This window comes from Phyllostomus hastatus, unplaced genomic scaffold (assembly GCF_019186645.2).
Source record: "Phyllostomus hastatus isolate PE091 unplaced genomic scaffold, TTU_PhHast_1.1 phas_contig_196, whole genome shotgun sequence".
Taxonomy (NCBI): Eukaryota; Metazoa; Chordata; class Mammalia; order Chiroptera; family Phyllostomidae; genus Phyllostomus; species Phyllostomus hastatus.
In genome coordinates, this window is record NW_025333709.1 from 32,994,307 (window position 1) to 33,113,949 (window position 119,643).

Genomic DNA, 119,643 nt, shown 5'->3' on the forward strand with positions numbered 1-119,643 from the left:
AATGTGTAGCATAGACCTTGCCGTGACATTCGTTATAACAGAGTGGAATTGAATACAGAGGAGATCTGATTTTGAGCCTTTTTAAGAAATGACATTTTACTAATGGGAGCTTCCATAAAATTGCAATATGGTATTGAGAATAGCATAATAAGAGAGGAACATTGAGAATAGTAATATGGCAACATTCCACTATACTGCATTCTTTCTCTAGAATGCACTCCAGGACCAGCTTCACTTCCTCGGAATCAGCTAATTGGTTTAGGACATGAATTAACTCCTCCAGACTACTGGGTACCAATTAATACTAATTTTGGCTGTAATAAAGAATGAGCTGAGGAAAACCTACAGACATTTAATGGAATAAATGTAAGGTCATATTCCTAGAGACAAGGAATTTTAGAAAGTAAATATTGGTTATCCATTATTTGGGGTGATTATTCATTTCATTATTTGGGAAAGCTCAAGAAATAGCACTGAGTGCTGAACCAATTCAGAAATAAGACAATCACACACGACAGAGCTATCACCTTATTACTGATAAATAATGAAGCAACTGGCTTAAATTTGCAGGCAAGCGGGGCTCCTAACACAGACCCCTCCAGGACTATTGCAGGCCTCCCTTGGGGGCTCAAACCCCTCGCAAAACTTACAGCACAGGGAGAGCAGGTCAGAGCACATGCCTTCGGTGTGCCGTTTGCTTGCAAAGAAAGGGGAGAAAGGGCATTGACCTGCAGATGTTCATTTTCTCCTTCCAAACTCACCCATCAGACTAAATCACTCCCTCTCTGGGTAGAGTGAGTGACAGGAATGAAGAGAGCCTAAGACTGGTTCAGGAATGGGATTGCCACTACACAGAAGGAAATTTCGGGACCAGGGAAAGAAGTTTTGCTCTCTGTAAAGCACAGGAGCCTGGAGACACTATGTGACCTTTCCAGGATTATTCAGCTAAATTGGTGGCAGTGTCAAGGATGATGCCCGGGACCGTTTTACTTATTCATGTTAAAAAACAGACAAATAATGGAGCAAAAATATAATGAGAGAAGCCTCCTAATTTATTGGCACAGCACCTGAAATATCTGGGGGTTGGGTGGTTTAGTGGACTACAGACTTATTATGGAGCATTTGATGGTGTGTGTGTTCAAGAACAGTGTCCATATTACAGAAAACAATGTATTTGTTCTCCAGAACTTTCTGGAGAGTTATACTCAACTCTATTAGCTACATTTTTAAAAGAAGATAGATATATATAAAGCACAGGATATGATCAGGATAATAAGAAACTGAAACAGAACTGGGGTTTGAAAAGCCCTCACTGAGGAGGCTTGTTTCTATAGAGATCTTGGAGAAAGAGCAAGACCAGAGGAAAAAGTCCTGTGGAAGAAGTTTTAAGTGCATAGAAGGAAGATCTCTCTCTCTTTCTCTCTCTCTCTCTCTCTCTCTCTCTCTCTCTCTCTCTCTCTCTCTCTCACACACACACACACACACACACACACACACACACACCTAGCAGTGAGCTGAATGCAAATTGACCATGCTACCCCTCTATGAAAACCACTGGGTGCCTTCCCAGTGCTCTTATGATCAAGCCCAAGTTCCTGAGCAGGGATTACAGGGCCCTTTGTGGCTGGCTCTGTTGTTGGTGTCCAGGCCCAGCTCGTACTCACTACCCCCTTACTCAGCTGGTGGCAGCTATCCTGACCTTCCTTCAGACCCTGGTGTACAGCAGGCTTCTTCCCACTCCTGGTCCTGAATGTGTAGGTCCTTCTGCCCGGGTGATCTTCCTTCTTTTCTATACCAAACCCACCCCTGCTCATCTCACTTTTCTCACCTTTGTGGAATCTTCCCTGACTTCCTGGAAGAGGCCATTTTACCCTCTGTGCAATTATCAGAGTCCTGCCTTCACTTTTCTTTTTTGACCCTCTACTAACTGTGAATTCCATGAAGACAGAGAAGGTATTTTTTCTCAAAATATGCCAGAGCCTGAACATACAAGAACTCAACATACATCTACGGAAGGAAGGAAGGGGTGGGGAGAAGGAAGGAAGAGAGTCCCTGGAATTGGAAAGGTTCAAGCAGAAGATATGAAGGACCATCTTTCAGGAAAATGATTGAAAATATTCTGGCACTAGGTGGAAAGACTGAACCAAATAAAATTATTCAGCAAATGTTTGCTAAGCACATACTATTTTCCAGGGGCTAGGTACAGAGGATAATAAATGAATCAGTTCCTGCACTGATACACAAGGCACCTTTCAATTCTAAGACCTAGTGATTAAACACAGCAAATCCACTTATCACCATAAGACAGAAGAAGAAACATAAAATGAAAATGCATGGCATTCTGCACCAAGTTTCCATCCCAAAGTAAAGTTATATCTAATTTCACTAAATAAATATTATTGACTTTGAATATTAGAATTATTTATCTCTGGTGAGCCATAGCTATAATAAGCAGAGAATGGGAGAGGAGAATTAAGTTAATATCTTGTGGAGAGCAACTGTAAGAACAAAACTAAGGAACCAGCCCAGTGATTCAGACGGACATTTCTCAGTAATCAGTGAGTACACATTAAACAAAGCCCAACTGAGTCTGTTTCCACTAGTGTCCTCCTAAAGAGTTCCAATATAATAAGGATGGAAATGAGAAAAATGCTAATTCCCCTTTTCCAAAATGTTACCAGGTGTAAAAACCTCCACTTAGAATCCATTGCTTTTAAAAATTTAACTTTTGCATTCTAAAACCATGTACTGCCGATGAAACGATGAAGTCAGACTTGCAGCATCTGCTATCAGGTGGTCAGAATGGACCCTGAAGGAATGGAAGGAACAGGAAGATCATGAAGGAAGAGGTCAGAGCTAATTGTGGGCTTTCAAAGGACAAAATCAACCCTTTGCTGATATTCCTCTGTGTGGTTTCTTATTTTGTTCTTTACTTATTGGCCTATTCAAAGTTGCTTGGGAGACTTAACTATCATTAAACTATTTCTGCTCTCATTTAACCTGCAGCATACTGCCCAGGGGTGGCCATGTAAGAAGCAGCTTGAAGGCAAATTAGTGCCACAGTCCAAGGCCACAGTCCTTGGGGTATTTGGTGGTCATTGCTTCTCTGTCCACGCTGTCTTAACACCTGGAGCAGGTACTCCTGTCCTCTTCCTGTGTGCCTGCCAGAGTTTTGTGCCTGGAACGAGTTACACAGTATTTTAAGATAAGGCATAACGGATCATACTAGTCCACAAAACCACACGAAGTAAGAACATGGAGAGAGACGGAAGATGCAATTGGGTAGAAGATAATTATTAGTGCAAGATTTTGAAGGAGGTGGGAGGGGGGGAGTAAATGCCCAGTCATCTGAGAAGTCATTTGAAGACTGAGTTCCAGAGGTCCACAATAAATGCTCAGTTTTCTAACCTGGAAACTATTCACGTTGATAACTTCCCTATTGTTTACTGATAATAATTCAAGAAAATTGTGCTGTTTACTCTCAGAATATAGCTATTCATAATTCAAGTTTAAACTAAAATGTTTGGATTCCCATTGCTTAAGGCCTAAGTTGACTAGTAGATTTAAGAATCACATTTATAAATGTAGTTTTACAAATGCCCATGTATTAGAATAAGCATGATATGAATAATTTACTATTCAGTCATAGCCAGTGGGTAAATATGTGAACACAATTTGTATCAAGGCTCAATAGTAAAAAAAAAATGTGGAAAGTGGCTGTAAAATTAATGGTAAAGGTACAGGAAGCTGACTCCTGTGATCATTAGAATCTTAAGATTCATTGTCTCATTCTACCACTTTTCAAACCAATTAAATGACCTAACCCTGAGGAAATGTGACATTTACTAGGCATTTGAGAGTGGTTAATTTGGTGTGAGCATCTTTGTACTTTTTAAAAAATGTATTATGAAGAACTTCAAATGTATCCAAGAAAGAGGGGAGTATAACAAAACTTCATGTGCCCATCACTCAGCTTCAATAATCTTGTTCTCTCTACACTCCTGCTTATTTCCCCTGCAAATGATCTTGAAGCTCAGATATCATTTATTTCATCTGTGTCTATGTATGACAATTTTTACTATTATTTCCAGTGCTTACTTCCTGAGGTTATATTATTTATCACTCATCAAAGACACATGGTAAGAACAACAACAAAATGTTTCTCAATAAATATTTGTTGAAAGAATGAAGGAACAAAAGCCTAATATTTATTGGGCACTTACTGTATACTAAATGCTTGTATGCACAATTAGCTAAATCCTTATGATAAATTGAAATCATAAATGTTATCTTTACATTTAAGATGAGTAAAACAAATGTAAGGGGATTAGGGACTACCCAAGAGATAAAACACAGGTTAAATGAAAACAAAATAAGATTAAATCATATTATAAATATACAATAAAAGCAATGCATGATTGACATGGATATTTTAATAAGCTTCAGAATTTAGGCCTTTGAGGAAGCAAGTAAATATGGCAAAACATTAAAAATTGGTGAATCTGAGTAAAAATATATGCGAGTTCTTTATACCATTATTACATTTTTATGTTTTAAATTATTTTCAAATAAAAAGTTAAAGTTAAAAATTTTAGGGCCACTTTTTATTCAACTAACAAAGTTCAAGGAAGACTCTTAGTGACATTTTTCATAACAGGCAAGGCCTTCTCTTATTTTGGCCCCTCTGAAATGAGAACCTGAGTGAGGGTGAGGTTTAGGTCAGTCTTTGGGGACTCAGGAGTGAAAAGACGATCCCAGGGAGCAGATGTGAGCAAATGAGGAGATTCTCCAAGGTGGTGGCCTAGGTAAACGCACCTCACCTCCTCACACAACCACATCAAAATTACAACTAAACTATAGAACAACCATCACTCAGACTGTCAGAAATCGAGTTGAATGCAAGTCCTACAACTTTGGAATTTGAGAATAAACTATATCCATATAAACTGGTGGGAGGAGCAGAGATGTGAAATGAGCTGGTCCCACACCCACCTGGAGGGATATCTCAGGAATGAGGGGTACCAGGCCACCCAGTCCAGAGTTCCAGTGCCAGAAAGATAATCCCCATAACATCTGGCTGTAAAAACCAGTGGTGATGGAGTCAGTAGAAGAAACTTCTGGAGTCCCAAGTGGTTCCTCTTAAAGGACCCATGCACAGACTTACTCAGACTCACTCCCTATAATCTCTAGCACCAGAGCAGCAGCTTGGAAGGCACCAGTGGAATACAGGAAGGAACTGAAGTGTCTGACATCAGGGGTAGAGCTGGGGGACAGCTTTCTCCCAGACAGAGCAGCAAACAGAGGCTCCTTTTCTGAGCCTCCCTCCCTCCACAGAGCCACAGACAGGTAAGGACCATATCTAAGACTCCATCAACCTGGCTCACACTGTTTGCCCTGCCCTGGTGATTCTCTGTGGCTTTTCCATACAAATGACTTGTCTTGGCTCATGCTTCAGATATTCCTAATCCTCTCAAACAAGCAGCCGCTGGCCTCAGTGAGTTCCTGTACCTCTTGCTAAGTGGCCCCAGGCCCGACACTAGCAGCAGTTGGCCTTGGTTCATAGTCTGTCCGTGTTTGGGCACCTCCAAGCACAGCACAAGTAGCAGTGATCTGCAGATTGCTTTATAGCTTATTCCAAGTGGCCCCAGATAGAGCACAGGTGGTGGCTGACCTTGGCCTGAATGTCTTGGGAAACCCCAGAGCCTACACACCCAGTGCACAGCTATAGATGATGTCGGAGTACCACCATCCAACAACCTCCACAAGTGACACACTTGAGGGGCAGATTCAGTGGGCACAGGAGCCCCACTGAAGTAAGTCCCACTCAATGGAGTAGGCCCTGGCACAGATGATCCTCCATGGAGGGTGGAGGGTGGTGATCAGTGGTCACAGCCAGTCCTTGCAGGTGACTGGCCTGGGTAAATCCCTCCCATTGACCTGCCAACAGCAATCAAGGCTCAACTATAAGAGGAGGGTATATTCAGCACACACAGAGGGTGCACCTTGAGTACCCAGCTTGGATGATAAGGAAGGCTGTGCCACTGCACCCTCCAGGACACCTGCTACATTAGGCCATACTACCAAGACATGGAGTCAAAGCAGCTCTACCTAATACATAGAAACAAACACAGGGAGGCTGCCAAAATGAGGAGACAAAGAAACATGGCCCAAATGAAGAACAGATCAAAACTCCAGAAAAAGAACCAAACAAAATGGAAATAAGTAATCTATCAGAGGCACAGTTCAAAACACTGGTTATAAGGATGCTCAAGGAACTTAGTGAGGACTTCAACAACATAAGAAATATCCAGTCCGAAATGAAGGATACACTAACTGAAATAAAGAACAATTTACAGGGAATCAACAGTAGAGTGGACAAAGATGAGAATCAGATCAATGATTTTGAACATAAGGAATCAAAAAACAAATCAGAACAGCAAGAAGAAAAAAGAATGAAAAAAATAAGAAATGAGGGTAGCATAAAGAGCCTCTGAGATAACTTTTGTGTCATTGATCATGCTGTAAAAATGCATATGCATTTTATTGAAATCCTATTAGTTATAGTTTCATGGACTGCTTTTATCACTAACAAATAGATGGAGAACAATTTCCAATGTGAAATGATGCCACTTTACTAACTAAATCTTAAACACACCATTCAATGACAAACAACAGTATATCTCACCAAATTTCAATTATGTTTCCAGGATGAGAAAGTTTCCAGAAGGAGCTCTGAGCGAGTTAGGGTGTAGCATCACTGATTCAAGCAATAAATAAATATTGCCTGACCTCTATGGAGGCACTTTTAAGGATTTATTAAAACAACCTCCCAGTTGTGTTTTTCCATTTTTTTAAAGACTTTTCATTAAAAATAAAATGAGCTATCCCATTCATGGGTCAGCTTCATCTCTTCAGCTGCCGAGCCAAGAGCCTGGCCTTGTACTCATTCCACACTTGCTGCTCCACCAGGTACTCCCTAAGGGCCTCCTCTGTGGGGCAGGCACACACCAGCTCTGAAGCACTTCTCCTGAAATCAGTGCTGGCTTCTGAGAGAAACAAGTTCTTGAGAATAAAAATGCATTCCACTCCTTCACTGATCTAGAGGAGAGAATAGACACATTTACTTATTTTTAGTTGTCTAATTCATAAGGGAAATGCAGTTGAGGGTCAAACATGGGTTTGAAAGAGTTCATGTGTCCCTCAACCCCACCCAAGGGCCTAATCAGTCAACAAGGATGTGCCATGCCTATGAGGAGCTACTCACTGGTCTACCCAATCTGGGCCACTTGGGTAGACCAGTCAGTAGCTCCTCATAGGCATAGCACATCCTTGTTACTTTTAGCCCAGTAAAAGTCACCTGGGCCCAGTCAGGGCCCTGACATCCCTCCTTACCAAAACATTAAGGGATTCTGCATAAGGACCAGAAAGGATTAATTAAGAAAATATGTGACCTGACATCCCTCCTTACCAAAACATTAAGGGATTCTGCATAAGGACCACAAAGGATTAATTAAGAAAATATGTACCCTAAATGAGATAAGCTATGCAGAGTTTATATGTAAGATAGGTAGCTGTACAACAATTTTCAGGTAGTGTTGAGTGTGGGTCTGATCTTCACTGTAATCTCGGTCAGTAAGATAGTGTCCTGTGCCTCTGCTCTGGTCCTTGTTCCGGTTCTCCTCTCCTTCTCTTGTGTCAGGTTCTCTGCCTCTGACCTCTGCTGTACCCTTCTGTTTCGGATGGGTCCCTATGTGCCAGGGATAGAGTTGTGAGCAAGAGACTGATCCTTTTCTCACATTGGACTTCTTTCTCTCTTCAATTATTCACAATTTCTGTCTCTCCCAAGGTTTAGCAGGGTTATTTCTTCTGGTTTTGAAATTTGTGTTCTTTTTAAATCACTATTGCCCAATTCATTGTGACAGACATTTGGGCCTCTTAAGTACTTCCTGTAGCACGGTGGGAGTGAATTAGAATCCTGTAGGATTTTCAAAGAGGAAAACAGAATATTCTGGTTTGGATGTGCCTGAAAGTCTGGTGTCTCGTTAAGCGACTCTTCTTCTAGGGTTGTTCCACTGCTCTAATACAAATGTCCCATTGCCACTGCCTGCTCAGGAAGGCAGAGGCTGGCCTCACGGCAAGCAGCTCTGTGGGCTCATCCTGTATGGATTCTACAGGCAAGGCTCTGGTCACATGAGTTTCAAAGCTTCCTTGAATAAATACTCTTACTTTATATTATTTCAAAACTTTTGTGACTCTCAAAAAGCAAGAGAAAAGCCTGAGTCTTTTTATGGTTTCCATTAACATGGCATAAATCCTGACATGGAAAGTGACTGATGAAATAAAAGGTATTTACTCTTGAAAAGAGGCTATGAGACCAAATAAAATTACATGGCCAATTTTTAAAAAACTGTAATTCTATTTGAACTATTTCAGTAATCCTGAACCTGAACTTTTTTATTCTCATGAGCTCATCCTCTCCTTTGGATTTCCCCTTTGTAGATGCTGCAAGAAGCCGTTTGCTCTGTGAGCTCCCACGTGTTGACCAAAGGGGAAAAGCACACGACTTTCCTAGGAAGGGTTCAGGGACCGCATTGGGAAAAGGCTGCACTCTTACCAGGTACAAATGAAGATCACATGAATAGCCCAATGTTTCTGCCAAGCCCTAAAATTGTAAGAGAGCCTCAGTCACTAAAAATAAAAAGTACCTTTTTATCAATGAAATTAAGCAAGAGACCAGAAGAATCAAGTTAAACATGAGTTTTTTAATTAATTCAACTGTAATAGTTGAATTAATAGTTTTATTAATTCAATGGTTTTCCAGGAGTCAAATAAAATGGGAATATAAACTATGTCTACAGGATTCTAAAATAAATGTAAAGCTGAGAATCATATTCATAAGGAAAGAGCCACACCACCAATTAAAACTTAACACATCCAAGACACATAATCTATTTTTGGTCGAGCTTTAAGAAATGTTCCTAATGGCGAAAATGAATGATTAGTATTTTGGGGGATAGTGGGACTTGAACTGGGACTTGTAGAACAGAATAATTTTTATTCAGGAAAGCAAATTAGTAGTTGTCCAGACTATGAGAGAAAATGTAACTATTCATTCAATGTGATTGTTTTAATTACATATTTGCAAAATAAAAAATTAAATACAATATATATTAGAATCCTAATAGCAGGCTCTGAGAAAAACATAATTTAATCTTAAGCCTCATTCCTCCAGAGCTCATCAAGGATGGAGTCAGTGTATAAAACCAGATAAATGTGAGGCCAGATGAGCTTGTTTCTGACCCTCCACCTGAGCCCCATTCATAAAGACATTGCACTGTGACAACACGTGAAGGCCATAATCAGTCATCTTCCTTCAGTGGTGACCTCCTGAAGTTCTAGAAATGAAGGCATTTCTTCTTTTGAAGTAAACAGTAAGTGATAATCCATATAAGTGACTTGAAAGTATTATAGGCCCTCGCCGGGTAGCTCAGTTGGTTAGAGAGTCATCACGATAGGCCAAGGTTGCAGGTTCAGTCTCTGGTCAGAGCACATACAAGAAGCAACCAATGAATGCACAAATAAGTGAAACAAGGTATCGATGTTTCAATGTTACAATGTTTCTCTCTCTCTCTGTCTTTCTTTCTCTCCTACCCTCCCTCCCTCCACCTTCCTCTCCTTTAAAAAAAAAGTAAAAAAAAATTTTATATACATATCTGATGGAAATGATTAGAAATCAGGAAATATTTCTTCAAAATATGTAAGTGACTATGAGAAAGATAAATGAGATGTGTTTTTTGCCTTTAAGAAATGAAAGTCTTGTTTGGAACACAAGACCTGCTCTTTGGATCGATCTAATTGCATTCTGGGAAAAAAAAAAAGAACCTTTTTTAAAAAATAAATTAAATTCATGTAAAAAGGAAACTAACATGTTCTGCATACTTGATATGTGCTGGACACTAGGCATATAGTTTCTCACTTAATCCTCACAGCAATGCTAGGAAGGGGATATAATGATTTTTGTTTTGTAGGTGAGGAAACTGATGTTCATATAGGTGAGGTGACTTGGATAATGTCACATAACTAGGGAGTGACAGTCCTGAGGAGCTAGTGCAGGCCGATGTCTCTTGGTGCAATGTCCATGCTATTTGCATCACTACTGGGGCACCATAGGAAAAATGGGAGGAAAACAATCATTGTGAGGTACATGTTGAAGGAAAACTTTTGCATATGTTTGTAACTTCTTGTGTATTGATATTAATATCAAGACTTTATCAATAAAATGATATGGAGCCTTGGTTAAATTTTAATGACATATTTCATAAATGACATAAGGCAGGAGCATCAGGAAACAGAAACCCAATTAAATGGGTTGAAGGAATCAGATTAATTTTATCTACCTATCTACAAAACTCTATCGGTTAAATAAATGTATTATTGTTCTCCTTTGCAATGTTTTTAATATTACAATTTTAAATTTAGAAGGCAACTCTGTGTAGAGAAAAAAGGCATTAGGATAGAAGACCTGAATTTAAGATGTGTTCTTTGCCTTTATCCCCCCAAATTACTGTGGTATAATCCTAGGCAGTTTTTTTACTCACTTTGAATCTTGTAGGAGTATTAATACTCCCTCTCCTACCCCAACCAGCCATCTGTTCACCCACCCACCCATTTGCCCATCTATTGACCCATCCACCCATGCAACCATCTCTTTACTCAATTATCCATTCAAGGTACATTTATTGAGAACCCACTAAGTGCCAGTTACTGGAGATGTGTTAGAGTTAAACTGGATCAGACTCTGCCCTCAAGGGGCCCACAGTCTAAAAAGAGAGACAAAGATAAATATAAAACAACGTAGTAAAATGTGGTGGGTGCTGTAAAGAAAACCTGTCCTGGTCACAGGGGGCAGAGAGAAAAGGGTACCTGTACTTGGTGAGAGGTAGAGGGGAAGGAGGACAACTCAAGGGCACCACGGGAGAGAGACGACAGACATCACAGAAAAGGTGGCGCTTGAGCTAAGTCTCAGGAAAGTACATTAGTAATTTTTCCCAGTGAATCAGGTGTGGGGTGTTGGGAGGGCTGTGATGTTAGGAAGGGTGTTTCAGCCAGAGGGAACCACAGAAGTAAATACTCAAAGGCATAGTATGCTGTGGTAGTCAGCAAGCTACACACACGCAGTTTGAGTTGGCTGAGGTGCAGAGTGGGAGAAGATGAAACAAGAGATGAGGCTAGAGAGGGTAGTCTGCCACTATGAGGTTTAATTTTATCCTATGGACATTGGGAAATTATCAAAACCTCGTAAATTAGAGTGAAATGATCAGATTTGCATTTGAGAAGGGCTACAGCTACAGAGAAACAATATGAGATTATTATAAGAAAACATGAAGACTCACTGTAAACTGTACATCACTACGTAAATTACTATATAAATACTTGGTTTTATTTTATTCAATATAAGTCATGATTGGCTACATTATAGACCATGTGAGATAGATAAAGCATGAATTCTATGTAACTCTATTTATTTAAACAAACCTATGAAATGTAAAATATAAATGAATTATAATAATAAACTAAGAAAACTTACAAAAACTTCACCTTGCTCCAGAACTCTTATCTCAACAAAACATGTTGCTGATGAAGGTCCCTAAAAAGAATAAATCAAAATGTTGGTGATCTTTGAAAGTAGCAAGTGCTGAAGAGGATGTGAAGAAACTGAAACCCTTGTGTAATGTTGGTGGGAGTGCAAAATGGTGCAGCCACGGTGGAAAACAGAATTGTGGTTCCTCAAAATTTTTAAAACAGAACTACCATATAATCCAACAATTTCACTTCTGGGTGTACATCCAAAAGATGTGAATCCAGCGTCTCGTGGTGACACTTGTATAGCCATGCTCAGAGCAGCATTATTCACAATAGTCGAAAAGCAGAAGCAATCAAAGTGTCCACTGATGGATGGATGGAAAACGAAATGTGGTATATATGCATATAATGGAATACTCTTCACTTCTTTAAAGAAGAGCAAATTCTGACACATGCTACTACATGGAAAAACCGTGAGGACGATATGCTGAGTGAAATAAGCCAGTTGCAAAAAGACAAGCTGTATGAATTCACTTACATGAGGCATCTGGAGTAGTCAAATTCAGAGAAACAGAAAGCAGAATGGTGGTTGTCGGGGCTTGAGAGGAGGGGGCAATGAGGCGCTGTTTAATGGGGACAAAGTTTCACTTTGGGAAGATGAAGAAGTTCTGGAGACTGGGTGTTCAACAATGTGAACATATTTCTGAACTGTACACTGAAATGATTAAGATGGTAGTTTTACGTTATGTGTATTTATTACAATTAAAATACATCAATAATTTAATAGATTAAAATTCATTAAGGGGACATAGGAACAATGATCATCAAATAAAAGAGTTTTATAGTGTGAAGGGTTTCTTGTTTTTTGGTCAGGGGGGTGTGGTTTAAAGTCACAGAAATTGTTGTACACTATGTCTCCTTTTGACGATAAATTAAACTAAGCTAATGTACACTTTTGGGACATTAAGAACAGAATCAAATGATTTTATCTATTACTTTTAATTAAATAGCAGTTTAAAATAACCAGAAATACCACAAATCATTTGTGTTTTCATAATCACCTAAAAATAAATTCAAGAACAGAAATTTAGGAGGAAAACATTCAAATGAAGTTACTGCATGAATTATCTACTATCAGCAAATGATTTGGTGAAGCACATTTTGTTTTCAGCACAATGATGTCAGGTTCACCCCACTAAGTTGTGTTGATCTGTCTTGACTCTGCACTTTCAGCAGGACAATTAGAAAGGAGTAATTTCCAACTTACTAGCATGGTGACTTCCAAACCTGGGTTCTAAGAATTATGTGGAGAATTTATGAAACTTAGAGACCCCTGGGCACCCACCAAATTCAGATTCAGTAGGTCTGGGGTGACGTCAAGGAATTTTAACCTCATGTATGGAGGGGGTAAGGATTCTGAGGCTTGGGGTTCACAGATAAACTGATTTGCAAAATGATTATGTAAAAACAGCCTGTCCCACATGTAGCTTCCATGTCCAGATGCAGCTGATAAATGTCTAGTTCTAACTGGAAGGTTCTTTTTAATATTAAAAGGTCAATTCATATCATGTGATGTTTATCCTTTGAACATGATCTCCAACAACTTGACCATGGTCCACAAGTCAAACTGCAAGTCTAAGGTGGCCGTGACTGTGACATGAACTTGTGGAAATTCCCAGCAGGCAGGAGTGTTGCCCATCACCTCTTCTGCTGGAAACTTCTCTGATCTTCCTAAACCCACAACAGATCATTTCAGGAAATTTAAATTAGTTTGATTGTTTGCTCATTTCATTGATTAGGTTCCTAGTCAACAAGAAGGGTGGAGGGAAAAGGTCAAAAACTGTACTTGAACAACAATAAAAAAACTAAATTAAAAGAAATTAGCTTGAGGATGCCTAATGGTATTGTCTGAAACACAAAGGAGATGGAAGAAAGAAGGAGACTTGCCAATCAATGTCTGTAGAGAAGCTTTCTGGGAGGAGAAGCTGTTCTTTTAACAACACCTCTGAAGAGCAATCAGAGAAGGAACCTCTAAGCTACTAGCTCCTGGCTGCAACGGTGCAACAACAAAGTAAATTCTGCATTGTACAGCTGCCTCCAAGCTATGCACATTCAATGGCAAAAGGTAAAAATCTAATTGGCTACCAAGGCTTAAGCACAACCTTGACCGACTTTGTTCTTTTTTAAGATTGTCTTCCTTATTCTGAGTCCTCCTCTGAATTTCTAAAGGAGATTTGAGCCAAACACCTCTTAAGGAATAGTTTTATAACCAACTTAAAAGAGCATTTGCAAGCACCACAATCTATATGGCAAATTTCTAAATACTTTAAAAAACTATCTGCTCTGCTTGTGAATGAGAAAGCATTTACTCTTCCAGGAACCTCTCTTTTTTCACTGCCTATCCAGACCTTGTCCATTCATTAAGAATCAGTTCACATTCTACCTGACCACTCCAGGTCACATGGCTGCCCTTTCCTAAAGGGCTAGCTACCTGTCATGTATATAAGACAACAGAGCACTTATTTACACGTGTTTTACTGTCAAATTGTGGCAGCAAAGTATAAACTTCTCAAGGACAGAGACAATGTTTTATATATATATATATATATAACATTTTTATATATATATAAAACATATATATTTTTTAAATCCCTGCCTGTTATAGCTTGAAATGTAAATCTGCATTTGTTGAATTAAATGCTACCCCTTCCCATTTCTTTTCAAACTATGAATTATATATATATATCTTAAATAAATAAAAAAGATATATTTTCTTAATTACTCAATCTAGCATAACTTTGGGCACAATAGTATGCAACCGACATCTTTGTTAAATTTAATTAGAAGCTAAGAGGATGAAACTAACATACTTAACATTTTTCTTTATGGCAGGCAATGATCTTGGTGCATAAATAATTTTATTTAATTAAATAGAATAAAGTGGAAGTCACATGTGAGCATTATAATACATCATTTAAGATGTACAAATAAGATCTATTATTTTTATCAACTTAAAAATGCTGGTTAACCTAGTTTAACTACTCAAGAGCTCATTCCTCAGAATCCCAAATTTCCGCTTAACTCATCCCTTCACCATGAAAATGTCAAATTTGAAATATTCAATACACTTTATAACATTACTAGACATTTTCTCCAATGGTTTATAGCAATACTTATGCTTTTGAAAGTATGCTTGGAAAAATTATAAAAGTTCTAAAAATCTTTTTACTTTATGCATTTGATTTATGCCCTGGAGTAAATAAGAATCTGGAGAAGCATATTTACTGTGAAATAATAAATCTCAAGCTTTAAAACACCTCCCTTGCACAGGCCTTTTCCAAGGTCTAGAAGAGGGTCCAGCAACATATTCCCAAGTACTTATATTTTTGTAAATGCTATATATTTTAATTATAATTATTTAAGACAGCTTTTTCTTCTAACCAATAGTTTCTCTCCGTCATATTTTCCAACCTGTTGGGTGGCATTGGAGTGGCCAGAAGTGTTTTTGAAGATCCAGGTAGGAGACAGGTGAGCTGAGACACACTTTCCTTGGACTTACTGGGATATACTGATGTCATTGTCAGTTACTTCCCTGTGTAATTAGGTTACTGGTAGCCTCCCAGGGAACACTGTCTTCCATGAACAGTTTAAGTGCCCACTCGGTGACTCATCTGGCGTCATGACATGGAGACGGGGGATGCTGGCCTATATTATGTTACGAACATAGAGAGAAAAAAGCCAGAAGCTGCTCTATGGAGAATTCTTCCAAGCATCAGACATGTAAAATTTCAAGTTGAAGATTTGACCTCATTGTCTCCTAATGAGTCTCCTAATGAAAATGAAATTTCTATTTTGTCAAAAATAAGCTCTATATTGTATACAACTGTAAACATGTCTGATGTATTTTTTAAAAATATGTTTAATGATCTGAGAAAGAGAGAGAAATATTTATTGGTTGCCTCCCATATGCTCCCTAGCCAGGGATTGAATCTACAACTTAGGTATGTGCCTTGACCAGGAATCAAACCACCAACCTTTTGGTGTACAGAGCAATACTCCAAACAACTGTGCCACACCAGCTGGGGCTCATGTATTTTTATGAGACTCCAACAAAACAAACATTTTCACAATTTCCATAAGTACAAATTTACAGCAACACACAAGCAGTGAGTGCTTCTGAGGGCAACTTGCATATCTCTGTATCTCAACATGCCAGATTGCATCTTGGCATGTCTGACACGTGTGGAAACGTGGCAATTCAGATGAAAGGGATGCAAAATTCTTTACCTTAAAAAATCTTCCCTAAACTACATAAGCTTCAGGTCCCAGAAAACCCAGATTGTCCCTAACAAACAATTCTGCTTGGATTATCCTCATGCAGGGGATTGTAAAAGATGACGATGATGATATTGACTTTAAATGCCGTGAAGTCTGGTGGGGTGTTTTTATTTAAGTTTCAAAAGCATTCTCTTTCCAAATAAAAGTTTATGTTATAAAATGCAATTGAACAACTTAGTTGTTGCTACTATGAGAAAATTAGATAATAATAAGGTAAATGAGAAATAAACACAAAACAAGAAAGAATAAATTAAACTAAAAATAGGTGTGGCTTGGCTGGTGTGGTTTGCTTCATTGGAGCATCATCCCATAAACCTAAAGGTTGAGGGTTTGATTCCCAGTGAGGGCACACACCTAGGTTGTAGGTTTGGTTCCTGGACTGGTGTTTCTCTCACGTCAATGTTTCTCTCTCTCCCTCTCTTCCTCTCTCTCTAGAATTAAAAAAAAAAATCAGTGTGAATTCATAATCTTAAAAAGATACATCCTCATCTCTATCTCTGTTAAGAGTATTCAAAACACTGGGGTAGCCCTGGCTGGTGTAGCTCAGTGGATTGAGTACCGGCCTATGAACCAAAAGGTCACTAGTTCGGTTCCCAGTCAGGGTGCATGCCTGTGTTGCTGCCCGGTCCCCAGTGGGGGGGTGCTCAGGAGGCAGCCACACATTGGTGTTTCTCTCCCTCTCTCTCTTCCTCTCTCTCTGAAAATGGATAAATAAAATCTTTAAAAAAAAAAACCTACTCGGGTAGACAACAATTTCTTAGGATACAAAAGACATTAATTCTAAAACAAAAATAATAAAGTAGATCTCATCAAATTTAAAAACATTTATTCATGAGAATACATTGTTATTAAAGTAAAAAGGCAAGCCACAGACTAATAGAAAAGATAAAGAGCAAATCCATAATGATTTCTGTAATGCATGAAAGACTAGAATACTTACTTCATAAAAGAAGATATCTAAATATTTAAAAAGCATGCTGAAAAGGTACTCAAGATCTTCAGTTATTGGAAAAATGCAAATTCAAATTTCAATAAGATGCCACCACATACCCATCAGAGTAGCAAAAATTAAAAGATTAACAATAGCCAATTTTGGCAAGGATGTGGAGCATCAGGAACTCCTACATGTTACTGGTGGGAGTGTAAAACTGTACAACCACATTGGAAAACTACTTGGCAATTTCTCTGAAAGTTAAGCAAACATCTGCCCACCCTAAGACCCAAGAATATCACTATAAACATAAATATCACAGAGACATAAATGTTTACAAAAAGCATTTGGAAACAAGCACAAAAGTGTTTGTAGCAGTTTTATTAATATTAGCTTCAAAATGGAAGTAGCACAAATGTCTATTAGGAAAAAACAGAAACACAAATTGTGGGATATTGATACAGTGAAATTCTATTCTCGGTGATAAAAAAGAACAAACTTCTGGTACACACAACAATACTCATATATTTCACAGGAGCTAATTTAAAAGACTTCTCACAAGTTGAGTTGTCGTAATTGAAATGGCAATGGAAATAATAATGAATAATGATTACTCATCATTTTGGTTAACTGAAATAAACCAAGTCTATAAAAGACACAAAGGAAAGAGATAACAGAACACAGTAACTTCCCATTTTTTCTTAGCCAAGGCCCACAGTTTTGCATGCATACACTGTATTTTTTCTGTAGGAAGGATCCCTCGTTTTCACCAGATTCTAAAAGGGAACTATTTTTGCTCACATAACTCCTCAGCTCCTATGCCTGGCATAACAGAGATACTCAGTAAATACTAGTTGATTTATGTATATTGAATTTCTAACTAACAAAAGTCAATAACCACTGAAACAGAGTAAACTAGATTACAGTCATTCTCCGGAAAATAATCCTCATTGTTTCCTGCCCCATCATGCTCTACCTGTGTGAGATTTTTCATCATCCTGTAGTTCAAAGTCCTGGCTGAATTACACGATGCTGTACGTGTCCATTAAACCAATTAAGAACAATGTTTAAATCACAGTTTCATCTCCTTCAGGAAATCATCCATCTTTTTATTTAACTTTACCATTCTATTTAATTAACAAGGGTTTAATGGTAGTTAATAAATGATATTAATTAATTTAGGAAATTACTTTGTCTTCATTAAAGTGATTTAAATTTTTTAATGCTTATAATTTTCCTTAGTCCCATCAAATGAAGACAAACCACATTCAATTAAACCTGAGTTACCTTACTTTCCTATTAGTCCAAGTACCAGGGAAAATCTCTAGTGTAACCAGGACATGCACTGGAACAATTATCAAAACCACCACCCTCCCTTCTGGTGGCTGTCGGTCCGTTCCATGCACCCACACCTCTGTTTCTGTTTTGTGTGTCAGTTTACTTTGCCCAGAAGTTGCTAAAGAAGTTTGTGGATGGCCTTTCTGAGCTCTCCTTTCTCCGTGAATCTGGAAAGAGCTATGCCTATCAGTTGACAGCTGAGGGACTCTCGGGTTCATCTGAATAATTAAAGACCAAACCAAAACCTTCTTACAAAGAATTTACTCAACAGAAAATACAATACTGTTCAAAAACAAAAGAAAACAAACAATAAAATATATTTTCTAAAAACAAAAGGAAAAAACAAACAAAAATCCTGTGGCTTTTAGAAAGTCAGGGAAATGCAGTAGGCCCAAGTTATGTGGTCCCAAAAGCAGAGAGCAGCATCACCCTAGAACAAATAGATGCTCAGGAAATATTTGATGAATTAGGGAAAGAGATAAGCAGTAGCTAATCGTGCTAGGAGGACAGAAAGCCCTGTTTGAGTGGGGAGCCATCACCCTTAGAACAGCTATTAGGACAGCCATCGACGGAGGTCAGTCAGATCCTCTTGTGAAAGAGAGTGCATTCTTGTGCGACATTAAGAAAGGCACCAAGCTGATGATTATCGACACAGATATCAAAGACAATGGTCTGTGTGCAGTTATCAAACATTTCTTTTTGGTAATTTGTTACTAAGGACTTTCCAACGTGGGAGCAACCGAAAGTTCCAGATACGGGGCCTCAAGACAAAAGGAGCATGACACACTGCAAGGAGCAGGCCAGGCCATTTGTGCCGTAGATGTGTCTAATAATAAATTACATTTAAAAAGCTCACAAATGTTATTTACAAATAATTCCCACTCTTCAAAAGCATTAACAAATAATCTACTTTGCCCATGGAGTTTGAAAGCTCTCTTCCTTACAAGATTGAGTCTTACTCATACTGGCGTCCCAGTTTCAGAAAAGACTAGCTGCTTAACAAATGACCGTGGATGTAGGCTTGTAAGTCAAGCATAATCAAGACCATTATTAGGTACAATCAAGGAAGAGCCCACAAATTCGTGCTATTTATCTTGTCTAGCTTGCTAGATAACCCTATGTCATAGAGAAAGAGTGGATTTCTCCCCCTAAAAACTTCCAGAAAGAGTAAGTGATCAGTTTGACATCTAGGTGCTATCTGAGACTTAAAGAAATGAATACAGCAATTTGGGGTGCTCCCTTAATTAGTGCCAAACAACAGAGATCTTCCTATGTCTTTACCTAGAAGAAAGATCTTTGGTATTTTAGAGAGAAAAAAACCTAAGATTCAGATCTTCAGTGACACATCAAATTGAAAGCATTTATCTTACCTGGAGTGGAGGTTTCTTTGTGTCTAGTGTTTTTTTCCTAGCAGCTGAGAATGAAGTCCTGGGAGAAACTGTGGCTGCTTAAATAAGAACAGGCATTCTGTTGTTGTGAATTCTATTTTAACTTATTTACATTAAAGCCATTCATTAGCTGTAGCACTAAGCACTTCTTTACAGTGGGGTTGTAGGAGAATATTTAATGAAAAAGAAAATGCTCATTTTTATTTTTCCTTCTTTTTAATAGTATATTAAAAATATTACATGTAGTTAACAAAAATAAACATGATGTGGCAGATGTGGACCTAGACTTGGTAGACTGCAATTCAGAAATAACTTCCAATGTCTGTGCAGCATTAGCAGACAGAAATACTCTTACTTTCCAAACTTCTTCCAGTTACATCGAGAGGTCCTCTTGGTGGGAGAACAGCATGGGGATTTTTCAGGGTGGAAGAGCTGGTCTTCGTTACACAGGAATGTACAGATATTTCTTCACAGTTCATCTGAGCAATTATCCGACAACGACCCTGAAAAAAAGACTGTGAATGACTAAGAAAGAAACTTGGAGTTCCTAAATGCATCATCCTCTATACTGACATATAAAGGTTACTTAACCTACAGCTTCAACAAGGAGTCGATACTACTGAACCATCTAATGTGACTGGCAATCTGTGGTCAGGTTCAACCAGCCCCTAGCTCTAGAGCTGATCACAAATATGAAAGTCGTTTAGAGGATTTAGTCATTGGTTGTAGAATTTTAATTGAAAAAGTTAATGTTTCGTTGTATACTTACAGATATGATGAATACAAGAAAGTGGGAGTTGAAGTTGTCAGAGACAATGGTTGGCCCAGCCCTGAAAGAGAGGATGATGTATGTGGAGGGAGGACAGAATTCAGAGATGACGGAGGACATTTATTCTCATTGAGAATCAACAATACTCATTGAGACCAGTATGTGCTAGGCTACAGATAAAATGAGCAAAACAGAGACAGTCCCTCACTGCATGGAGTTGTATGTATTTTTCCAGACACAAATATATAATTCTTGAGCATCAATGTGCCGATGCTGTAGACGTGAAGAGGCTAGACAGCCCATAGTGTCTAGCCTTGAAAAGCAACAGTATGTTCTATTCGTGCTCTCTTTGGGATACTGAAGAAGTGCACCATAAACAAGGTGGGAGGAGACAGCATTTAGTAAATATGCAGTGATGCAGGCACAAAAGTTGAGCTAAGGTATCAAGTAGATGAAGCCTGACTTTGGTGCTCTGCTTCTGTTTATATACAGAACTTCCTTTCATTGGGGGCCTCTGAGGATGCCTGGCATCTTCCCAAGGTCTTCCCTTTGACGGTCACCATGTATGGCCTCTGAGATAGTCCAAGGCCAAATAACAAATTTCTGCTAATCTGATAAACAAACTAATTTCTAGTAACTGATTCAGTTATTGTCCTAAGTAAAACACATAAATTTTAGCTTCGGCCTTGTAGAGACACCTGGAATAACAACAACACTTTATAATCTTATGTGCTGTTAATTTATTTATAACATCAGTGCAAGTTACTGCGTGTTAGTAGTAAGGAACTATGGAGATGAGTAAGGGGCTTTATCAGCTAGTTAAGGGAGAGATCAATGCACAGGCACTTTAATCAGTGAACAGCGGGGGCAGTGTGCACATGAGTGACAAGAGGGGGCTGAGCACTCACTCCATGCCAGCTGCCCTTTATGCATTCCCTTGTTGGTTCTGAGGGACAGCATGCTTGATAATAATGCGTTCTTGCAGCTAAATCTGCTATCAAGCTCCCTCAATGAGCTCAGGCCTAGCTAGATCTTCCCAGGCAAGGGAGGTAAAGAAGGGTGACCCCAGCAGAAAAAGAAACAGGGGCAATTGATGAGATCCCCAAGGGAAAGCTGAATCTCTAGAAGGAGGAGGCAGGGATCTGAGGTCCAGCCCCACTCCCCTCATATGAAAAATCTCTTTCATTATGTTAGAAGGTCTGGTCCAGTTACACAAAGCTGGCAGATTTCCTAAACGCACACATAGCTTTTCAGAGGTCAGAGGGCGGCTGACAAAAGGTTATTGTCCCATTCTATCAGTCGTTAAGTCTTTTGAATGACTTTGATCTTTGTGGTTTAGCCCAGTTATGATGAACACTGGTAAATCAGGGTCAGCTGGAGGAAGACAGTGCCTTGGCAGAGCAACAGGAGATACCGTGGACAGCCAGTCCCTTGAATCACTTCTAGGGTCACACCCAGCATTAGACTCTCATACCAAGAAGACACATCACAAAACTGATTAACAGGAGCCAATGCATCGTCAAGTCCTCTGGATTCTTCTCTGCGTCTATTTTCACTTCTGCGACATTAGATCAGGTTTTTCACACTCTCCAGGTTACAACAACAATCTCCTTTGTCCCCATGATGTCCTATGGCAATGCATCCTCTCTCAACAAGTTCACAAGAATAACCTTAAACACAATTGCATTGTGCCATTTCTACAGGCAAAGGCAGTTTTTTCCTAACGTCTTTGAGGCTAAAGTACTGAAAGCTTCCATCTAGCTCCCCTCTCCTAAGTTAATTTCTTCATCCTTCCATACTGAACACACCCTAATGGAGCGCCGCACACTCTCAGAGCTCGCTGAGACACCCTCGGGCTGTTTCCATTGCTGAACTCCCCATCAACCCGTGTCACTCAAAAGCTGCTTTCCAGTTATTTTTCCCAGGAAACCTCTCATCACTGAGCTTAACTATTCGCCTCTCAAGTCGACACTTCTATAAGCAACTCGTATTAATACTGACTTGCGTGTTAATGTGTTTGTTTTGATTTACCCTCCTCTAAATGTATTATTTTGTTGTTTCACGTGTTACAGTCTAACTTCCTAAGGGGCTTTCAATACCCTTGACATCAGAAAACACACATCCAGTCTTTTCTTTCCTACTCTCCTCATCCCATCTCCCCAGTCTCCAAAGCAGTATATTTGAAGCTATAGATTTCTATCAATTAGCAGATCATGAAATCAGCTTCATACATCTCCTGCCAGCATCTTTAAATAAATAGAATAGAACCTAAGAGAACTGAAAACATCAGAGTGCTTCACCCATGGCGAGGGCAGGATCTTTCTGAAATTCAGACACAATGAGGGCTGTGAGTGAGCATGTGTTAGGCTATGATTTAAAATATATTTTTCACTAAATTGTGATCAGAAAACCTTGAGAAACACAGCCAGGGATTTACTAAATATTTGTCCTATGCAAGAAAGTTGCTTTTGCAAATTTATTTGAATCCCTAGTAGTTGCTCTCAGGTTCCTGATTTAGTTCCCTTTGGCTTTTATTGTCACCCGTGTTGGCATCACCTGATGACCTCCCGGATGAGACCTGCTTGCCTTTGGATCACAGGCCAACCCCTGTATGCTGCTGTCCACACTGGCCCTGCCTTTCGCACCCTCCAAAACAAACCCAGAAATAATGGTGGCAAAGCTCCTGATATAGATAAATGTATGCATTCGGCTCTTTTGGGGAGCAGGGTCTAACATCCTCTTTCTACGTTAAAGTAACTGACTCATCATATAATGGGGGAAAAGACGCAGGAAATTAACATTTCTCTGAGAAATGTTCATTTACATTTCACGGAAAATTAACATTCCTCTGAGAAATGTTCATTTACATTTCACGGAAACTCTAATTCATGTAGGAGCGCTCAGGCCACGCTCTTAAATTAGCAACTTAGTTGAATTTTAAAATTAGAGCAGCAAAAAACAGCATTTTTTAATAAATAAGTCCTGTGAGAAAAAGTCTGATGACTAGTTATTACTTGATATGATACTTGCTATAATAAAATACTGTTTATAAGGTGAATTACAATAAAATTTATTTCAACTATAGTTTTTCCTCTTCGTGCTTTATACATAAAGATATAAATCAAAATTAGAATAAATATTCTTAAAATATGTTCCTACTGCAAGTGCTTTACTTCAAAAATGACTTAGAAGGAATTCTCCTCTACAAGGATTTTGGTCAAAATGTAGAAATTAGGTAGCGATTTGAGGAAAACCCCTAGCTTGTTTACATTGCCACGATGATAACGGACACTTTGGCACATTAGTGCAGCCGCAGCCCTCCAGCTGTGCTTGCCCTGGAGCCACAGATGACCACGTTGGTGCCATGCTGCTGGTCTAACATTTACAAAATGATGATCATTTCCTTATCTTATTTGCTGCCATTTAGCCAGTGTAGAGAAAACATTGTACAAATGAAGTTTCTCTTCCAGAGGCAGCTGTAACAGAAAACTGCCAGGGGTCCATTTTACTGGATGGTGTGTATTAAGTACACACAAGCGGCATGGAAATACCCTGGGAAAAGCGGAGGGACACCCTGTCTCCCTGGCATAATCAAGTGAATGGTCTTCTGGTTTTGTCAGGGAAGCCCTTGAACTTTGAAGAGGCTAGAGGGAGAGCTCCCAAGGTACCTACGGAGTTAGAAAGTCCTTCAGTGTTAGCACAGTTGATAAGACACTGTAGCCTACTTTCTGGCAGCAAACAATAGTGAGAAATGGGTGAATTAGTAAGAAGATGGGTAGGTAGGGGGCAAAATTATTATCAAATCTCTAGTGGTGGTCTGAAGCAGCTTCCTAGGTTTGGAGTGGTCTCTATGCCACAGCTGTGTCCCCATTCACTTCTGCATTGCAGGAGAGCAGGGACCGTCTAGCATGTGGGGCATGGCAAGTACCCAGTACATGCTCGTGACAGCTGGCCTCATCTTACTGCACGATACTTATTTTCCTCTCATTACTGTCTTCTCATTTATTTTATATTCTCTTCTATTCCCTTGTGGAACAAAAAGGTTATAAGTAAGTTCCACGTAAAGGTGAATTAAGTGTTGTTGAAGAGTAAGAGGAATAAATTGAGTGCCATAAAGAACATATAAACCAGCATTCCATGGGGTTTCAAAGGATGAGGAAGTCCTGCACGGACAGAGGAGCCAGTGAGGGCTCATGAAAGAGGTGGTATTGGTACAATTATAAGCAAAAGGTAGGAGAGTGACTGGCAGAGAGGACTCTTAAAGATAAAGAGTTAAGTCTTCTAAATCATTAAATAAATTTTATTCCAATATTGATTGACTGATTCAAAAATAGAAGCTGAGGATACAAAATATGATAATATAACCTGTAGTATCGGCGTAAAGAACAGTGAACCAGAAAGTCTATCTTTTCTTTAGGCCACGAGAAGAACAACGGGAGGCTCCTGTTGAGAGAGGAAACAAATGTATCAGAATTTAAAAGGATATGCCAAGCTATTATCTGAATTTTTAAAAGGAGGTATAATTTCTTTTTTAACACTTCTTTTTCTTTTTTCATATGTTTAATATATGTTTCCATTACCATTTAGTTCCCTTATACCACCCCCCCCCCCCACAATCACCACCCTGTTGTCCATGTCCGTGAGTCCTTTTCCTTTTGGCTCAGTCCCTCCACGTCCTAACATCCCCACCTCTTGTCAGCCTGCTCTCTCTCTCTGAGTCTGTCTATTTTGCTTGTTAGTTCAGTTCAGTTTGTTAATTAGATTTCACGTAGGAGTGAAATCATATGGTATTTGTCTTTCTCTGACTGGCTTATTTCACTTAGCATAATGTTCTCTAGGTCCATCCACACTATCACAAAGGGTAAAACTTTCTTTTTTATAGCCAAGTAGAGTTTCATTGTGTAAATGTCCCACACTTGTTTCATCTACTCTTCTACTGATGGGCGCTTTGGCTGCTTCCATATCTTGGCGATTGTAAATAACACTGCATGAACATGGGTGCATTGGTGCAGCCACTGTGGGAAGCAATATGACAATAACTCAACAAATTAAAAATGGATCTGCAATCCCACTTCCAGGAATATATCCAAAGAAACAAAAAAACCCCTGTAATTTCTGTTATTTATTTTATGATTGTCTTAGTCCACTCAGGCTATTGCAACAGAATATCATAGACTGGGTGGCTCATAAACAACAGAAATTTATTTCTGAAAGTTCTGGAGGCTAGAAAAAGAATCCCAGATCGAGGTGCCAGCAGATTGGGTGTCTGGTGAGAGCCACCCTCCTGGTTCACAGAGGCTTGTTTTTACTGTGTCCCCACGTGGTGGAAGGAGAGAACTCTGACCCCGTGAGCCCCACCTAAGGGCACCAATCCCCTTATGAGGGCTCCACCTTCATAATCAAATCACTTCTCACAGGCCTCGCAACACCATCACATTGGGGATTCAGTTTCAATGTATGGATTTGGGGGTGGGGGACACAAGCATTCACTCTGTAGGAATGGTCCAAGTCAAAATTCATTGGTTCCTGGTCTAATAGTCCCCCCTCTTGGCCCCATAATCATTTCCTTACACCTCATGCCCACTTCCACCTGCCTGCTCTTGCCTTACCTCAGAGTACTGTCCTCCTCAGAGTCTCCCACAATGCCTCAGGGGACTAAGGGTCCTTGTGGGAGGGTCTCTTGTGCTTAATAGCACTATTCAAGCCCTCTGAGAGTTTCCTTTCCCTTTGGAGAGCTGGCCCATAATTATACTGAAAATGACCCTGAGGAACTGAACAGGATGAAGGGATCCTGATACACTATTTACACAACCTCTCTGATCCAAAAGCCCTGCTTCCTAGCCTTGCGCTGCAAACCTCCTGTGCCAGACAACTTGAATTTGGGCAAAAACAGGGTTAGAATAAAGCAGTGTCTCCAAAACTTAGTCATAAAAAGTCACCAGGTCAATTTGTTAAAGATACAGAGTCCCAAGCCTTTCTCCTACAGGTTCTGATTCAGGACATCTGGGGTAGGGGTGACTACGCGTTTTTCACAAATGTCCTACGTGATCCCCAGGACTTTTTGGCATTTAGGGAAATACTTAGTTACAGTTTTCTGTGCCTTCTTAGACCTCGTGATTTAGACTTTTAACCCATTTCTTGAGGTAGGGAAGGTTATCCTTTTTCCCAGTTAATTTCCTCTAGTTCCGACTCCAGCCAGCCTCAATCCTGCCCTTCTTTCTTCCATGTTCCCAGCATTTCTCATAGCCAAGGTCACTCTAACCAAGACATCTTTAACCCAGAAGGACCTCCTCGACCTATGATTCTGTCACACGCCTCACAGAGAGCCATCCCTAGCTCGGAGCTCCTACCCCTGCATCCTAATTCCCTCTGATCAGTTTCCTTGGACAGTATTGCAGGCCCGTGTTAGAATGGAATTTTCCGCCCTCCACGGTCATGGTGATTCTCATCTCTGAGCTCTCATGGGAAGGCACCAGCTGTTTATACTCACTAGTTTCTTCTTGCCCTTTTCAGTAACTTCCTCTTTGCTGGACAGCCTATGATGTTAGCAGACTATTTATGATATTTCTTGCACTTTAAAAAATATACATATTGCCCTGGCCAGGTGGCTCCATTAGTTGGAGCATCATCCCGTAACCAAATGTTGTGGGTTTGATCCTTGGTCAGGGCACATATGGGAGGAAACCAATCAATACTTCTCTCTCACAAGATCAATAAACATATCCTTGAATGAGGATTAATATATATATATGTATACATATGTATGTATATATAAATTACTATACTGCCATGTACATGCAAATATTCCTAAATAACTTTTTCTAGTTGTCTAGTATACACAAGAATTTTCTCTCCAGTTTAACAACAAACCTGGTAATTATAATAACCTCTTATTTAATATCTTATTTATGCAAGCCACTTTATATATACAATATATTTTATACATAATATATTTTTAATTCACTTTATATTTATTTTCTCCCTGAGAAGAGAGCCTATACCCTCAACTTTCTTTCTCACTCTTACTTATCCTTCACAGCACTAGAAAGCACAGATACACCATGAATGATCAATAATTGATTATAATAGTCACAAAATAAATGAGGGATTTAAGGTATACCACAACAACTGAATGACAGTAAGAACTCATAATCAACATCAAAGATGAGCATGCTTAGGAATCACCTTTCAGAGGAATTAATATATCAACCATGAAATGTCAAGGAAGAAAAAAATTCTGCATTTTCAGCTCCTTGGGTCATCTCAGATATGGAAGAGGTCCATATACCAATCTACTTGACAAGTGGAAAATAAACTGAAACAACCAAAAATACAACTGAACACAAACTTCCTTGCCTGCTGGAAAATAATGACTGTGAGGGTCGGAGGAAATAATGAAGGCTGGTGGGAATCCAGAGGGCGGCGTTCTCCCTGTTTATGTTGATAGAGATCCTCTGTGGAAGTGACTGGTTGATTTAGGGTCAGTAAAGCTAGTAAATACAGGAAGGAGTTAGCTCCTCTGCCCAGGAATTCTGCATCTAGGTACTCCTTGTAGAAATCATGATGGTTTTCTCTAAAAATGCTTCCTTTTGAATCAATTGCATTTTGAAAAGTAGAACATTCTAACAGAGAAATGATGCGAGAGATGTGAGTTAATAAGGGAACAATCATTCACTAAGCACTCAGTACTTCCCAAGCTCTGTGCTTAGTTCTTCACTCATGTAGTTCCAGACAGCAACTTACACATGAGAAAGCTGGAGCACTGGGAAGTGAAGTAAGTCGTCCCTGGTTGCCCTGTGGCAGGCAGAGCCAGGCTCCTAACCAAGGTTGATCTGAATCCAGAGACAAAGTTCCTTTCCCAACATTAAAGTGTCAATTCAACTCAACATCAAGCTACTGAGCACTTGTGTCAGACACTGTTTAAGGCCCAGGAACACGGCATGCAATACACAAGATCATGCCTTCACATAGTCTACATGCTTGAGATTCCCAAATCATCATTTGGGATATTTAGGATCACTGACGATATCTCTAAAACATCTGGTGAGACACTGAGAAAGAAATGACAATGCCATTGAGTCCTAAATCAGTAAGAACCCATCCAGAGACGGATGGGTTCTTTTCTATAAGACTCACTAGAATCAAGACAATTTTTTTCTTTATTTGAAATTCAGTGGAAGGCAGGGAAAACATGGAGAAGAAGGGCCTGATTAATGTCTCATAAATGGTAATTTCATGCTTCATCTTCTACCGCTACTACTCCACAACATCAAATTGTATTACAAACCAGTAGATACTAGGGTCCACTTGGTAATTATTTATTGTATAATATTTAATCTTAAAAAATCATTTTTCTCTATTCCACACAGACAGTCTATGTAGCTGCAATTACAATTTTTATTATGGCCTTCCCTTGACCCCAAAACTTCCTAAGGCTTGGCAGAAGGGTCTGGAGTGGCTAAAATTATAAAGGAAATTGAATTTAACAAGGCATTTCCAATAATCTACAAAGTTTATTTATATAATCAAGCAATGTAGAATCATTCCTGAATATCAATCAGAAATCTGCTTTTGCACCCACAACTTTTTTTTCCTTTTAAGGACAGAATAAAAATCAACCAGAGATTATTGTCTTGAGATTTGGTATCAAACTGACCTCAAGATTCAGGTAAGCATTAACCCCAAAACAACTTGGGAAAATCTACTCTGACCCCTGAAGTACCAAGAGCTCTTGCATTGGAATGAGAAAATTAGCAATTTTGACTGTGACCTGATTTTGAGCAAGATCAATATTATAGGAAATATCGCCATCATATTTCTTGTTTATTCCAGTCCCTTCCCAGGTGCCTCCTAAAGAATACTTCTAAAAGTGAGCAGTCTGAGGACTTGGGGCAACGTAGTAACTTTGCCATCCAAAGGAGTAGTTCAGGTTTAAATTGTGAAGCTCATACCCTCAGTAAAATATAAATACAAATTCTCTTCACTGTCTCACCTACCACTGCTCATTAGAATTCATCTAACACCCCATCCTCTTTCCAGAAATACACAGCAGTGCACACAGGCAATAACTATAAATGGAAATGCCTGACCTGGTTTTGGGTTTTGTGGAAATAATAAGAAGATTATATTATACACAGGAAGAGAAGACAGTGGGAAAGACAGAGAGAAGCAGGAAACTGTCAGTTATTATGAAGGAGCACAGAGACTGGCAGAAACTGGACGAACAAGGGGCGGAGAAGAAACTAACACTAAAAGGAAGTATTACTTAGGAAACACTGTTGGAAAATTCCACTACAAACATCCCTTTTTCTCTAAAGCATTTACTGTCACTGTCTTATAGAAGGACTCAGAGAATTCACATTCTGGCATTAAAAAAAAAAAACCTCTTCATATATCTAGTAAGTTCTTTCCATTGACTTAAAAATAATTTTTTGAAATAGTTTAAAGTTCACAAGAAAGTGTATAAGCAGTACAGAGTTCTCGTGGACCTTTAACCCAGCTTCTCCCAATAATAGTATGTTACATCACCTTAGCACATTGTCAAAACCAGGACATTGAAGCTCAATATTGTTAACTCATATACAGACCTTATTCAGATTTTCACATAAACTACTTGGTTCTTTTTCTTTTCCTTTCTTCTTTGCCCTATTGTTCTATGAAGTTTCTCCACGTGCATAGATTCAAGTAACAAACACTTCAATCAGGATAGAGAAGTGTTCCATCACTACAAGGAAACTCCCGGGTGTTACATCCCCAACACTAGCCACTGGTCTACTCTCTTCTACTATGACTTTGTCATTCGGAGACTATTATGTTAGCAGACAGTGTGTAAGTCTTTGAAATTGGCTTGTTGAGCTTGCCCATAAGATCTATCCTTTACATTAACTTTTCAAGCTCTCATTTAGCAAACTCTAAAATACAACCCACAACAGTGTAGCATCAAAACTACTCTAATTGTTTACCACATACAGTATGCAGAGAAAAAAGCATTCGGAATTACAGGAGAGGGAGAATGCCTGCATGTACAACTTGGAATACACTGAGGAGCTGTTCATGGAGCCACTTCGTAGAGGAGATCAAAAAGAAATGGCTTTCGCCAAGTTGAAGCATCTTATTTTGTCTTCTCTAAAACTATGACATCAGAAACCACAGCATTTTGGTTTATTGTTCAAATAGTTGTTGCCATTTGTGGAAAATTGGCTAAAGTTTTGGAGATAAAATTTTCATTAAGAACTCTATCAAATGCCAGTTACTACAATATTTCTGCATCTGTGATCAGGAACACCATCTATAAAAAGTAGCAGATGTTCACAGCCATTTCTGCCATTAATGAAGTGGCACATTAACACTTCTATTAAGCAATGTTTATTACTTCCCTCAGGATTTTAAATGCCTGTATTTTAAGCATTTAATGCAAAATCTGATGAGGCAAAATTTTGAACTCTTCATAACAAAAAAAATTGTGGTTATAAAAGTTTGGAGAATAAAAAATAATGCAGATAAACAGACTTTCTAAAGGACTCATTTTAGCATGAAAGCAGTTTCAGGACAAACAGGCACGGGCAAAATTAGGTTTACAGTTGTTCATATGAGAAAAGACATGTAAGTTATAATTATTACAATAGCTTTGTTAACTCTGTGTGTTTGCATACTCAATCTGTAAACCTACTTTTGCCCACCCCTATATAAATAGAAAGTTATATCTAGAAAGTATTGAATTGGTTTAAATATATGTAAATAGGAATGTCCTACTAAACGACTATAGTAATGGTAACATATCTCCTAATGGGCAGCTTTCTAGTTCTACAGGCTCCTGGACCTCACTCCTTGCTCCTGGACATGTTTACTGATTTTGGAGAGAGAGAGAGAAACATCAATCAGTTGCCTCCCGTATGTGCCCCGATCAGGGATCAAACCCACAGTCTATATACGTGCTCTGACCAGGAATCAAACCTACAGCCTTTTAGTGCACAGGATGATGCTCCAACCAACAGAGCCACCTGGCCAGGGCTCTTCACCATCCTTTGTGGATCACCTTACTTTTCTGACTTCCTATTACAACCTTGGCAATGCTGCTCGCAGAAGGGCACTCCTACCTCAAAAGGACCCAGGTTTGAAGATGGTTCAACACCTGCCCCGCTCCGGCCCCGAGGCAGCTCCCTAGATCCTCAAGCTGTAATAGCAGAGGCCAGCTGTCTCTGGCAGGAGAGACCACCTCTCAAGTCCAATTTGAAAATCATAACCTTTCTGCACACACACCCAAGTGGCAAACACATGCTCTGCCCAGTGCATCTGGACAGATCTTTGCCTAAATCATCACGCCCAGTGATTTAAAGGAGGCCTTCATAGTAGGGCAGTTATTTAGCAGGTTAACCCAGCAGCAGAAATGGGGATCCAACCAGGGCAAGTGAAGTGGAGGATGTACCCAGAGTGCATGCTGTTTGGGATAGTAACCACTCATAAAGCGGGCAGGCATGTGGCCACAGGCAGGCATGTGGCCACAGAGAGGCACAGACCACGTCATCAGGTGGTCATTCCAGAGCACAGAGCACAAAGAGGCAGTGAGGAACTGGCAGCAGCAAGATGGTGGAGCCCCAGGCAGTGGTCAGCATAAGGGAAGTTTGGGAGCAGATTACCAGGCAGGAGGAAGGCTCAGGGGAGCACAGCAGTGTCCCTGGTACTGGCACTGGAGGGCACACTTAGAGCTGGAGCAGAGGAGTAAGGTAAGGAAGAAGAGAAAGGAAAGGGCACTGAAATTGATGGGCAGACCACTAACCTAGCTACTTTAAATACGTAATTTTTAATCTCCAAAACAGCCATGCAAAGTAGGTATTATCCCCATTACAAGGAGAGAAAAACTGAGGTTTAAAGAGGCTGTCGTGTGTCAGCATCATCATACAGGTAACATGTGTGGCAGTCAGAATGTGAACTTGAAACAGCCGAACTTCAAAAATACAGTGTTGCTATATTCACACTGTCATTTGTCATATATTATGGCTATTAAATGCCAAATGCATATTTCCCCTCATGTCACTTATTTTTCCCCTTTAATTCATATTGAGCTACAAATTAGAGACTTTTTTCAAGAGTCTAAATTCACTTCCAGTGGCTATGGGATTGAGAATAGAGTCAGACCTATTTGGGAGGCAGCCGAGAGAAAAGCTAGGGTGCTAGGTGAACAAGCCAGACTTCAGCTGCTGAGGGGTCCCCAGAGGACGGAGGTGTACTGAGACAGAGACTGAAATGCAGAGAATGGAGCCAGGGTATGATTGATGAGCCCAGGCTGAATGCAGACAACCTGGCTCCTCCACTGAACTTTCCTCAGCATCCCACAGACACACGGTGGGGACAGATGGTTCTAAGAGGGACCAGTTGCAGCCCTAAGAGACTAGGAGAGGGATATGTACACATAGATTTTTTTGGAATAAATATTCATCATGATTCTCTTGGTTTTTTAAATTTATACTTTATAAAGTATAAAGATAATTTTAAGAAAACTGAAAAGAACAAAATTCAATGTCTCCAATTTTCCTCCTAAATTGCATCCAATAAAAACATTTTACATAGTTATATTATGTATATGTATATGAATATGTATATGTATATGTATATGTATATGTGTATATATATATATATATGCCTGAGTAGTCAGGCATGTATCCTTTCCAGTTTTGATAACTGTCAATCCTGGACAGTTCAGGCAAGGTAATTTTTTACATTAAGGACTGAGGTTTATTTGGTATTTCAGAGCACCATCTGCTGGATTAATTAACAATAACAGCCCAGAACAGAAGTGAATGCAAACACTGGTTTTAAAAGAACTGGTAATAGAACCCCATGATGCCCCTCCTTTCTCTTCTTTCCTTCTCCTTTAGATCTCCTCCATTCTTCTCCCCTACCTCTCTCTCCCCTTTCATTCCCTATCCAGTCACTCCTCTGCTCCCTTTGTTTACACCTGAGGCATGTCCACGCCACCACGAATCAGTACCACTGAGTCCTCAGAGTGGCCGAGCAGCAATGCTTACTCGTGCCTTATTTAATACAATCTAGGATGTTTCCAAGTATCAAGTAGAAAGGCAAGTACTACTTTTTAAGTTGCAAAATTCAGTTTTCTTCCAGAGACTGTGTCTAATTGCCCAGGGATGAGTTTGTATTTCCCCAAGGTGGAGATTTTGTTTGTTTTTTCAACCCATTAACAACCATTCTAATAGAGCCCCTCCTTCATATTTTATTTGTGAAGAAATGACTAAAGTTGACTGATTTTCAGTATTTGAGCCTGTTGTTCTGATACAGCTCTCCAAAGGCTTTTTGAGAAAGAGAAGGTTGGTTTAGAGCAACCTTCTTAAGGGTCTCTGATCCCAAATGACCCACAAGTAATAGGAATGAGTAAAATAGGACAGGTAAAAGACATTAGGGAGTGGTGGAGACTGGGGACCTTGAGGCCTTTTCCGAGGAATATACTTTATTCTGACCCAGCCAGCTCTTTGTTTTTTGTTTTTTCTTTTTTCTTTTTTCTTTTTTTTTTAGAGAAGTGTTAAAGGGACTTATCTAAGAACAAGAAGATAAAAAATGTAGAATAAAATGACAGCAAACTCACAATTATTAACAACCACACCTAAAACAAAAACAAAAAGAAACTTAGCAAACAACTAGAACAGGAACAGAACCACAGAAATGGAGATCACATGAAGGGTTAGCAACAGGGGAGTGGAGGAGAAAGGGGGAAAGGTACAGAGAATAAGTAGCATAAATGGTAGGTAGAAAATAGTTAGGGGGAGGGCAAGAATAATATGGGAAATGCAGAAGCTAAAGAACTTATGACACATGGACATGAACTAAAGGGGGGTAATGTGGGTGGGAGAGGGTGTGCAGGGTGGAGGGAAATTGAGACAACTGTAATAGCATAAACAATAAAATATATTTAAAAAAATAAATAAAAGAGAAGCCAAAAGGCTTGATTTTTATGAGAGATCTTTAAGTGTTTAAATGTTAGTAAGTTTTCAAAAAAAACAAAAAACCCTGCAGGCCAGAAGTAGCTCATAGGCCTCTGATGAAAAGCTGTGGGAATTTGGACTTCGCTCGCTGGGTGATAATATACGGCGAATAAACAAAGAGTCTAGGGCTAAGGCCACTCCAGTCTCTGATCAAATCACTCTTTACCATGTCTAAGGACCTCTACCTCTCCTGGTCGGCAAGCCTACCTTGCATAACCCCTGTTCCCGACAGTCATATGACAGGATTGTGGATTGTTGAGATGTGCTGGCAATGGCCTTTTATCCCTGTGACTGTGCACATGCCTTAAAATAACCCAAGGCTCAGATTTTGGCTCCGATAAGAAACAGTTTAGCAGAACTGAGAAAAGCAGCTCTGGGGTTTATGGGATTGAGATTTGCATTGCATTTCCAGATAAATTAATATGTAACTTTCAAAATATATTGAAGTTATACGCGTTAACTCAACTGTGGGCCTCTGTACCTCACCCACACACCCAACAGGGGCAAGCAGAGGCACTTTACCTCTGACAGCGGAAAGATGTTGACACCACTTGCACATTTTAAAGAAAATACACTGGCTTCCTTACTCACAGTGCAGGGTTTTCGTTTTGGTCTGGGAAACGCTCACAGAGAACACAACAATAATATCTGGATAACAAATTTCATGACAAAAAGGATTTGAAGGATGTCATCATCTGCCATAGCAAAATACCATAGATCAGGTCATGTAAACAACAGGAATTTGTTTCCTCACAGTTCTGGAGACTAGAAGTCCAAACTCAAGGTGCTGGCTGATTCGGTTCCTGGTGAAGGCTCTGCTCCTGGCTTGCACAAGGCCACCTCCTCTCTGTCTCCTCCCACGGCCTTTCCTCCACACGTGGGCGTGGAGAGAGAATGCACAAGGGGCCTCTCTGGTGCCTTTTCTTATGAGGGCACTGACCTTATCAGATCAGGGCCCCACCTTTATGGCCTCATTCGATTTGAATTAGGGGCCCCAGGTCTAAATTCAGCCACACTGGGTGGTCAGGTCTTCAACATGTGAATTTGCCGGTAACAAAGGAACCCCGGTGTACTTCTTTATTATTTGCATAATGCCTCTTAAAACTAAAATAATTATAGCATCTCCTTTTTTAAAACTATTAAGTTTGAATGTTTGAATGATTTTTCATCTTAGCTAAATTACTTTAAACTCCTTTTCCCTGACCTACAGTCCTTTTCAACTTTAACAAGCACATCTGGTGTTTATTTTTTTTTATCAATTTGTTAGTCTTTCATAATGTTTCAACTTAGTCTCTGAAATAATTCTTCCTTTGTTGTTAAATAATTTCCAGGTTTTGGCTTTCCACTGAACTTCAAGACATTACTTATAATGTAAGCACTAGATATAGCTCTTTCTCAGAATTTGCTTTAGAACTCTGAGACGTCATAATTTATAATTCCTACTAGGAGATTGGGCTTAATAACACTCTACATCTCTAGATTTTATCTTTGTTCTTTGGGAGGTGAGGTCACTGACTAAATAAATCTGGTTTTAAAGAACAATAATTTACAATATTTTCAGTTACTATGATTTTTTAAAAATGGAATCCTTTAACTCCATTTTTGAAAGAAGACTGTGAAATGCCCTCAGGTGCTGGACATTAGGTAATGGTCCCGCTCCTCCCACTTCCCAGCTGTAAGCCCTGAAACCTCATTTGTTCTCCCCTCTGGATACAGCTGGTAAGTGGACAGCTGATCCAAGGCTGGACTGGCCTAATCAGATTTTTTTTTCTCACAGGAATTTGGAAGAGGGACATAGAAAGCCTCCGGCAGTAAGATATGAATGCTGGATTAGACGTCTCGTCAGCCAAGAACATCACCATCTGTGGGCAACACGGATGAATCATGCCCGAGACAGCAAAGGAAGCGAGTCCTCAGAAACGGGGAGGAATGAAGCAAAGTACAGGCAGGAGGCCGCGCTGCCTGGAAAGGCTTTCTCCACAGTTCTCAGTTCTCATCCTCCTGAGCCTTCACTGTACGTAAGTGGATGCAAAGTGAAGTCAGCTCTTCACTGTTTTAAAATATAGTATATTAATAGAAAATCTGAGGGATAGTGAGGACAACAGATCAGGAGACATAGATGAGCTATCAGGCTACTGCTATACAAAACCAAAACTAAATGAAATTAAAAAATCAATTGAGCTGCTTTTAAGCTATATAGCTCTCAGCTTCTTGATGAGTATTACCCTTGTTTTTAAAGATGTTTCCGCTTCTTGTTTTACTGTCCAGTTTAATTCACGCACTTATTCTTAGGCAGTGTGATATACAACTGGTCTGATATCAGTTATGGTAAATACATGAATCATATGGAAATTAAAAGCATGAAAATGTATTTGCCTCATTGGATGCATTTGTTATGAAATCATAAAATGACCAGTCTTCTAAAGGGCGCACACAGGTACATGTACAAACACACAGACAATGTGTCCGGTTTCTACAACGACTGCACCGCCTGATTTGGTTGTATTTCTGCAACAGACAGAGCCGTAGAAGAGAATAAAGGATCCAGAAGTAGATGCAAACTCATGGGCTTTCTGTAACGGTTTTACTATGTTCATCTATGCTAATCATTCCCTCATTCCTTTGTTCAAGAAATGTTGTTGAATATGTATTAAGTCTCAGGCACTCTTGTAGGTATCCTGATAAAACCAAAGATTAAAAACGCTGTCTTATTTAATCTACAATATTGACGAATGTACTATTATGTCTATTTTACAGATGAAAAAGCTGAGGCTAGAAGAGGTATGTTAACTTGCCCAACACATAACTGATAGGTGATAACACTGGGATTCACATCCAGGTCCGTGTGTCTTCAAGGCCCATGTACTTCTCAACACACCCTGCTGGCTGTCACCATAGTAGACATTTATAGGGGATCACCCTGAATTTCAAATCAAAAATATCAAATATCAATGAGTTTCCTCTAAAACTGTAAAGATTATTTACAGGAAATGCATACCTTAGAAAGCTGTGTGTTTCTTGATACCGTTCCTGTATTCTCTGTGCAAGAGTACAGTAAAAATCCTAAAAACAAAGTAAAACATGAGGAATCATTCTCTCTCGCTCCACACACATGCATATAAAATACATACACGTATAAAGATTATACACCACATATATATGAAGCAACCTTGGAAAGTCATTCACTATTTTTCTCAGGTCAAGTCACACAATAATTTTTTTTTAAATTTTATATACTTCCAATTTACAGAATTGGATTTGTTTTAAAACATAGTTATTTCATGAAATTAATTTAAATGGCAGTAATGTTTTTAAAGCATTCTTATTTTCACTTAAAAACTAAGTGAGTGATAGCTTCAGGAGTGCTTAATTTTAAAAAATAAACTTTTTAAATGGATTTACTTATTAATTTTTAAATTGAGTGATTTTTATTATAGAAACTGAGGTGATACTGTTAACTGTTCTTCGAACAAGCTATTTCATAGATGGTATTTTTTCAACAAATTGCATAACACTTCATAAAAAGATAATGGAGGACAAATGTCTAAAGTGATTTTTTAAAGGCAATAGTCAGTTTGGCCATGTCCCCTAACACTAATATGAAACCAAGTGTGTGCACCTAAGATAAAGAAAAGGTAAAAATAAATACACAGTATTACATTTTCTGCACACCAGGATATGTGTATGCCAAACCACAAGACATGGAGAAAAACTAAAGATGCAACGAGGAGTAAAAAGGCAACTTCCTCTCCTTTTTAACCTAAAACCAAGGACTTTTTCCCAAGTGTTTCAATCTTAGTTATTGATAGTAGCATTCCATTTCACAACTGAATCCTAATTTCCAGAAACATCCTAGACTTCCAGGGTTTAACTTTGTATCAGTTGAGGTAGGCCAGGCTATTCTGCAATATCAAACAACCTGACGACTCTGAGCAGTTTAAAATAACATTTTATTTTCACTCATGTGTATATCCATCCTGGGTCAGCAATGGGCTTTGCCTGCTTAGCTACCGGAAACCTAAGCTACAGAAGCTACCGGAGACCTAAGCTGACACAAACAGGGCAGGAAGCAGAGAACACAGAGAACCCTGTGCTGGCTCTTCAAGCATCTGCCCGGAAATGCACCCATCTACTCACATGGTATTGGCTAAAGCAAGTCACATGGCCAAGCCTGGCATCAATAGGGTGGGGATGAACAATCTTTCACAAGGAGAGACAGTCTTTCAAAAGCACTAAAAGTACCCTACACCTAGGACTATAGTTTACAAAATAGACTCATCTGCATCATTTCATTTGATCCTGTCAACAACTCTTGGCGCAAGATGGGGGTTGCTACAGAACATTTAAGTAGAACTACTCATCAGCGTTAACTGCTGCTATTTCTGGTCTTCCACATCAGCCAGTCGGACTGGTAGCAAAGGGTGACTCAAGCCTCACCAAGGCCCCTTCCAAGCTGCTCTCCTGTCCACCAGCTTCATCCACCTTAGTTCCTTGTACTCTCTTCCAGTCCCAGGAATGGAATGGGTGAGGCCAGAGAGGAGATGACTGGCAGGACAAGGCTGTAGTGAGACATAAGCTTGCCTATCTGATCTGAGGACATGGAACTAGGCAAGAGTACAGCTGTGTCCCTGGATAGTGATAGGAATGTTACAGAGTGAGAGGCAGGTGACTGCTCCAGGTGAACACTGGGTGGATAAATGCAAATAAACAACATGGGCCCCTAGTTGATAAAACTCAGCCATAGCTTTCAGGGAGTTAGTGCCCTTTGGTCTCCAACAGGGGCCTGGGGTGGCCTCCCGTGTCTTTCCTGCCCCACATGTCAACAATGCTCACCGCTTCTGCCACAGTCATAGGTAAATTGTGCAGGTTACATGAGTTCAGGTAGAAAGCATTTATTATAGTATATGACCTGCTGAAAGCCCTCGGCCATGTAGCTACTGTCAGGTTAATCAGTCAGGAGGATGATACGCTTCACAGAGGCACAGAAGCCACACTCCCTTGGGTCCATTGAGCACTGCTGGAAAGTCTCCTCTTTGCTCCACCAGGAGAATCATTCTTGCCCGCTCTCCCTAAGCCAGCAGGGTAAGGAAGCAGCATGTCTTGTCCCTCAGATCTCAAAACCCTCTCCTTACCTTCTTCTCTCAGAAGCAGAAAGGACAATGCCTTGAATTCTCTCTCCACTGGTCCCTTTCACCCACTGAACCTGGGGTTGACGTGCCTCATGGGCCAACCCCTAACCCAAGACATACACGTTATATTTGAGCCTCCATCTTTGCAGACCCTGCTCCTCCAGAGTCTCAGATTACTCTACACATGCCTGGTGTGCTCGAGAAAGATGGACACCCAGCTGACCACTGGTATGTTGTAATGTGAATAAAGAAAACCAAAATTAGCTTACAAATGATTAGGAAATAGCATCTATTAAATTAAGAAGCTCACAAAATCTAAGTCATCTCAACTCCCAAATTCTAAAGTTCCATTAAACTTGTTTTTTCTTCATAGTGTTCTGCCCACTGCCCATTATTCCTATCGAGCAAATGTACAGCAAATTAATTTGTTGTCATCTTTTGGCAGATTTCACAGTATTAGAGGAAAATAAAAGTGTTTTATTGATTTGATGGTGAATCTAAAGGCTTTTGGACCTATCCAAAAGTCAATGAGTGCTCTCATGATCATGAAAAATAAAATAATGGGCTAAAAAGGGAAGAAAAAAAGGAATAGCTGTCATGACACTGGAATACTCTGGAAAGCAAACTTTAGTGCTACAGCTACCAGTAAATTTACAGCATTGTCTCATGTAGTACAAAAAGTCCTAAGAAAGGGAAGGAATTTGTTGTGTTCAAGGAGCAGAGAGAAGGCCCCCATGCAGCTAGAGCACCATGGGTAAGGAGGTAACTGGTGTAAGACGTCAGAGAGTGGTGTAATACATTGAATACCCCAGTCCTACCCCTCCATGCATGTATACACATATACATATGTCCTTTGACATGCCACTTTGCAATTCCTCTCACAAAAGAAGAAATATATTTCCCTGCTCCTGGACTTTGGTTTGCCATGAACTTTTGGTCACTGCATTAGACGTCAGCAGACGTGCCACAACAACTGCGTTCAAATGCCAGGGCATGCCCTCTTGTGCTCTTCTACTGCCTGCTGGTAACTGGTCCCAAGAGGAGAATGAGAGACACCTGAGAATGAGCAGCATGGCCCCAGGCCCTCCTGCAGTGCATAGCAGAGCTGTCCAGCCCACAAAGCCTAGGTCAGGCAGCCTCCCACCGACCTGCAGGCAATGGGAGGAAGCCAGCTGACTAGCAGATCCAGGAGAAAGAGTTGTTTTGTGCCAGAGTTTTTAGGGTGGTTTGTTCCTCAGTATCACTATGGCTACATCTAACCAATACTGATCTTTGTATGCCAGAATAAGAGCATGAGTTTTACTCCTGGGAGAGGTTTCTAAAGAGTTCAGTGACATTATCTGATTTACAGTGTGTGTATCCGGAAACCCTTGCAGCAATCCAGATGAGAGAGGTTTGGAAAGAAAGAGGATTAAAGGCTAAGAGAAGTGGATGGAATCAAGAAGCTTTGTTGTGAGCAGAGAAATGAAGTGGCAGTAGGAGGCTGGGAAATGGGAAGGGAAGGGAAGGATTGGGGGTTTTTTGTCTGTCTGTTTTTTTTGTGGGGGTTTTTATTTTTGGCTATTTGTTCAAGAAATGAAATTACTAGGCCCTATCCGCAAGCTGAAGGGCCACATACAGGAGAGAGGCCGGCCACGTGAGACGCAGCCAACGCAGACACAGCCCTCACTGGGAGCCTCGCCCTGTCCTAAGCATTTTGCTAAATTCAGTCCCCTAATCTGCACGACAACTCTGTGAGATAGATTACATTAATACCCACATTGTATAGAGGGGCAACTAGGGTACAAAGAAGCTACAAAACTTTCCTAAGCTCATACACCTACCAGGCGACAGAGCTGAGATTCACACTCTGGCAGTCAACTCCAGGGTCCAAGTTTATAGCCATCAAACCACCGCTGGAACCACGTCCCGGAGCTGATAGGGGATGGGCCAGGGCACACTAGGAGAGGCTGGTGTTCAATTCAGTCAGGAACTCTTCATTCACAGAAACAGGAGTAAAGTGGAGACTGTGGTTACAAGTTTGAGGGAATGGGGAGAAAATGAGGAGAGGGTTCCTCCTTTATTGCTTATCTTTATTAAGCATGATAAGGAGGCGTGATCATCAGATCAAAACATACGGGGAGAAGGATTTAGGAGAGAGGAAAAGAAGTAAAATAGTCACTATAGGGAAGAGGAAAACTAATATATCAACAAAATCAAGTAGAGTTATAGTGTAGTGACCATAAATTTTTTTATTTTAAATGTTAATTGATTTTAGAGAGAGGGAGGGGGAAAATGAGAGAGAGAAACACCAATGTGAGAGAGAAACATCAATTGGCTGCCTTCTATACACGCCCCAACTGGGGCTTAAAGATGCAGCCTAAGTATGTGCCCTGACAGGGTATCAAATCCCAACCCTTTTGGTATACAGAGGATGCTCCAACCAACTGAGCCACACCAGCCAGGGCATGACCATGAATTCAAAAAGGAGCTAGCTGACATGCTTGAGTATTGCTTCTCCACATTAATTAGCTGTCCAGGTTTGGGTTTGAGGGACGGAGAGCTCAACAAATTAAAGGTCCAAATAAATTTGAAGGACTGCTGGAATTCAAAGGATTACTGGAAGCACGGAAGATATCGGTCAACAGATGAATGCTTGAAGTACAGATTTTGGAGACAGTCCAAGTTATTGGCCACAGAAAGGTCAAAGTTGGTGACTGAGGTGGAGAGAACCAATCCAGGATCAAAGAAGCCAAGGTGCTGGGTGCAAATCTCCAAGAATGACAGGGACTAGTGACAGGAAGACAGGGAAGCATTCTGGTCTGCAGTGAACAAATGCATGGCCAGTCAATAATATTATAATAAATCTACATAAATTACCATATAATATACCCATTTTAAAATGAGGTGTTTCCACATATACCAATAATGTATAAGTGTAAAAATACATATATTACATAGCAAACAGAATGATTATATGTCTGTGTGTATATAGAGAGGGAAAATGCATACACAAAAAATAAAGTTATATATGATAAATAATTTTTAGCGGTTATTTCTTGAGAGTAGAAACAGTGAATGTTCCATTTTTAAGTTTCTGCAGTCTTTTTATCTTTTTTTTACAGTGTTCCATTGAGCACAGAGGGATGAGGAATAAATAAGTAAGGTTCTATTTATCATGGCCAGCAGAGAATCTCAAAGGTCAGTCAAAAGGCACCAACATTCCTTGGATGAATCCTGTTTGCCATTTAAGCTTGTCTGAAAACTCACTATTGCACTGACTACGTACTTACATTTCCTGTTTTTCAGGTAAAACTGCATTTGCAGCAGGGTGCCCTGTGTCCCAAATAGATTGTGCTTTGCAGAATTGGCGACCTGGTGATCCTTACAGAAATCAATCAGCATGAGTTGATCATTAAAAAGAATCTTTTTTTTTTTTTGACTGAAGGAGAAGCAGTTCTTTTTCGGCAGGGGTGTCCAGAAGAAGGAAGACAAGGAAATTAATGAGATGGAGTGGAGTCTGTCCCCTATACAGCCCACGGCTCTGGTTTTGAATCATGATGCACAGAAGGTTTTAACAGCAAAAGTAAAAGGCATGGAGAAGAAGGCCGTCCCATCCCGCAACAGACCAAAAGGCGATAGTGTAGAATTGGTGTTGTGCCCAGAGACATTCCCAGAGCAACAGCAGGAGCTTGGTGAGGAGGTGAGAACAAAAGAGTTACAGGGGGTAAGTTCCTGAGCACAGGCGGACACCACCTTGGGGATCCCTGAAACAAAGAGGAACATTTCAAGGAGGGGACAAAATAGCGGCCAAGATTGACTGTGATTTGGTCTGTGATGTCAACAGACTGCATTTGCACTGGGGGATGGTAAGTGAGGCTCACACAACACTCTTCAACAAGGAGTTAGCCTGTCCGAGAGTGAAGGTCCTTATCTCCTTGCCTGCTAAGGGGTCTATTATACAGTCCATGTCTACTATACATCCATGTTTTTGGACCCTTAGGAAACTGATCTATGGGACTACATTTGAATTTAGCTCCTAACTTCTTTAACTATTGCTGCAGACTGCCCAAATCCTTGGTTTCCCTTTTCAAACTCAAATTATTCTGTGATAATATAAAAATTTATGGAATCTTCAAGTACCCTTGAGTTCTGATCTATTTTTTTGTGACACATCTTCATTTAACATTGTGATGAAAATTGTCCTCTTTGAACATTTAATCAAACACTAATCACATACTGGTTCATTTTTCAAAAATCAATCCCACGAACACAGAATCCTTGAAAATGTATTTGATTTTAAGTTAAATCATTGATAATCCCTAAATAAGAATAGCAGGATTTTTTTTAAATATGGAGGCTCAATGATCTTTGCCACATGCCTCCGTTCAGGTCCTGGGCCGTACTTTTAACCAAGCTGAGCCTTTAAGAACGTGCCATAGACTCCACCGGAAAGGACATAAGTGATGGGAACTGGAGCCTGGAGAATGGCAGGCTGGCTCAACCTCTTGGAGCATCATTGGTGAGATCCAGCTGCAAAAGCTAGAAGCTATAAAAAATGCATGCAGGGTTTCTTTGTAAGCATTAACACACCACTACTTTAAATGTTGGTTCTGACTGGGAAATTCCTCTCTGCAGGTGCTTTTTGCCCCCGGAACCTCAGCAAGCTGCCAGAGCCTCAGGAGACAAAACAAATTGCTAACTTAAAAATTCATTACAGTATTTGCTCCCTTTCCAAGACGTAAAATGTTCCCTATGATTTGCTCTCCTGAGCCCCCTGGGACCTTACTCTTCAAGGCCCCATGTGCTAATATGATGCCATCTCTAGTCCATTATTAATAGACAGGAGAGAGTTTTTTTAAAAAACATATTGCACCCAGAAATCCTAAAATGGGAAGTAAAAATGCCACTAGCTGGCACATTAATTCCCTGAAGTAAGCAATGTCAAAAGTGATGACAAATGTGATCTTAACACACTAGATTCTGGGAAAGAAGTGTGAGGTGTTAAACTCTGTAGCTTTCATTTACCACCATATAGCAGCAAATGGATGATGAGGTCCGGGGCATGAAGTCACTGTTAGAAGTCTGTGAAGAAAAGAAATACAATTCTTTGAAGTTATGAAAGGTAAAATAAAATGATCAGGAATATAATATAAAAGTATAAAGTTTAAGTAGGCATTGTTTTGAAGATATAAAGACCAGCCAGCCATCTGGGCAAAGGTCCAGACTTCGTACAGATAAAGCAGGTCACTGCTCACCTTACCACGTTTTAAAGACTCTCTGAGAAGGGCACATAAACCCAAGATGGTTATAACCCAAATAGATCCAGTCAAGACGCTGCTCTCTAGAATGGACCCAGGGAGGAAGGAAGAAGCAGAACTAGCATCCAGAACCAGGGAAACTGACCCAGTCAGAGAGCGAAGTGGATCCCTGGGAAAGGAATAAAAGAGTGAGAAAATGGTGTCATTGATATTATTTCAAAATAAACCATCTGAGGCTAGGTCATGATTAAGAACAAGACTTTCTCTGAAAGCTTGGGTCTGGATCCAGTTCAAAGCACTTCTCTAAAGTTTGATCAGTAGGCAAATATAATAGATTAAATGGATACAGGAATGGAAAGGCCTAACCCAAAAAATAAACTCATGGATTATTTAGGGATAATGTTTCTGTTCTAAAGAAATGTAGTGCCTTTTAACACGTAGTGGTAGACAAGTAGAAGCAAAGAGAACAATTTGAATATACAGAGGTACAACTAAAGTCCTACTAAAGAGTTTGGCCAGTAATTATAACCCATTCTGGATGACATCAGACATAAACAAAGTCACTTTAAAGAGACATAATGGCTAAGAGTAAGGTCTGACTATAACTCAGTCCTGAAGCACTAGCATATAGTATGAGACTGACATTACTGTCACTCAGGACAGTGATCAGCCTAGAAACATAGCAAATGGGGATGGAGATAGAGAAGGAAAGTGTTGGCAGTAAGCGCCCCCCACTGGCGAGACACAGAATCTGGGGGATGTGACTGGTTCACTCTAGAGGTGCTCTCAGCTATGGGGCTTGGATTGATCCCAGTCATCCCTTTGGCCTGGATAAAAGATCCCTCGAGACCACTTACATAACTTTACTTCAATGTTCTCTTCCCTTAGCATTTTCTCTGACTGCAAATTCAGCCTCTCAGTCCACCCTGATACAGGAAGGCTTCATTAAATGATAAACATGAATATTTTAGTGGCTGGGAAAAGATATTTGCCATCAAATTAATAAACCACATTCAGATTTACACCATTCTCTTGTAAATTAGCACGAGTCTGTCCTCAGAATGAAGCACTGGCGTGTATACTTCGGGAACTACAAATCTGACATCAAACCCAGAAAAACAAGGACTTCACCGCCGGGTGGGGCCATTTGGCCGCTAGTCGGTTAGACCCCCAGAGTGGCTCTACCCCTGATGTTACAAAAAAAGAAACACGTATGAATCCTGTGACTTTGGCACCAGATGATTGTTACGTGGATCATAAATCAATTGTATAAACCAATAACCAATATTGAACACACTAGATTATATAAGAACATATACTATATTTTGTGGTGGGCCCTAACGTAGTGCCTGATGTATATGAGGAACTCAAGAGATTATTTTTGATAAATACGAATTTAAGAAATGAAGGGTGATAAGGGGGAAAAAGAAGGAATTTGCATTCTTTTTAGGAGATTAAGTGACAAGTGATGAATTTTCATATGACGGTTAAGCCAAGCAGTTTCCATCATTTCGAGCAGCTGTTCATAAAAAATGTTGGAGGACAGAGAGAACTACGAAACTAGATCAGTCACATAACTGGACTATTTATCCTAGTACAAGGCTATGAAGTTGGAAGTTATTCCTGTTTTAATACAAACATAAACAGATTATTTTGAAAACTATTTAGCTTGGAAAAAATTCTGAAAGTCTGTTCTATTTGTCTATTATGTGACTCGAGTGTACTAGTCCAAAGTGTGAATTTCAAGAAAATTTATCATGGAAAGACATTAGAGAATACCAACCCATAAAAAAGAAGGATAAATAGTTACCTTCATGTTGTCTTTAAGGACAACTTAAATCCGAGGGAACAGAGCACTCATATTAAATGAGTCGTTCCTACTCAGCTTTGAAATAAAAGTAAGACTGGAAACTATAAGCATGCATGAATAAGTGGGAAAAACACATCCAAAAATCACTTAATTTCTTAAGTACTTTTTGGGAACTAAATTTAGCAAAATCTGGACCTTGGGTGAACAATCAGCAGCATGCCATGAAGAAGCTTAAAATGTATTCTCAGAACATTTATTTCTCAGTGATTAGATCCCCCTTTTCTAGGACTCCAGCTCCAATAAAACTTGAAATGGTTGTGATGTATCAAGTTTCCAAACAATGAACAAAACAAAACAAAACCAGTAAGAGAAAACTGTGCAATTGTTACATCCACTGCAGTCTTCTTAGGTAACCACACCAAGTACAGGTGATTGCCATCCACTGAAGTTTAGGTCCAGCTCTAAGGCACGTGTCCACATACAGAACAAGGACTTCACGTTTCCTGCCGCACATCAGTCTCTGCCCAGTATTCTTTTTGCATACACATGCTGAGACCCCTATGGCCTGGCTAGAGCAGAGCCTCCTCCCACTCTAGACACACCAGCATGGAAGTCTTTTCCAAGATACAGGGCAGTTGTCAGAGGCCTCCTACCCTGAGGATGTCCTGAGATACACTTCCACTGCTCAGGTTTCCCCTACCTCTCAGGACAGGAGCTTGGCTGCCAACTTCCAGTGACACAGGCATGCCAAGTGCTTACTTCTCAGTACCGAACACTGCCTTTTATTATGGAAAATTTGAAGTATAGTAAGTAAACACCCATGTAAGTAAATGATTCAACCAGATGGTAAGGACAAAGTACACAGGTCTCTGACAAAGAAGGTGAGACACGCCATAAAACTGGGAATATGTTCTGGTGACATATTATAGGATGGGCCACTACACAGAAAATCCGTCATATCACTTCCTGGGAATAACTTAGACAGGGAACCATAGTGGCGAAGAGTGGTAGTTTTAGAGTCAGGTACTCTGAGTGTGAGTTCTGCTGCTTACTAGCCTTGGGCCCTTGGACAACTTGTTTAAGACCTGTTAGCTTTCTCCAGTCTGTCGACCTGTGAAAGAGGAATAAGGATAGTAGCTAATGGAGTTGCTGTGAGAATTAAACAAGATATTGCAAGTAAAATACACAAAAAAATTTAAAAAAAGGTATTCAGTAAATGGTTAGGTTTGATAACAGAGTTACAGCTGTGTCAGTACCTCTAATCTTCTCCCATTAGGTCTACCAGTGGCCTTTTTCCCTGGGGGCCCCTGGTGCCTCCTGGTCGCAGCCACCACATTCCCTTTCTTGCTCTAATACCCCGGGAGGCTATGGCTGGCCAAGTGAGTTGTGTAATCAAAGCAGCTCTGATGTCAGAGTACAGTGACATCACTCTGAAGTGGAACATGAGGCTTGGTGTCAGAAATTGAACTTTTAAATTTAACCAGTTATATTATATATCTAACCCCAATCCCAAATATGGGTGGGATTTTAATTTAAGCACATAATCAATGGTAGAAACAAACAGTGGAGAGAGTCAGAGGGAAGAGAGAATACAGAGTGGGAAAAGGCAAGGCTGGCATGAAATTTCTCCTAATCGTGTCCCAGACGATCTTGGGCTAGGTATGGGCAAACCTGGCTGTAATTGTCCTACTATGAAAACAAAGAAGGAAAAGATGATTACAAAGTTACAAAATTCATATATGCCAATATGTTCATCTGTGCCAGCCCCTGCTCTAAGCATTTTAGGTGTATTAACTCATTTAATGGTCACAGCACTTCTATGAACTGGTACCTTGCTGTTGCTGTATACACAGACGAGAAACTGAGGCTCTGAAAAGTGCAAAAGTGCCCCAGTGCTCACTGGGGTAGCACTGACATTTGAACTCTGGTTGCCAGGCTCACAGCTCAGGCTCACAGCTCAGGCTCTTAAGGACTAAGCAGTGCTATTTTGATAGACAACCTAAAACAAGTAATAGCAAAATGACCCAGAGGAAGCATTTCCAAACAGAGATCTGAGCCCTCATAAAGACAGAAAGTTTGACAAAGTACGCCAGTTTCCAGATTGAAGGATTTCCCAGGCTAGTGAATTTTTTTGAAAATATGACACACAGCTCACCACCTCTTTGTGCACACCAAGTACGAACATTAAAACAACTACCAGAGATTTTCAACATCGTTTCATGAAATAAATGACGCATAACTACAAAACAAAGAAACAAACAAACAGAAAGAGCATAATCTAAACATAGAGGATCATGTTTTGAAAGTGTGAATAAATTCAGTTGAGAAAGGTACACAGCCCTTATCTTTCTCATTCTCCTCTGAGAGGTGAAGAGCAGCCAGAGTGTATCAATGGTGCGTGAACTTTCTCTTGAGAACCACTGACAACCTCCCTTAGGAGTCTCTGTGACCCCAGAACAGCACCGACTCAAAAGCAGAATTGAGACTCCATCCTCCTCCAGCTGGATACCAGGGAGGTCTCAAAATTCAGTATCTTAAGAGCCAGATGCTGTGATCACATCAAAAAACACAGAAAGTCTGTGAGAAGTAGCCAGCAAAGGACTTGGTGCACGATCTTCACACAGATGCATGCAGCACTGACCAACACGAGCACGTCACTGTGATCTGTGAGATATATCACAGTCGCACGCTTACTGTACAGCTGTGATTTCAGTCTTAAATAAAACGGTATACTATATCTTTTAAAAGAATATGATATGTGTAAAGAAAATATAAGATTAACACCAGGAACATTATTGGATTTTCCCAGTGCTAATGCATTGGCAGCATTTTCCTATTTTATTTGGTAAAAAATTTGAGTTGCTTATAAATTTATGCTGAACCCCACTGGATGCTTTCTGAGGCTAAAGCCAGCAGCCCCACTTGTTCAGGGAGTTGTATTTACAATACCTACTGTTTCTATATTTCCATTAGAATGCAATTATCCTGCTTGGGAAAAAATAAAGGTCACTAGGTTAATGGAGCTCACCTTTCTTTTTTAGCCCATAAATAATAAATCAAATATAATATTTAAAAAGAAAACCACATCCTGCATATCATTGTATTTCTGATGCTTTTTTCATGGGACATTTGAGTACATGGTGCTTATTATGGCCATAATCATTGCAGTCCATCAAGTTCCTACAACAATGGTTCAGCCAAAAAGTACACAGCATGTGTCTTTTAAATTGGTAGTTGTCAATACTCAAACGTTCAAGAAATTTCCTACTACATTTTCAAAGTAGATTGCAGTATGTTTTACTCTGACTTTAAGAAGCTACTGACAGAATTATTCATCTTAGCAAATACACAGAACTTCTCATGAGCTTTATTGAAGTATTGACAAAGATATGCATTTAAAAAATTCTTGACAAATAACAGATTCCAGCACATTCCTTTGCTTCCAGAATGGCTTCCCAACAGTGCTTGTAAGGAGACAGTAGACAGTCCTATGGCCATGCCAATAATAATAAATCTTCCTGGGCAAGATTCTGTTGCCACTGGTTTCCCTAATGAGAAAATGAAGGCTCTTTTTGCCAGCAAAAGAGCTGAACTGGGCTCTCAGCCCAAAGGGCCTAATCAATGTTTTCACTTCAGGCTTCCCAAGGGGACAACTAAGCAATCGTTCCAGTACCTGGCACATCAAGATTTATAAGGCAGAATAGGAACACACAGCCTAAATAGCTTCTGAAAGCCATTTGTCTGGAGTAATAAGAAAAATAATAATAGAGCAGCTGCTGTTATATCACTATCACCCTGAAAATAAGGCTATGTATCTCATGAAATTTATCTAAGAAATATTTTTAAAATAAAAAGGGAATTATAGTACACCCCAGAGCCTGCTATAAGAACTGTTATTAAACACTTGTAAGTCACTCCCCGCAAAAATAATGAAAAATTTTGCTTTCCACTTGAGACAGGCTTGTGTGACAAAATGCGCCACCGAACAGCAGAACCACACAGAGCGTCTGCCTCCTCACTGAGGACTCCAGCAGCTCCCCAGCACATCCCACCTGAGAGGCATCTTTACTTCAAATTATAAACTCAGCAATGGACCAAACAACCGTTTTCCTAAAGAACACAGCAATGATACTGACAATTTTTTTCAAAAGTTTATTTAAAGGGCATGCATCTGTCATCAACAGCATGTCATTATTTTTATTATAATTAATAGCAACAAAAGTAACAACTGCCATTTACTGAGTGCTGTTCTGTCAGGCGCTGACCTAATAGTGTTAAGTGAGTTATCTAACTTAATCCTCGAAAAGAAGATCCTACAGTCTGTGAAGAATGGCAGAATATACAACGCCCAAATATGCCACTTTCGCATACAGATTATTTTGAGCTAAAGGCACCTAAAAACAGTACATGCAAGATGAACATTCTAATCTCTCTTTTTTTTTCCCGAAAACAGATGAAAAACTCCCATGTGAAAGATGGAGTTTTCACCAGAAAAGAAACATTCTTCAATGAAGAGTCAAAGCCGAGAGAATTCTAAAAATCAGAACTTGTTAAAATAATTCTCATTTTCCTTTAGCCTCCTCATACATTTTAGTTATTTTTCCACAATGACCTCTCTTTGTTCAATGTATTATAGTATTTATTGATAGGATTTGCAACTTCTCTGAGTCTTCATTTCCTTATGAGGTCTCCCGAGTCACATAAAACTTACCTAGATTTGCATGCATTTCTCCTGTTAATCTATTTTGTGTCAGTTTAATTCCCAAAAATAGTCAACACACCCTAGGAGGGTAGAGGTAAATGTTTGCCTCCCCTACATCTGTGATGATTTGTTACCTAATTAAGGCAACTGATCTATCAGCGTAAAGCATTATGATATAAATTTATTTAAATATAGACACTTATTTTCCTCAGTAGTGATTACCATTGTAAGTATTTTTGGCTTTGAAATTTATCTGGGCTCCCAGAAAAGGTTTCCTTAAAACATTAGTCACTTTAATGAATATCATCATATACTTACATCTTTACTTATTACGAGAAGTTTTACATCTGTTTTACATAAAATGGAAGCAGGCCGATTGGTGTTAGTTAAAAGGCAGATTTCCTGGAAAAAAAAATTGGATTTTTTCTGGAATTATTTCAGCTCTGACACTATTATTACAATGAAATTCTGGGACTGTATGAAATTATAAGTATGTGCTTTTTTAAGCAAATAATTTTTAAAAAATAAATCTTGGGCTTATAGAATTGATAAGAAAGGATTGGCTTGGTCTTACTTTCAATAATCTGTCAGTCCCAACAGCATTAACATGTATGGACCATTTTCTAAAAACAGAACACTAGGTTGAATGAGTCTATTCCGGAACACTTGATGTGTTAAAACAACTTCATGATCTGCAAACACACATAACGCTTCATCCTAAAACTCCACTCAATAGTTCATTACTAAAAACAAAGGGTGCTTTGTCCTAAAGATGACAAATGGAGTGGAGATGCTCAATGGGGAAGGTGATCATATGCAAAACTGTAACACTTTTTTATGATTATAATATGGAAAAAGATGTACCAATACAGAATCAAGGTGAGATAATCTCATTGAAAGGAGAGTGACATAACTTGAATCTCTCCCTGCTTGAGCTGGGACATCTGTCTGACCCAGACCTTGGATATCAGCACCCCTGGTTCTCAGGCCCTCAGCTCTGGACCAGGCATTATACTATCAGCCCCTCGATTCTCGGGCCTTTGGGCTCTGACTGGAATTTACACCATCTATCCCCCTGATTCTCAGGCCTTTGGACTTGGACTGAATTACACCAGTGGCTTTCTTGGTTCCCCAGCTTGCAGACGGCAGATTGCGGAACTCTTTGTCTCCATAATAGCATGAGCCGATTCCTACAATAAATCTCCTGTTACATATATCTGTACATATCATATTGGTTCTGTTTCCCTAGAGAACCCTGCATGGATTTTGGCTGAGAAATACCAGTTCAGATGATCTCCAAGTTTCTTCCCTTTAGTTGAAAATCAATGGCTCTATTTGATCTGCACACAGTTGAGGCAGCACAGAAGAGTGAACAGAACACTAAATACAAATTCTATTCCCATTTCTGCCACTAACTAGCTCTGTCAAGATGCGCAATTCAGTTAACTGCCCTGGGTCTCCATTCACTAAGGTGTAATGTGAAAGGGTTTGTTGAGCAGACTCTGAAGCTCCTTCTAACACTAAGTCGCTGATCCTAGAGATCTTGGTGTCCACAGAGGGTCATTAGATTCCAAGAGTGCTTTCAAAATGCCTCCAACACTAGAACATTCAGCCAGTCACAGGCTGGCCAACACCTTAACTAATGCTCAATCTATCAAGAAATTTTTGACCCACCAATAATGGTACATAATTAACAATGGGTATGCCCTGAAAAAAATAAGGTTTGATTTTGATCAAAAATTGTTAGCAATACATTTTTCTCCTTTGCCCTTCTCATTGGGTTTGTTACCAGTAAAATATCTTAAATCCATCTCCTATTTGGTATCCTCACCACCAGTGCCTTTGGCCTAGAATCTTCTCACCAACCTACCTGGTCTCCAACTCCATGTTTTCCTGGTGATCACACGAGTCATCTACCTCAATGTTAATCTGATTCATCTCCCTTCTACCTAAAAACCCTCAATAATATGTATGTACTACCTGTAGAATTAAGACCACACTCTTTCGCATTGCTTTCATTACCATACCTTACCTCAGGTGACATTTCCAAAATAGACACCAGCAACTGTTCTCACCTCCTAAGACCTCTACACTTAGGGACTTCAGGGTCTGAGGATCTCCAAATCCAGGCTGCCCTCAACTAAATATAGAAATGAAGCAAGTTCTATTCCTACACACAAGCTGCTTTCTTGCTCTAAATCTTACCCCTTCTGCATAAAATCTTCTGCAAGAAGAATAGACTCTCTTTAAAAAATCAAAAGTATGTCCTTGAATCAGTAACTATTTTAGTACACTTAAAAAATATACCACCCTGCCTCCAAAGCTACATGATTTGTAACTCATTCATTTAACTGGTCAATCATTCATATAACAATCACTTAGGAACCTTGTGGGTTCTGTGTGTTCACAAACTACATCTCAGGCTATATGTTAGCTCCACACTGCTAAGGAAAATATATATTCTTCTAAACATTTCAATTACTGGAATATTTAACACTTGAGGGCAGTGTTACAGCATACTATGTTGTTTTGATATAATAACACATAATTTTAAAGTTTTTAAAAATAAAAATGAGAAAAACAATAAAAATATTTAAAAATAAATAAAAATTATAAGAGACTGAAAAATTAAGATAATATTTACCCCTATGAAATCACCTTCTTCAAACTCACTTAAAATTTCAGAGTTGGTATTTTTGTTCATGTTTGTACTGCTTGACATGACCTTTAAATGTCCAGCAAGAATCAGGTAGCATTCAAGTGGTACATGTCCTTGCCTTAGAAGCATACTTTCAGCTTCCAACCTGGGGAGAAAGAATATTAAAAACATTTCTTCTGCAATTCTGAAGTCATTGGTGGCAAACAAAATCTTGCCATCTTCATCTGTAAGGAATTTTACTTGTTGTTAAGAAGCAATTATCTTCTTCTGGTGCAGACTTTGAAAGCACAGACTGCAGACAACTTGCCCACTGTTACAGCATTGGTGCCTACAATGGCGCTTGGCTCAGAAACTAGGCTCTCAATGAATATACATTGAGTGGATTTACAAATAGGCAGAGGGAGGAGCTGCACAATCGCAGAACAGAAGATCTCTGTACAAATGAGTTCCTTAGATAAGTCCTGGTATTTCACAAAATAAAGGCATTTTTAAAACACAACTGTTGAATTTGTGATGTAAGGCAAGAATTTTGGCTTTCTGGGAGACAGATCTGGTGTTGATTTGTATCCCTTTTAGCAAGACTTTTTTTTTTTTTAATATATAAAGAGCTCTTTCTTTTTTTATATATATATTTTATTTATTTATTTTTTAGATAGGGAAGGGAGGGAGATAGAGAGAGAGAGAAACATCAATGTGCGGTTGCTGGGGGTTATGGCCTGCAACCCAGGAATGTACCCTGGCTGGGAATCGAACCTGGGACACTTTGGTTCCCAGCCCGCGCTCCATCCACTGAGCTACGCCAGCCAGGGCGCAAGACTTTTTAAAAGTACAAGTCCTCACTAATGTCATCAACAGGTTCTTGGAACTGCAGAAAAATGAAAACCACTTTACCATAGACCAACTGATATAAACAGGAGTCAAGTTCCTATGGCATCTCATCAACGTTGTACCAAATGACATTGAACAAAACAGCACTGAGGACCTGCTGTATTATATTCAGGAACAGTTTGTAAAGCCACTTCTTTCCCCTATTTGTAGGTATTGAGCCAGAGGACAGTAGTTTGCCCACCCCAAGTTTATAGAAACAACTTGTCTCTGGTAGTAGTGAACATTAAAAAAAAATCACCTGGGGCATTTCATGAAAGATCAAGATTCCTGTATACTCTGGAAATTCTCATTTGGTAGATCTGGGGTGGAGCCCAGGAATCTGTATTCTTTTTTTAAAAAATGATTTGAGAGAGAGGAAGAGAGAGAGAGGAAAAAAGAACATTGGTTTATTGTCCCACTTATTTATGCATTCATTGCTTTATTCCTGTATGTGCCCTAACCAGGGATAGAACCCACAATTTTAGTGCATCAGGATGATGCTCTAACCAACTAAGCTACCTGGCCAAAGCCAGGAATCTGTATTCTTAAAAGGATCTCCAGATTATTTTGATAAGAACCCCACTGACTAGCACTGTATTTGAGGCTAAGAACAAACATTATTTATTTTATTTTTCCCATGGGAGTAATTTTTGTGAAGAGTGGAACAAGACATGTTCTGTGAAATGTTAGGAAGCCTGGGTAATTTTAGATTTGAAGTTAATAATTATACTACCCAGAATTCTTTCCTTCTAGAAGAATAGCAGTTATAATGTCTATATCCCAAATTAGGCAGGTGTCATTAGGGAGAATGTTAGGGAAAAAGAAGACAGTATTACATATTAAAGACATTCCCACCCCTGTGTTATCAGTGGGAAGGCCTGAATTCCAGCACTTGATATGCTATGAATTAATTAAATGATCTTGAGAAAAATCACTTAACTTCCACTTCCAATTCTTTATTTATAAAATGAGAACAAACCTGTACCTACTACATACTGCATAATAATGTCTTAGAAAAAATATGGAATATACTTAAGTTGTTCAAAAGGAAGGTATTTTATAAGTAAAGTAGTGGGATTTTACCCTGCTTCAAGAAGTTTGACAGTGTAAAGGAGAGTTAGAAGCAGGATAATTCCCACCAAAATAACTATACAAGGTGATAAGCATGTCTGCCGCATTTCCATGGGTGTTTTTATGGCAGAAAACATGAAACTCTTCAGCCCAAGACTTAGGAGTTGCAGCAAAAGCAGTAACAGAAGTATCAGCATGGTTGCACCAGTCCCCAAGTCCCACAGGGCAATATGGAGGGCCTAGGGGAGCCTACATATGCAGTAGGATGAGTCACAGGGGAGGAACCTGAGCTTAGGGAATCCACTGCTTTTATAATAAGCAGTAAGCAAGCTATCTGGAAAGAGACCAGGTACAGTGCAGGAACTGCAATGCATTACCTTCTCAGGATTTCCAGTGGCATGAACTATCCTGAGAAGGGTCCTAAGTAAAGGAATAGTCAAAGCTTTGGGATTTCAGCACATTCAGCGAGACATGTAGGAGTGCAAAAGGCTCTTCACAGACTGTAACTCAACATACTGGACTTGTTAATGCACAGAAACAGAATCTTCAAATAAGGTTCTATGGTTACTTAAAAAATTATAATTCTAGTTCCAAAGGAAGACTCTGCAAAAGGGAAATTCAATAATACTATCTTAATTGCCTTTTGGAAGAGGATCACAAGATTAAAATATGACTCCTGACTTTCCACTATTAATGTTAATAGATACCATTTTTTTTGCATTTTTTAATTGTTGTTCAAGTCGTCTCCATTTTCCTGCCACCACTTTTCCCTGCTACCCCCACCCCCACCTCCCACCCTTAATTCTACCCCCTTTGGCTTTGTCCATGGGTCCTTTATACATGTTCCTTGATGACCCTTCCCCTTCATTCCCTGTTATTGCTTCCCCCCTCCCCTCTGATCACTGTCAGTTTGTTCTTTATTTTAATGTCCCTGGTTATGTTTTGTTTGCTTGTTTGTTTTGTTGATTAGGTTCTCACTTATAGGTGAGATCATATGGTATTTGTCTTTCACCACTTGGCTTATTTCACTTACATAATGCTCTCCAGATCCACCCATGCTGTTGTGAAGGGCAGGAGCTCCCTCTTTCTTTCTGCTGCATAGTATTCCATTGTGTAAATGTACTGCAGTTTTTCGATCCATTCATTTACTGATGGGCACCTAGGTTGCTTCCAGCACTTGGCTATTGTAAATTGTACTGCTATGAACATTGGGGTGCATAGGTTGATATCAATTTTTCAAAACCACTACTTTAACTCTGTGGACTTAAAAATCATTAAAAATTACCGAAGTAACTGCTGCATCATAGAAATATCCTCAAGATAATGGTTGGTTTCTGTGAATTAAAAATAGAGGGCCCTGGCTGGGTGGCTCAGTTGTTTGGAGCATTATCCTGTACACCAAAACATATTGCAGACTCGATCCTAAGTCGGGGTGTATACGGAAAGCAACAATCAAAGTTTCCGTCTCACACTGATATCTCTCTCTCTCTCTCTCTCTCTCTCTCTCAAGTAAATATACCTCTGAGTGAGAATTTAAAAAGGAGGGGAATAGTCAATAAGATCACCATGAATCAGAAAATGAGTGCAATAGTAAATGTGTGATGGAAAAAAGAAGGAGGAGAAGCATGGGAAATGAAGAACTTACAGAGGGAAGAGATAGATGAGAGCCGCTGTAATGGGAAAAAGCCTGGTATTTGAGACTCAGTCAGATCTAATGCATCACAGAAAGAGCAGGATGACTCCACATTCTGTTTTCTCTCCTTTATATTGTAAAAGTGGATGAGGGCCAGTCATTCACAGCCAGGTTCTGAAGTGCATCATTTGGCTGCCAGATGCCCATTATACTAATTGGATCACCAGCCTCCTCTATAACTCATTGACACAAGGATTCCAGGGCTACCCATTTCTTCTGCAGCATTAAAATTTCAGAATATCATCCATACAATAAACCATAAAATATTCACATGAGCCTGTTCTCTACTTTTATATGAAATTGCAACTCCAGGATGATCCTTCCACACCCTACTTGAGTGATGTGAAGGAATGCCAATACTAAAGAGGCTTCTTCTGCTTAAACATTTAATTTTATATTTCCAGAGAGCTTGAAGCTCTTGCAAATATGTACAGTTTGATTAAAATCATCTTCCTTAGCAATTTTTTTCTTTTTAAGCCTATAGATACAACTGCTCCAACTCAACAAATGCAGAAATCAGAATATTTTTGTTAAGAATAGAAAAGGCAAGATTTAATACTGTCACATTCAGACATTAAAATGTCTACATAAAATATACTTATAGCTATATGTGAATATTGAACTCTAAGTAGAACTTATGGCCATTATTAATTACTATAATACATTGATTTATTTTTAATTTTTATTCTCCATGTAACAGGGTAAACATGAATAAATAGTAAAGTGCTATCAATCTCCAGTGAGTGAACTGGTGCTTGATTAAAAGTAACTCTCCCTTAAAATTTATAAATATCAATGATTTTTAAAATGACACTTCATGTTAAAGCTACATTAATTAACTTTTTCCAAGAAAGAATTGTATACATGATGGACCTTCTATGAAACGTGGTTATGTGTTCAGACAACAGAATCCATTATGACTGGTTAAAGAAAGTAAAGGTTTATTACAGGTATTAGATAACTTATAGAATCTTTAGAAAGATTAGTGTAGTGTCCAGGCCAAATTTCCAAAAACAACTCTGGTGAAGATCCTGGGCAGACCCCAGAGCCACACTGCCTCCATCACAGCCAGGACACTGGGGCCACTATCTGAACAAAAACTCCTGTGCTCTTTGCCAATATCAGTACTGGCAAAATGAATGGTCCACGTCCTACCTACTCCCCCAAATATATTACCATCACCTCAAATGTCATGCAAAAGTACCTGTCAGAATCTAAATCACATTGAGGGGAGGCAGGAAAAGGTAGGTTGTCATGTCGTTTTTTAATTTTGTTTATATTCTCATTAAGATGGTAGAGTTTACATTATGGAGCACTATAAAAATATAAAGTTTGTTCAAAAGATTTTGGGCAACCCCTAGTTGCAAAACGTCAACTTCAGACCTCTATCATAAAACTTAGGGTATTTTATCTAATACAGTTTGCATGTTTTCCTCTTTCCAGATAAATAAGTCATCTATTACAGCAGTCTGATATTTTTTTATTTTGGCATTTTGCTTATAACAAGTCTTAGTATTCATCCTACTTTCAAATCTAGTTTCCTTCATGTTGCTTTGAAAATTCATCATTACATGACAGAGTTCAAAGCCCAAACCTCCAACTATGACCTATATCTTCTGGTCAGCATTCAATGTATAGCATGTGTTTTGTCTGGGAAGTCTGGTTAAACTCTAGTCACCATCGGCCTTTCTTAGGGGACTGCCAAAACCCAATGGGATATTTTTGTGTCACTTACTCTTGATAGATCGCAGTCTGGCAAAGTTGCAGCTGCACTTCATTTGGCAAACTGTGAAATGACCTGTTCTTCTTTAGGCATAGTTGAATCTTTAAAAGAAAACAAGAACACCTTAGAAAAGGGCTCAAGGCAAATGATTGTGTTGCTCTGTTATTAGCTCAGATCTGTTCAATATTTCTGATAACTAAAACAAGGCTTGATTTTCTGTGTTCTCCAAAGTCTAGCCATTTCTTCTGTGGTAGATGCTGATCGCTAAAATGTTCCACGTCTGCATTCATGAGAATTTGGGATGGCCTTAAAAATAGTAAGAACTCTCCTATGGAAGCGAAGGAAACAACAGTACAATGATGAGATGGTCTTCCCCAGCATTCATGAAGTTCCCCGGTGCTAGGACCCACGTCTGTGAAGGAGTTGGTAAGGAATCCTTTAGTACTTGCCTTGTCCAGAAAAAAAATTTAGTAAAAACCCAGAACTATAAAAATAAAATCTGATGGCATCCAGCAGTCCTTCATTGGAAGACACTAGAAGTAAGAAGTTCAAACATTCCTTTTTCCAAAGTATTTGGTTTTACTCTGCATTAATATTGCATTTGCCTGGGATCTTTGAAAAAAGAGCTGTGATGTGGCTACTAAATCTTTAAAATGTTTGCATTTTTAAAGGGTCTAAAAACAAAGATAAGCTCACAACCCCCACCTCATATCATATACAAATATGAACTCAAATTGCACCAATGACCTAAATAAATATAAGACCTAAAAACTATTTTTTAAAAGATTTTATTTTTTAGAGAGTGGGGAAGAGAAGGAGAAAGAGAGGGGGAGAAACATCGAAGGCCTGGCCTGCAACCAGGCATGTGCCCTGACCAGGAATCAAACCAGCGACCTTTCAGTTCACAGGATGACACCCAACCCACTGAGATGCACCAGTTAGGGTAAGACCTAAAAACTATTAAACCAGAAAATAAAGGGGTAAACCTTCATGACCTTGGATTTGGCAATGGATTCTTAGTTACAACACCAAAAGCACAAGCAGGAAAAGAAAAACTAAATTAGACTTCATCAAACTTAAAACTCTTTGCATTAGAGGAGAGTATCAGAAAAGAGGAAACACTATTTATAGAATGGGAGAAATTATTTGCAAATCATCTGACAAGGGTTAAATACCTAGAATATATAAAGAACTCCTACAACTCAAAAACAAAAAGACAAGCCAATTAACAGATAGGCAAAGGACTTGAATAGACATTTCTCCAAAGAAGACATACAAATGGCCAACAAGTACATGAAAAGATACTTAACATCTTTAGTCATTTGGGAAATGCAAATCAAAACCACAGTGAGATACCACTTCACACTCTTGGGCATTGCTGGTGCAGTTCCTGTGGGAAACAATTTGGCAGTTACCCAAAAAGCTGTAGAATTATCATATTACCCAGCAATCCAGATCTCAGGTAACCCCTTCTCAGACTCCCAATTCTGGCACCATTCTCTTTCTCTATAGTTTTGCCATCCATGATATCATATAAATATAATCATAGGATACACTGCTTTTTGTTTCTGACTTAACAAAATGCATTTACGGTCAACCTTGTCTTGTGTGCATCAAAGGTTTGTTCCCTTCTATTGACCAATTTATATTTTGCTGTATAGATGTATCCATTTTTTCATCCATTTACCTGTGGAAGGACATTTATAAGAATTATCTTTAAATTTGCCTCTTCATTACTAAAAAATTAAAACTCCACTGAATTCCTAAATGAGTATATTTTTGTGTTAATATTTTATTTTTTTAATACTTTGAAATCTGGTGTTTATAATACACAGACTTAATTTACTATTTATAAAAATGCTGGACTAACTAAAAGGCATCATTTTCTGACCTGATAGATACTAGTTTTCTGTAATGGTTACTAAATTTAAAAACTTGAAATTTTAGGGTGTTTAAACCTTAAGTAATAGCTTCTGCATGCTATCAGCATACTTTTTCAAAAACTGTTATGCCATTTTAACCATTTTAAGTGTACAGTAGATGGGCATTAATTACATTCACACTGCTATGCAACCATCTCCACCACCTGTTCCCAAATCTTTTCTATCACTCTGTAAATAAACTCTCTGACCATTAACTAATAATTCTCCCCATCCTATTCTCCTCAGCCTCTGGCAACCACTGTTCTACTCTCTGCCTATTTTGACTATTTTATGTATGTAATGTAAGTGGAATCATGAAGTATTTGATTTTTTTTTCTTTTTATTGAATTTACTGGGGTGACAGTGATTAACACAATTATATAGGTTTTAGGTGCACAATTCCACAACACATCATCTGAAGTATTTGTTGTTATGCAGCTGGCTTACTTCATTTAGAATAATGTCTTCAAAGTTCATTTGCATTATTGCATTATCAAAAATTCATTCCTTTTGAAGGCTGAATAATCTGTTTAATGGATATGACAAATTTCTTTGTCCATTCATCCATCAATGGATATTTACGCTCTTTCCACACATTACTGTTGGAAACAGTGCTACAATGAACATGGGAATGCTAATGTCTCTTTGAAATCCAGATTTCAATTCTTTTGGATAAATACCATAAGGGAGATTACTGGATCATATGATAGTTCTATTTTTTACTTTTTGAGGAGGTTTCATACTGTTTTCCACAACAGTTATACCAATTAACATTCCCACCAACACTTTATATAAAGGTTCCAATTTCTCGATATCCTAGCCAACATTCTACTCTCTGTCTGCATGAGTTTGACTATTTTATATATCTCACATAAATGTAATCATGAAGTATTTGTCATTATATAACTGGCTGACTTCATTTAGCCCAATGTCTTCAAGGTTACCTATATTGTTTCTTGTACCATAAATTCATTCCTTTCGAAGGCTGCTGTCTTTTGGTTGTTTGATAATTGTCATTCTAACAGGTGTAAGTTGGTATTTTATTGTGGCTTTGATTTTCAGTTCCCTGATGATTACTAACCTTACACATCTCTTCATATACCTCCCGGCCATTTGCATGTTTTTTTGGAGAAATGTCTAGTCAGTTCCTTTGCCCATTTTTTAGCTGAGTTATTTGGGTTTTGCTATTTAGTTGTAGTAATTTCTTATATATTTGGATATTATCCATCAGATAAATGGTTTGCAAATATTTTCTCCCATTCCACAGGTTGTCTTTTTTATGTTGATGATTGTTTCCTTTGCTGTGCAGAAGCTTTTTAGTTTGATGTAGTCCCACTTGTCTATTTCTGCTTTTGTTGCCTGTGGTTTTGGTGTCATATCCATGAAATAATTGCCAAGATCAATGCTGTTATGGAATACATCCCATTTGCAATAGCACCAAAAAGAATAAAATACTTAGGAATAAACAACTAAGGAGGTGAAATATCAGTACACTGAAAACTATAAAACATTGATGAAAGAAGTTAAAGGAGATGCAAACAAATGGAAAGAGATCTCGTGTTCATGGACTGAATGACTTAAATCGCTAAAATGTCTGTGTTACACAAAGTGTTCTACAGATTCAATGCAATCTTCATCAAAATCCCAGTGACATCCTTTACAGAAATAAAAAAAAAATTCTACAATTCACATGAAACCACAAAGGACCCAGAATAGCTAAAACCATCTTGAGGAAAAAGAACAAAGCTAGAGGCATCACACTTTCTAATTTCAAAATAGATTACAAAGTTACAGTAATGACAATATGGTACTGGCATAAAGACAGACACAGACCAATGAAACAAAATAGAGAACCCAGAAATAAATCCACACATGTCATCAACTGATCTTCAACAAGGGTGCCAAGAATACACAATGGGGAAGGACAGTCTCTTCAACAAATTGTGTTGGGGAAACTGGATATCCACATGCAAAAAATGAAATTGAACCCTTACTTTATACCACCCACAAAAATCAATTCAAAATTGATTAAAGATGTAAATCTGTAAGAGCTGAAATTGTAGAATTCTTAGAAGAAAAACAGGGGGACAGTCTCATGACAATGGACTTGCCAATGAAACACTTTATGTAACAAAGTTTTGAAACTGTAAAGCTCAAGGCAAAACACTGTGCTCAAGTTAGTAAATATGGATCTCACAGGGATCTAGGTCGACAATTCTGAAACTACTTCACATATATTCTAGAGTTTAACAAATAAGTAAACATACTGTAGATAATGACAGCCAGGTTTGTGGCTGTGGGACAAAGAAGCTACAAACAAGCAGAAAGGGATGCTGGAATAAATCCTGGGGTATGGACTGGAATTGGACATGTCAGTATGGCCTAGTGTTTATTTTAATATATGTACAGATGGATACATACAGAAATGAATACAGATACATGTGTGAGTAATCATACAAACATTTGCTGGTTCTCTGAGCTAAGAAGGCCTAGCAGCAATGACTCTCAAGTTGTAATAAGAACAATTAAAGGCCAGGTTTTGGTTTCTAAATCTCATTCCAGTTTCATTCTACAATAAAAGGCTCCATGCTCAAAGAAATGGCTGGTTCTTGGGTTAGGGTATGGAAGAGACAAGGTAAACCTGGAAGATCTTAAGGATGCCAGAAAGTAAGTTAGTACTGAAAAAAAAAAGATGTGGTTTTGTCAAAAGAACATAGGAATCGACTATTCAGAGTTCCTGATGGCTACAGCTGAAACAATTTGAGCAGTATAATGAACAATGATAGTAATTAATAACTCAAAGTAATTTTATAACTCAAAGAATAAAATAAAGATCTGTAAGTTAATAAATATCCATGAGACTATACAGATATAAATACACAATAGAATGAGTGGATGAAAAGAGGCAACTCTTCCTGTAGAAGAATTATAAACACAGAAAGAATGAGGAAAATACAACATCACTGTTAATGTAAGAAAGTAATTATTGCTGCAGACAAGATCCCCAGACAAAAGCTAAAATTAGTGAGTGAAACTTTAAAGAGAAACAGGGTATTCACATTGCCTCAAAGTATCTCCCACCAAATATTTATCAATGACTGTGGTGGTTGTAGCATACATCTATTTTTTTAAATATTCCTCCCTCCAGGAGATGGATCTTAAATCCTCTGGCTCAATAACTCCAGTTATTGAGTTCCACTCAGACTTGACTCAATAACTCCAGTGGGCTGGACTTACTAACTCACTTCCAAAAAACAGAGTACAGAAAGGGGGAAATGGTAAATTCATGGTGGAGACCCTGGCAGGCACCACTGTAGCCAAGTAATAAAATACTGATATCACATACCCAACACCTAACTATCTAATCATGGGGGAAAAGAAAACCAAACTGATGGACACCTTCCAAAACATCCAACCAGGGCTCTTCAAAAGTGTCAAGGTAATCGGAGACAAGGAAACCTGAAGATCTGTTGCAAACTGAAAGAAACTGAGAAGACATGACAGCTAGAGATGGTGTGGGATCCCAATTTGGGAATAGAAAAAAGGCTTCTAGTAGAAATACCTGGGTAACCTAAATAGAGTAGAGTTTAGTTGATAGTATTTGACAAACCGATCTAAATTTCTTAATTTTGATCATTGAACCACAGCTATACGAGATATTAACATTAGAGAAAGCTAGGTAGAGAGTGTGCAAGTCTTCTGTAAGTCTAAATTTATCAAGCCGAAGTTTTAAAAAAAAATTTAGCTTCAGCTAAATACAGGAGTTCCACTCAGAAACTTGAAATGAATGGGTCTCTCAATGCCAGGTGACTGAAGCCAAAAATAAAACAAATCAGCAGTAACCAATTATTACTATCCACCTGTGCATTTTGAATGTCCAAGTTTCCCAAACTAACATCTCCCAGAAGTGTGGCTGCGCAAGTTGTCGCTCTGTGAGGTAGCCCTGTTTCAACACACCCAGCTGAAGACCCTGGGGTGGATTACAGAGAATCAGCCTCCAGTTCAATCTCTTTATCCTCCTAGGCTCCTGCTTCACAGACACCGGCTGGCATCGGTGAGTTGTCTGACTGACGGCTGAGGTGACATGAAGCACAGGGAGGTTGATGGTAAGTGGCACTTTGTAGAAAAGTTAGTAACACATAAAGAACATAGTTATGTTCAGCCCAGTGCTTTCTCTTTACCTAAAATGCATGTAGCAGTAAAATAATCATCTACCTTTAGGACAATGCAGAGAAAATTCTCTGGTTTATAGTAAATTTATTCCCTGAACTGACAATTGCTCCTATCTGATTAGATACAAAACTATTCATTCCTGCTGTCCTGCTGTCCCATTGTCCTCTCTTTGACAACATCCAGTACAGGTACTTCCACTCTGTTACCACTAGAGCTCCTTGAAGAAATAAAAGGGAGACTGTGGGTGGGCAGGAATTTTTGAACTTTCAATATTTTGAAAAATCCAATGAGATCATTCATTTACCTGTAACAAAGTCATCCAGAATAACATGTAATTTATTCTCTTCAACTGGAATCATGTCAGCTCAGCGTGAACAAAAGTGCTGACTGACCATAAAATATCATTAATTTTAGAAAGCAGGAAGATAAATGAACTAAACAAATGACTTTTGTTAGGAGGCAAAGACCTTTCAAAACCTGGGGTTCATGGGTGGCAATGGCTCGGAACCAGTGTGATTCTTACTCGTAAGATACCCTACCCTCAGCTCTTGACTCTGACAGGTACCCACCATCAGAATCCTCAGTTGTCCAATCCCAGTACTTCTTCTGACCCTGGGAAACCTTCTTTGGAATTACAAAGTGCTTGGTAATTTAATGCCACTTTGACTGCCTTGTGTATACTCAAGAAAGCTGTATAGTTCATAGTATGCACATGATTCATAAAGAATTGAATAAATATAGTGTTTATTTTTTAAAAGATTTTATTTATTTATTTTTAAGGAGGTGGAGGGAGGGAGAAAGAGAGGGAGAGAAATATCAATATGTGGTTGCCTCTCATGCACCCCCTACTATGGACCTGGCCCACAACCCAGGCATGTGCCCTGACTGGGAACTGAACCAGTGACCCTTTGGTTTGCAGGCCTGTACTCAATCCACTGAGCCACACCAGCCAGGGCTAAATAAATATAGTGTTTATTTCTATATCTTCAGGAATACAGTTCTCTACTTAAAGTAGGTTCTATGAAAAAAATAAATTTAACCTAAATTTGTTCACTGTTAATTTGAGGACTGTCTGAACTCACACAAGAATCTTAGCCCATAGCCCTGGCTGGCGTAGCTCAGTGGATTGAGTGTGGGCTGCGAACCAAAGCATTGCAGGTTCGATTCCCAGTCAGGGCACATGCCTGGGTTGCAGGCCACAGCCCCAGCAACCGCACATTGATGTTTCTCTCTCTCTCTCTTTCTCCCTCCCTTCCCTCTCTAAAAATAAATAAATAAAATCTTTTTTAAAAAAAGACTTTTAGCTCATAGTAACAAGAAATCACGTGGCTACAATATAGGTGGATTCAAGATAGGGGCCCCAGCACAGAAAACACTGCCTCTTAGAAATGTCTGATGCCAAAGATGATGACAACTTGTAATGCAACACTTTATTTTTTAGGATACTAAATGCTTTATATTTTAAAATGTTTAAAAATCAATACCTCTTTTTACTTTATAGCTGGTATACAAAACATTCTTTAGAGGTTAAAAAAATAACAAATATACATCCAATTTACCTAAGTATATTAAAATTTTAACAGAAGCAGAGCAGATCTACCTAATCTCTCAGGGACAGAAATCTATATCTACATAATGAGTTGCTGAAGTTCATTCAAAGATTAGTAAATTAAAATTACAGAAAACATTTTAATAGGCTTAAATAAATTTATATTCAAAAATCAATTATTTATCTCAAATACATACCTTGAATATAACATATAGTTGTAACTCATTGATTAATATTTCTTTAATCAACATATGAAATAAATGAAAGAAGAGCTTCGCTGGATGTACTTATTAAAACATATAAATATTCCAACCATCTTTACTTAATCCTATTTTGATTTCTAAACCCTAACATGAAGGAGGGGAGAGTAGAAATATAAGAAAAATAATTTGGCATAATGTTTTTATAGTGTTAACCTGTATTTGCTTAAAATAATAGAAGAAAAGTATAACTAAATACATTAGAATAATCATATATCAACAAAATTTTATTTATTTACCTCTCGGAGATTTTCTTGGCTCCTTTGCTTAGGTTGAATGAACATCAATGTTTTCAGCTTCGCGAAATCTTTGCTCTATGAAACAAAGTGCACTTACATTGAATGCATCCTACTTGTCCCCATGGACACAATTTCTTCCAAAAATTGGGACAGGATTTATAGCCTGGGGAACATTGAGTGTTATGTTTATGTAATATTGACTTTTAACTGTACACATTAACTTTGTTGAAATTATTCTAAGAAATGAATTCACTTAAAACAATTGAAGTACCAAGTATGGAATGCACTGGTCATGTTATAGAGAGGCATGTTTGAGTATAACTAGGGCAACGAGACCATTACAGCAAACTGAGAGTTTATGTGCTGAAAGCCGTCTCTCTAGTTGAGGAGTATGAGTCACCTCATGAATGCAGTCCAATCTCATGTCAACCCAGCTGCATGGAGATCACATTCACCAGATTCAATGAACCTGTACAAGAGTGTCAACTGTTGTTTACTTTTTATCTAGGGAATTAAATTTCAAAATAGTATTACTGACCAAGGGCTAGACTATAAGATGAAACACAACTCCGTTGAGTTTATCTTTTGTTTCAGTATCTTTCTTTAACTTTTTATTCCAGGCCTCAGGTTTTAACATAAAAAAGTATGCCTTCCATCCTATATCTTGATATTAATTTACTTTTCACATCCTATGCCTAATGATGAGAATCCGAATATAGACCTAAGATACTCCTAAACTTGTTCTGATAATTCATTTGATCTCGATAGTGATAATAATAATTATTGAGCATTTAGTATGTACGAGGCACTATTCCAAGCACTTTACATGTATTAATTCATGAAAGCAATTTACCTTTTTTGGCTTCCTATATAAGAAAGAAAATCTCCTGGCTATTTAAAATGCCTATAAATGATACAGAAATATGTCATATATATTCTTCTGGGTTTTAGTAGCTATTTAAAGAAAAAAGAATGAATGACAGCACTACCATAGTCTACCAGAGCAATATAGCAGAGATAATACAACATATAATCCCAAAGTCAAGGAACATTACTCCACTCTACCGCCTGCCTACATTGTGAACTGCGTGTACAGTGAGAAGCACATTAACACTCCCATCATGGCTGGCATTGTTCTAATGGGATCTAGTAATGTTATTCATAAGAACTCATGAAAAATGAGCTTTTACCCAGATTAACCCTAAAATCTGTTCAAAAGAATGACCAGAAAAAAAATTATCATAGGTACAATTAACATATAACAATTTAATGGTACCAAATTTTTTTAAAAACAGAGGAAAGGGAATTGTTTTATTTAATGTCAATATCTTCCCCAAATATATAAAAGAATTTAACTCCATTAAACATAATAAACTTTCATTTCCAGAGTTAAATTTTACTTTGTGACAGAATATCTATGAATAAGCTCAAATTATTTTTAATATTAAATATACTAAAACTTCAAACTGATGTACAAGACACATATCATTATGAAAAGAGCCATAAATAAAATCTTTAAAAAAAAATTTAAAGCCCTGGCTGGCGTAGCTCAGTGGATTGAGCATGGGCTGCGAACCAAAGTGTCGCAGGTTTGATTCCCAGTCAGGGTACATACCTGGGTTGCAGGCCACGACCCCCAGCAACCGCACATTGATGTTTCTCTCTCTCTCTCTTTCTCCCTCCCTTCCCTCTCTAAAAACAAATAAATAAAATCTTTAAAAAAAATTAAAAAGAAAAGAGCCAATACGTTCATATGCATGTAAAGAATGGAGGGAAATACACCAAAATGTCACAATGGATCATCTGTCATCTCGGAGATGGAATTCTTAGTCATTTTAATTTTCTTCTCTATAAGCTTTCTATAGTTTCCAAATTTCCTACACTTAACCTGCATTACAGTTATTTTATTTCAAATTTTTAAGATATATACAAGTATTTTTATGATTATGAAAACATATTCACATTTAAGAGTAAAAATCTATTGAAGTCTACAAACTATAATCACTGTTACATTTTAAGGCAGTCTAGATCTCTACTTTTGTCTTTATGTGTATGCATGTATATACATATGTACAAACATGTATGTACATATATACACATGTGCGCACACACAAAAACATATAATTTTATAAAAACAAATTTACACTATTCTGTCTTGTGACCTGATTATTTTCTTCAGTGATATACTACTTACTTCTACTTGTACACCATCATTTTCAATAGTTGCATCACACTTGGCCACATATTTCACAATACACAATTATCCCAGTTACCCCTCAGCACCCAGTTAGGTATCACTTCCCCCAAGAAGCCTTCACTGCCTCCCCAATTCTGCACAGAGCTCCCCTCATCTGTGCTTCAACCACAGTCTACACTACCAGTGCTGCACTCAACAAAGGTTTAGCTGACTGTCTTCTTTCCTGGGCTCTAAGCTGTATGAGTGCAAGGACCCAACTAAATCTGACCAACTGTTGTAACCCTGAACCGACTCCCATGCTCAGCGGAGACAGCACCAAATAAATGTTGTTGAAATAAAAATTGTTTCCATTCTTTAAATTATAAATAATAAGGTAAACATTCTTGCACATGCAAATGTGTGCATTTATCCAATCATTCCCATGGAGTACATTTTTAAAACTGGAATCACAGAGACAAAGGTATGAGCATTTTGAATTTTAATATATATTGTCAACTTGCCCTCCAAAATCCCTGTAGAAATTTACAATCCCACCATCAACAGATGGATGAAAGTGTCCATTTTCCCATACCCTTGAAACATTGAGTGTCATCACCCTTTTAAAAAAAAATGTATTTGTTTATTTACTTACTTACTTTTAGAGTGAAGGGTAGGGAGGGAGAAGGAGGCAGAGAGAAACATGGATGTGAGAGAGAAACATCATCCAGTTGCCTCTTGCATGCACCCTGACCTGGGACCAAACCCACAGCCCAGGCATGTGCCCTGACTGGGAATCAAACTGGTGACATTTTGCTTTGCAGGACAATGCCCAACTACTGAGCCACACCTGTAAGGGCCATCACTCTATTTTTAAACCTTTGCCCAAAGTGATATTATTATTATTCATCACTGTATACTTAAAAATATAATTTAAAAAGATATTACACATTTTATAATCTTAAAATTAAATAGCTACTAATTAAGATGGAGACAAAGATACTAACCAAGCTATATTTAGAAAAATTGCTCATGTCGAATAATAGTTCATTAGCTGAATGGTTCTTTATGCTTAAGTAAAATCGGGCCCATTCTTCTGCTCGACTCTTTTCAATGTACCTGAAGGAGAAGTGATAGCAACTTTTAGAAATATAAAAGTACTTGCTTGATAGAGAAAATTTGGAACAAACAAGCTAATATGGAGGTTGGTCAACTGAAGTAGAACACACACAGGTTAACATGCAAGTTGGTATCCAGAGGAAAATGAAGGTATGGATTCAAAAGCAAGGTGAAATTTGCAACTTACTATAGATGTGGTTACATTTTGCTCTGAAAAATGAAATTGGAAAATGTTTTTGTCTTAATGCCCTTAATGCATCTTCCCAAGGCCTATTATCGCTGTCCACAGGACTGCCTATACCAGTACTCCAAACTAAGTGTAAAAAAAGCACTAATATTCTTCTTCTCCCTGCAGAACACTTAATTAATTTTGGATCCAGAACATGATGCTCCATCTGAACTTTACTGTCCAGTATGTACACATGGCATAGAGCAGGACAAACAGCTGTGCTGTGCATGTAAAATTCCCACTGGGTTTTCAAAGACTTAGTATGAAAATGGAATGTAAAATATCACAGTAATAATTTTATATAGATTACTTGCTAAAATGATATTTTGGAAATATTGGGTTGAAAATACTAAACATAATTTTACCTGTTTCTCCCCACCTCAACTTTTTTTAATGTGGCTTACTAGAAATTTTTGTAATTATCTATGTGGCTCACATTTGTGGCTCATATTATATTTCTACTGAGCAGAGATGGTTTAAACCATTGAGATCAAGAGCTAGATTACAAAGTTAACCATCAGTCCTTGTGCCCTAAGAATCCCCCAAGGAGGAGCAAAGACACGAGATGGGAAAGGAGCTGGGAAATCCTGCAAACTGGGTTTGGTCTGCAATTCGAGGAGTCGATGAAGGGGATTTCCAGGCATGCGAGCCAGTGTAGAAGCTGAGCAGAATCATAAATCAGAGAAAAAACTGTTTTAAAAAACAAATTAACCTGAGCAACCGTTCTCGCTGTGTTATTTATTGCTCTGTTGCTTTTGCCAGCACCTTCAAACACGCCTCAGAACATTCTAACCATGTCTGAGCTGGACTGCAAAATAGCAAACCTGAGCTGCAGGGTTAAAACAAGAAGGCGTGTCTCCCACAGCCAGGAGTGACCACTATGAAAACCAAGAGGATGATGAACTTGAAGGGCAAAAACCAGCTGCCCCTCCCACCAGGAAATTCCCTTTCCCATGCCAGCCTTGGAGTTCTGGATGTTGGTGGTGAGTTTTGTTTGTATGTCTTTATTTTGGGTGTGCACTTCAAGGATGGCCTCAGAGCCTTCTTCAACCTGTAACAACACCCCAGACTGCCTCAATCCCAAAAGTTGCCGGAACCTCATCTGAATTTGCCACACGCTCTGGAATTTGCCTTGGATGCCAAAGTTGTCATCAGAGTCCAATTTGTATCCATCTCCTCTCCCTGAGCAGATGGCAGCCTGGCCCCAGTTACTTCAACTCCCCTCATGGTCCAACCCATGGAAACCCCTGAATGCCTTGAGCTCAGGCATGCTCAGCTGGTGGGTGACGGAAGCTCATGGTCTGTCTCCAAAATCTTGTTCTACCTTATGCTACTATAACAAAAAGCAGACCAGTGGTTGTCTGGGGCTGGAATGGGAGGTATTTCAAGGGAGCTGAGGAAACTTTTGGGAGCGATGGATATTTTAGTAATTTGATCCTGGTTATGTTTTATGGGTATCTACATATATCAACTTATTAAAATGTACACTTTCACTATGTCAGTTATATCTCCATAAAGCTATTAAAAACAGTACAGGCACACCTCATTTTATTGCTCTTCACTTTATTTCACTTCATAGATGTTGCTATTTTTAACGAATTGAAGGCAAAACTCACCACTGCTTTATTGTGATACTTGCTTTATTATAGTAACCTACAATGAAACCTGCAATAGCCCTCAGGTATGCCTGTGTTACGTGTCCTTCTCATAACCAGTTTCATCAATCAATAAACCAATGAACAAGTACTTATCACCCACTCTGGCTAACTCCCTCCCTGGTAGGAATAGACTCTTCTCGGCCAAACAGCACTTCAGAGAAGTCATTCTATCATATCCTTGACACAAATAAATAAAGTACTTTAGCAGCCTAGTTTCCATATACATACATTTCATTGTTTTAATCAGAAGAAACTGTCATCTGATATATGTTCAAAACCAGTGGATTATTTGTCTTGCCATAGAAAGAAATATCTCTAGTGAATAAAGAATAAAACTTGGAAAACTTCACAACCCAGTATAGCAGAGTAGTTATCTCAGGTTGAGTTTCACAGAAGCAGAGGCTGGAATGAAGATTCTTATGCGATTTAAATCTCTCAGGTGAAAACTGTAAGGAAGTAAGATGAGCAGGACAGGGAAAGGGAAGAAGCAAGGCAAAAATGTGGGTCCAGCTACAGCCCATCCTTCTATGGGAGGGAGGTACCCCCATACCTCCTTTAGCCACAGACCACACCTGAGAGTCTTGGGGTGTAACCTCCTGGGCATTTTGTGGTGGGACACCTTCCATTAGGCAAGGGCAATGCTTGAGAGAAGGCACACCTGTGAGCTGTTGGCAGACCATACTCCTAGCACCTGGAGAATGGGGGCACCTACCTACCTGAAAAGCTGTTTCCGTTTCACCACCTGTAAAATGGGCCTAATAATAGCAGCCAGTTCATATGCTTCTCAAAACTCTCAAAACTCAGTAATGTATTAAAGCACCCAGAATATCACTTTACATTAAATGGTATATACAATTAGAATCACATAGCACATAGTAAATGCTCGATAAATATTGTAAATTTTATTGTTGCTGCTATTATTGTGTTCTCAGAGGTGCCCATGCCAGGTGTATAATCGCCCAAGCGCCACCCAGGTGCCCTACACAGCAGCTGGGCGGGCACCCAGGCGAGCAAATTTAGCCCCAGCATTACTTCAGGGTAATCTAAAGATTCCACATCTAGGTGACTGCCTATAGGTACACACGCCCATTTTATATGGCATTTTACATCGCAAGTTTACAATCAAGCAAAATCAAGCTTTTCTCAACGCCAGCTGTTATTACTTCTGTGGGAGACCCTCATAGATGGATTCTTCACCTGGCTCCTGAGAGGAAACCGAAAACTAGAACTAAAACCCCTCTCTCACCTATGCTGTGTGATCGCAATCACAAAACCGGTCTTCCTCAAGCAACAGAGTTCCCACACAGTTACAAGCCATACTTGGGGCCACACTTAAAATCAAAGTCCCAGGGGCCAACTCTCCGATGTTTGCTTTCTCCAGAGGCAAATAGGGAAAAACGAACGTAGACTTTTCCTCCGGTAGTCTCCTAGTTTTGGAAACCATCTTGGCACATTCACAGCTGATAAAAGAAGATGCGAAGGACCAGGGGCGAACTAGACCCGGTTTCCAGGATGAAGACAGTGATTTTCCTGCCCGAGGACTAAGAGCAAATTCGAGGAGGGAACAGACCTCGCTGTGATGGCTGGTTCACCTTGGGTCCTGCCCAGGGAGCCGCATGGTTCGGCTGTTTTTCGGAACCAGCATTCCGAGGGCAGTCGCCACAGAAGAGGCAGCCCTGGCCGCTGCGTGTCGGGGCCCGGGTGGCTGTTACCTTTTCATGAGCAGGGTCAGCCCGCACACGTGCGCCAGGATCCCGGCCGCCCGACGAAACCTCCCCCTCCCCGCCGCCAGGAGTGGCGCGGAGGGGCCCTCGGGGCCTAGGACGCGAGCCATGAGCACCGGAGTCTCCACATTCGTGCTCCCGGGAGCCCCGAACTCCGCTCCCTCCGCGGAGACAGCTAAAGGGCGGGGTCCAGGGAGGACGCGCCTCTGGCCCCACCTCTTGGATTCCAAGATTTTTCTTTTCTGAAGACGAGTTTCTGCCCTAGACCCGGCTGCGAGCTCTGGTTCTGGATCTAGGAGGCCTGTCCTTCGCAGAGCGAGCAACCCATCAGGCGCCAAAGTGGGAAGAGGACCGTGGAGCCCGCCCTTAATCAAAGTTCTTCACCAAGAAAACGTCATTTGCATCTGGGCCTCAGGGAGAAAACTGAAAGTCTGAGAGATAAAAAGCCCTAAGTAGAACTTGAGGGAACTGGGTGCTGAAAGCCAAAAGCTCTGCTTTGCACCTAGGATAAACACGGCTCCAAGGGCCCTGGAAGTTCTTATATGAGGCTGATTTATAAGTTACTGACGTTTGGGGTGGGGAAGCAACAATAGCCCTGTTTACTTTAAATTTCCTGGGAAACGAAGTTAAATGCACTTTAGTTATTTTTAAGTACTTAGAATGTCAGCAAGCAACAGGCCACTCAATGGACTGCTGGTCCTCTACAGTTTCCTTGGGTCCCTTCCATCAGAAAGGCTTCACAATGGAATTATGCCGGAAACGCATGGAATCTCGATGGCGATATGCGCAGGTGGGAGAAAATACAAATGTAGAAGAAGGTTGCTTTTTTATGCTTTCTTGGAGAGAAAAGGTTAACAGTTGAAAGGTTTATAAAGAGTTAGGTTGTTTTGGAAGACCCTCAAGTGTGAAGGGCCCTAGGAGAGAAACGGTGAAGCAGAACAACCTACAGGTCTGTGTTTCTCCTTTATTGCTCACGTGAAAACACTTCTTCACTTCTGTTCACCACATGTATGGAAGGTTTTTCCCCACACCAAGCAATTCTCTGCAACATCAGAATGTAACTCAGTTCTGACACTGTCTACCTAAGTATATCCAAATGGAAGCTCTCCAAACCCCCATGCTATTGGAATTTTATGGAAGCTTCCTCAGGTAGGCATGATCAATTATTAACTCCATCCCAGTCCCTCCCTGCTGTCTGGAGAAGTAGGGGGCAGGCTTGAAAATTCTAAGCTTCTAATTGTGGTTTGCTCTTTCTGGTGACCAGGAGCCATCTAGGACTCAACTCAGTCACCTCAGTAAAAGAGAAGATGCTCCCAAGTGCTCGTATCTCTTTGGAATTTACAATGGTTTTAGGAACCCTGTGTCAGGAACCAAGGGCTGAGCCCAATATGTATTTTTCCTATTATCTCACATAGACTCTAGCCTATACTACATATGATGCCTCTGACACACTAAATGTTACATTGCTTTTGTTAAGGGACTTCTACAGTGTTTGATTATTCCCAACCTTAAAGAATCAAATATTTAATTTGTAATTTTATGTTGTGCCATGTTAGTCCCTGAACATGTTAGAATCAGGCTAGATTATGTGCGTTTTCCCCCACAGTCTCACCATGGAAATCCATCCATCAGTCAGTCAACTGGTGTTTGACAGGAGTAAACTTTTTTAATTACTTAATTTTTCCCCTGATAAAAATATAAATTTTTATACTCTTTTTTTGCCAGAACAGTAATATAGACTGTTTAAGTGCATATGAAATACATAGCTCCCAAAAGTGCTTTGTATTTTATCAACTCTCTACAAGAAATTTGATTATTAAGAAGTGTGGGAATTGTGGTTATGCAAATGAGAGATATTTTGCAAACACTCTGAGCTTTAGAAATGTTTATTATAGAAATTCCTTTCATGCACTATGGCCTTTAATTGATTTTTACTTCGGTATTCTACAAGCCACTATTCTATATATGTACATGCTGTCGGAACCTTTAATGTGAAGTCAATCCATGTTACTGTTTGCCCAAAGCAACTGCGGCCCAATGATGTATGTAAGAGCCAGTTCAAGTCCTCTCCACAAAACCATATTATTTTCCACTTTTCATTACATTAAAGAACATGCAGATTGAAGTTATCTTTTTTTTTTTCATGAAATAGTATGCAGTGTCCAAGGATGGAGCAGTGGTTTAGTATTTTAGAAGAGACTTTCTAGTGCCCAGTTTCCTCAACTGTAAAATGAGAGAATTAAATTATCCAAAATTCTTTTCAGCTCTATAATTTTATTATTTTTAATATTGTATATTGTATAGAATGCTCAGAACAACCAACAGTAACATTTTCTAAAGATCATAAATATTAGAGGAAGGAATCAATGAGTAAATATATTACATTAGGCAACTTTTAAAATCATACAGCCACATCTATTTCAAAAAATTGAATTTTGTAATTTCACTAATCCTTCAGTTTTTGATAGTTTTATTGGTAATTATCATTATCTAGAAAATAGCAAATCTGATAAATACATATTTTTAAAATCTCATGTTGGTACTCCTTTTTATATGGAAACTCATCTAAAAATAGTAAATCTGCCCTGGCTGGTGTGGTTCAGTGGACTGAGCACCTGCCTGTGAACCAAAGGGTGGAAGGTTCAATTCCCAGTCAGGGCACATGCCTGGGTTGCAGACCAGGTCCCCAGTAGGGGGCGTGCAAGAGGCAACCACACATTGATGTTTCACTCCCTTTCTCCCTCCCTTCTCCTCTCTCTAAAAATAAGTAAAAAAAAAAATCTTTTAAAAAAATAAAATAGTGAATCTATGGAAGCCACTGTTACTTGTAAAATTCAATTTAATTTTTTTAAAGAGCCCATACACAATCAAAACTTTAAAAAATATATCGAAGGAAGATTACAGTGATGAGTACAAGGATGCCCAAATCTCTTAAGATCAGACTCTGTTATGGATAATGATCAAGAAGATAAGGTCTATCCAGTTCTAAACATTATATACTGACTTGTGCAAAATAGCTCTAATTAATCAGAGCACTCTCCTAGATTCTATAATAAATTTTTTTCCTGAAGTTCTTCCCTGCCTCAGTGATCGGCACCACTTTGGCTACATGTCCAACATACATTTGAGAATCATTCTTGACTCCTCCCTTATTGTCCTCTCAAATTTATTCTTCCTGAGCTACCAGAGTGATTTTTATAAAATACAAAATTTTGCATACTGCTAAATGTAAAATGCCCTTAAATTTTAAACCCTTAAACTCCTGCTAAAAATCTTTAAGTAGTTCCCCATTGGCCTGATGATCAACTCCTAACTGCCTCATTAGATTTTAAAGGTTCTTCTCGTTGGCCGCCCTCCCCTCACTTTCCTCCTTAGCCCAGCCTCCTTTCACTCTCCCCACCTCTCCTGTCATATGCCTGCCTCCTAACGACACTTGTTAAATTACTCTGTTTTCCCCTAGGTACTGGACTGTGTCTTTGATCACTAGACCTGGAATGCTCTTTGGCCTTTCTTCCCTGGAGAGCTCCTCCTGTTCCAGCAGGTCTCTGATTAGATTATTTCCATCCAGGTAACTTCCCAGATTCCCCTCTCACGGGCTCTCATAACACCACACTGTAAACCCAACACAGACCTTGTAACCCCTTTTCACCACTAGACTAAGCTATTAACCTGTGCCCAAAAGGAAGCTGCAGTGGAAAAAGCCTGAGCTTTCTAGTCAGAGACCTGGTTTCCAAACGTCATTCTCCCATTTATAAGTTATGTGCACTTCAGCAAGTTACTTCACCTCTCCAGGTCTCAGTTTCCTATCTGTAAGGAAAGACAATCATGATAAAGATTAATGAGACAAGGCGTGTAAAGCATTTGCATGTCCCCAGGCACTTAGTGGATGCTCAGTAGGTAGTACTTACAAATGGTGACAATTCTGCCACAAAATCTCTTTCCTGGATGGGACGCCTCTCAACAGAGTGGACACCTTATCACTACCAGATAGAGGTAGTTGAAGAAGAAAACTATGATTTTTCCTAGACCCCAAAAGATTCTCATTAGCTGTATATACTTAAGAAGGTCATTTAACTTGTTTTCATGACTCAGTTTCTCAATCTGAACATGATACATGCAATTACTCTAATTATAGGATAGGTATGAAAGTATTGACCAAATATAGCATTTTTATTTTTTCTAAGATTTTATTTATTTATTTTTAGAGAGAGGGGAAGGGAAGGAGAAAGAGAGAGAGAGAGAATCATCAATGTGTAGTTGCCTCTCATCCACCCTCTACTGGGACCTGGCCTGTAACCCAGGCATGTGCCCTAACCGGGAATTGAACCAGCGACCTTTTGGTTTGCAGGATGATGCCCAACCCACTGAGCCCCACTAGTCAAGGCCCACAGAGGATTTTTAGGGCAGTGAAAATACTCTATATGGTATTATAATGATGGATATATGTCATTATATATTTGTCCAAACACTAAGAATGTACAACACTGAGAGTGAATGTTAAGCTAAACTATTGACTTTGGGTGATTATGATGTGTCAATGTAAGGTCATCCTTGATTTTTAAAAAAAGGACTGTTGTGGCAAGTTGTGTTGACAATGAGGGAAAACAAGGTATATGGGAAATTTCTATCTCCTTCTCAATTTTATCATAAACCTATAACTGCTTTAAAAAATAGTCTTTTTAAAAAGCAATCTTTAAACAAAGAATAAGATGTACTTTTTACAAAGAAGCATTTAGGAAACCAAATGTTCTTGAAAATTACATGTGTAGTAGCAAAATTAGAGCTCATTAGAAGGGTGGGAAGGGAAAATTAAGGATATCATCCACAAAGTAAGAAAAAAGACACAATGCTCACGTCAGCAGCACGTATGTTAAAATGGAATGATACAGAGCTCAGTGTGGCCCCTCACAAGGACAACACACAAATTCATAATGCCTTCCATATTTGAAGAACGAGGAGGAGGGTGGGAAAGAAAGATAACAAGTGCTGGAGAGGATGTGGAGAACTAGAAACCCTGTGCACTGCTGGCAGGAACGTAGAATGGTGCAGCCACTGTGGAAAACAACCTGGCAGTTCCTCAAAAACTTGAGCATAGAGTTACCAGAGGACCCAGCAATTCTGCCCCTGGGTATATACCCAAAAGAACTGAAAGCAGGGATTCAAACAGATATTTTTATATCCGTATTAATAGAAGCTTTATTTACAATAGCCAAAAGGTAGAAACAGCCCAAATGTTTATTGATAGATGCAGGAACAAACAAAATGTTGTATATATATACAGTGGAATATTATCTGGCCTTTAAAAAAGGAAGTTCTGACACACATCGCAACATGAATGAACTTTGAGGACATGATGCTAAGCAAAATAAGCCGGTCACAAAAGGACACATACCATATGATCCCACTTGTAGGAAGTGCCGAGAGTAGTCAAATTCACAGAGACAGAAAGCAGAGTAGAAGTCACCAAGGCCTGGATGGAGGTAGGAGATAATGGGGAGCTACTGTTTGGAGGGTAGAGAGCTCCAGTTCGCGGTGATGACAAAGTCCCAGAGGCAGATAGTGGTGAGGCCTGCACGGCCATGTGCATATACTTAATTCCAATTGCCGTAACTGTGCACTGAAAATGGTTTAGGTGGCAAACTTTCTTTTATATATATTTTACCCCAATTTTCAAAGCTGTCAATTTAAGCATATAACTTAGAGACACAGAAGCAAATACAAAAAAACCCCTCTAAGATCTGAAAGTATTTTCTTCTGAAAATGAAAGCATGGTGGGGAGAGGAAAGCTATTTTAAAACAAGCTTTGTAAAGCTCTTAAAATTATGTGTCTGTAAAATTTTCGTAATACTATGAACAAATAATCAATAAATTCACAATAATTTTAAGTCCCTCAATTTCATAGATAACCAAATCACGGAGAGGGTAGGGCCCTTGGCCAAGATAGCCCAAAACAGGAAGTGGCAGGTTAAGGAGTCGAACCAACATGTGCTAAATCAAAGCTCGGTCAGCATCAGCACATTGCACCCGCCAGTGGCATCTTCCCGAATATCCTAAAATAAACTTCTGGGAGTCCTGCCTTAAGCCTTCTTAAATTGCTTTTCTTCATGTTTTATTAAATGTCTAATAATACTACAGATTTTTCCATTTTGCCCAGCATTATTTGTTTAAAACAAGCTTTTTTTTATAATCCAAACACAGTTTTGAAGCAATTTCCTTTTCTTCTCTATCTGTATAATTCAAATGAAACAGGATTTTTGAGTCCTGCCCTTAATATCGCTCCCTTCATGGTTGGAGAGTCTTGGCTGTTGATGGACAAGACAACACCCTTTAATTCTCATGTGGGGTATCTCGCAGAGTCTAAAAACAACCACGGTAACCTTTATGGCAACAAACAGCATTTCCACTTAAACGTTTTCATTTCAATTCAGTGCAAGTCACAAGTTTAGTATTAATTTTAATGTTAACTTTTCCATTAGAAATATGATATCATTATAAAGAGCAGCTGGACTAAGCAATGATATATAATTTACCACGCTCCAGACTTCAAAATAAAACCCCATCTGGGCGCCGCTTCCAACAATGCTCCATTAGTTGTCAGTTGAACATATGCTAATGGGCAGCTACTAAATAATTTTTTAAAGAACGGTAAGGACCTGTCATAAGTATATCCTCCAACACTGAAAAAGTGCCTTTTCCCAGAATAATGCGCTTGATAAATCATCAGTCTTAGAACTCTACATAAGATTTATTACTCTTTTAAGATATCACCCTTTATCACAATAGTGTAGATTACTGTGTATGGTTTCTAATCTTATATGACCATCTTACCCAGTTCATGTGCTTCCTGAGGACAAGGTAGCACAGGACTACACATGTAATAAATGCTCATTGTGCATTTGTAATAATGAAGTAATGAATCACAGTAGGGAATCATGGAACATTAACCTAAAACACTAATTCAAAAGAACAAGCACTCCTATGTTCACTGCAGCATTATTTATAATCACCAAGATACAGAAACAGCCCAAGTGTCCATCAGTAGATGAGTGGATAAAACAACTATGGGACACTTACACAATGGAATTCTGCTAGGCAGTAAAAAAAGAAAGAAAATTTTACCCTTTGTGGTAGTATGAATGGACCTGGAGAACATTATGCTAAGTGAAATAAACCAGAGAAAGACAAAAACCATATGATTTCACTCATATGTGGAATCTAATGAACAAACTGGACTAACACAGAAAATGGGGACAGACTCATAGATGAAGAACAGGATATCAGCTAGTCAGGGAAGGTTAGGGGATAGAGGGTTTGAGCAAAAGGGAAAAAGAACTCATGGGTATGGACAACAGTGTGGTATTTGTGGGAGTGGGGAAGGGTGGATAAGGGGACTAAATGGTGATGGAAAAAATACAATAAAAACAATAAAATAATTTTTAAAAAGAAAATACTACTGAACATTCAAGTGTACACTATGTCAGACATTTCATGCACATTAGCTCACAGCAGTCCCACTAGGCAGATAAGGAGCAAGGAGGTTAAGTGATGTACCTGAGGTCACACAGCTGGTCAGTGTTAACACCAGGATTCTAGAAAAGGTGACTGGAGATCAGAGCCTGTGCTCTGATGAAGCCCAGAGATAGGTGTCAGATGATTTACATGCGATCGTATGGCTGACTGCTGAAAGGGTCAGCCCTAGATTCAGATCGGCTGACTTCCCAGGGCAGTAGCTCATTGTCAGACCCTTTAGTGCATATTTTAAGTTAAAAAATAAGTTTCTGTCTGATGGTGCTCTTGACAGTAATTCCTCACTTTTTACACAGTGAAATTTGCAAGGAGTGTACATGTAAATTTCTACAAAATTGTCTCTCTAAAACATCTATCTTTAGAATTTAAAAGATCAGCTTTGACTCTCTCTCATTTCTTAAATAAAATAACAGAGGCTCAAGATGAAGAGACTAATGTGAGACTGCCACAGCTAGCAAAAACCAGGGAGCTGAGACCAGGTCGCCGGCCTCCTGGGGCAGGGCTGCCCTCCAGCCAACACTCTTGGTTCCTTGTGTTGAAAGAGGTCTCTGTCTCCCGTGCTCTATAGACCCATATTCCAGATATATCCTTCTGGAACTTTCTATTTCTCCAATTACTTTCATTTGTGTTTACAAATATTCCCAGTCTCTGATTTATTCACTCCTTACCCGTTACTCTCTATATCAGATCCTCACATTAGCTGGTCACCACTTGCAACTTGCTCAGTGGAGAGCTCTGGCTGCTGCCACCATTGCAGAAGTAACACTGTTGAAGTTCTCCTCTTCCAAGAAGAATGGCCAGAGGCTGCCATGGCTTCCATCATGCCCAGCATGGCAGCTCCAATGCCAAGTCCAATCTTACAGACCCACGGAGGCTCAGTGCAGCATGGCATATGCAATTCCCCATCAACTGCCAGAAGGAGTCAAGTGACACAACAAAAATGGGGCAAACTTTGACAGCTGAGAGTCATAAGGCAGGAAAAAACCAATGGATGAATCCGTTCCATTTTCTTTCTTCCCTGCAATGAACTGCTTTAAGGTACAGTGGTTCCTAACAGCCTATCTGGAGACATCCTGGGTGACGCAAGTGCCAGCTGTGTCTTCTTTTAAAGCTGTGGCCAGTACAATAAGGTTGCACCCTCTCTCTTCCTCACGCTCCTTCCTCCCGCATTCTTGCTGTCCTGGAATTGCATTCCCCAATAAAACATTTGCATGAATGCTTTGTCTTAGGCTGTTTTCTACTCAGCTCATATCATAAAAGATTAAATTTTGGAGGAATAAGTCTCTTACCAATTAAAAATATTGTTTCACAAACTCAGCTGGCAATTGTGGATGAACCTTCATTCTGAGACCTGAGTTCTGGCAATGGGAAGAGGGGCATATAATAAGGGACACAGAAGACAGCAAAAGTAACTATAATGTTCATCACAGGACTCTACTTTTCTCTCCAATTTAAAACTCAATTTAACATGTCTGCTATAAGAAAATATTTTATGTTTCCTAATGAGCCTAGAACCTAGAGGAGAATGTCTTCAAGTGAGGTGAAGGGATGGATGTGCATATTCTTCTAGGCTATCTGGATTATCCAGGCAATCACTTACAGTGCGGAATCTTTGGATTGCTCTTAAGTTCAATAATTAGGGCAAGAAACTCCCTCCCCTTTGAAAGTTAGATGTTAGCTACCCGCTTTGATACTGTAAGAGGGAAGAGGTTTAATTTATGGAAGAAAGACTCAGGAAAACAGCTGAAAGACCTTAAAACTGAGAAACACCAGCCTGAATGTACTAGCCATATTTTTTAGTTTCTATACATTGTGATGCTTGGACATCTTGGGGGCCTTGCAGGCTCAGAAGCGACTGCGCCTCCCAGGGGTAGTTAACAACTTGCCCATGAGCATGCCTTTCTATGCAAGCCAACCAGTTGAGAGCCCATGCCCACAACCACCTTCTTTATCAAACTCTCATACACGGAGCCAATATTCCTATTGCCCTAAGTCACTCCAGAGTCAGGTACTGCATAAGCAGGGATCACCCGTATGGTCCAGAGCCTGCATAAATTATTCAAACCAGCCAATTCTAAACCATTTAACATACCCTACCTTACCTTTCCTAAAGAGACCACACTTCCCCCTCCTCCTTCTGCCACCTAACCTACCCTGGTGCTTCCACGTGGGGTCCCGCCTGGAATGTAGTGCCTGCTATTTTTAAAGATTTGTGAGTATAAACTTCTTCCATCATGAACTTTTCTATGTTTGCATGTTTTCCCACACCTGATTAAAACAATCCCAGGTACATTTTTCAAGACACCTTCTGAACAGCACCCTTCCTCAGAGACCTGGCTTTTAGCTCTCCAGGGCTCTGCCTCTCAGTTTCCAAGTTTTAAATATTTCAACCTCTTTGTTTCCTCAGTGCTAGGGGATGGTAGGTGCTACATCCAGAGTTCTTTCACTTTTTCAAGTAAAGATTCTTTCTACCTAGTCAATAACACTTTATCTTAAATTCTCTCTGTTATACTAACTGTTGTGTTTTCTGCCTCTTGCCTAGCCCCTGATGAATACACCATTTTATGGTCAATCCTGGCACTTGGGTTTGCATCACAGTTTAATAATTTATCAATAGCTCATGAGATATTGCCAAGGTAAGGGGGAGGTGTGTGTGTGCAATAAACCCAGCCAGTTAAAATTCTGGGAAACCAAAAAGATTCAGATCACTTTACAATGTGTTATTCTCAAGAAAATAATGCAAAGTTTCTCATACTTTCCAATTCTTCATCTTCTGCAGCAAGAACATTTAAAATCTTCACCTTTTATTAAATCAATACTGGAGACATAGCCAAGTATCTGTTGTCAATAAAGGTCATGATACATACCTCATCTTACGAAAATCAAGAAGATTTCAAAGCATGTGTCTGTGTTAGTTTGGGTCTCTAACAAAACACCATAAACTGGGTGGCTTACTTCCCACAGCTCTGGAGGCTAGAAGTCTGCAATCAGGGTGCCAGCCTGGCGGGGTTCTGGTGAGAGCCCTCTCCTTGGTTGCAGACTGCTGACTTCTTTTGTATCCTGACAGGAAGGAAAGAGAGTGAGCTAGCCTTCTAGCCTCTTCCATGATGGCACTAACCCCATCACGAGGGTTCTACTACCGTCATGACCTAATCACCTCCCAAAGGCCCACCTCCTAACACTATCACATTGGGGGTTAGGCTTCACCATGTGAACTTTCAAAGGACTTAAACATTCAGTCCAAAACAACATATACAAGAGAGAATAAGATCTTGCCCCGTAAGAGATTTTTCAATGACATCCTCATCTTCCTAGCCCACAAAAATCACTCAGTTACACCAGCTATTGCTGTAATGATGGGCAGTGGGATGTACTCTGGAGTAGGTGGTAGAGTACTTGGGGTCTAATGTAGCTATAGGACTTCATACTAACTTGGCGACCTTGGAAAAGGCATTAATATCTCTCAGCCTCAGCTTCCTTATCTGTCAAATGGGATTGTTAATAGTCCTTATTCTCCCTACTTTACAGGATTACTCAATTCACTGAATATATGTAGATCATCTATAGGCAAGACCTTGTGGTGGTTATTCCAGGATATATAAAGAGATATTAGAGATATTAAACATGGTCCCTGCCCTCAAGGAGTTTGTAATCCTGCATTTTTCTACACATTCAACAGAAAGTTATGGTGCACCTCCTCTCAGGCACTGTGCTAGGAGATAAGAATACAGAATTGCCTACAATGCACTTATTTCCTTCAAGGGCCTTACAGTCTGATAGAGGGATTAAAGGGGGCACGTATAACTAGAACAGGAAGTGGAGTGTGTAATAAAAGGTTGAAACTAATCAGTGTGACAGTTAAGAAATAGCAGGCCGACACCTCGTTGAGAGGGTCAGGAGAGGCTGCGGGCTGTGGTGCCATTTGAACTGACCACAAGCAAAAACCCCAAGATAGAAATCAGAAAGAACAAATGAATACCATATTAGGTAAGCAATGCTTGGATATCCATATCAGATAATTATAATAGCAACTGAGAGTGCTGATGAGGATGCAATGGTGAATAAGGTGGCTATGGCCTCTGATTTCAAGGAGATTAGTTGGGAATAGGAAAATATTTTAAAATTTCCCTGATATGGTCTCTGTTTTAAAATATAGTGTAGCAATAGAAAACTGGAAGTTCAGCCCACAGATACAGAAGACAGACAATAGACATTAAAAAGATGGTTTTGATCTTCATAGGTCTCCGAAGGAGGTGACCCACCATGCCACACCATGGGGGCCACACAAGGAAGCACCAGGTCTGTAAAGAGGCAAATGGAGAGAGGGAAATCAGGGGCGAGAGCCTCTGTTGTGGTTCCCACGGGAAGGAAAGGTGAGGCAGGGTAGGAAGGTCCAGGATTGGCTAGTTTGAGTTATTTCAGTGGGCCCTGGGTATTTAGGGGCTGTCCCTACCTGTGTAGTACTTGGCCCTAGGGTGATTATGACAGGTGGCTGGTGGGAGTGCCTGATAAGGAAGGTGGTGAGGTATGAGCTCTGCATTGGTTGCTTTGCATTTGAAAGATGCACTCACAGGTGAGTTGTTTCCTAGGTCTAGGAATTAACTAACCCTGGGAGGGAAAATCCCTCCAGAGTCAGCAAGGCCCCAGATGTCAAAGCATCAGAATACAGAAAGTAAAACTCATGGTTGATACCATCTCCTTAAGATGAGGGGACTTTCTTTAGTTTTACATCCCTAGCACTCACCACAAGACTTTGTGCATCCAAAGGAGGGACTCAGTAAGTGTTGAGTGATCGGGTTAATATATCTTTTCTTTAACTGTTCAGCTTCGTAAGATTTGGGCGACTTGAACACATCCTCATGCATCAGCTCAGTGGTCACTTTCTTAGGGAGGTGCTCTTCTGATTCCTCAGACTAAGGTGGGTAAGCACCCCTGTGGTGGACAGTGCAGTGCAGCCCCCAGTCCCCTCCAGTGAAGGAGGCCTCACGGCAGCCAGCCTTCAGAGGTTGCCTTGGAGAGACTGTAAATAAAAGTTAAATAAATGATCCTTTTAAAAATTAAAGATATTATTAAAACCAAAAATGAAAAGCAGTTACTTCTTTTGTGGCAAAGCTACTTTATATCATAATTAGTATTCTTTCAATCTCAAGAGACAGAAATCCAACTCAAACTAGCTTAAGGAAAAAAAAAGAATTGATTAGTGATGTGAATAGAACTGTCTTTGGGCATGGCTGGTCTCAGGGGTCAAAAGATCATCAGAATTCTCTCCATCGTTATCAGATTCTCACGTCTGTTTCTCTCTGTGTGTGATCTCATCTTTTTTTTTTTTAACTGAAAATACTGTGACTGGGAGCAATGTCCTCAAGCAGCTCCAGTGTACCTTATACTGACAGGTCTTGACCCAGGAAGGAGAGAGAGCTTTTTCCCTCCCCCCTAGAATCTCTGTAAAATTTCAGAGAGAAATTGATGGATCTTTGTATCAATCAGGATCCAGACAGAAGACAGAAACCACACTGTTTATTTAAACAGGGAAAATTTAACATAAACAATTATTAACTAAAACAGTAGAAGATAGTTTACTTAAAAAGTTAACTCTCATTTGAAAAAATGGAAGTTATTAAACAAAACAAAACAAAAAAAGTGACTCTAATGGGTCCAGAAATAGCAGGTACAAAACAGCAGCTACTAAACTGAGACTAAGGTGAGTGAACAAGAAAGGCCTGAGGATTAAGGGGTCCCTCTCCTGTGGCAGGCTGACATTCAGGCCTCTTTGAAACGGGTGTGGCTTGCACAGGGACCAGAAACCTGCTGGTGGCAAACTAACTTGCTAGAGAGCATTGTCCAGGGCCAGAGGATAGAAGCAGCTGGCCAACATGGGAGTGTGTAGACAGGTTGCTGGTCTGTGGAAGCAGCCACTCGCTGCCAGAGGGTGAGGTGGGTGCCTATGGGGAGAGCATGGAATCCTCCAGTGCAGCTTCCAGGTTACCACTCTAATTAATAATAATAATGAAGAACCAGAACCTGGAAGGGAAATACCTTCCTGATGCTATTGCCTTGCAGAGTCACACCATTGTTCACTGTTGATGAGGTTTTAACATTCCGCTGGCAGGAAAAGGAGAAATGTTTATGGGGGCCCAGCTCCAAGATCACAAAGCAAGGTGAAGGAGGGTGGGTTTGGAGCCAAGAGATAGTAAGTTAGGCACCCATCCTGCCTGGGTCACATGCACAGCCCTGAGCCAGTCACAGTGACCCAGGGAAGGAGGACTCTCTTTGGCTCAGATGGGGCCAGGGTCCTGTGCTCCTGCCTATGTCCCAGTCGAACAAATGGCAGGGGGAGCAGCCCGACCCCTTCACTTGGAATGGTTTTTCCAAAGAAAAAGGTGGGTTCTGCTACCAGAATAAAGCAAAGAGTGCTTGGCAAGAAAAATAACATATAGCTTCTGCATGTTTTATATCTACCTTAAAATGTCTGGTTCCATTTGTGGGTATTTGTATAGAAAAGAAAAAATGAAGACCCTTTTTTAGACTGATAACTATGTTTTCATTCATTCCAGAGATTTATGAAGCAGCTACTATGAAAGGACCTCATCCTTCCTAATCCTGAACAACTGGTATCTAAAGACGCATCAGAATTGAAAGGTCTAAAAAGAGAATGGGCAATTGGGGAAAAAAAAAGGTTGAGACAAGAATATGGTACCTCTATTTACAGATTAAATGTCCTAAGTAATATGCCTATGACTTTGTAGCAAAGTTTTAAAATCCTACGCATGGTGAAATTGGAACAAGGCCATATGACCCAGTGTTTCAGAGCCCAGATGAGAGAGCAAGATGCCTGCGTTCAAATCAGATCCACTACAATGTGACACTGGGCAAGTAACTGGTAACTTTGCCAAAGTTTACACAAAGATTAACAATAATACTTACCTTATGGGATTGTTGGGAGGACTAAGTAAGCTAACATCTATAAAGCTCTTAGCATAGTACCTGGCTCATAGCAAGGACTGTATGACTATTAGCATTTATTATGAAGTGGCTACTATTAAATTTCAAGTTATGAGACTTTCTCTCCATTAACTAACTTGAAATCCCCTTATCTCCAAAATAAGAAAAAACTTTTTGAAAACATCTGTCTAGCTACTACATATATTTTAGCATGGATAAAAAAAGGTCATTCTATAGAAATAATTTTATTTTCACTACTTTATGATTTGAAGTAGCCTCTTTATGAAATACATCATGCATTCCATGAGACCAGTAGAAAAAATAAACAAAAATGTGTTTACATGTTATTCTGTAGGACACAGAAGAAAATACAAAGCTTTTCTTCGCCACCTGTCTTTAAATGTTGATAAAATTGCATAAAAAGACTAAATCTTCCCTGAAAATTGATTTGTATATATAGTTTGTCAAAAGAATATTTTTTCATGGAGTACTTTTAGAATATTTTTTTCATTTTCACTTTGAAAAGGAAACTGCCTTTGTAAATCTAATGGTTTCAAATGGTACTAGAACATACCGAACAAGAAATGCGCTCCTTCTCTGGCTGAGTCAGAGCCACCCTTCCTTAATGAGGACTCTGGCACTGACTGTGAACCACCGAAGCCTTCCTATGGGGATGCATTCTGCAATACTGGTGATAGGGTGAATTCTGAGATACCAAGTATCGCAGCAAGTCCTCATGGGTGAATGTCAGAGAGTCAGAGAAGAGTGGTCACAAAAAGAAGGAACCCCTTTGCTTTTCCTTTCGGGGATAGGGCTGCATTTCCTAATAACTCTCACAACACTCAGACTTTTGAGACTATCTGGAGTATCCAAAACCAGAAGAAAACAAGTGGAAACATGAGAAAACACCTCACAAAGTACATCCATTTGGAATTTATCCTAAATCACCATACACCACACACACACACACACACACACACACACACACACACACACACTTTCTTGGTCAGTTTGGGCTGCTATAACAGTGTACCATAGGCTGGGTGGCTTATATAACAAACATTTATTTCTCAAGCTTTTGGAAGCTGGCAAGTCCAAGGTTAATCAAGGCACCAGCAGACGTACCCGATGAAAACCTGTGTCCCGGTTCTTGTCCTGTGTCCTCACGGGGAAGACCATCTCTGGAAGCTCTTTTATAAGGGCGCTAATTCCATTTGTGAGGGCTCCACTCTCATGATCTAGTCGCCTCTCCAAGGCCCTATATGCTATTGCACTACATTGGGCATTAGGATTTTAACATATGAATTTGGGAGGGACACAAACATTCAGGTTGCTGTACATATTCACATTACATGCACACACAAAATGTCCCTAAACTGGAATTACCAAGGAAATAGGTTGATTAAAGAAGAATTTCTTAGGTTAAGTAAACTGTGAGATGATATAGTAACAGAATGTATGTGTGTAACAGAAATTACGTATTTTGATGCCAATATGGTCCTGATTCCTACAAATAAAAGTTTAAGAAATACAACACAGAACCAGCATTTTTCAATTTACTATATAATCACACATAAAATGGCATCAAGTTCAGGACTTTATTAATGAAAAACATTTAGTGACAGTAACATTTCATTACTAAACACACATTACCAAAGGTACAAGCAATACATGTGGGACAGAGATGCATCATCCTCTTTGTGGAGGTTTAAGATAGGTTAGCATGTTTCCACAGATTTGGACCATTATTAGATTTAGAAATTATAGTCTACTCCTCCATTCGTGGATCTTTAAGAATTCAGGCTTCAGTTTCTCATCGGACACAAAGGTTAATTAATCTGAGCCTTACATGCTAGGGGGTCTTTTCTTCAAGTGCTTTGCCTCCCTGTACACTAGCTGGGCTCTATCTATGTAGACACACGCTTCATTACTTTACCCAGGACGGTGGGCTAGCTGGGCCTCATTAGCGAAACAGTAGGCATTAAAAATTCCTTCCCTGAGCCCTGGCTGGCATAGCTCAGTGGATTGAGCGTGGGCTGCGAACCAAAGTGTCGCACGTTTGATTCCCAGTCAGGGTACATTCCTGGGTTGCAGGCCATGATCCCCAGCAACCGCACATTGATGTTTCTCTCTCTCTCTCTTTCTCCCTCCCTACCCTCTCTAAAAATAAATAAAATCTTTAAAAAAAAGCAAAATTAATTTTAAAAAATTCCTTCCCTGTAGGAAATACATTTAGGGCATATTGGAATCTTAAAAATAAGTGTTTCCAGAAAAATGCAATCTCCATTAATAATTTTATATCATCTAAGAAAATAAATGTACAGACTAGAATAATCTTTGCCTTTGAGGAAAGAATACCGGTATTTTAGTAGCTCCATTAAGTATTTTAAAGAACACTTTTTGATCTCTTTGTTATTTTTCTATAACCTCTTCTGTTTCCAAAGGTTTAGTGCCATATTTCTCTTAATTAACAAAGAAATTAGTGTCTCTAAAGATTTTTCCTTATTTCCACTTTCAGTGAATTGTCATTTGCACTTCTTTTAGGGCTAGGTACTTTGGTTCTTTATTACTTAGATAATCTTTTAATACAAAAGAGCCCACAGTTTTTATTTCTTTATTATAATATAGATTCATTATAAAATTAAGCCATATGGAAATTTTACATATTTGTTGTATGTTAATTGTATAATATGTATATTTATACTATGTTTTAAATTATATAATATGCTATATATTTATATAATATGTATATGTAGATTATATTTTATACTTAGATAATGTTTTGATAGGTAATTCTTATAGAGCTAATTAGAACCTTAAGAAAGACATTTATTAGCATTTTAACATGACTTTTCCCCTATTAGTGTCAATCAAATTGATACTATAAGAATATTCGAACCACAGGCAAATCACTTCTGAGCACTCTTAGTTGATAGCAAACATTTTATTTTGTAACTAGAAGGTCCCTCTGTTAGTTCCTGAGCCTCTAATATCGATGTTATTTAAGACCTTACTGGAATACATAGCCATTCTTTTCTTAAGAACTTCTGGAGAAAGTTGTATTGTTTCTGCAGAAGTGCATTGGATAAGTCCTGGCTGGTGTAGCTCAGTGGATTGAGCGCGGGCTGCGAACCAAAGTGTCACACGTTTGATTCCCAGTCAGGGTACATTCCTGGGTTGCAGGCCATGACCCCCAGCAACCACACATTGATGTTTCTCTCTCTCTCGCTCTATCTCCCTCCCCTCTCTAAAAATAAATAAATAAAATCTTAAAAAAAAAGAAGTGCATTGGAGACTCACACAACTAAAGACCATGCATTCCTGGCAACAGAAGCAAATGGACATTGATAAAAGGATAAATAATTGGTAAGACTAACAACTGTACTTGAGCTGTGAGGATATGTAACTGCAAAATCAACTACACACACACAAAAAATTGTCATTACGAGACTCTTTGATTCACTTAGTCTTTTAGTAAATATTTATGAATAAATTGAGTGAATAAATGAATGCAAAAAATGCATGTAATGTGCTAGGCACCGCACACCACACATCCCAGATTTACAGCAAACAAGAAAATCATGGTTCTTGCCTTGTGAGACTTACAATCTAGCAGAGGAGAAAAACATAAAACATAGGATCACATAAATAAACATCTAATTAAATTTTAACGAAAATATCGCTGATGAGTTGGTCTGATTATCATCCCAGTCTTTTTCCTCCCTCTCCCTGTCTCCATATGAAGACTAAAACAACCAGGAAATATTTTTTCATGTGTAAAAGGTAGAAATAATTTCTTCTCTGGAAACCTACCTCCCGTGATATGAGCCCATTTCCTCCTTCCCTAGGTGGTAACAAAAAGTAGTTGTGTTGGACCAACTCCAGCTTTCACATTCAGTTAGGTGCCATGGCTTATTGATTTTATTATGCACATGTATCTTATATTCATCTACTCTTCTCCATTTCCATGTCCAAAAGCATGGCACTAGCTCTCCGGTCCTCTTGACCGCATTATGCGAATAGACTCCCAGAATCACAAACAGTACAGGAGAATATCAAAGTGGGAAAAGGCCCTGGAGATCATTCTTCTGGAGGAAACTGAGGCTCAGAAAGGCACAGGTCTCACCCAGGACTCCACAGTTCAGAGTAGCCACATGCATGCCACCTGTTTTTCTTTAGAGCAGCCATGGACGTCACTGACGTTTCCCTGCTCACAGTCATCCCCACCCCCTTTTCCCTTCTTAAAAAATCCCCCTTCCCATAATAGGAGCCAAAAACGACAAATACTTGCTTTCCTCGGCATGGCCAGATTATGGTCACTGAGATGTAAAGGGAAGTCTGCTGCCTGGTTTCTGAGAAACAGTTTGCTTTTGACAAAAAGAGAAATCAAGTAGAGCCACTCCTCACCCCCAGCCACTTTCTTCCTGTCTTTGGAGCTGGAGAACAGCAGGCTGAGGACAGAAAGCCAACATCTGGGATAGAGAATCAGAAGAAAGGAAAGCCCTTGACACCCTTATCTATGAGCTAACCTTGGGACCAGCTTCTTGTAGACCTCTTATTACAAGAGATTGTTTGAAATCTTCCCTATGTATAACTTTATGTCACATATTCTGCTATTTGCCTAGTGCATGTTGAATGGACTACTGCCTTGTTTATTTCTTTACCTCCCATCTGCCCCACTAAGCTCCACAAGAGCAACTGATGGGTCTTATGTTTTTCATTTTCTATTCTGCCAGTTCCTAGAACAGAATCTGGCACACAGTCAGCCCTTGAAAAATATTTGTTGAATAAATAAGTGCCTCAAAATTGTGATTGGCTCTCTACTTCTATAAAATCAAGTCCAAAGGATTTATCTGGCATTCAAAGCCCTTCGTGATCTAGCCCCAATTTATCTTTCCAGCCTTGTCTTCCTCCACACATGCCACAGCTTAGGAAACCTGGGCTATTTCCTGTCCTCCCAAACACTCCCTGTGCTTTACTGGCTGACAAGGTTCCTCCCACAGAATATGCTCCTCTTCCTCCACCCATTATTTCATTCGTCAAGCTCCAGCTTTTCTCCCATAGAACTTTCTCTCCTGCTTCCCTGGTACAAATATTTTTCTACAGACTCTTTTCTTTTGTGCCATTTATCACATTTAAACATTTGTGATTACTGTGTACTCATCTCTATTAGATTGTAAACTCTCCTTGAGGATAGGAACGTCACCCTCCCAAGAAATAAATACAATGCTTTGCCCCAGTGAGGACCTAGTAAATTTTTCTTTGTAAGTAGTGAAATAAATAACATTAAACTGAGCCCATTTGAAAAATAATTTGGACCCAGGCACCAGTGCTGACTCTCTCTCAAAAAAAAAAAAAAAAGCCAAGGTCTGAATGAATTGCAGGAGGGGAAAGCAAGGAGGGAGAGGGACTTGTTGGAAGTGTCAGGAGCAAATACGAGTGCTCTTTCTCTTGCCTATGATGGCAAAGTCCTTAATGGAAGATGATCCCAATCAATAGAGTCAGGCAGCTCATTTATAAAATGGGATCAAGCTGAAGTAGTGGTCTTCCTCTGCAAAGTCATGGGAAAGGGGAAAAGGCTGCCACACAAGAATAACCAGGACTCCACAAGTCTATCTGCTGGTGTTCATAAACACGTTCCCCGTCAACAAACCACAGGAGAGCTCTAGAGAGCAGCCTGCTTGAGCCTGGATGCTGAGGAGTGACAGTGGGGCTAGTGCTGCTGCTGTATTTTGGCTGCTGCTGCCGCTGCTGCCGCGGCCGCTGCTGCTGCTGCCGCCGCCACTGCCACTGAGCAGATACCGCAGCAAGGGGTCTGACCGCGCCGAGTGCTCTGAGAGCCTGAGCCTGGGTAGGAACGAGACGTTGAGAGAGTGAGAGTTGGGAGGTGGGCAGGACTCATCAAGGAGCTGCAAACCAAAACAAGAAATCTAGGCAGCAGAAGGAAAGAAAGGGTGAGCTTGAGCCAAGATATCTGGCCAAGTGGAACTGGAGGAAATGTCATCATTGGTAAAGGAGGACTTGGAGAAGAAACTGTTTAAGCCGCTCTCGCAGAATCTGTGTGAGTTTATCGAAATAGAGTTCTCGGTCCAGGACAGATATTACCTCTGTGTGTCAGGTAATATGTTCTCTCTGTTATCATTTCTGAATGTAAATAATCCCAAGTGGCTTGGGAGGTAGAGGAACATGTTTTGCATTTATTTTCCTATACTATAATAGCATGTGTATCTTCTCATGATGGAACTGAACTATGCCAAGTTTCAGAATTTGGATTCTGTAGAATTCTTAACTGCTAAGATGGAAGATAGAAAGAATATTGTATTAAGAATATTTTGGCTAGTTGTTCAAAAATGAAACTGGGTATGTATTTTCCTTTATTTGATTATTTTGTCTCTGATCTTTTATGTAATTCACTTGCATAGCATGCGGGTTTACTGTGGAAGAGCTCATTTTTTAAAATTCAACAGAGAACTCTGTACATTTTTAAATACATTGGAAAATACATTGAAAAAACCATTCCATTTCCAACTAGTCCGGACAACTAGGGTTCTCCTTTTGCATGCTAGGAAAGAATAAACATCTTAGATTTTCTTCTGAGAGCTCATTTTGAATAGAGAATGATCTTTTAAAAATTCTTTCTCTTATAGGAAGTATGTTCACAGGAGTAATACTTTAGTGGGAGAACTTAGTGGATGAAGATGGAACTTTAATAGAACTTTCTCTAACTTATTTAATGAAAATATTTTCCCTCATGGTTTTAAAATGTATGAAAATTGTCCAGAGGTAAAAATAGGCTTTTGCATTTAATTATGATTTTCCTAACCAGTAATTTTTGTGCTGAATTTATACAGAAATACTTGTACAACTATTGAATTTAATATACAGTATTCCATTTTTTTCCATGCATGCCTTTTAATGTTGTCGAGGAGTTTAGGAGGAAAGAGCTTAGAAACTCTAAGTGTTCACTGTGGACTTTCCTTTATAAGACACACAACTCATCATTTTTGGAAAACAACTTGTTAAAATCCCGTTCCTAGAAATTGGCTTAGAAGGACTTTCTAAAGATGTCAAGAGGGAGCACTGTAAGAGAAGTAAAACATTTTATAAAAAGTGTTAAGAATTCTTTAAAATTCTATCAATCCTAATAAGTATAATATTTACTCAATAATAAAAACAGTGGTGTATATACATCTAGAATTTTATCTACCATATTTTGCTATGTATAAATACCAAGTGTGGGGACTTGGCATTTCAGCAAAGTAAAAAGTCTGACTGGCCCAGGGAAAGAATTCAAAGTATGGGAAAAAGTCAAATGAAACAATTTTAGAAACTATATTGTGTCCTAACCATCAAATCTTAAATTATTTTGACTTAATACATTAGAGAAGATGACTATTCCAACATTAATATTTAATAATTTTATACCTATTGAGATCCTACTTTATAAAGCTAATTACACATTATGTAACATTAGAATACAAGTATTTTTTAAGAAAAACTTATAAGAAATGAAATAATCAGGATAATATATATATCTAATTTACCAAATATACCTTAATGCTTCCCTCCAACTATATAATTAACTAAATTTGTTCTATCTAAAAGGATAAAAAGTCTTCTAGAATTAAATATTTGAATATGGATGTGATTTTTTTTTCTCCCCAGTATCCTTGAGTTCTAAGAAAGACACTGTGAGCTGGGATCACCTGCTGTCTTTCTTCATAAATGACAGGTGTCTTTTTAAGTAGGATTGGAAGGTCAAGGGGTTGTCATTGTTAACATGTGTGAGGGCAACTCCTTGAAGGTTCCATTTTTTCATCTGGGAAATGGCCAAGTAAAGTAAGTGATCACTATCATTAGTAAAATTCAATGATTCTGTCACGTAAGAAGCAAGGGAAAACAAGGCCCTCTCAGATGTGAGGAAGAGGAGACAATATTGTGATATTCCTGATAAAAGTTAGGATTGTAAGTCATATTAGTTCATCACTAAGTTTCACGACTCTCGTCTATATCATGTCCATCAATTTGAAAGCACTTTCCCCAAATGTAATATCAACATCTCTTTATGGCTATATCAAATACATTTAGACAGAACAGTAATTTAAGATAAAATCAATGTGCAGCTGGACAGTCCTAAGTCTTTGACCATGCTTTACTGAGAAAATTTCCATCAACGTGAATCGAACAGGTCGTATCACAATTGTTTAGACAGGTAACTCCAGATTTGAATGTTGGTCACCTCCGGGGAGTAGACAGACACATAGTTACGATTTTCTTTTATATCCTACAACCCAGCAGTTCCAAATTTTTAAGAATCATATATCTGGAGTAGTCAAATCCCATCATGCATTTTTCAAATTAAAGAAGATGTGTTTAAGTTAAACTTTCTATTTATCTGATCAGAGTCTGTCACTTGCAGGAGTTTCACAACCAGATGATTGTGATTTGCTGTTATTTTTGACACATTACCTGGTCAATGTCAAAAACCAGATGTTACAGACTCAATCACCCTCTCTGTAGTTTGCTAGGACTTACCATGGGGGTTTCTGGGCATCTTAGTACCCTCCCACCTCAGGGTTTGCACGATCTTTTCTCCTCAGGGTTAGCTTCCCCTCGGCTAGAACATTATTATGCCTGGCTGTTAAAAGCAGCATCTACTTATGAAGGAGGGAGGAGCTCTATTATGTGTGGGTACTTGAAAAGGGGTGAGTCATTCGTGCAACGATGAGAGTGTAATTGAATTAAAGAAATTCTAAAGGACTTGAAATGGCACATGAAACATTAGCCATAATTAAATGGGAAGTAGCAGGGCATGGAGGAATGCATGTTGGAAGGTTTGGAATCAGAAAGAACGGGCGTGAAACCTGACTCTGCTTTGCCTGCCTGCCAGCTGTGAAATTTGGGGCAAAATAATTACCTTCTGTGGACTCAGTACTGACGTCTCTGAAATGGCAATAGTCACACCTGCAACACACATGGTTCTCTCTTGTTAAGTCTTAAGTCACAAACGTGATAAATTATGTTCCAAATAAATAAAATAAAAGGTAGGGTTATTGTTTTAATATACAGAGCAATATATTTACTGTGAAAACATATGCTGAAATATATTTGTATCAAGATTATACTTTTAGATAAATATTTGTAATAAAAGTAAAATATACAGCTATGTATAAAAGTATATATATTTATTATATATTAAATTATGTAAATTATGTATTTTTAAATAACAATTATATACATGTTCATATACATCATTTTAAGTATTCTCATATATTTAGAAAGAGATTTTCTACTCATAGAATTAATTTGCAAATAAATGGCATATGTTAGAATTATGAAAGCAATATACATAAATTTTCCATACATATTGCATTTTGATGCCAGAACTTCTCTTTGAACCAGAGAATCTAACGATTTTGTAAAATCATTTACAATAAAAATGTTAACAGTAAGAGTATTTAAAAAAGAAATTAATAGGTTAATAAGAAACAAAACGCTAGAGACTGGGTGGCTTATAAACAACAAATATTTATTTCTCACAGTTCTGAAGGCTGGGAAGTCCAAGGTCATGGCATTGGCAGATTCCATGTCTGGTGAGGCCTCTCGTCCTCTTCCACAGTAGTCTTATCCTTATGACCTTGCATGGCAGAGGGGCAAGGGATCTCTCTGAGGTCTTTTTATAAGCACACGAATCCCATTTATGAAGACCCTGCCTCCAAGAGGCCCCACCTCATAATACGGTCACCTTGGGGTTAGGATTTCAACATATGAATTTGACTAGGGAACACAAACATTCAATCTATGGTACCCAGTGTAGCCTCCAAATTGATTTTATAAAAATATTTCTAGCCCTGGCTGGTTTGCTCAGTTGGTTGGAGTGTCCTCCCATGCACCAAAAGTTGTGGGTTCTATTCTGGTGGGGGAACGTAACGTACCTGGGTTGCAATTCAATCCCAGTTCCCCCAGGAGCAGATGGATCTCTCTCTCTCTCTCTCTCTCTATCTCTCTCTCTCTCTCTCTCTCTCTCTCTCTCTCTCTCTAATAAACATAACCTTGAGTGAAGATTAAAAAACATTTCCAGGAAAAATATTATATGAAAATTATTTTTTGATGAAATCAATAATAGCACTCTCAGTGACCTCAGACATCATCAATACACTGAAACATCTTCACTGAAGCTTCTTGTCATTGATAACTCACAGTAATTTTTCAATATTGTTTAATTTCAGTGATGAAAAACACTAGGGCCGTAAAATAACAGTCGTTTGTTTATTTAAAGCGTTGCTGCGCAGCTTCCTCAGGAGCTACTTCTTCTTCTGTTCTGCCAAATTACATTTGTTCAATTGGCTGGTCTCCTTTCCATTTAGCCTCATAAATAATAGTGACTATTTTACCATTGTAAAAGATACAGTTATTAATGACAATGTTTATTTTGAAATTAAGAGTAAAAATAAATAGTGGACATGACTTAAGATTGTAACTTTGAAAATGCTAACTAAAATATTGAAACTGGTGCAGTCTCATTCTGAATTTCCCTGGGCCTATAGATATTACTCACTAAACAATAATTATTCAGTGTCATCTCTGATGTTACTGAAACCAACTGTCTAACATTTTGACTGTATAAACACATTTCTGTTTTAAGACGATGTGATAAGTTTCCACTTTCCCACTCCATTAATGTGGATATGGCCATTTAATTTTGGCTGGCAGCACAGCTGAAGTGTGGGAATTAGGGATTGGGGCCAGTCCAGCCTGAGGAGACTTCTCTGACTCTTGGCTAAAGATAATCTCTGAGCCTCATTGGCTCCAGAGGAGACGATTTTGCCAAATTAAGGGTGCTGGACTGTCTCTGTGCTGCATCATTGTACCAAAAGATTAACGCTTACAGCATGCTCTAACTTTCTTAGTTAATGTTAGTGGACAAAGACCACTAATGTAAGAAAACTCGATAGATCCTACTTTCTTAACATCTCTGTCTCCATTCCCTCCCTCCAACCCATCCTTTACAGAATGGAAAAAACAAAAAACAACAAAAAGCCTTTCCAAAACGTAAAGCTTCTCCTATCCATTCACTTAAAGTCCTTTAGGAACAGCCCTCCTCTCAAATCCTCCCACACACACAGCTCTCAGGATGACATTTAAAGTCCTTCGCCTAGCATTCCAGACTACCTTGCCCCTTCCCATCCTCCTTTGTACCACCCACTCACCTTCACACTTCAAGCCAACAATACCAAATGCTGTGTGACTCAAAAGCGTCAAGTATTTCATGCTTCTGTACACACGCTGCTCCAGAATTCCCTTTACCCCTTTCTTCATTCTAACACCCTGCCCTTGACAACTCAGAAGACCCCCTTCAAAAGGCTCTCCCCAACTCCCAGATGCATGAAGATGTCCCTTCTCTGTGTTCCTGATCACCCTGTCCTTGCCACATTCACAGCACTGTGATCATGTGGGGGGGGGGGGGTCTTTTAAACATAATTTTTCTTTCTATTTTGAAATAATTCCAAACTTACTAAAGAATTGCAACAATAATAGTACAAATAACTTTTTTCCCAAAACAGTTGAGAGTAAATTGCCAACACAATGCCCCAGTGCCCACACTGAAACCTTAGATTGTAATTGCTACAGTCATTGACACTCTCCTATATAATCACAACACAACCATCACAATGAGGAAATTAACACTGATTCATTACTATCAACCAATCGACTAGTCCTATTCAAGCTGCTTAAAAAGTTTATATTAGTTTCAGGTATACTCCATAGGCCTATACATTCATATAATTTATAAAGTGATGAGATCATGTGTTTTCTTCATGAAGCCCCACTCTCTGTAATCTTGGTGAGAGCAGGAATGAATGGTGCCTTGTGGGAATTCTTTATTCCAATGCTTAGCACAGGGCTTTATTCAAAAGGGCTCTCAAACATTTATCAAATCAATGAGTCAGTGGGTCTATAATCAATCAGCTGGTTATCATAATATATAGATGAGGCAGTGGAATTTGCTTCAAATTACATTTCCATACAATATCCTATTATTTCTCCCCATTCCCATCCTCTCCCAGCCCCTAAATAGTGAGGCAGCTAAGCAGAACAAGAATACCATCCTTTGGGTCAGAGGTAGAGCCTTTGTCTGGACAGACACAACTGCCATTTCAGTCCACAAACGAACCTTTTTTAGTGCTGGAGATATGTGCATAGGCAGAAACCCATCAACTTTTGCACACAGTTTCTGAACTCTGAGCCATTATTTTGATCTTTGGTTAAGACCTTCCTTCTGTTTTAGGTCCCCTCCGGGACATGGCTCTCAATCACTCCCTTAGTCTCCAAATATGCAATCCCTCCTCTTCCAAACTCTTAGAGTTTGAGATCTAAATCATAGCCTTTAGTCTCTTCTTATTTCTTTACTGAGTCCTACCTAACCCAGGAACTGGCGGACAGTATCCACCCAGTGGTAGTGCGTGAAGGAATCCTCTGCAAGCTGTCTTCCGCCTTTACTGTTCTAGAGAAACTGCCCACAGGGAAGAAATCAATGATCTCCCCCAAGTCAGATTCAGTGCCTGGACTAACCTCTTGCTTTACCCAGCAAAGTGGCTTCAGAGGATTGTCTTCAAATCTTCAAAATTCTTGCCATCTTGATATTCATAGGATTGCACTGTTTCTTTCCCGATAGCCCGTTCTCAGACTGCTCTGCTGGCAAGTTTCTCTTCTCCGCTCTGTCTCACCTTTTTCCTCTGCTCTTTCCCCTACTTACCTAGTCTTGCAAACCTATCCACACAGAAAAATCCCAGTCCATATCTCCATTCCTTAAACTATAAACTTCCATCTCTTTCCCTTCATCCAGCTCACCCTCCTGACTTTACTGTTTTGGTTTCCATGTCGTGTTATTTCTACCGAGTGTCATCAGTGCCTCAGGGATTTGCCACTTCTATGTCCATAGCCCACGTCCTATGCTTAGATTACAACACTAGTCCCTTATACAAAATGAAACACTTTAACAGTTATTATAAACCAAGGACTACCCTCCACATCACTTACCTGTCACTGTGATTGCACTGTGATAGAATGCTTTGTACAGTCTTAACTAGGAAGGCATGCCAAAGTAGCATTTTCCAGAACAACATGAGTGTCTTCCCTAAAGACAGAGTCCAGTTTCATTCTTAGAACACAGAACCAGCTTACACCTAAGTGACAGCATCCATCTTAAAAGAAAGTTTAAGATATTTGATTCCAACTGCCAGCTCTCTACTCCTATACATCTTTATAATATATATTTTATGAAACTCATGTCTGTTAGTTTTGTCTCCTCAACAAAACCATACATTTCTAGAGGATAAGGACCATGTCTAACACCTGTACACATTGTGACATCTATAATAGTTCTAGCCATTGTGGCATCTATAATAGTTCTACCGGGCTCATAGCAGATACTCAATAAATACTCCTTTATTAACTCATCAACAATTGTCTATTCAGGAGTTCTAACATTAAATGTGGATTCTTCTGATGTTTTCATGTGAGGCCAAAGACAATGATTTTAAGGCCAGGAAATCATTTCCTAATTTTGTTCACATAAAATAAGCAATGATCTTCCCACACTTTTTAAAGAACAGTACTGGAACTTTTTGTCTTGAGGACATATTTCGAATACTAGAATTTTAGAGACACTCTAGAGAGGATTAAAAATCTCAAACAATACCAAAGAGGTGTATCTGTGATGCAAGCTTTTCTGCATCAAACATCTCATGGTAACTTTAAAAGAATGCCTATTCATGCTCACTCTCAAACACTGTGTTGCTGTGTGAGCAAAACTATTTATTTCCCTGACCCCACTTACTTACATTGCCATACATTAAAATTCCAAATTGTTCTGGTAGACACTTTGGCACTGACTATGTGCTAACATTAAATATCTTATTTTCTGCCCCGAGTTGATCCCCGTTCCCCACCACAAAGCATAGCTGAAAGCACATAGCTCAATGTTCTGTCTGAAAGACATTACTGTGGCTGTGTGTAACCACAACTGTAGCAAAAATCAACACATTGAGCAGATCTGGAGGCATACTTGTGAAGGTTCAGATACATCAGGGTTCATAAAGGGGATGCAGATATAAGGCAGGTTCAAGCTCATTACATGAAAAAGGGTTACATAAATACTGAAAAGTATGATGCTGAATAATTTATCATCTTCTAGGAGTTTATGTAAACTGTTTTTCTGTCCTACAGTGACCAAAAATGAAGAAGTAAAAATAATTATGGTGAAACACTACAGAATAGGCTTAGATGAAAAATATGAAGTAACAAAGAAGTGGTCTTTGAATGATCTGAAGAAGATTGATGGAAAAGAAGCAGATACTGTAAGTGTTACACTTTGTAAGGGAGAGGTGGGATCAATAAGCTGGAGATCTTTAGGCTCAATATCCTACTTCATATATTCTTGGCATGTAATTAAATGTTAAAATGACACAGTGTTCTTTTTTATAAAGATTTTATTTATTTATTTTTAGAGAGAAGGGAAGGGAGAGAGAAAGAGAGGGAAAGAAACATCAATGTGTGGTTGCCTCTCATGTGTCCCCTACTAGGGACTGGCCTGCAACCCAGGCATGTACCCTGAGTGGGAATTGAACCTGCGACTCTTTGCTTCACAGGCCTGTGCTCAATCCACTGAGCTACGCCAGCTAGGGTGTGATGTAGTGTTCTTAAGTGGTAAAGTTTAGTCAACTGGGATGATGTATGGATTGTTTGTTATTGTTGTTGTTCAGTCTTTATCAGTTTAAATTTGAATTTTGTCTATTAAATTTAAAAGAGTCTTTCCCAAGGTTTCTTAACAGATTAAATACACTCTCCCCGTCAATCTGGACACTTTAAATACATGGCATTTCCACCGCCACTCTCTCTCCACCCCAAATTCCTCCATAAGATTCGGGAATTCCTTCCCTCATTTTCTTCAAATTTTACTATCAGCCACTTGATCCTCCAGAAGGATCAATAATTCTTGGAAATCCTACAACCTTAAAATTAAGAGGTGGGGGGAAAGGATGTCTACTCCAGTCTCTCCACGTGACCGATGTCAGGTGGTTTTCCCAGTCTCCCTGGTCTCTTCTCCTGTTGGAGAGCTCATTCCCAGGTGACACAGTCCATTCTATTTTTGCAATGCCATGCTTTACTTTTTATTTTTTAATTTTATTAAGTTTGTTGAGGTGACATTGGTTAATAGGGTGATATAGGTTTCAGCCATACTTTCTTTTTTTTAATTCTCTACCTATGTTTAACCAAAATATCCACCCATCAGTCCTACTTGGGCATTTGTAGCAATTCAGAACAACTCCAATCCTTCTTTCGTATAGCAGCCTTTGCAATACTTGAGGACGATTATACTGTCCCCTCAAGTTTCCTCTTTTCTAGGTTAAATGTTCCCCTTTTGTTCTTTGAATAACTTTCATACAAAGATGGCATAAGATGATAGATATGACGGGACAACATAAACACCGAGAGGCAGTAGCGATGGTGCTACTGTTTTACATGCCATTGCTTCAACACCCTTTACTACACTATTTTCTCTTCTGGAATCCTCCTGTTTTCCCAGAATTACATGCAATATGTAATTCTTAGGGTGACTTAGGGTGACTAATTTGTATTTCCCTTGATCTGGATTCCTTATTTCTATTAAACACTTACCTGAAACCTCCCGTCTTTGTGTATAAATTGCCATTTAATCTCACCTGCCATACCCTCTACTTACATGGAATAAAACCTAAATAAAGGTCCTTAGTGATCTGACTTCTTTACCACTGGTCAACCCCACCTTAAACTTTACACATTCTCTGTGCTTAACTACTGACTCTTGAGGCTTAGAATGCCCAGTCACCTCTATCTCTCGCCCCATTCCCAGACTCTCCATTGGGTAAAGTCTTACTTATGTCTCCCTCCCCCAAAGCCCCCTTAAATTGTGGATATAAAGGTATTATAGCCATAATACCACAAACTGCAAGTGTTGGCTTTTTCTGACTCTTCTCGGGATGGAAAGCTTCTAAAAAAAAAAAACCAACCTGGGACCACAATTATTCATCTTTTACTGTAGCCTTCAACCTGACATATATTAGATACTCAATAAATATTTGTATTATTGTTGGAAGTAGAATTCAAACTCGTTTATTCTTAATCCTATTAAGTACTATATTCTCAATCTGGCTTATTCTTCCACCTGTCAACTCTTCTAATAGTATGATTTTTAAAATAGTCACTATAATGTGATGCAGATTTAACAACCATAACATTTAGGACTTCATTCAAGTCAATAATAAAAACAATGAAGCTGGCAGGGGAAGTGTCTACCTCTAGGTAATTGGTAGGATATCATTACTACTACTATTACTACTAACAGTAGTATTGCTACCTGCCACCATGTCACACTTAGTAAACCCTTACCAGGTGCCAGGAACCACAGGAAACTTTTTCTACACATAATTTTACATAATCATCACAAAATCCACATGAGTTAAATTCTATTATTATTCCCGATTTACAGATAAGGAAAACAAGACTTCAAGACATTAACTGACTTGCCCAAGGTCACAAAGCTATTAAATGGTAGAGCTGGACTTTACCCAGAAATATATTAATTTGCCTTCTTTAGATTGCTTGTTTAACATCTCTGCAAATTCACATATATTCATTCATTCATTCATTCATTCATTCACTGAGAACTCAAGCTTTGCCAGGCCCTGAGGCTACAATGGAGAATTAGACACACATAAGTCCTTAATTCTGCATTACTTACATAATTATTTAGTCTCAACACCTAAATTTTGTCCCTAAGATCTTTACCAAAATCAATATATGCTATCTGCTATTTGGTTGACTTATCACCTAAGAATCCTTTTTTAAAATTTGGTGTGTTTGGCGTGATACTCAGTAAAAGCATGCAGGGTTTCATTGCTTTCTTTTCTAATGACTCATATAACATTTTTCTGATAATACATTCTACATAACTGTTAGGAAATAATTAGGAAGCATTTCCTAACATTTATTGCATATCAATATGCTGGAATATTAGACACACAATGCACCATGTTTCCAAAAGAATACATGAGAACACAATTGTTCACCATTTAGTAAACTTTTAAAAAGTCAGACAAGTACAAAACTTTTCTATAATATTCTCATTTTGCATATTTAATCTGTCCTATTATTAAAACTGAAATCTGAACTTAAATTTTAATACAAAAATATACAGAGGTATGTGTATGTATATGTATATATGAAATAAACCAGTACTTTAACAATAATTATCTCTGCATGATAAGATTACACATTTTTAGATTATTTTCTTTATACTTTTATGTACTTACCAAATTTTCTTTGCCACATTAAATGTTATCAGAAATCAGTGTCAAGTTCGCTTACCTGTAGTTTCAGGAATTATCATCCCCACCTTTTTTTTTTTTTACCATTCTTCATTTTTTGTGAAGTTCTCAAATATTAGTGCTGTTATAAGTATTTCTGCAAGTTCGTCCAGTGTCTAGAGGTGCGTTCAGCAAACCCGTCAGCTCACAGTCATTGTGAACAAATAGCCCCGCTCTGCTTCTCCCCTCACCTCTCTGGTCTGGCCTACAACAGTGTTGATTCTTCTCTTTCCTCTTGGAAGACTATTATCTTTGATAGTGGGCTAGATACCCCCAAAACTGAATATTTCTACTTTTTTCATCATTTAGGACCTAAAATATTAGATTACCAGAAGAAAACCTATAATATCCAAAGAACAGTTCTTTTAAAGATTTCTTTTCTATGGATGAAGTAAAAATATCCCAGTTGTTCCTGGAATTTCACTTTCACATCTCCTTTCCCTTTGAATTGAATCCTCAGGAGTCAGCAATCTCATATATATATATATAATTGAGAATACATTTATATGTGTGTGTGTGTGTGTATTTTTCTCAATAGCAGTAATATAGTTTTAAATAGAGCAATTCTGAGTCAGAAAGTTGTCAACTTTAAAAAGGAATGGAATTGAAATTGAAGTCAAATTATAAAGGAGACATCAAAATGTCTGGGGATTTGGAGATTGACATGGTACAATGGGAGAGAAAATGATGCAGCAAGAAAATGGGGTTGGGTTGACTGAGATCTTGGTTCTGTCCTGGCTCTGCCAATAACTTCATGTGTAGCCTGGGCTTCACCTCTCTGGAAACTATTACCCCAACGATAAACAAGAGATCACTGAATGATGTCTGAGATCCCCTTTTAGCTCTAGGAGTCTATCAAGACAGACAGAGGGAGGGGAAAGGGTGAGAGAGAGGAAGGGAGGGATATAGAGGAGGAAAGGAGGAAGGAATTCTATTTTTAAAATGTGGTGAATTTGGCACCAAGCAGAAAAGAAGAAATATTTCCCCCCTCTGGAAGTCTATAAGTAGGTTTATTCTCTTCTTTTATCCCTACCCACCCTCTCAAATTCATAAAGGAAGAAGGAAGGAAGGAAGGCGGGAAGGAAGGAAGGAAGGAAGGAAGGAAGGAAGGAAGGAAGGAAGGAAGGAAAGAAGGAAAGAAGGAACTTGTATTCTATGTGCATGCCTGCTCAGGCTTTAATTATTAGGCTAAAGGAAACTATCAATCCTTTGTTAGTACCTCAATAGGATGAAGGGTATTTTCTACATGATGAAGACAAATGTTTCAATGAGGGAACTATATATGGAGTGTGATTAGCATTTAGTGACAGATGGGTATGATTTCCTTTTATTGAGATGCTCTGCACAAGTGCCTTTCAAGCTGCAATTATGATAGCTAGGAAAAATGTTACAAGGTGCAACTAGGGGAACACTGCACTGAAAATCACATCACCCATATACATTCTTTTCTCTTTTTTAATCCTCACCTGAGCTTATTGATGACAGAGAGAGAGAGAGAAACACTGATGTGAGAGAGAGACATTGATCAGTTGCCTCTTTCATGTGCCCCAACTGGAGACCAAACCCGCAATACAAGCATGTGACCCAACCAAAAGAAGCGAACCTGTGACCTCTCAGTTTGTGGGACAATGCAACCAACTGAGCCACAGCAACCAGGCGTTCTTTTTAAAAGTGTTGTTTTGTTTTTAAATTTTGTTAATAATATAAAGCAAGGTGGCAGTAACACTAGCATTTGGAGGCAGATTTGGGAAAGGGGACTATCATTTTTTTTAGCCTCCATATTACACAGTTTATATGATGAATTTCACGGTAAACTTCATAGCAACCCTATCAAAAAAAGGAGAAAAGGCAGGGTCAGATCACATAAATACTTATTCCATGGTTATATCAGAGATTCAAAATAGTTGTTTAACCTCAAAACCCATATTCTTTTTCTGGCCTGGTGCAAGAGTTTTCCTATTTGAAAAAGAAATCGCAAACACCTCCATTGTTTGTGCATAATGCTTACACACCACCTGCTAACAAATTATGCACACTCCCACTTGGCCTCTGCCTCCGTGTCAGTTACAGGGCAATGTTTACCTCCACTTCTCTTTTCACAGAGCTACTCAGGTCAGCTCAAAACACACTCATTGGGAACCTAGCAGTTGCCATGAACACGAAGTAAATAACTCAAACCCTCTGCCCTCAAAGAGAGTTAGGATTTGGCAGGGAATGAATGTGAAAGCATTTTGTAAACTGAAAAGCACTTTTTAAGTGCAAGGCATTGTTGCTACTGTTATTAGTAACAGTACCAAAGATTATTTTAACATGCAGGGCTTAGATCAGGGTTGATGTCTTCTTTTCCTCAAAACACCTATACTGGAAGTATAACAAAAGCCAAGAGCAGTCCAATAAGAGGCAGTCATTAATAATTTTTCAGTTTCAGTCCGATGATTTAATGGTCCTTGTTATTAACTTCAAAGGTAACTCCTTGCTGTTAACTTGATGTGTATGCAGTATGCCAAAAGCTAATTAGCCTTCCTGTATTCCCCGCTTCTGCCTTTGAAGTAGCACAGGACCAAATTCCCAGTAGAAAAAAGGAGAAGTCTATTCTCCTCTCCTTTACCCATCTTCTCAAATTACTATCCTGGGAAGAGTTGATAATTGCATATTCCGAGACATGTTTTATTTGCATAGTTGAAAAATTACAGATCCTATAAAAAAATCTTTATTGTTCTTTTTAGAAGCAATGTGTTTGAAGCAGGTAGCTTTTGAAAGTTCATGTGTAGGTTTTAGAAATATGTTTGGTACTAGTACTTTATAATCAAAAAGCACATACAAAAGAATCTGAGAGAATCCAGGAAATCCAGTTACTTTTCTGACTACAAATAAAATCATGTCTCTCTTTCTCCTCTAGGACAACCCGTTTTTTGATCTGCACTTCAAGAAAGTGTACCGTTTGGAAGCATATAGTTGTGCTTCTAAATATGCCTTTGCTCGAACTATAAATAAGCTGAATCACGCATATCTTAAGAAGGACTTACAGATCGTGAACTTTGACTCGACTTATATCAACGATGATTCTGTTTGGTCCTCCAGCAACAAGGACTGCTTGGTTCTCATGAGAATATGCTTTTATGCCTTCAATCTGCTGTGCCTGTCCCTGTGTCCCCTGCCACTCTGAAGATGTATTCCCTTTTTTCCACCAGTATTCTATAAAGTGGTTCCCTAAGTAAATATTGGTAGTCATGATTTTGGTTTTTTTCCCTTCACTAGTGACTGTTATTTATATGAAAATAAAGTGATGCTTTGTGAATTACAGTAAAATATGTTTTAATGAAATCATTCGACATTTTGGCACTTTTGCCTATGTGTTCCTTGGTAACTTTGAAAGGAATTGAATGGTTTTGCATAAATTGGTATTCTCAACTACTATCTTAAGAGGCCTAAAATATATGAAAAGACAGCCCATGTTCAGAGATAGGAAGACAATATTGGTAAGATGTCAGCACGACCCAAAGCCACCGGTAGTTTCATTGCAATCCCCATCAAAATTCCAACGGCTTTTTCTTTTTTGCAGAAATGGAAAAGCCAATCCTCACATTCATTTGAATTCCAAAGGTCCCTGAATAGCCAAACGATGTTGAAAAAGAGGTACAAAGTTGAAGGACTCACATCTCCAATTTCAAAACTTACTGCAAATCTACAGTAATCAGAAGAGTGTGGCACTGGCATAAGGATAGACATATAAAGCAATGGAATAGAACTGAGAGTTCAGAAATAAAACTATCATCTGTGGTCAACTGATTTTTGACAAGGGTGCCAATCTTATGCAAAGAGGAGAGCATAATCCTTTCCACAATGGCTCTGGTACAACTAGATATCCATGTGCAGAAGAATACCACTGGACCTCTACCTTACAGCATACACAAAAAATCAACTCAAATGGACTAAAAACTTGAACAGAAAATCTGAAACTATAAAAATCCTAGAAGATTTTGCCTGTGGCAATTACTATGTTGATATTTTTAATGGTGATTTTCTATTACTGTCATTTTCTTTTATTATTTGAGAAAGTATCACGTAACTGATAAGGGGCTAACATCCAAAACACATAAAGAATTTATACAACTCAATAGCAGAAAAACAAATAATCCAATTAAAAATGGGCAGAAGATCTGAAGAGACATCTTTCCAAAGAAGACCTACAGGTGGACAACAGGCACATGAAAAAATACTCAACATCATTAATCATCAGGGAAGTGCAAATCAAAACAATGATGAAATACTACCTTGCATTTGTTAAAATGGCTATTACCAAAAAGATAAGAGATAACAATTTTTGGCAAAGACATGGAGAAAAGGGATCCCTTGTACACTGATAGTGGGAATGTAAATTGGTGCAGCTAATGTGGAAAACACAGAGGTTCTTCAAAAAATTAAATATGGAACTGCCATATGATCCAGCAATTCCATTGCTGGGTATTTAACCAAAGAAAACAAAAACAGTAACTTGAAAAGATGTATGCACCCCATGTTCATTGCAGCATTATTTCCAATAGCCAAAATGTGGAGACAACCTAAGTGTCCTTCAATGGATGAACAGCGAAATTATAGTATATATAATATTCCATTTTTCATGTATATGCCACTTAAATAGCAGAAAGTAAGCAGTCAGATTATATATAATGAAATATTATTTGGCCATAAAAAGGAATGAAATCTATTCATTTGAAACAATATAGTTGGACCTTAAGGGCATTATTCTAAGGGAAGTCAGTCAGATAGAGAAAGAGAAATATGATCTGTCTTATATGTGGATTCTAAAAAACAAACAAACAAAAAACAAAGCTCATAGACACAGAGAACAGATTGGTGGTTGCCACAGGGTAAAGGAGGTAAAAAGAAAACTAGTAATAAAGTAAATAATAAAATAAAATGAGATCAGCTTTCTGAGCCAGGCAAAGGGAAGGAAAACAAGAAGAAAAATGTTTAAAGTGTATGTATTTTGTATGATTTCCTGCCTTCATTGACTTTTTTCAATTATATGGCCTGAGCCCCATTCTGGATAAAAGGATTTATCCTGGACATACCTCAAAAAGATACAGTGAGAATTAAACGCTAAGAGCCAAGGCAGATGCTAGGCACATGTGAGTCCTATTGAGAGCGTGTTCACAGTGAGACAGGAAACAGCAGCTCCAAGACTGACCTCAAAGAGCACACAATAAATATTAGTTCTTAAAATTAGTAGGTGTAATAGTAGTCTTATTCCGTCACAAATGAGTGGAATATCTGTCTAGTCACTAAAAGAAAAAGAGTGTACATATCATGAAAGATATAAAAAAGCTGAGTGTATTCATTTGCTAGGGCTGCCAATCAACTACCCACAAACTGAGAGGCTTAAGAAGCAAAAATGGATTGTGCCATAGTTCTGGAGCCTGGAAGTCCCAGACCAAGATCTCAGCAACACTGGTTCTGTGAGGGCTGTGAGGGAAGAATCTGTTCCAGGCACCTCCCCTTGGCTTGTAGACGGCCGTCTTCTCCCGGTGTCTTCACATCATCATCCTTCTGCGTATGCATCTCCTGTTTCTAGGAGGACAAGAGTCACACTGAATTAGAGAGCCTACTGTCCTAACTTCATTTTAACTTGATTACCTCTATGAAGACCCTAACTACAAATAAGGTCACATTCTGCAATAGTGGGGGTTAGGACTTCAAAATATGAATTTTGGGGAGCACATGTCAACCCATAACACTGAAGAACAAGTTGAAGTGGCTTAGGGGGACATAACAATTAAATTTAATGCGGGAGCCTGGATTGGCCCCTGAAACAGAAAAAAGGACATTGGTGCAATCCCTCAGGAAAAAATCTGAGTAAGATCCATAATTTAGCTAGTGATATTACACTAAGGTTAATTTTCTCATGTTAACCATTGTACCATGGGGATGAAAGATGTTTACACCAGGGGAAGCTGGGCCAGGAGGGGGTGGGAGCTCTCTGTGCTGTCTTTGCAATATCTCTGTGAGACTAATTTTTCAAAATAAAAAATTTTAAATACCTGTTTGAGTTGATTTTTTTGAAGTAGCTAAAAGATGAGGAAGACTATCCTATACCTACAACATCCGAATGGGGACAAATGAGTTAGTTGTATCTCAGTCCCTGAAAGCAAGTCACTTAGCTATTTAGGTGTGTTGAGAAGGAAAATGTCCTCTAGTTGAGGACAACAAGTAAAAACATCTTTTTTTTTTGTCAAAGCAGGCAGTTCAAATGATAGTAGGTTAGAAAAATCTTATACATCTTGTAATTTTGCACTGTCCTCTCCAACTAATAAAAACCTATCTGTATAGCTCACGTGTTTACTTCTCAGGTAAAAAGTTCAGATCGTGGTTAACAAAAGTGACTATTTTCTATATTGGACTGATGTTTTCAGAATAAGATTGAAGATAGTATCTCATTCACCTTTGAATTATACACAGGAAGCATACGAGATATGTGTATTTATTTTCTTGACATGTAATCCCAATAAAGGAAATCTGATTTTTTAGGTGCTTACCGACAACCAGATCATATTTGCTTATTTTACATTTCTCCTCTCTTCCCTTTGCCTTCTCTGTGTTCTCTTCTTCCTCATTCTTTCAAGTTTAATTCCTCTGCAAGCCAAAATGCCTTTATTTCTCTTTACTCTTTCCTTATATATATTTTTCTTTTACTCCTCTCTTACACAAACTGCTGCAAGCCATTTGAAATTCCTGAGGCCCAACTGCCAAGACTGACAGAGTAACCCATACAGGCATTCAGGGTGTACCACCCAAGAGGACCACATCTAAAGGAGAAAAACTTCTTTTTTCTTAAAGATTTTATTTATTATTTACTTTTAGAGAGGGGAGAAGGAGAGAGAAAGAAAGGAGAGAAACATCAATGTGTGAGAGATACATCAATCGGTTGCCTCTCACATGCCCTCAACCAAGCACCTGGCCTGCAACCCAAGCATATGCCTGGCTGGGAATCGAATCGGCGACTTTTCGATTCATAGGCCAGCACTCAATCCACTGAGCCACACCAGCCAGAGTGGAGAATAATTTCTTTATAGACATAAATAAATTTAGATAACAATTTACAGGTGAAATTTCTAATTTCAGGCCGAGTCGCTGATTTCTGGGATACTGGGGAACAGTTCCCTCCCTCATAACCCTCACCTGCATTCATGGAGAATACTGTGAACATTCTCACTCCAGCAATTGTCCACGCTCCCTCTTAATGCTATTCTGAGCATGTCTTTATATCATCTGGCTGTTCTCACAATAATGCCACATAACAAACAACAGTGAGTCTGAGTGGTTTGAAAAACAAGTATTTAGCTCTTGCTCATGCATCGTTAGGTTGACTAGAATATGGTTGAACTAGGCTGAGACTGGCTGTGCTGGGCTCCAAGCTTCCAGTTGAGTTCAGGTTTGCTTCACATCTCTCTTCCTCCTTGGATCAGCAATTATCCAGAACTTTTCCTTCTTATGATCAAAGACAGGAACACAAAGGGCAAGCCCAACTGTGAAAGCACATTTCAAACTTCTCACATCATGTCTGCTAGCAACCCATTGGTCCAAGCAAGTCACTAGGCCAAATTCAAGGTGAAAAGGCAAGGAATATACTCTATGCACCACAAGGTCATGTCAAGAATGTGAATGTATAATAAAAATATAGAGGAGCAATAGAAACGGATAACTCAACCTAACAAACTCCTCAGGTTGCTTCTCTTGCTCACCTGCTACTCTCAGAAGCCTGAGCCATGCTGACTTCGTCTCCTCACCTACATGGGGGTTGTGAGGATGGCTGGTAGCAAAGAATGCACTCGTCAGGCTTGGGTTCTGGAAATCCCCCTTAGGGAGAGTTATTCAGGTTGTACAATAATATATTACCTAAATTTTTATTTTCTTTTTTAAGTAAAAAAGAAAATAAAAAGGTATGCTTCATTCAAATTCATACCAAGGCATTGCATGGGCAAGGAAGTAGTAGCCCACTGGGTAGGTGTGTCCAATGCTCATCAGTTCTCACTCCAAATTCCTTAAAGTCATGATGAAAGCTGGTTTGTCTTTGGTTTCCTCTTGGCAGGTATTACAGTGCCTGCTCAAGTAGATATTTTATAAATATAAAAGTGAGCTTTTTTTGGAAGACTAAATTTATATTTTGTAACAAGGAGACCTAAAACTTAAAGGTATTTCTTTGGTTTATAGTTGCTATACTTTCCATTAGCAAATGATACACTTTTTAAAAAAGAAATCTTTAAGAAAGTAGCCAATAAATGCATGATCTTTCCATTGACTTGTTACCCTTAAAGCTGGCTTGGTTGTGGGAGAAGCTGAAAACTTTTTTTCAAAGGTTTTATTAATTGATTTTTAGAGAGAGGAGAAGGGAGAGGGAAAGAGAGGGGGAGAAACATCAATGTGCCATTGCCTCTCATGTGGCCCTTACTGGGGACCTGGCCTACAACCCAGGCATGTGCACTGACTAGGAGTCGAACCAGCGACCCTTTGGTTTGCAGGCTGGTGCTCAATCCACTGAGCCACGCCAGCCAGGGCAGAAGCTGGAAACGTACTCCTTGGGTAAGTGGAGCCAAGTCCTGCTAAAAAAGAACTAATGGACACGTTGGCCACTTGTTTCCACAACCTTTGACAGCAGCTTATTCATGATGTGAGAGCAGCTGTTTTTCCCTTTCAGGAAAGTCTGAGCCAGGAAATTATGAATGAACAGAATTATTTCCCAGATACTGTAAGGGTTCTTAAGAAGACAAACTTTTTTATCATATGTAATATTTTTAAATATTGAATTCTCTACCAAAGAAATCCTATTAAAAGGACAAAGAATCACTAAGCAATAAAGGGATTGCTAGCGGCTGGGAAGGAGGGAGTGGGGAGTTACTGTTTCATGGGAATGGAGTTTCGGTTTTGCAAGATGGAAAGAGTCATGGAGATGGGTGGTGGTGATGGCTGCACAACAATGTGAATGTGCTTAATACCCCAGAACGTGCACTTAAAAGTAGGTAAGATGATAAACTTTATGTTATATGTATTTCACGATAATAAAAAAAATGAGAAAAAATAACCGAAGGTTCAGGACATGTATGGGAGGCAACCAATTGATATTTCTGTCTCACACCAGTGTTTCCCCCTGCCCCCCTTCCTAAAATCAATACATAGTTTTAAAAATTAAAAAAAAAATAACTGAAAGTGTTTAGGAAATGAACAATCCATTGTGCTTTCAAGTTTTTCTTACCCTCAAACAAATGACCAAACGAATAAAAACCATAAACTGTCCTGAAAATTAACAACGATAAGAATATTAAGCCACATAAAAATACTTGTAATTTTCCACCACTGCTGATATTGACAAGCCGAATTTATGTTTTGCTATCAAGAGAAAAAAATTAATTGTGTAGACATTAATAATTTCAGAAACAAATCTTCTATTTCACCATGTTGATGGAAATTTGTTCCAGGTAAACTAACTTTTATTAATGGGTAGTCCTAATATCAAGTTTTTGTATATTGTTCTAATATAATCATTCCAGGCTGGACAACTTACTGGAGACTACTTTTACTGAATTTCTCCTAACAATGGTGCTTTTCTATTTCATAGTTTGACTATCTCCATTTTGCTTACTACTAACTTTAAATATTTTGCCTGAAAGACTGAAGATTCTGTGGAAAGATAGGTAACAAACTATTACAGAAGTACTAATATTATATACATGCAACAGTTATGGGACTCATTCCATTCCTCTCCTAGAAGTCCCTGATCCTGAAAGACCTTCAGTAATGGCAAAAGTTAATCATCTATACTTATTGTCACTAAGTAAAAACAGGAATCACAACAACTTTATTTTTGCCCAGTTTAAGAGCTACTTATCAGAAAGTTACTTACTGACTGTTGTTTAACCACATTACTAAGTATATGTGAAAACATATCTTCCCACTGAATTTTACTCATACAAATGGTGAAAATTTAATGACTCTTTCGGGTAAAGGAAAAATATATGTTTAGAGCAGAATATTTCGGCAACAATGAATGTGGTCAGGCCTGTGTGATCATTTATATTTATCTTGATTTGTTTACACCTCCAAGTGCAGGTCTAGGCTTGCAGTGGCATTGCTTCTAAATTCCCCAAGTGCAGAGAGTAGAAAATCCTATGGCCAGCACTTGACCAAAGTGTATTAACTAAGTCATGCTGAGAATCATTGACCTTTACTTCAAGCCAAAATATGTAGACTTTTGTCCACGGTAGGCAATTCCCAGAAGAGATTCAGAATTAGATGAGAGATGATCTCTACACTCATGAGAAAATCTCTCTGAAGGTTAATAGGGAGCTTAGCACTGTACCTGTTACTGTCAATATCACCCACCATATGTATCTGCATTAAAAAAGCTTTGAAATGCAATGTGATTTTGCAAGCCAACCTTTGCCTTCCTTGTATCTGTACATCTTATTGCATTACTTCTCTATGTAGGATGCGCGTCTATTATCTAATTAATATTTATCTAATTAATAGTGATATAGGTAATTACCATCCTCATTTAGTGGCTCCCTAACTTCCTTCTATAAACCTGAAAATAAATGGAAAGTATTAAACCGACCGATATTCAGCATCTGTTTCTAAGGGAGCCTAAAACAATTGCTTCCTGTGCACAACAGTAGAAGCTCTTCTCTCACCTTCTCACTGTTAAAGCCACTTATAAAGTAAGATTCTGGAAAGTAGGACACTGTGACACTCACTGCTCCAGAACAAAGTACTTGCTGTCTCTTGTGTTGATACTAATAGTCTGACATGTCTGAAAAGCTATTTATTCTTCAGATAGGAATGTGCATAACTGATTACAAGAAAACCATGCTAAGAAGTAGAAAAGAGAAAAATCAAAGTAACTGATATAATAAAAGTCCCCTGAACTAGGCATAAGGAAAAAATAAAATCATATGAACCCAAATAAGTTTCTGAAACATATAAAGAGCTCTTGCTTCATGCTCAAATTAAAATCAATCAGGCTTAAATTAGGGGACAGTTTGAACCACAGTACAGTGGACTATAAGAAAGGCTTCTTTGTGAGATCTGTGGAATGTCTCGCTAAACAAAGGTCACAGAGCCAGGTGCCCAAGCCTCTCCCTGGTGCTCCATCAGGCAGGGTCCTGGACATAGTTGTACACTCTGTCCTTCCTTCCTCAGGGCTTTCAAGTTGAGGAAGAGGGACTTCCCTTCATCCTCCAAAATGTGTGAAGTGAATACAGGTTACTGTGAGTGCTCTGGGGTCATCAAGTCCCCTCAAGCTTCACACTTCTGCTTCATCGGTGCACAGTACGAGTGATTTCTCTAGGAAACAATTAACTTTGGTGATCCTGCCAATATTGTTAAATCATCAATACTCACTACCTTTGGCCATTTGGATGAGGCTTTTCTCTTGGAGCCTATTAACAATGAAAAAATTATTTCAGCTAGCCAAATATGAGATTGCTTTATATATGACATGTATTAATATATGCAGCCTTCTGTTTATGAAAGGGAAGCAGGACCTCAGGGCCTGAGTGACTACTGCACATTGTTTAAGAACATAAATCTACGCAATTTAATCTTCTAGACTAACCTGGATGTAATAATAGCTGCCATTTATTGAATGCTTGCTATGTGCTAAGCAGTGGCCAAGGGCTTTACAAGGAATAGCAAATTGCAGGAGGTCCCAAAAGATGGGGAATATTATTTTGAATTTACAGAGGCTCAGAAGAGTTAAGTAACTTGCCCTGTGGTTATTGAACCAGTAAAGACCAGATCTGAACCCAGGTCTGCATGACCCCAGTGACCATGTACTTTCCACAGTTTCATGTTGTTTCCCCTGTCTAATTTACGTAAATGACTGTAACAAAAAGATATTCATTGAGAGCAAACCCTCAGTATGGGATTTTGAAAGCTGAGCCTACAAACTGATCATAAAACAATAGGGAGCCCCTGCTGGTTTTAAGTGTTTGGTGGTAAATTGCAAGTGGTGATTATCCCTAACATACAGTAGCATCACAATTACTCAATTGTAGCAGATAGGAATGAGGGGAAGACAGAAGATGATTCATTGGATTATATTGAGAAGTATGGTAGCAATGATAATTATAAGGTAGGTTGACTTTTGTTAACTGCTTTGGAGATCTTAACAGAAGAAAATGACAGTCACAGTCAGCCAACATTGAAATCATGGCACATCATGAAAGAACACTTCTAGGGCAATGTAGTCACTGAGAAGACCGCGCTAAAAACCAGCCCCAATATATAATCACAATGGCTGCAGAGATGCAAAGGAGTCTGAATGCACAGCCTTGAAACATCACTGTCAAAGCCAGTGCCCTACAAGGAAAATGATAGGACCTTGAGATCTACAATGTGGACATTTGTGTGGGCATGTCTTAGAGTCTTAACCCCCCAGGTTTTAGTCATCCTCTATGCCAACAGTCTCCTTTGTCTGGAAATGATGCAAAGAAAATTTCTGAGGCTGTCTCCTAATATGACCTTATTTTCCTCGATATCCACTCCCATTACCCTCGCTGACTTGAGCCAGTAAGCAGGGTCAGATCTCAGCACAACCCATGTAGGGGATTGGAATCCCTGCTCTAGAAAGAACTAGACCAGGGTTCCTCAATCTCAGCACTACTGATATTTTGGGCTGGATAATTCTTTGTTGTGGAGGGTTCTCGTGTATATTATAGTTTGTCTAGCAGCATTCCTGTCATCTACCCACATGCTCGTATAATAGAACCCTCCCAGTAACGAGAATCAAAAATGTCTCCAGAGATTACCAAGTGTCCCCTGGGGTCAAAATCACCCCCAGTTGAGAACCACTGAATGAGACTAACTTAAAAGGAATTACAGAACTGGCTAACATGTACCTACTGGAACTAGGGGACTATGTGTAAGAGTGCATATTTAGAATGTGAAAACAGAGCAATCAGGTTATAAGGCTGGACAGGGGTGAATCTATGACATGGGGCCATTTACCTGTGATTTTTCAGATTTAATGTTTTGGCAAGAACATCTGGAGTAAGTCCTAATACACAGCCTTGGTATCTCCTTAAAGCTTGGATATGATGATGGTCTGTGCTAAATGCGATGTTAGAACAATTCTGAATGAACATCGATGACGAAATCAAAAGACTCAGGGAAGCAGGAATGTTAGAATGCATTTATTATGTGAGACTAAAGAGTCACCATTAGAATATGTTTCCCCAAATAAGCTACAAAGCACATTGCTTTGTTTTAGCCTCTACTTGGGGGGAGGGGAGGGGAAAGGGGAGAATTTAATTTTTGGATACATAAGTTTGAGATGCTTAACAGACATCCAAGTGGAAATGCTGGGGAGGCAGTGGATACACAAATTTGGAGTCCAGGGAAGAAGTCCAGGCTTCTGAAATGCAACTCACATCCCAACTTTGAAGAGGGATATAAAGATAAACTTTTTTTTTAAAGGAGACAATAGCACAT

General features: G+C 39.0%; 2 protein-coding genes across 2 annotated transcripts; one reads left to right on the top strand and one right to left on the bottom strand.

Moving 5' to 3' along the window:
• Positions 1 to 18,507: 18,507 nt before the first annotated feature.
• LOC123815622 lies at positions 18,508 to 79,862 on the bottom strand. Its single transcript, XM_045834035.1, has 13 exons — positions 79,674 to 79,862; positions 74,270 to 74,646; positions 70,559 to 70,670; positions 67,379 to 67,453; positions 59,248 to 59,336; positions 53,867 to 54,026; positions 51,541 to 51,624; positions 37,340 to 37,404; positions 24,713 to 24,790; positions 20,348 to 20,408; positions 19,934 to 20,081; positions 19,561 to 19,637; positions 18,508 to 18,620 (listed from the first exon to the last, which is right to left on the bottom strand). The coding sequence occupies exons 1-13, from the start codon at positions 79,860 to 79,862 to the stop codon at positions 18,555 to 18,557; spliced, it is 1,581 nt and encodes a 526-aa protein (XP_045689991.1). The 3' UTR covers positions 18,508 to 18,554.
• A 14,752-nt stretch (positions 79,863 to 94,614) lies between these two features.
• EXOC1L (exocyst complex component 1 like) lies at positions 94,615 to 109,324 on the top strand. The gene is made up of 3 exons (XM_045834661.1): positions 94,615 to 94,868; positions 102,980 to 103,110; positions 109,058 to 109,324. The coding sequence occupies exons 1-3, from the start codon at positions 94,748 to 94,750 to the stop codon at positions 109,322 to 109,324; spliced, it is 519 nt and encodes a 172-aa protein (XP_045690617.1). The 5' UTR covers positions 94,615 to 94,747.
• Positions 109,325 to 119,643: the final 10,319 nt, after the last annotated feature.

What these genes read in the sequence shown, in the direction of transcription:
- LOC123815622 (XM_045834035.1), bottom strand. Translation starts at nt 79,862, where the DNA reads ATGGCCGTGCAGGCCTCACCACTATCTGCCTCTGGGACTTTGTCATCA. An exon ending in CTGACCCTGCTCATGAAAAG is followed by an intron (nt 70,671 to 74,269) that starts GTAACAGCCACC and finishes CTTCTCCTTCAG; the next exon opens with GTACATTGAAAAGAGTCGAG. An exon ending in GAAACACACAGCTTTCTAAG is followed by an intron (nt 24,791 to 37,339) that starts GTATGCATTTCC and finishes CTCTCTCAACAG; the next exon opens with GAGCCTCCCGTTGTTCTTCT.
- EXOC1L (XM_045834661.1), top strand. Translation starts at nt 94,748, where the DNA reads ATGTCATCATTGGTAAAGGAGGACTTGGAGAAGAAACTGTTTAAGCCG. An exon ending in ATATTACCTCTGTGTGTCAG is followed by an intron (nt 94,869 to 102,979) that starts GTAATATGTTCT and finishes TCTGTCCTACAG; the next exon opens with TGACCAAAAATGAAGAAGTA. An exon ending in ATGGAAAAGAAGCAGATACT is followed by an intron (nt 103,111 to 109,057) that starts GTAAGTGTTACA and finishes TTTCTCCTCTAG; the next exon opens with GACAACCCGTTTTTTGATCT.